The following is a 144,179-nucleotide window of genomic DNA, read 5'->3' as shown; positions in this document are numbered from 1 at the left end:
ATGAAGTGAGAAGCAGGGTATCTGTACCTGCCCCACACTTCCTCTCTGACCACCATTCAGGGTTCCAAAAGTCCTTCCAAGTGAGGCAACACTTAACCTACGAGTCTTTCGGGGTCATCTACTGTAGCAGGTGCTCCTGGAGTCTCCTCTACATTTGTGAGACTACATGCAGATTGGGGGACTAGTTCATCAAGTACCTTCACTCTGTCCACTGTAGAAGATAGAAGTTCCCAGTGTCTACCCATTTCAATTCCACTTCCCATTTTCATTTTGAAATGTCTGTCCATGACCTCCTGCCATGATGAGGCCAAACTCGGGTTGGAGGAGCAACACCTCATTTTCAGTCTGGCTGGAGGATGCAGTCCAACTTGATGGCGTGTACATCGACTTCTCTAACTTCTGGTAATTACTCACACCTCCCCCTTCTCTCTTTGTGCATTCTGTATTCTGATTACCCTCTTATCCCTTCTCCACATTCCTCTGGTTCCCCTCCCCCTTCCCTTTCTTCCATGGACCATAAGGCCATAAAATATAGGAGCTGAATTAGGACCATTTGGCCCATTTAGTCTGTTCTACCATTTCATCATGGCTGATCCATTTCCCTCTCAGCCCCAATCTCCTGCCTTCTCCCTGCTCTGACTAACCAAGAATCCATCAACCTCTGCCTTAAATATACTCAATGACTTCGCCTCCACAGCTATCAGTGGCAGAGTTCCACAGACTCACCACTGTTAGGCTAAAGAAATTCTTCTTCCTCTCCATTCTAAATGGATATCCCTCTCTTCTGAGGTTGTGTCCTCTGGTCTTCTGTTCTCTCCTATTAACTCCTTCTTCTACCTATCACCTTCCAGCTTCATTCCCACCCTCCTCACTCACCCACCTTCCTCTCACCTGATCTAATCTATCATTGGCCATCTTCCACTCCTTCCCCTTAATCCTGCCTCCTTATTCTGGCTTCTGAGCTCTTCCTTTCCAGTCCTAATGAAGGGTCTTGGCCCAAAACGTCGACTGTTTATTCCCCTCCAGAGATTCTGTTGGACTTGCTGAGTTCCTCCAGCATTTCCTGTGAGTTGCTAAAGATTTCCAGCATATGTAAAATCCCTTGTGTTTATGATCAGACTAGGACTAAGGTTTGGGGTGTGGGGAGAAAGACAGATGGGAGAGAGGATAGAAGTTGTTTTGCAAAAGAGGACGTCAGATGTGGATTGTTGAAGGAGAAAGACCAAAAAGCTGGGAGTTGGAAATCAAAGCTTTTAAGTTACTGTCAGCTGACTTTTATAGACTCCAAAAGGAATGAAGTTGGAGTGAAAATTAGAGTAGGCCATTTAGGTCATTATGTTCTTGCTGCTTCATGATTCATCAAAATGAATTTACTTGTCAGATGTGTGCAACCATGTAATTGGAAATATTGCAATTGTTATTTTAAGCCAAAATTTATCCATAACATTAGGAAATAGAATGTTGGCTGCTTGTCCTTTCATTCCAGGCTCAAGTGCTTTAGCATTGGATGGCTAGCACTTTGTATGGCTTGTTACTGACTGGGCAGTAACGGTACTGTGGTTTCTTAAGAAGGCCAACTGTCCACTCTTCGTAAATCCCTGTTCTTCACTGTCCTCTTGAGTAGCGTTCTCTAAAAGTGTCTTACTGCTAATTTCAAAGTACTGTCAGAAATAACATTCATTGTAGCTAGGGAGCTTTTGCTTCACAGATGGTAAAACCAAGAGGGTTGATAGACATTGGCTCTGTTTGTGGAAATCAAAGTGCTAATGAAATTTAGTTGGAAGTGAGTTTCTGGTTCATCTTTTTGCGATATATAATAAGTCATGCTAAGTTCCTTTTCCTTAATAACATATATGGCTTAAGAAATTAAGAGATGGAAATGTACATCTGTTATATCGCAGGAGTGAGGAAGCTTTATTACAGTTGCATAGGTGAGACCATATTTGGAACATTGTGTACAGTTTTGCTCTTTGTCCGTGAAAAGCTTATGCTTGTCAGAGAGGGAGTGCAAATTATTTCCAGGGATGGAATCACATCAAGAGCAGTTCAGTAGCTTGAGACTGTGTTTTATAGAGTTTAGGATTTCATTGAAACATAGAAAAATTTTAGTGTATGTAAGACCAGCAGGTACCAAAAATGTTATTCTCCTGATTGATGAGTCAAAGATCAGAGGGTGCAGATTATGATTAAGAGCTGGATGTGAAGAAATGTCTTCACACAGAGTGTAATTTACCTTTGGAAGCCTCTACCCCACAGGGCCATGGAGGCTTGTTATTAGGTTTTTCAAATAGAAATCAGTTGATTTCTGGGTAATAAGGGGATCAAAGGGACATGGAGATGCGGGTACAAAAAAAGGAGGCTCAAAACTTCATATGGCCAATTCCTTATTCTTGTATTGTGCACTATGCCAAACATCCATTGGCTGAAGAGACAATATGAGGTGGGGTACAAGGACTGCAAATCTGACTGAGAATGAGCATTGACTCTCACATGGATATTGTGGAGCATGAAACAAGTACACAATCTTCAAGATCAATGATGTCTGCAGAGCAAAGGAGCCAATCAGCTGTAGGAGGTGTGATTTTACCAGTGATGACATATGGGGACAGGTCATGTTACTATCCCCAATTCAGCATACAATGGGGACAGGTCATGTTACTATCCCCAATTCAGCAATACGCACTATTACTGAATTCGCTAAAATCATGTCTTTGAACTGTTCTTAATTGTGCCTTCTAATTAGAGATCCTAAAATAAATTGAAATAAAGTTAAATTACATACAATGTTTTAAAAACAATATTTAAATACATTTAAACATAGCTAAACCTTGCATATTGTGGCTATAGCAATGCAGTGAGTGGGAGCAAGTCATCAGGACTGGGACTGGGTTGAGTATCTGCGCTCTGCTACTCTGTATATCTCTGATTTTTTTTTTTGTGCCTGTACACTGCAGCAAGGAAGGACAGGACACTCTGAACATCAGTTGGATGGATTGAGGGGTCAAAGGTTTCAAAGGTACATTTAATGTCAGAGAAACGTGCACAATATACATCATGAAATTCTTTTTCTTCACAAACATCCACAAAAACAGAGGAGTGCCCTAAAGGATGAATGACAGTTAAATGTTAGAACCCCAACCCCCACCAGCTATGCCCTCCCGTGCAAAAGCAGCAGCAACGACCCCCCACCAGTAAGAAAAAGCATCTGTACTCCACACCGAGTGCTCAAGCTTGCAGCAAAGCATCAAAGACACAGACTTGCAGTACCCCAGAGACCACTTATTCACCCAGTATTTGACATACTACAGGTTCTCCCTCCCTCCCTAATAAGGGAAAAAGAGGTGTCCCTGTTTCACAGTTAGAGGGAAGCTGATTTATGGTGTTAAAGTCTGTTGCATTGCTTTTTCCCTCTCTGTGCCCAAAGAACTTGGGTCTCTGGGCACGCAGCCAGCTTGCTGCTTTCAATGGTCTGTGTACTCCCACGACACACTAATTTCCCGCAGAGGCACCGACCACCTGCTTCAGAGCCATGAAATCCCAGAGCCCTGAAGGTGTGCTAGTCTTCTAGAGCGTGTCCTTAGCATATCAAATAACAGCCTGTTGTAAGACCCCAAGAACGGGTCCCATTCCTGTAAAGAACCAAAGTCAGCGTGTAACTCTAGGTCAGGGTCTGGGAAAAAAACCCAGGAAAGAGAAAATAGAGATAATAAAGATGGAAATAGAGTTGTTTCCGAAGATGCAAGCAAAAGAGTTGCCATTAGGCACCATTGTCCTCCTAAGGGTCATGATGTATTTTACATTTGGCCCATCAACTTAATCCAACACAACCCCAGTCATTGGTTGGTAAATGGAAAAGGTATGTGAGCACTTTGGTAATGTTATTCTGTTAGGTAACAATGCATTTACTATATGAGATATGTATAATGTAACAGAAGTGTGTGGCATATGTAATGTAGGTTGGTATCAATTTAAGAGTTGTATCATGTGCTCAACTGCTCCAGATATTGTTGTAACAACCATTTGTGTGAAACATGTCAGAGAGTCTCTGTGGGAGGAAAAATTCCCAGTGATGGGAAAGGCACTGTAAATTTATATTTCCTGAAGTATCTTTGTTAGTTAGATTTTTCTGACTGTCCTACAGAATATTCAATACATAGAGAGTGTGTGGGTCACATTTCTTAAGCGTAGGAGTCTAAATGAAGGATTCCAATCCAAACATGACTGTCCAGTTCCCTCCATAGATGCTGACTGATCACTGAGTTCCTCCAACAGTTGATTTTTTTTGCTCCAGATTCTAGTGTCTGCAGCCTCTTGTTTAACATTTAAGTGTCTGTTTTGACGTACCTCTCAACTGCTTCGCCAGGCTAGAGGAGCTTTGAAAATAATTTTGTAGAATTTTCCTATACTAAGTTGCAACTCATGAGTTGCATGCATAAAGCTTTTGGTTGTGTTGGACTGATTGAAATCAAGTGCACTTAACTGAACCAAAGTAATGTAACAGTATATTTTTGGAGTAAGGATATCTAAAAGGGAAATACATCTTTAAACAAGCAATGGCATCCATGGCATTGTCATGACTTGCATACATGTATTAACTTGATAGAAAGGTAACTAAGTCTTTGGCTCAACTACTGAAAGCATAGAGAATAGTCAAATTACACAAAACCATGCTGAGGTCATAGTTGTGATATATAGTAAGCATGCAGTTTTGCTTATCATATGAACAATTAAAAGGATGTTACTATGAAGACATACAGTTTGTGGTCACTTTTCCAGAGCAACTTTTCTGTTTCTTTTAAACAGACCAGTGGAGTTTTCATTGTTATGAGGAGAGATTCCAGCCATTTTCACTGGATAATCAGTTATTGACCCTCTGTGATAATAAAGCCAATAATGCTAGATAGTATGATGTTATGATGGTAGCTGAGAAGATAATCAGAGAGCAAAGTGGTGACAAATAATGAAGATACTAGGCGTTGCTTTGCTGGTAGTTTGAATGTGAAATTCTTAAAGAGTGTGGGTAATGATTCATTTTTCGCCATGTGGATTGCATTACTCCTTTGAAATTTGGCTCAATTGAAATCTGTGCAATTGTACATCGTCCAAAATTTAATGTGCATATGTGTTTGAAAACAAGTGCATGAGAACACTACTAGGTTGCTTAAAAGATTTTTGTAGTAGCTTTAGAAAAATAAGTGGTACTGCTGTTACTGCAGGTGTGGAGTTTGACCACTGTCCCTGAGAAGGCATCGGTTACCTTGGATGCTCTGGTTTCCTCCTGCATCCCAAAGATGTGCTGGCGTTGGTAGGTTAATTGACTGCTGAGAATCAGCATAAGTAGGCGGGGAGAGAATTGATTGTAGGACAGTAGGTCAGCAAATGGGATTGTTGTGAGAGCAAGTATTGACTCAATGGGCTGAATGGCTCCTTGTGCAATGGGGGAAAATGAATTATGTAGGATTAGAGTGGAAATGTGTTGTGAACTAATGGGATATTGTTGAGATTTCAGTTTAGGATAAATCTTAGAAATGGAAAAATAATTACTTGAAGCATAAGAGGCAACAGGAATTTATTGTAGTTTTATTTGAGCTGTGGGAAATACCATTGTTGCTTTCCACAACTTCATGAAGTTGCCTGTTGTTTCAACTTTATATTGACATTTCAATTAGCCAAATAGAAATGAGTTTAACATGCAAATAAGAGTTGTGTTTCTATAACCCACTTCATGATCTTCGTCATTACAAAGCATTCATGGCCGATGAACATAGTTATGTCAAAATAGAGGAAAGCAGCAGTCGACTTGCATCTAGGCAAACTCCTACTGAAAGTTATGGAGACAGGAAATGCGAGAAACACTCAGCTAGTCAGGTAGTGAGTGATGGGGTTGGAAAGTTAACATTTAAGGTCCAGGAGAACTTTCATCAGAACTAGGAAAGAGGGGCAACAACTTAGTTTTCAATAGGAGAGACATGGGGAAAGAAAAGTTAGAACAAAAGCAATAAATTAGAAAGGGATTTCCTCTGTTCTATGCACTCCTTCCTGTAGCCCTTCTGCTAAAACTAACTTGTTTTCTCTCCCTCTCTTGTAGTTCTGATGAAAGTTATCATACCTAAAATTTCAACTGCTTTTTCTCCTCATAGATGCAGTCTGAGTGTTTGTTTTTTTTTTAAATTTTGTATGTCTTGCCTCTTCAGTTGTTTTTCAGGGGAAGGGGTAGTATTTCCACAGATTTTTCCCACAATCACTTTTTTTGTGTCCGTGTCAGAGGAGTGAGAAGATATTTAAACATGTTATTCTGAAAGCCAGTTTCTCGAACATCAAAGTTCTCCCTCAGCACTGCCTGGGCTGAATTCTCTGAGGTGGAAATAGCTAGATTTAAAGGCAAGAATCATGGTTCCACTGACTCTGATGGTCAGAAAACCAAGAGGCTGACTGAAGTGCAGTTTGATGTTATTCGGAAGAGCAGAGAGTGACAACCGTATCAGTGGTAAAATGCAAAGGCATTGCTGATGGGGAATACTAGGGTTACCAGGAATATTGATTTCATTGGAGAGCTGGGTGGCCTGGCGGCAGAGCTGCTGCTTCAAGACTCCAGCAACCCTATTTCAAACCTGAGTGGAGTCTGCTCTTTCTCCTTTGGGTGCTCTGGCTTCCTCCCACATCCCAGTACATTCCCCCAAGTGGTAGGAATGTGAGGACAGGTGAAGTGAATATGAATATGGTTAGAATTAAAATGGGATCAGTGTAAATGAGTGCTTGCTGCTTCTTGTGGGCTTATGGACCAAAGAGCCTTTTTACGTACTTTGTGGCTTAATGGCTCCCTATTGCTTATTTAACATTTTACAAAATATTTGAGTTTTTTTTGTTTACATCATTCATTACAGGTTGTATGTGAAACTATGGGAATGGCGAATGTCGTCATAAGTTTGTGCCTCAGTTAAAGTAAAAACAAAGCTAAAATGTTATCCCGGGCCCTTCCGTGTTTTTCATTCGATTAGTTTTTGGAGTTGCAAAACACAACAGTGACAATGAGTAGATCTTGAAACAAACCTGCAACAGCTACCTACTTGAAGCGCAGCGAGACATTTGAGTTTTAAAAAAAACTCACCACGTGGTTTCTCTGGAAAAGGAGAGAGAAAGACGGTTGATTATATTAAAAAACAGAAAATGTACGAAATTCATGGATTCATAAGCAATGAACACGGGGTGATAATAATCAAAAAAACTTTTTAAAGTAGAAGCGGTTGGCTACATTAGAAAGATAGACATGTTTGATTGCACAAGAGTATACTGTATATTGTACACTAAGCAAATTGAACAGTATTTTGAAGCAAATGAAAAGTGAGCGCCAGTTTTGCTGAGTGCATTGGGTGGAAAAGCATATAATTTGCTTAGAAGTTTAACTGCTCCAACCAAACCAGCCCAAATGAGCTTTGCTGATATTGTGAAAGTAATGCAGGAATGTTTAGAACCAAAACCATTGATTGCAGAATGTTTTCGGTTTCATAAATGGTATGAAAAGGAAGGGGAGCCCATTTCAGTGTAAATAGCTGAACTGAAGAGCTTGTCTGAGCATTCAGTTCAGTGGTGAGTTTAATGATGCACTGAGAGATCGTTTAGTTTGTGGAATCATTTTAAAAAGCATTCAAAAATGACTCCTAACTGAAGCACAACTCAATTTTAAAAGAGCAATTGAAATTGCAGTATGAATGGAAACAGAGATGGAATCATAATTGAGTTGCAGTCAGGAATGAAAGTTAGCTTGAACAAAATAGCAACCTCTAAACAGTAAGGTGCTGGCTGAACGAATTGTGTTTCCTTTATGGCAGGGGTTCATGTACACCACACCGTTATCTCCGTTCCAGAGGATGTCTGTGCAGTTGGAGGCTGTCCCCTCTGGTCCTAGCCTCCCTACCGTAGAAACCATTGTCTTCACATCCACTCTATCTAGGCCTTTCAACATTCAATAGGTTTCATTGAGATCTCCCCTTCATTCTTCTGAATTGCAGTGAGTACAGGCCCAGAGCCATCAATTGCTCTGCAAAGGATAAACCTTTCATTCCTGGAATCATTCTCCTGAACTTCCTGTAAACCCTCTCCAATGTCAGCACATCCTTTCTTAAATAAGGGGCCCAAAACTGCTCCAAGTGAGGCCTTACCACTGCCTTATAAAGCCTCAGTATTATATCCTTGCTTTTGTATTCTGGTCATCTTGAAATGAATGTGAACAATGCATTTGCCTTCCTCACCACTGACTCAATCTGCAAGTTAACCTTCAGCGAATCATGCCTAAGGACTCTCTAATTCATTTGCACCTCGAATATTTGAATTTTCTCCCTGTTTAGAAAATAGACTATGCTTTTATTCCTTCTACTAAAGTGCATTACCATACACTTCCCAACACTGCATTCCATCTGCCACTTCTTTGCCCATTCTCCTAATCTGTCTATCTGTAGCCTTCTTGCCCCCTCAACAGTACCTGCCACTCTATCTTCATATCATCTGCAAACTTGGCTACAAGTCCATCAATAACATCATCCAAATTGCCATACAACATAAGATGAAGTGGTTCCAACATTGACCCCCGCAGAACACTACTTGTCACCAGAAGCCCTTCAGAAAATGCTCCCTTTATTCCCACTCTTCGCCTCCTGTGAAAGAGCCGATCTTCAATCCATGCTAGTATCTTTCCTGTAATACCTTGGGCACTTACCTTGTTAAGCAACCTTGTGTGTGGCATCTTGTAAAAGGCCTTCTGAAAATCTAAATAAGCAATGTCTCCTTCATCTATCCTACTTACTACTTCCTTGAAGAATTCCAATAGGCAAACAGAAAGGTCTTAAGGTGGATAAGTCAGCTGGACCAGATGGACTACATTCCAGAGTCCTGAAGGAGGTTGCTGAAGAGATAATGGATGCATTAGTTATGATCTTTCAAGAATCACTTGATTCTGGCATGGTGCTGGAGGACTGAAAGATTGCAAATCTCACTTCACTCTTTAAGAAAGGAAGAAAGCAAAAGGAAGGAAATTATAGGCAATTTAGCCTCACCTCAGTGGTTGGGAAAATACTGGAGTCGATTATTAAAGATGAGTTTTCGGGGTACTTGGAGACTAACAATAAAATAAGTCAAAGCGCAGATCCTGTCAAGGAAAATCTTGTCTGACAAATCTGTTAGGATTCTTTGAGGAAGTAACAAGCAGGTGGACAAAGGAGAGGCAGTGGATGTCACTTAGATTTTCAGAAAGCATTTGATAAGGTGCCTCATATGAGGCTATTTAAGATGAAATCCCATGGTGTTAATGGAAAGATACTGGCATGGAGAGAGGAATAGCTGAAAGACAAGAGGCAGCTAGTGGGAATAAAGGGCACTTATGCTACTTGGCTGCCAGTGACTAGTGGTGTTCCTCAGGGGTCAATATTGGAACCACTACTTTTCACATTGTCTGTCAATGATTTAGGTAGTTGAATCTATGGCTGTGTGACAAAGTTTGCAGATGATACAAAGGTAGGTGGAGGGGTAGGTAGTGCTGAGGAAGCAATGCAATTGCAGCAGGACTTAGACAAATTGGAAGAATGTGCAAAAAAGTGGCAGACAGAATACAGGGATGGAAAATGTATGATAATGCATTTTGGTAAAAGCAACAATAGTGCAGACTATTATATAAATGGGGAGAAATTTCAAACATCAGAAGTGCAAAGAGCCTTGGGATTCTTCATGCAAGGTCAATTCACAGGTTGAGTCTGTGGTAAAGAAGGCAAATGCAATGTTGACATTTATTCAAAGGGAATAGAATATAAAAGCAAGGAGATAATGCTGAGGCTTTATAAGGCACTAGACAGGGTGCACTTGAAGTATTGTCAGCAATTTTGGGCACCATATCTCAGAAAGGATGTATTATCATTGGAGAGTGTCCAGAGGAGATTCACAGGATGATTCTGGGAATGAAAGGGTTAACATCTGGGAAAGAGGAGCATTTGGCAGCTTTGGGCCTGTTTTCACTGGAATTTAGAATAATGTGTGGGGATTTCATTGAAATCTACTGAATGTTGAAAGGACTAGATAAGGTGGATGTGGAGAGGATGTTTCCTCTGGTGGGGGTATCCAAAACCAGAGGAAACAGCCTCAAAATTGAGGAGCGTCCTTTTAGAACAGAAGTAAAGAGAATGTTTGTTTTAGTCAAAGAATGGTGAATTTGTGGAATGCTCTGGCACAGACTGTAATGGAAGCCAAGTCCGTGGGTATATTTAAAGGTGATAGTTGATAGCTTCCTGATTGGTCAGGGCATCAAAGGATATGGTGAGATGGTGGGTGTATGGGTTTGAATTGGGTCTGGGTTCAGCTATCATGAAATGGTGGAGCAGACTTGATGGGCTGAATGGCCTAATTCTGCTCCTAAAATCTTCAGGCAAGATTTTTTTTGCCTGAAAATCTTGGTCAGGCAAGACTTTCCCTTGCAGAAAGCACACAACTACGGCCTATTTTATCATGTCTTCCAAATACCGAGTTCTCATTCTTCACAATCAACTCCAACATCTTCCCAACCACTGAGGACAGACTAACTATAGTTTCCTTATTTCTCCTTCCCTCCCTTGAAGAGTGGAGTGACATTTTCAATCTTCCAGTCCTCCAGAACCATGCCAGAATCATTGATTTTTGAAAGATTATTACTTGTGTCTCCACAATCTCTCCAGCTACATCTGTCAGAACCCTGGGGTGTCACCCTGGTTCAGGTGACTTATCTACATTCAGACCTTTCAGTTTCGCAACTATCTTCTCCCTAGTAACAGCAACTGCACTTTGTGGATACCTTAAGGAGAGTGCAGAGGAGATTTACAAGGATGTTGCCTGGATTGGAGGGCTACCTTTATGAGAATAGGTTGAGTGAACTTGGCCTTTTTTCCTTGGAGTGATGGAAGATGAGAAGTGACCTGATAGAGGTGTATACGATGATGAGGGGCATTGATGATGTGGATAACCAGAGGCTTTTTCTCCGATTTCAAATGGCTAATACAAAGAGGCAATATTTTAAGGTGCTCAGAAATAGGTACTGTGGGAAGTCAGGGGTAAGTATTTTACACAGAGAGGGGTGGGTGCCTAGAATGCACTGCCAGCAGCAATGGTGGAAGCAGATACAATAGGGTCTTTTAAGAGTCTCTTAGATAGGTACATGGATATTAGAAAACTAGAGGGCTGTGCGCTAGGGAAATTCTAGGCAGTTTCTAGAGTGGGTTGCATGGTCGGCACAACATTGTGGGCCAAAGGGCCTGTAATAAGCTGTAAATTTCTAATTTCTATGTTCACTTCTCTCCCCCTGACATTCTCAAACTTCCAGTGTACTGCTAGTGTCTTCCACGGTGAAGACTGATTCAATTCTTCCATCATTTCCTTGTCCACCATTACTGTCTTTCCCGTATCATTTTCCAGTGGTCCAGTATCTACTTTTGTTGCTTTTATTCTTTATATTTCTGAGAAAAGCTTTTGGTATCCTCTTTGATATTATTGTCTAGCTTACCTTCATATTTCAACTACTCCTTCCTTGTGGCTTTTTTGTTGTCCAATCCTCTAACTTCTCACTAATTTTTGCTCTATTATATGCTCACTCTTTTGCTTTTATACTGGCTTTGACTTCTCTTGTCAGCCACTGTTACATCATCTTGCCTTTAGAATACTTCGTCTTCTTTAGAATGTGTCTATCCTGCAGCTTCCAAATTACTCTCAGAAACTCTGGACTTTGCTGCTCTGCTGTCATCCCTGCTAGTGTTCCCTTCCAATCAACTTCGGCCAGCTGCTCTCCCATGTCTCTGTAATTCCCTATACTTCACTGTAGTACTGATACATCTGACTTCAGCTTCTCTCTCTCAAATTGCAGAGTGAATTCTAACATATTAGAATCGCTGATTCCTAATGGGTCCTTTACCTTAAGCTCCCTAATCAAATCTGGTTCAATACACAACACCCAATCCAGAATGGATGATTCCTTAGTGGGTTGGGCTCAACCCCGAGCTGCTCCATAATGCCATCATGTAGACATTCTACAAGGATCCAGCACCAAACTAATTTTTCCCAATCTACCTGCATATTGAAATCCCCTATGAGGATCATAACATTGCCCTTTTGAAATGCCTTTACTAAGTTCCTTTATAATTTGCAGCCCACATCCTGGTTATTGTTAGGAGGTCTGTATAAAACTCCCATCAGGCTCTTTTTATCCTTGCAGTTTCTTATCTCTACCCACAAGGATTCTTTATCTTCTGTCACCTCTTTTCCAAGGATTTGAGTTCATTTTTAAACAACAGAGCCACCCCACCCCCTCTGCCTACCTGTCCGTGTGTGTATTCTTGGATCTATGATCTTCCTTCAATGTTACTTAGCCATGCCCACAACGCCATACCTGCCATTCTCTGTGCTATACAATCATCTACCTGATTCTGTATACTTCATGCATTCAAATATAACACCTTCAGTCCCATATCCTTCATCCTTTTATACTACAACTCAATCCACTGTAATTTTGCCCCATCATCTGCCTGAACTTCTTGACAGTCTCACTACACACTGTTTCTGCTTGTAAACCAACAGCCCCATCCTCCGCTCTATCACTCTAGTCAAAAACCCCCTGCCAAATTAGTTTAAACCCTCCCCAACAGTTTGAGCAAAAGTGCCCACAAGGATATTGGTCTCCCTCAGATTCAAGTGTAACCCGTCCCTTTTGTACAGATCTTACCATCCCCAGAAGAGATTCCAATGATCCAGAAATCTGAAACCCTGCCCCCTGCACCAGTTTTTCAGCACATAGTCATTTGCTGGATTGTCCTATTCTTGCCCTCACTGGTGTGTGGCACAGGCAGCAATCCAGAGGTTACTACCCTGGAGGTCCTGCTCACCCTGCCCCTTTAGAATATGGTGGACCCAATCTAAGGCATCCTTGACCCGAGCATCTGGGAGGCAACATACCACCCAGGAGTCTCTATCATGTCCACAAAATCTTGTCTATTCCTCTAACATTGGAATCCCCTATCACTGTGTATCACCAGTGCAGTCCTCTCCTCCCCTTTCCCCCTAACTTCTGAGCCACAGCACCATACTCAGTGCTAGAGACCTGGTCATTGTGGCTCTCTCTCCTATCCACAAACTGGGTAGATCTTATCCCTCAAGTGTCCAAAAATGCTGTACTTATTATTGAGGGGAACAGCCACAGGAGTACTCTATAGTAGCTGCCCATTTCCCTTCCATCTCTGGTCTGTCAGCCATTTACCTGCGTCCTGCAATTTAGGGGTGACCACCTCCCCGTTGCTGCTGTCTGTTATCTCATTTTCCATTGAGCGGCAGCTCCAGTTCCTTAACATTGTCTCTGAGGAGCTACAGCTCAGCACACCTGCTGCAGATATGGTTATCCAGGCAGCTGGAGGTTGCACAAAGAACAGGACACTGCCACTGAGCCATTCTCACTGCTCTGTGTACTAACAGACAAAGAATGAAGAGGTAGAAACTCCCCAGATACTTAGCTTACTGAAGCCTGGTGTGCCAAAGCCTCCCCACTCTTAACCCTGATCCACTCACACCTGTTACCCTGGGCTCTCCTTTGTTTTCCTTAGGATTAGTTTTTTTTTGAAGTTACAAAACATAACACCTATCAACTAGGGTTTTAAATTATTTATTGAGTTCTGAACAGACAATAAGTTGAGCAGGTCTAGAGAGCTGTCAATGTTTTGACAAGCAAAGGAAACATTAAATGAACCAAGAAATACAGATGACTGTTGAAAACCTTCACAACATTTGATGGTATCATGATTCACAATGATTGAAAGCAAATGTCACCCTTAAGCTTGTTAGGAAGAAATGTCAAAATCAATGGAAAAGAATACAGTGGTGGAATCCTGTTTCTTCATTTAGGTTGTCAACTATTTTGTGGTTACACTTAAAGCAAAATAAAAAAAAATAATTGAATCAATATTTTGTTTTGAAGTGTATCATGGGCTTAGAATAAACTGCCAATACATGGACCAGGCAATAATGTATTCCTCTGTCTTCTCCGAACAGTTACAATACTCATCCTACACATCACCCTCTTCAGGAAGAGCTCATGTATATGAAGTAACCTGTATGCTTTGCTGTATTTCGATTCCGCTTGGCTGACCCTGGAATCACTGGCTGTGAGATAACCATTACACAGAGTAGTTTGTCTCTACACCCATGTGAAATAACAAAATTTACCATACAATTAGGTCAGCAATTTAGAATTCTCAATTATCTTCATGATCTGGGTTTATATCTATTATCCAGATGTAATTTTTTACAATGAACACACACAGTTTGTTTCTGTAGCTTGCTACATCAGAGCAACAACAATTGAATTACAATTCGGCATAAAAGGCAGTATTTCTGTATGAACTTAAGCAAATGCATCATGAGAACAGCGTGCGGTAACAATGTTTTTGGTTGAATGGTTGTTGTATTCTGTAAATTTTCAAATATGACTGCTTGTGTAAAAGTCCAGCTTGCAGGCTGTTATTTTGTTTTCAAGACATTTTGCAGATTTAAATTTCTATTGTTTTTAGGCAGTTAGTCATGGTGAAGTTATTGTTAAATGATTAGGTAAAAAGAGCCGGGCCCAATGAGCAAATCTTTCTCTTCACCCCTGCTATTCCCTTGTGGTCTGCTGATCCTATACCTTTGCTTCTCTAAAGGATGACCTACACACCCTCAGCTTGGGTGTTGTGCAGTTCTCAGTGTGAACACCGGGACCGCGCTGCACCGCTCTCATTTCAAGAATGTCTGTACAACCAGTCTCATTATGTTTGGGTTCACATGATAGAAATATAACAAGTGAAATGTACAAAGCTCACAGAGATTGACATGATCTTTATTTTTTTTATTAATACAAAGATACTATTTGCATTTTAATAATACAATTGATGAGATCATTCTGCCCATCAAGTCTGGGCCAGCTCTTTGAAGCCAATCCTATCAATCCCATTGTCATGCTCTTTCACCACAGCTATGCATATTGCTTCTCCTTAAAGAGCCTTTCCAGTTCCCTTTTGAAATATTTTTTGAGATAACTCCCCAAAAAGAGAAAGGTTTGGATTATGTCAAACGCTAATATTTGAAGAAATGTCCTTAATAAAAAAAATCCCCCAACACCTCTCAATCCTAGAGGGAAGGCAACAAAGGGTGGATTACCAATCTGCCTGCAGGATGAACTTGGAATATCCTGATGAGGGTGACTGCCTGACACACTGGGGAATTGACTGTGTTTATTCAGGTATCAGAAACAATGGATGAAAACAGCACAGGTTAGTCAAGGAGGAAATTTAACCAAATTCTTAGGTGTTCTGTTAAGGAGGATAGAGTTACTCTGGCCTGAGCTTCCTTCTGGAAAAGATAGAAGAAAATGTATTAATATTTTGAAAACATTCCACCAGATGCGCATTCAGAGTTTGTGGCATCTGGTGGAAGAGAATCAGAGGTTTTGACCCATATAAAGTATTTATTTGGCACCCATTTCTTTCCTGTTTTGGCATGAAGGAAATAAACTAAGGTAATTTTTTCCCAGGTTTCCTCCCTTTAGCTTGACTTTCAGTTTGATTCTGAAGATATTCCTGATCTTACTGTAGTAGCTGCTAAGGCCTAAGACAATTCCTCTCCCCTATGCCCTGCGTATTCAATGTCTTTTTTTCCACATTTAAAGATGTTTTCCTCACTCTAGTGGGGCCTTCAAGCACGTCCAGTCCATGCCCTGTTTCTTTTTCAAGGCTCAACACTTCCCTCTCCTTCTCTGACCATATATTTACCCTTGGACTATCTTTCTATCTCAGCAGTCATTCCCCTTCCATTTCAAAATTCAAAGTCAAGTTATTATCAAAGTATGTATATGTCACCTTATACTACTCTGAAATTAGTTTTCTTGCAGGCATTCACAGTAGATACAAAGAAGTACATTAGAACATAGAATAGTACAGCACATTACAGGCCCTTCGGCCCACAATGTTTTGCCGACCCTCAACCCCCCACATTAAATTCCTCCATATACCTGTCTAGTAGTCTCTTAAACTTCACTAGTGTATCTGCCTCCACCACTGACTCGGGCAGAGCATTCCACACACCAACCACTCTGAGTGAAAAACCTTCCTCTAATATCCCCCTTGAACTTCCCGCCCCTTACTTTAAAGCCATGTCCTCTTGTACTGAGCAGTGGTGCCCTGGGGAAGAGGCGCTGACTGTCCACTCTATTTCTCTTAATATCTTGTACACCTCTATCATGTCTCCTCTCATCCTCCGTCTCTCCAAAGAGTAAAGCCTTAGCTCCCTTAATCTCTGATCATAATCTATACTCTCTAAACCAGGCAGCATCCTGGTAAATCTCCTCTGTACCCTTTCCATTTAGCATCACAAAAAAACTACACACGTAAAGGCATGCAAACAATGAGAAAAAGACACGCCACACAAATACAATTAGTAAATAAATAATACTGAGAACACAAATCCTAGAAAATGAGTACGTAGATTGTGGAAGCATTTGAGTGTTGAGGCGAGTAAAATTGTCCATGTTGGTTCAGGAGCCTGATGGCTGGAGGGTAATAACTGTTCCTGAACCTGGAATTGTGGGACCTAAGGCTCATATACATCCTTCCTGATGGCAGCAGTGAGAAGAGAGCATGTGGCTGGCACAGTGGGTTTTGTTGCAGTGCTCCTTGTGTGTGTAATCCGTGGTATGGAGGGCTTTTCCTGTGATGGACAGTGCTGTGTCCACTACTTTTTGTGGGCATTTCTATTCATGGGGATTGGTGTTTCCATAGCAAGTCAGGATACTCTCCACTGTACATCTATTGAAGGACGTCAAAGCTTTAAACATGCCAAATCTGTGCAAACTTTTAAGAAAATAGAGGCTCTCTTGCAAGTGTGCTGGTATTCTGACAGGTCCTCTGAAATGATAACACTAATGTTACTGAGTGTCTCCACCTCTAGACCCTTGCAGAGGACTGGTTTATCGGCCTCTGATTTCCTGCTCCAAAAGTCAATAATCATCTCCTTGGTCTTTGCTGACATTGAGTGAGATGCTGTTGTGGCATCACTCAGTCTCCCTCCTACATGCCAATTTATCACCACCTTTGATTTGGCCAATAACAGTGGTGGTGTCAGCAAACTTAAAATATGGCATTGCAGCTGCACTTAGCCTCATAGTTATAAGTAGAAAGTGAGTAGAGCAGAGGACTAATAAGCACACTGCCTTGTGGTGCACATTTGCTGATGGTGATTGTGGAGATGTTGCCAATCCAAACTGAATAGGGTTCACACATGAGGAAATAAAGGATTCAGTTGAACAAGGAGATAGCAAGGCCTAATCTTGATTAATTTTGAGGGCTAAGCTGTAGTCAATGAAGAGCATCCTCCTGTGTGTAGATATCTGAGGCTGATGTCCAAATGCCCTAGGGCTGAATGAAGAGTCAATGAAATGGCATCTGCTGTTGACCTGTTGGGACAATTGGCAAATTGGAGTGGATCCAAGTTGCTCCTTAGGCAGTCATAACCAACCTCCCAAAGCACTTCATCACGCTAGATGTAAGTGCTACTGAACAATGTCATTGAGGCAGGTTACCGTGTTTTTGAGGTTGAAGATGTCAGTAAACAATCCAGCCAGTTGATTAGCACATGTCTTCAACACTTGACCGTGTACCAGAAAGCATCTGGGCCAGATGCTCAATGTGGGTTAACTATCCTCAGAGAATGCTCTCACCTTAGCCTCAGAGGCTGAAATCACAGGGTTGTTGGCTGTTTGAGTTCTTGAATTTGTCTCCATGTTCTGTCTGTCAACTAGGCAGTAAGATCCTCTGGAAGCAAAAATGTGTTTTCACGTGTGTCATTTGGTTTTACGTTGTAGGAATTGATAGCATTCAAGCTGTTGAGCATCCTTCTGTGATCCGGGTTTGGTCCGGAATTGCCACTTTGCATGTGAGGTGGCTTTCCCGAGGTCGTACCTGAACCTCTTGTACTTCCCTTGGTCACCAAATCTGAACACCACAGATCTAGTCCTCAGCAAATTGCAGAGATCTCGTTTTATCCAGGGCTTCTGGTTGTGGAAGACTCTGAATAATTTTGTGGGAACACACTCATCTTTATAAAGTTGGTAAACTTGTCCCAGTCCACTGACTGAAAGCAATGTTATAGCTGCTCTTCTGCCTTCCACGTTCCACCTCTTTGGTACCTTGATCTTTAGCTTCCACCTGTAGGCAGGTAGGAGGAAGGCCAGATGATCAGATTACCCAAAATGCGGTCTAGGGATGGAACGGCAGGGATGGAACGGCAGGCATTCCTGATGGTGGTGTAGCAGTTGATTAGTGTGTTGGGACCCTGGTGCTGCAGGTGATTCTCTGATGGTAATTGGGTAGAGATTTCTTCAAGCTCACCTGATAGTACCCGACAAGGATGTGAACAGCATCGGGATAGGCTGTTTCTTGTTTGTTAATCATGACTCTGATGCACCATCAATAATTCACTCTGAGACGTAAGGCGAGATATCGGTTTTTATTGACTGAAGAAGGAACCAGCAGTGAGTGACCATTATATTACATCCTGGAGAATGAGGCAGAAGATCAGACCTTGATCGCCTTTATACAGGGGCCTGTGGGAGGAGCCACAGGAGCAGTCAGAAGGGGGCGTGTCCAGACAGGCACATAGTTCACCACATTCACCCCCCCCCTTTGTTTGAAAGAGTCCCCATGTGGCAAAGTTTCGTACAGGTCAAGTCTATCAAGTGGTCGAATCTGTCGCTGCGATCTACGTAGCACCGGCTGTGATTGCGCCGATGCCAGCGACATTGGTGATTGCACAGGAGACGGAGGTTGTGCTGGTTCCAGCTCATGCATGTGCGAGGCACCTGGTATAGAAGTGTCATGAGGAGTCCATGTAGGGCCTGGTGAGCGCGGTGTCACCTCGGGTACAGGGTTCATAGTTACCGGAGAGTGTTCAGGGTAGTGGTCTGCTGCTCCTGCGGGCGCCAGGTCGCGGATGGAGACCATGTCCTCCCGCCCATCAGGTAAGACCACGTAAGCATACTGGGGGTTTGCATGCAGAAGGTGAACCCTCTCGACCAGCGGGGTGTATTTATTGCTCCTCACATGGTTCCGGAGCAGCACTGGCCCCGGGGACATCAGCCAAACTGGTAGAGCGGTCCCAGTGACAGACTTCCTGGGAAAAGAGAATAGGAGTTCGTGAGGGGGGGTGGGGCCACCATCCGACCACCTGGGCCCTCCAAGGGCTTGTGCTTGGCTCAATGATCCCCTCCCTGAGCAGCCACTGCACCGGTTTACAGTCGGGGTCAGGTTGGTGAACAGCGGCGGGGGAGGGACCTCGAGAGTGGAGAGACTGCAAGTGGTGTCGGTAGCACAGCTGTCGTGTTGGATGGGATGTGTGTGTCGCTGTGTGTGTGTGGTCAGTGGTGATGAAGTCCCACAGAACTGAGGATTCCGGACAGTGAGTGGTGGGAGGGGCCCGTCATATACCATAGTCACACTTTCGAGATGGCTCTGGAAGTCCAGCCCCAATAGCACAGGTGCGCACAGATTAGGCATGACCAGTAGCGCAAAGTTCCGATATTCTGTGCCTTGCACCACCAATGTCGCTACACAACCCACCCGGATGTTTGTGGAATGCGACCCAGAAACCAAATGGATCTTCTGACTTACTGGCCGTGTTGCGAGTCCGCAGCATTGCACTGTGTCCGGGTGAATGAAACTCTTAGTGCTGCCCATGTCAAACAGGCATCTAGTCCTGTGCCCCTCCACCAGGATGTCCATCATTGACCTTGCAAGCTGGTGTGGGGCGCTTTGGTCGAGAGTTACAGTGGCCAGAGTTGAATCGCCGTCTTGGTGCCCGGTAAGCATCAGAGGGTCGGGGGCGGGGCATGCTGACGCCGACAAAGATGGCCGCCCACATCCGGGGTACCCGGTAAGCATCGGAGGGTCGGGGGCGGGGCGTGCTGACGCCGACAAAGATGGCCGCCCACATCCGGGCATGCAAGATGGCGGCCCCCACGTTTCACCCGCAGCGCTGCACTCCGCTCACAGTTTAGACTTACAGACCTTGGCGAAATGGCCCCGCTTTCCGCAGCTGGAGCAGGTCGTTTCTCGCGCTGGACAGCGTTTACGAGAGTGCTTTTTGTGGCCACAGAAATAACAAAGCACAGGCTTCTGACAGGCCACCGCCGTGGTCAGGTTCGGGGAGCTCGTGGAATTGCGACTGGCAGCGGCGATATCGCCCGCAGGAGCCGGCGGTGGCGGGGTCTGAGGCATCCACGGAACCAGCGGGGAATCGCGCAACTGGACAGCGTTGGCATAGTGCAGCGCAGCTTCTAAAGCATTGGCTGTCTCGATCGCTGAGCGTAAGGTAAGATCGGAGTGTTCCAGCAGTTGCTGGCGCACGTACACTGACCTCAGTCCCGTCACAAAGGCGTCTCGCACCAGCAGCTCTGCATGTTGTTCTGCCGTGAGCGTCTTGCAGTCACAAGCTCGGCCGAGTGTCAGTAGTGCTCGGAGAAACTCGGCGCTCGATTCTCCAGGCCGCTGATGCCAGGTAGCTAAACGATGTCTTGCGTAGACGGTGTTCACCAGCCGCAGGTACTGTCTTTTGAGGGCATCCAGTGCCCCATCGTAGGTCGGCAGGTCCCGGATAATGGAATAAACTTTTGGGGTGACCCTCGAGAGGAGAATTCTGTGCATAATGGCAGGGTCAGTCGCACGAAGCTCCTCCAAGTATGATTGGAAGCATGCAAGCCAGTGTTCAAAAGCAAGAGCTGCTTCAGGGTCTTGAGGGTCCAAATCCAACCTTTCCAGACGTAAAACGGTTTCCATGTTTTAAAACTTTCAGTCAATAAAATTGATGCACCATCAATAACTCACTCTGAGACGTAACAATATCAGCTTTTATTGACTGAAGAAGGAACCAGCAGTGAGTGACCATCATATTACATCCTGGAGAATGAGGCAGAGGATCAGACCTCGATCGCCTTTATACAGGGGCCTGTGGCAGGAGCCACAGGAGCAGTCAGAAGGGGGCGTGTCCAGACAGGCACATAGTTCACCACAGACACTTAGTAGATCAGGTGCTTGTTTAATATCTGCCTTTTGTAGTATCTAACCTGCGGTTAGGATCTTGGTGGAGAACTCTCATGGTAAGTAGAACAGTCAGTATTTAATCATTATATGTTCCAGGTCAGAATAATAAGAATGTGACAAGAATACTGCATCCATGCACCACAAAGAGTTTATCATGAAACACAGTCCCCCACCATCTTTGAATTGGCCCATCTGGTGGATTGAGAATCCTTTGGACTGGATGTCCATGTTGGGATATGTGGAGTGAAACAGAGAACACAGGAATCCCACATTTCCCTCTGACACAGCAATCTTATCCATAGATCCTCTATCTTAAGTGACTGGACATTAGCCAATATTATGCTTTAATCTGGCTTGAAGTCTGCCCCAGTGATTTCTCTTCTGTCAGTGGTTGAGCTCAGTCTGCTACAAGGTGCTTCAATGCATTCCTGAAATAGAGTGAAAAAACACTGCTTTTTAATTAGGCAGCCATTGGCTCAAATGAATAACACATACACAACTGACACTATTTAAATAACTGTTCGCTCTAAGCACAGTGTAATGTCAAATGGCCACACAAGTGCATGAGAATGATGCTAGTTACAAACTGTTACATCCTCCAAATCTTGATTTTAATTGTAACGTTCAGGATGATTGCTGATACAGTACCTTTAAATTCCTCACAGCTCCTAACTTGCTAAAATAGAGAAATCATTTCATTTCTACTCCTGGCAAGTTTCTCACATCTCCTAGCCTGAATGCTTGAAACCAGAGAGAACAAAACAGCTCTGAATTGTTTTGCTAATTTCTCGGCACTTATCAGTGATAAGAATCACTGCTTTTAGACACAAGGACACACATCTGATGCTACTTCAAAAATTGTTCACTCTAAGCATAGTTACACAAGTGGACACAACTGAGGCCAGTTAGAAACCATTTGGCAAGAGTCTTCTGTCTCAATTAAGTGGCACGGTGTCCTGAATAAACAAAGGAAATCTGGCTATGTTCTCTATTGTTTCTGTTCTTTAAGAGTTGTCCGAAATAAGTGACTACCTTAATTAACCGATGTCCCAATGAACTGGAATCCACAGTATATAGCTAAAGCAGTGTAGATGGAGAGCAGTGAGTTAGTGTTTGATTTCATAGACCCATTTATTTTTGTAATTATAATCTTTATTTCTTTGCACTGTTCTGCTGCCATGAAACAACATATTTCATATCATACAAGTTAGTGGCAATAAATCTGATTTTAGAACATACCCTCCTGCTTCTCTGCAAGTGCCATGACCACCAGCCATTTTAATTTCTCCCTTCCCACATTGCAAGTCCAAAAGCTTCCTTCCAGAAGAAAAAGGAATCTTTTTCCATGCTATGTTCAGTTTGTAAAATTCTCTTCTGACATTGCAGCCCCCCCCCCCCCTTATGTTCAGGAGGCCATTTACAGATTGGTTGGCCAGTTTGCTTGAACACCTCTACACTGTATACTGGCATGACCCTGTGCTTTCCCTGTTACTCTTAACACACCTTCACAGTCCCACACTAACCTCTGTTGGCCCTGAGTATACAATCTGTGCATCCCAACATAAACTCCAGAAAAAGCTATTTCACCATGCCCTTTGGATTCAGCAAGGGTTTCAGCAACTTGGTTCTGATTTGCAATTCCTCTACGTCTGTTCTTCAGATTGTTCCTGATCACCCCACAGCACTGTACACCTTTCTTTGTTCTCTTCCTGCTGCTTTCATCAGCATCTTGAGGCATGTTTGGTCTTTAACTTCTCCCAGTTCTTATTACTCTTTCCTCGCTCATGCTGCCTGACCTGCTTCTCATTGCAGCATATATCATTGTGTTACAAGTCAGCAACAGCAATGCTGTGTGCATGCAGTATTTCTCAGACAAGAGGTGGCAGATTCATTCAGCCAGCTCTTTTACAACTGCAGCAATGGTTTTCAACTTGGTTAATCTAAGGACAGGTCATTGGACACTTTTGGACTTCATTAGCTCAATGAATTGAAAACCAGCTTATTTGTGTCAATATCTACTCTAGTCAACTGATACCAATGATTGACTTTAATTCATCAATTTATCATTTCATAATTTTATTCTCTCCTCCATTAGTGACTGTTTCCTCCCTCTGTTTCCCTTCTCTCTCCTGCTCTGTTGTCCTTTGCCCTACTCCTCAATCCAATGTACTCTTATATGTTTTGGGACATTTCTTTACACCTAAAATGCAATGAGTTGCAAGTTATCATTGACAGCAGGACAGAACTTGTAAGATCTATTCAGTCTGCTTGGAAAAGTATACCCCAGCAGACCTTAGAGTCTACTTAAAATTAACCCATACCTCATGTCAGCACACAACCATAAACTACAACAGCTTCCAAGATGAGTTCTCCGAAGTACAGTAAGTGCAGGCTAGTTAAAAATTTGTACCCATAATTTGCAATATCTCAGTCTTTGCATTTATATCTACAGTATTTAAATCTAAATCTACTTGCACTTCCAGATGTGATTAACAGGACCGAATCATTTCTTTCCTGCTGTGATGTGCTAATAACTAAATTCAGTCCTCTACTTGATGACTTAAATTCATGAAGCAATTTGAGAACACATTAATGATGTTAAAGAGCACATTCCTAAATTACACGATTACTGAAAATTCTCTCACCTTTTTTCATTTATAGCCACTAGTTTAATTAATTACATTGTGATGACATCTTTGTCAATATTTTTAACATTTAAAAAAAATCTCCCTTTATACTTTGTTTTGAAATGTATATTCATGTTAATTTATCAGCCTGAGCTCCTGAGAGAAGTATAATTAACTTGTGCATAATTAGCTTATATGCTTGTTTGTAAATCATTGGGTGATTCGTAATGGATTGTAAACAATTGATCATATAAAAACTGTAACAATAGGTTAATAGGTACACTTAATGTCAGAGAAATGTATTCAATATACGTAGAAACTAGCTTAATGACTTTTTTTAAAAGAGCCAGTAACTAGCCAGAATAGGTATCCACTTGACAGAAATTTGCTGACTGGCATGCTGAATGTTCTGTTTTTGTTTAAGAACATTGCTTGAATTTACCATCTGCCAAAAGAACTAATTCTGCAACTTAACTTTAAGAGGTAGTAAGTGCAAAATCTTTGTTAAATAATTAGTCTGTTTTCTGGCTGACCACAAACAACATGTTGACTTAATTATTTACACTTTTAACTAAAATTTCCAACAAAGAGAAATAAAGCAGGATTTTATGCCAAATTTATTTTTGATTTTGTAAATGCCACGATTTCTTCTTTAATGTTAAACTATTTTGACCTTACGGTTCCCTCATTTTGCGTACTTATGCAAAGAAGGTTTGAAGCAGATAAATCGTTAACAGCAAAACCAGAATAATCTGTAGTGGCTCTGTTGGAGTTAACAAAAATCCTTAACATAGCAGGAATGTTCCAAGACAGACCATGCTGTTATTAATTAATTATCCTAACTAAATCCCTTATTCCTCCATTTTTGCACATTCACGTGAGCCTCTTAAATATGTATGTATTTGCCTCTGACATCCTGACATCACTTTCTAAACACCCAGCAAACACCCTCTTGATCTCTCTCTACCTATCTCTATATCTATCTCCCTCTATCTCATGTGCAGGTCATTAATACTACCATGCCTATAAAAAGTATTCACCTCCTTTGGAAGTTTTCATGTTAAGGTCAAGAAGGGGAAGCATCCAGGTGACTGTGTTCAAGGGAGAAAGGAGTTTAGCAAGTGTGACCAGCAGTGTCCCATTCAGAACTAACAAGCCCTCTGACATCAGTTTGAATCCCTATAAGAGGTGCAGTGGGCTGGTTGCTTGCTTGAGCCTGGCCCAAGTGCTCATATATATTACCAACTCGCTTTTTCACTAAAAATGTGACAATATTGTGTAATGTGTAAAACAAAAGTGAATTATAAATGTGCTTTGGTATTATTGGAAGCAACATCCAATCGAACAGAATAGTACAGCCCATGAACAACTTCTGCCCATGATGTCTGCATCAAACACTTTGCCTAGTTAAACTAAATCTCTTCTGCCTGTACATGATTAATATCCCTCTGATCTCTGCGTATTCATTTTTCTCTCTGAAAGCCTCTTAAATGCTACTATCATATCTACTTCTACCACTATCCCTGGCAATCTGTTCCAAGTACTCACCCCACACATCTTTAATTTTCTCTCTCACTCTCGCTTTCCTCAAGCATTTGACACTCTGCCTTGGAAAAATATCTACCATATATAGGCCTCTCATCATTTTATTAGCTCTGACACTTCAGAGAAAATATTTTAAGTAGCTTATGCCCTCTGATTCAGGAAGCACAGAGGTGAACCTCTTCTGCACCATTTCCAAAGGTCTGGAAAATCTGCTCATCCAGTGTGACCAAAATAGAAACACAAAAACCATGTGATGCACCATCAAGAACTCTCAGAGACAGGAAGTGAATGATAGGCTTTCGTTAGCAGCAAAAAGGGAGCACGACATCTCGGAGATTGAGGGAGGAGCAGTGCCCCAATCGCCTTTATACCGGGGTCTGTGGGAGGAGCCAGACAGGTATACTTAGTTTACCACACCATGCAAGGCTCTTTACAGAACATTATCAAATTTTAAAAAAATGATGCTCAGCCCTACTAGTGTTACAGGTTGCATTTTGAGTATAGCAGATATGTCTGAGAATGTTTCATCTAAAATATGCTGAAATAAAGACCATTTTGGGAATCATACATAGGCCTCCAAATAGTAGCCAAGATGTGGGGTTGAGATTGCAAAGGGACCTGGAAAAGGCATGTAATAAGGGTAATGACACAATTGTAATGGGGGATTTCAATATGCAAGGCGATTGGGAAAATCAGGTTGGTGTCGGATTGCAAGAGAGAGAATTTGTTGAATGCCTACGAGATGGTTTTTTATAAAGCAGCTTGTGCTTGAGCCTACTTGGGGAAAGGGTATCTTAGATCTGGCATTGTGTAATAACCCAGATCTTATTAGGGAGTTTAACCTAAAGGAATCCTTACATCCCAGAGTCCTGAGAGAGGTTGCTGATGAGATAATGGATGCATTGGTCATGATCTTTTAAGAATCACGTGATTCTGGCATGGATCTGGAGGACTGGAATATTGCAAATGTCACTCCACTCTTTAAGAAGAGAGGAAAGCAAAAGAAAGGAAATTAGCCTAACCTCAGTGGTTGAGAAAGTGTTGGAGTCCGTTATTAAGGATGAGGTTTTGGGGTACTTGGAAACTAATGATAAAATAATTCAAAGTCAACATGGTTTCTGTCATAGGAAATCTTGCTTGACAAATCTGTTAGAATTATTTGAGGAAGTAATAAGCAGAGTGGAGAAAGGAGAGGCAGTGGATGTCATTTGGATTTTCAGAAGGCGTTTGATAAGGTGCCACATGAGGCTACTTAACAAGATCAAATCCTATGATGCTACAGGATAGATACTGGCATGGATATCAGAATGGCTGACAGGCAGGAGGCAGCGAGTGGGAATAAAGGGGCCTTTTCTGGTTGGCTGCCAGAGACTAGTGGTGTTCTGCAGGGTCAGTATGGGGACCGCTACTTTTCATTTTGCTTGTCAGTGAATTAGATAGTGGAATTGACGGCTTTGTGGCAAAGTTTGCGGATGATGTGAAGATAAGTGGAGGGGTAGGTAGTGCTGAGAAAGCAATGCGATTGCAGCAGGACATAGACAAATTGGAAGAATGGGCAGAAGAGTGGCAGATGGAATGCAATGTTGGGAAATATATGATAATGCATTTTTGTAAAAGGAACAATAGTGCAGACTGTTAACTAAATGGGGAGAAGGCTGAAACATCAGAGGTGCAGATGGACTTGGGAGTCCTAGTGCAAGTCTCACTGAAGGTTTACAAGTTGAATCTCTGGTAAAGAAGGCAAATACAATGTTAGTATTTATTTCAAGGGGAATAGAATATAAAAGCAAGGGGATAATGCTGCGCCTTTAAAAGACACCAGTCAGGCTGCACTTGGAATATTGTCAACGGTTTTGGGCCCCATATCTCAGAATGGATGTTTTGCTATTGGAGAGAGTCCAGAGATGGTTTATGTTGATAATTCTGGGAATGAAGGAGTTAACATATGAGGAGCATTTGGCAGCTTTGGGCCTGTAATCACTGGAATTTGAAGAATGTGGGGGAGATCTCATTGAAACTTACGTTGAAAGGACTAGCTAGGGTGGAAATGGAGAGGATGTTTCCTATGATGTCTGGTAGAAGACACAACCTCAAAATTGAAGGGCAACCCTTTAGAACAGAGGTAAGGAGGAATTCTTTAGCCAGAGAGTAGTAAATCTGTGGAATGCTCTGCCATGGGCTGTGGTGGAGGACAAGTCCACGGATATATTTAAGGTGGAAGTTGATCGTTTCCTGATCAGTCAGGGTATCAAAGGATATGGCGAGAAGGCAGGTGTATGGGGTTAAGTGGGATCCGGGATCAGCCATGATGGAATGGCAGAGCAGACTCGATGGGCTGAATGGCATAGTTCTGTTCCTTTGTCTTATATTTCATTTATAAAATTATGCGAGGCAAAGATAGGGTAGGCAGTCAGAATTTTTCTCCCAGGGTAGAAATATTAAACACTAGAGAACCTGCATTTAAAGAGAGAGAGGAGGAAACTTTAAAGGAGATGTGCAGGACAATATTTTTTTTATGGAGAGAACAACAGATGCCTGGAAGGGACTGCTGGGGTTAGCAGTGGTTGTAGATACAGTAGTGGCATTTAAGAGGTTCTTGGACAGGCATACGGATATGCAAGGAATGGACGGATATGGATTGTATGCAGGCAGAAGGGAATTAGCTTATTTTTGCATCAAGCTCGATGCAGATGGGCCAAAGGACCTGTTCAGCATTTTATTTTATGTTACTATTACACAGATTATCGATGTTTTAATTTCTTTGTTTTGCTTATTACAGATGCAGCAGTTCTACTTCATCAGGTCTCTTACCGTGACGACGGTCAACTGACTGGTCCATCCCTGTAGTAGATCACATTGCGATGGCTCTTCTGGCTGAAGGCAAATCTGAACGACAGCTCAGCAGCTTCACCTGCACCTTGGAGAAGGTGGAAAGCTGCACCAGGAAAGGGATTTACTACCAACAAGCCAAACTGCTTCAACCCAATGAGGATGCATATAGCATCGCTCAACTCAATGACAGAACCTTTGTTATTGTCAATGTAGGGGGCAATAAGTATCAGATTCCATGGACTACACTGGACCAGATCCCACTGACACGCCTGGGCAAGCTGAAAGCCTGCAGCAATTATGAGGAAATCATGAATATCTGTGACGATTACGATGTAAACCACAATGAATTTTTCTTTGACCGCAACCCTTGTGCCTTCAGAACTATCATGACGTTCCTGACAGCTGGGAAACTCAGACTCCTCAGAGAAATGTGTGCCCTCTCCTTCCAGGAGGAGCTAGTTTACTGGGGCATTGAGGACGAAAACCTGGAGTGGTGTTGTCGCCGTAAACTCTACCAGAAGGTGGAGGATTTTGAAGAGATCAAGAGGGATTTTGAAGTGCTCCTTACTGAAGAACCACAGGGTGCCTTTGATGATACAACCCGGCTGGGTTATTGCATGAAGAAGCTCAGGGACATGGTGGAGAATCCCGATTCAGGAATTCCAGGAAAGATCTTCGCCTGCCTCTCAGTTCTATTTGTGACAATCACTACTGTAAGTCTCTGCGTCAGCACCATGCCTGATCTAAGGCAGGAAGAGGAAAGGGTAAGTCTCTGTTCCAAATATTTGATCAGAGCACTGAGCATCAGCAAAAATTGCAGCTGTTTGTAGAGGCATACAGTCATATAGCCCAACATGTCCATGCAGACAATGTTGCCCCGTAAACTAGTCCTCTTGGAGCAGAAGTCTATTAGCAAAAACTACCCAAGGCTTTTTAAGAGGACATTATCAAATAAAAAATGGATGCTGAGCCTCATTGTTACCTTGAGTACAGCAAATAATCATATGTGAAAGAGCTATATTTCATCTATCATTAATTGCTTGGTCATGGATTTCTGAATGGTCTTTCTCTGTCTCTTCAATAGCTAATGAATCCTCTTCAAAATAAAGGAGTCCAAAGTGCTTTAGGTTGTTCCAAGGTCACAAAAATGAGTTTCTAGGCTACCTTCTCTTTGCTTCTGGGCTACCTCCCAGCACTCTGCACTTCTCAACCCCTCTCTCTAATATTCTCCTTCAAACCTATCAAACCTTTGATCGTCGATCCCATTATCTCCTCGGGGAGATCTAGTTGCCTCCAATTAAACAGAAAATGCTGTAAATACTCAGCATGTCAGACAGTGGATAGTTCCTTTCCTGATATTTGACCTGAAATGATTTCCTTCAAATGCTGTCTAGCCTGCTGAATGTTTACAATATTTTTTGGTTGCAGAATCAGAAGTCAGAATTGAACCTGACTTGGTGGAGCTTTGAGGCACATTGCTAACCACAGCGCCTGATGTATTTATTATTTTGACCTTGCACATAGGGTTATACAGCACAAAAACAGGCCCTTCTGCCCACTTTGTCTGTGTCAACCATTATGCCTACCAATGCTAATCACTCTTACCTGCATTAGGCCTGAATCTCTCTACTCCTTTCCTAGCCAGGTACCCTCTCACTTCCTCTGCAGCTCATACAATAGCATCACCACCTTCTTGTTACACTTGTGGCACATATACAAAGAGTCGGTCCCACAGGTACCAACCAATGGACGCCAACCCACAGTGGGGAGAACAAATGACTTAATTTAAGGCAGCCTGTGCTCAATTCATCTGAAGCAACAGACAAAATACTGGGGGAATTCAGCAGGTCAGGCAGCATCTGTGGAGGGAAAGGGATAGTTGATGTTTTGGGTATAGGCTCTTCATTTGGACTTCATGCCAGCCATTGGAAATGAAAAGGTAAAGAGAGGATATAGGGCCAGAGGTGGGTGGCCTAGAGGAAAAAGGTGGTTGGAGATGGGAGAAAGCACCATAGACGGGGTAAGGATTCCTTACCAAAGAAATGTGAAGAAGCACACGTGACGGAAAAACAGAACACCATGGTGGGCCCAGAACTTATTGAGGTGCAGCTGCAGGATAACAAAGTTGTGGCCTCTGCTGAGGACAAACTACTCTGTATCCGAGACGGAAAGTCGAAGGGGATGATGAAATCCGATGCAGGATCGTGAACTGGAACATCAACTGTCCAATTCCTCCCTCGGATGCTGCCCAACCCATAAAGTTCCTCCAGCATCTTGTGTTGCACGAAACTCCAGTATCTTCTGTCTCGTGTCTTTGGTCAAATTTGTGGATCTGGAATTAATCACAAAGGATTTAAATTAATATGTTCACATTTAAAATAAGCTTCTAATGCAGGAGTCCCCAACCTTTTTTATGCCATGGATCGATACCATTAAGCAAGGGCAGCCCAGGTTGGGAACTTCAGATCTAGAGTCATTATTACATTGAAGGTTAGTGCAGGAGAAGTAATCACAGATCTTTTGTTGATTATATTCTATATGGTAGATTTGCCTGAGATATGGTTTATTGCAATCCACTTCAACCTTAAGACAGGGGTATCTTCTGATAGGCAAATGTAGTGGCGGAGTTCACAGAATTATAAGATAATAAAATGGGATTATATTAAAAGTCGCTTGATGGTCAGAATGAAAGTTGTTGGGCCGAATTGTCTGTTTTTATACTGTATGGTAGGTTCTAAGTTGGTCATCATGCTGTCTAATAAACATAATAAAACACAGAGCCTACTTTTCCCTCGCTATTTAGTAAACACATCTACAAATCCAATCAACAGTTTCTTTGTTTGCGGTGGTCAGCAGCAGTAGACCACCCCTGAGTTTGTCAGATACCACGTTCAGGCACAGATACTTTGGCCCTGCTTTTAGCAGTTTGAGATTATTGGTAGGTGTATTCTCCATCCCAGTGTACGATGTAAGCAAGCTCCGGCCTTATTGAAGAGGAGATTAGTTGAGCAGGTAAACTATTGGAGAATTTTCACCCCAAATTGTTTTATTCTCAAAGTAAACAAATCTGCTTCAGAAAATAAATCATAATTTGGTTAATCTTATTAGTATCAATCTCTTTCTTGGATTACATCTATTAAACCTACTGCAGCCATGAAATCAATTGTGGAGATATTTACATCCTGCAATCACCGTGTCTTCTGATTTAATGAAAGTTCTACACCATTGCTGCCTGACTGAAAGGCAAAATGTGAAGGCAGATTATTAGCTGAACTGCTTAGAGAAACGTTAGCCACAGACATAGAGAAAAATATATCTGCAGTCACAACCATCAGCCTGCCTCAATAAATGGTACTGAAGATATCTCCTCTGGGTCCAATTAACTCCAAACAATTGCTTAATCTATGCTCCAGCAATACAATCTTGTAAAAAAAAACTATACTAGGCAACAAAGACACTGTGGTGACTACGTCGCGACAAATTGCATTAATACTGCTCGAAACATTGTGTGTGGTGGGTCACGTGATGTGATGGTTATTCCAAGATGTGTCACAGTAGAATATTTGATGCGGAAACACAGGAAAGGTTTAAAAGGTTCAAGGGTTCATTTTAATATCAAATTATGTATGCAAAATACAACTCTGAGATTCGCCTTCTCCGGACAGCCGTGAAATACAGCAAAAATCATAGAAGTCATTGAGAGGAAAATCTTCAACACCACCCCTCCAATGAAAAAGAAACACTAATTCCCAACCCCCTCCTTCAAACAAAAACAAATCACCCACCCTGAAAATGACAGCCCCCAAACCCCCCTCTCTCTCACACAAAAAATAACAACAGCTCTGCCCTATGGAGAAACAGCAACGATCATCAGGCCCTCAAGGCCCCAACCTCTCTGTCATGACCAAAACCTTGAATGAAGAAGAATTAAAGCAAAGAACATTAGAACATTCAGTAGGGCAGGCAGCAACTGGAGAGGGGGAGAGGGATGGGGTGGGGTAGAGAGGGATTGGAGAGGTGGGGTACAGAGTGAGAATAAATAGTATTAACAAAATTTATTCTATTTGAAATTTCTACCATTCAACGTAAAAGCAACTGGGTGTTGTGTTGAAGAGAGGTGAAGACAGAGGGATTTCCAAAGTCTTGGACTTTGCTGATGGCATACCATGAGTGCTGCAAAGTTGAGTTTACTGTCATATACATGGCACATGTACTCATAGGTGAAATGTAAAACTTAATTGCAGCTGCATCGCAAGCATCTGATGAGCGTATTCACAAGAGAAGCATAAATGATAAAGAATCGTTATGAGAACGAACACAGTTGGAACAAAAAAAAAATCCATAGACCCAAGTTCTGCAGATGCTGGAAATCTAGGGCAATACACACAATGTGCTGGAGGAGCTCAGAGGGTCAGGAGGCATCTATGGATGGGAGGAAACGGTTGGCGTTTAGGGCCGAGACCCTTCATCAGGACTCTGAATGGAAAAAAATCCATTGTAGTGCAAAGTGATCATTGTATAGTGAATAGAGTAGTGATTAGATTGGGGAAACTAACAGAGGCCAGGATTGGAGTACTGGAGCATTGAAGGCCACAGACCAGGATTGGAGTACTGTACAGGAGTGTTGAAGGTCACAGACCTAACATGAAATTAAAACAAATGATGAAGTATTGCAACAAGGTTGATGGTTGAACAAAATTTGATGAAAGTTGGGATTTGGGAGCCAAGTTTAAGAGATGAGCTGAACTGGACAGGGAATGAAAGGAGCATAGGCAGCTGAATGTTGCACAGGATGGGTCAAAAAGTAGCAAAGACTGATGGTTTCAGCAGTAGATAAGTCAAGGCAATAGGATGTCTGGTTAATAGTATTATTATGGATATGAAGCCTGAAATAAAGATGGAAATACTCAACAGGTTGGGCAGCAGCTGCAGAGAGGAAGAATTGACATTTCAGGTCAGAACCTTTAATGAAATAGTAGAGGTAGAAAGAGATGGTCTTGTTGATAGGAGGTAGTCAGTAAGGTCTGTTGCATGTGCTGTATCCCATGGGAATATCAGCATTCCAGTTAACCAGCCCTTTTCTGATTATTGCTCATGGATCTGGTCCAATCCGCAAGCTCACCCCCTATTGAACCCACATGTACTAATGTGAAATGAATAGAAAGGACCAGTCCAACTAAGCTATTGAGTCCCTCCTGTGAGATGTGAAGGGCGCCAAGCAGTAATTTAGTGAATTCTGTGCCCATTTCCTTAGAATTATTTCCAAAGACATTTGAATAATTTAAAAATGTTTCTGATACATCAAAAACAGGGCAAAAACTTAAATAATTAAAAGATTAATGATTAAAAATTTTTTTTTAAACATTAATTTATTCACCTGGATCTATGGACATTTTTGGGATCAGTGACCACCTCAGCTGTGTGTGTGCGCTCCACTACTGGGCTGACTGTTCAACCTCCCACTTGTCTCCAAATACACATCTCAATGCCTGGATGAGGAATTTGTGAATGAGCTAGACAGTGAAACAGTGATGTCTGTCTAGTAATTCTCTGCCAACAAGGATGACCACAATCTGGTCTATTGTCTGACTTGCCATATATCTTAAAGGAACATCAGAAATTTATTTAGTTTGCCCTTATTCCATGGAAAACACTTAGCTTCAAACTGAATTACATTGTGCAGTTGTCTTAAGAGAACCATTCTCATAAGCATTGTGCAATAACTGTTTTTGGAAAGAAAGCTGTTCATCGTGCATTACTAAATACCCATGGATCCTTGAACTGTGACTGTTACTAAACAGACAATGATCATCTCTTGGGGAAAGCCATCAAGAATGAAACATTTATGTACTTAAAGCAAATGATCTGCAGAATAGAAACCAGCCTCTTTTTTTAGCTGGAATTATAGCTTTATCTTCCAATGAAGCCTGTAATGTAATTGGCCGGCTGATCTCATTACCAGAAAGAACAGGTCTAATTATGTTTATCATATCTTTACCAAAAAGGTATCTATTAAAAATGAACTATGCCATAAATAATACAATTAACAAGTTTGCTAATTATCTAAAGCTCTTCTGCAATTATTCATCTGCAGATAGTGAGCTTTAACATGTAAGTATCTTTTTCAGAATACTGATCATTTGAATGTTATTTTTAAACCTGTAAACAAGACACAAGAAGAATGCAAGAGCTCACAAAAAAAAACCTTCCCTGGTTTATACTTTAAGGAGGTGAGGTGAGATTTCTTCCTACGGGAGGGGCTGTCTGAAAGTTGGAAGCGGCGGATATTCAATAGCAACTTTGAAGGAAATTTGATGAAGGGGGAGAAAATTTCTGGACTCAGGGAGGCACTAATTGGTTAGCACTTTCAAGGAGGCAACACAAACACAACGTGCATAAGTGACATTCTTCTGTGCTCTAAAATTCTATGAATCTAAGCTTCTACAAAAGAGATCATTTTGCCTGCATTTAGTAATTGTAAAAACAGTTTTCAAAGGCAGCAACAGATTAATTGCTGAGGTGGCTGTATACCATAATAAAATCCACCAGTTTAGTATATACCAGCACATTGTAGAACATTAACACTTTTTCTGGTGTTAGTTTTACCCCTTTACAAAGGAGAAGGAGATAGGGGAGGGGCAAAGGGAAAAAAGGAGAAAGTATATGGAAAGGTAAGATACGATGAAATGGGAAAGGTGATAAGAAAGGAGAGGAAGACAGGATGGATAGATGAACAGGTAGTGGAAGATCTGCCCCAATATGTAAAGGACAGTCTTTACATATGTGTAATTTCCATTATCAAGCTGGTTCAATACAATAAAACGTTCTGCTCTTAGATTTTTTTTTCCTGCTGGAATCTACATCCCTTGTTTATGATCCTGTGTTTATTCCTGTGTGATTAGAAAAGTATAATCTTGCCAAGGATGAACATAATTACTCTATAGTGATATTTTGCCAACTGGTTAGTGGCATTTGTAATGAATACTTATTTGCATTATTTTAAGATATTTTTCGGCATCATCAGTGCATGAATTCCAGCAGTGAGCTTGCAGAAAAGTTAGTAGTTGTTTGCAATGCATCAAGGATCAAAAATTCTGCAGATACTTTATCATGTAATATTCCATTTTAGCAATAATGCAGCTGGTGAATCTTCAATTAAGTTGAAAGATAGAAATATCTTTTTGAACCTGTCATAGTATTAATGTCATAATACTGCATTAAACAGCTTCAGAAATTGTTTTTCATTGAATTACAGAGGAGCTCAATGTGCAAATGCTAGTGTGTGTTTAATCCATAAAGCTTACGGGAGGCAGTGAGGGAAAAGGAGAAAAGTGGTGAGTTGAAACAAAAATGTCGTGGAAAGGGGAGAAAGAGGGAAATTTACATTGCACAGATCTCCTTGTATTCAATGAGATGATCCCCCGTCCTGTTAATTCCACTGGCACTCTGTCCAGGATTTAATTCAACGATGAGGGAGTTTAGCAGAGAAGAAGCAATTCAGCCAATTTTATCCATGTTGTCAGCCAACACTGGTGAAAAATCTGGGCACAAGTCAACACCAGAGCAACAGAGATAAGGAAAAGAGGGACATGGACTATTTTCTTTTTAATTTGTTCAATATAAATTGCATTTGTTAATCCATTATTTATTTGGATTTATTGCCTAGACTTCCATTTTCAGTTTTTAAACCACTTCCAGTCAGACTGTTGGATGCAAGAGTGGAATCACAAGCTGTTTTCTAGTCCTCTGGATAGACAATGTTATTATGAACTTTGAGTAAAAATTTCCAACAACTCTGCAAACAAACTCTGCAAAAAGATGTTTTATCTAGAGAACTAACATAATATGTTCAGCTGCACAAGTTAATGGTTATTTTTTAAAAATTTAAAAAACTTGCTGGTTTATTGCTGCAAAGGAGTCCGGGCAGTGTCAATTGTATTCAAAACTGTTGTGAAAAGAATCAATGGAAATATACATGGTACATTGTCAGTACTCTTCAGTAGTTGTGCCTCGTTGGTCATAGTGTTTTCAGTGTCTCTGAGCTGCTTTCGAAGCAGAAGCTCCCAGTTTAAGATGCTGAAAGGAAGAGATTTCCCTTGTGTAAATAATGGACCTGACGCTAGAACAGTATTTTCTCCTTTTGTCTACTTTCCTTAAGGGGCTGCAGATTGATGAGCTTATTTCCATAGGATGTAGTTGCTCTTGAATTTTGCACAAGAGATATGCAATGATCATGGGGTGGGGTTAAGTGTCCTACAGGCCCTTTGACCCTCAAGCATCCCCCCTCACCCAAATCCATTCATCGACTTCATACATCCATCAACTTCCTTGAGATTCTACCAAGAGGTAACTTACAGTGGATAATTAACTTAAAACATTACAGCACAGGCCCTTCAGTGCATAATGTTGTACTGATCTTTTAACCAATTCTAAGATCAATCTAATCTTTCCCTCATATAAAGTCCTCCATTTTCTACCATCCATGTGCCTATGTAAGTTTCTGAGATGTCCCTAATGTATCTGCTTCTACCATCACTCCTGGTAGGGTGTTCCATCTGCTTACCACTCTAAGTATTTTAACCCTGACATCCCCTCTACACTTACCTCCAATCAAATTAAATCATTTCCACCCAGGGGAAAATGTCTCTGGCCATACTCTTGATCTATGTCTCTTATCATCTTGTACAATTCTATCAAGTGACTTCTCATTAAATGACCAACCCACACCATTCTAGGATGTAGGAGGAAACCAGAGCACTTGGTGGTCACATAGAACAAAAATTCCACACCCACAGGATTGGTGGTGAGTATGAACCTGGGTCACTGGAGCCAAGAGGCATTGGCTCTACAACTGTGCCAACGTAGACTAATGTATTTCAGACAATGACATTCAAATCCTCCCCTAAATTCAGCTAAATCTGGAGCTAGGATCGGTAATGAAGTGACTGATATATAGTAAAGTGCATCTTCTGTTCTTTAAGGGAAATCTGCTAAACATGCATACTCCAGACCAATTAAAACCCATCAACTCTTGCCCTGTGAAATGGGTCAGCAAGTCATTCAGTTGAAGTATTATTAGGAATAGAGATTAAATGCTGGTTTTATGAGTACACACACTTCATGCAAATGAATAGAGAATAAATAAAATAGGGACCGGAGTTAATAAGAAGAGGAACTCGGAGGGTCAGGCAGCATCAATTTTGGGAAATGGACAGTCGGTAGTCGGTAGTTGGTAGTTTGGTCAGGACTGAAGGACTGAAGGAGTAGAGGGGAGATAGGCAAAATATAGACGCAAGTAGGAGAGGCGGAGCAAGCCACAGGCAGATCTGGGTGAAGAGGCATTGTGGGGACGGGAAGGGTGGTAGCAATGATAAAGGCTGGGAGCTGATAGGTTGGGGCAAAGAGCTGCAGATTGTGGAATCTACAGTGTACAATATGATCATTAGTCTCTAGTTCCAATTTCTCACCCAATCTCCATAATCCCTTAATTTTCCTAAAGTCTAAAAGTTCATTACTGCCTCTTGAGAGAATTCTGAAGGTTCGCCATCCGGGATGAAATTCTCTCAATCTGTGACTGCCTATCCCCAAGACTACACTTCATTGTTCTACCACTAGAGAAGACATTCTCTCAGGATGTACCCTGTCAAATCCCATAACATTGGTAGGACTAATCAAAATAGGACATACATGGTAAATGGTAGGGCATTGAGGAATGCAGTAGAACAGAGTGACCTAGGAATAATGGTGCATAGTTCCCTGAAGGTGGAATCCCATGTGGGTAGGGTGGTGAAGAAAGCTTTTGGTATGCTGGCCTTTATAAATCAGAGCATTGAGTATAGGAGTTGGGATGTAACGTTAAAATTGTACAAGGCATTGGTGAGGTCAAATTTGGAGTATTGTGACCAGAACTGTACACCAAATTATAGGAAAGATGTCAACAAAACAGAGAGAGTACAGAGGAGATTTACTAGATTGTTACCTAGGTTTCAGCACCTAAGTTACAGAGAAAGGTTGAACAAGTTAGGTCTTTATTCTTTGGAGCGTAGAAGGTTGAGAGGGGACTTGATAGAGGTATTTAAAATTATGAGGGGGGTAGATAGAATTGACGTGGATAGGCTTTTCCCATTGAGAGTAGGGGAGGTTCAAACAAGAAGACATGAGTTGAGAGTTAAGGGGCAAAAGTTTAGGGGTAACACGAGGGGGAACTTCTTTCCTCAGCGTGGTAGCTGTGTGGAACGAGCTTCCGGTAGAAGTGGTAGAGGCAGGTTCAATATTGTCATTTAAAATAAAAAATTGGATAGGTATCTGGACAGGAAAGGAATGGAGGGTTATGGGCTGAGTGCAGGTTGGTGGGACTAGGTGAGAGTAAGCGTTCGGTACAGACTAGAAGGGCCGAAATGGCCTGTTTCCATGCTGTAATTGTTATATGATTATATATAACGAGCATGTGTGTTTCAAGTATCATCTTCCTCTTCTGTACTCCTGTGAGAGAGATTCCTGAATAGACCTTCTGTACATTGAAGATGAACTTGTGACGTAGAATCTACCTTATCTTCTCCTTACACCTTATTGTCTGTCTGCACTTTTTCTGTAACTGACAATATTCTGCATCCTATTATTGGTTTTCCTTTGTATCATTAATGAATTGATCTGAACGGATGGCTTGCAAAACTTAAGAATTTACAATGAATCTTGGTATGTATGTCAATATAAACCCATACCAGACAATGAAATCAGGTAAATTCTATTCTGTTGTTAAGGCCATCACAGTTGGGTATGTCCCTGTCCTAAACAAACGACACTTCCTAGCACTGTTTAGTTGGATTTTGTCATAAGGACCCTTTCTGATCCCTAATGTGATTGATTAGGATACTGATCAGGAATCAAAATACACGATTCCCACCCAGTTAATAGTGAGAACTCTTTTTTTGAATAAAGGAGGCATTTGTAACCAGAGGGGGTACACAGGTTAAGGTGAGGAGTCAGGTAGTTAAAAAGAGAAAAATGTTCATCTCGAGGATGGTTAACATCTGGAACTTGCTGCCTAAAGGGATGTTGGAGGCAGGTACTCTCTCTCACAAGCATCTGGGTGAGCATTTGAATCACCAAGGCGTAGAATGCAACTGACTAAGTGTTGGTCAGTTAGATTAAGACAGATGGGTACTTAACGGTCAGCAGAGACAGGGTGGGCCAAAGTGGCTGTTAGTGCTGAATGACTTCATCTGGTTGGCTCAGTATTCCCTTTAATAAGGTTAATTCATCCATTAAGTCGCTGGATGTGATAGAATGTTCAAATCTTCATCATGTTAAGACGATTTTCCTCTTTCTCTTCCCCTAGGGTGAATGCTCCCAGAAGTGTTACAACATGTTTGTACTGGAGACCGTCTGCGTGGCCTGGTTTTCATTCGAGTTCCTGCTGCGGTTCATCCAAGCGCAGAGCAAGTGTACATTTCTGAGAACACCTCTGAATATCATCGACATAATGGCCATTTTGCCTTATTATATCAGCCTGATTATTGATGCCTTTTCGGTTGAGGAGAAGCCAAGCAGCTCTGGAAACCTGGATTTGGAGAAAATAGGCCTGGTCCTCCGGGTTCTGCGTGCCTTGAGGATTTTGTACGTGATGAGGTTGGTGCGCCATTCTCTGGGGTTACAGACACTAGGACTCACAATTCAACGGTGCACTCGGGAATTCGGGCTGCTTGTACTCTTCCTCTGTGTGGCTATGGCACTGTACTCACCCCTGGTGTTCTTGGCCGAGAGGGAGCTGGGTGCCAAACATGAATTTGCCAGCATTCCCAGCAGCTACTGGTGGGCAGTGATCTCAATGACCACTGTAGGTTACGGAGATATGGTCCCCCGTAGCATCCCTGGTCAAGTAGTGGCTTTGAGCAGTATCCTGAGTGGCATTCTCCTCATGGCATTCCCAGTGACCTCGATCTTTCACACCTTCTCCCGTTCCTACGTGGAGCTGAAAGATCAGCAACAACGCATTTCAAACAGCAAGGCCCAGCTCAAGGGAGACATGAAGTCCCCGAACAGTGACAGCTCTCAGGAAACAGACATCTCCTTCCCAATGAACTTTGATAAAACAAGAGAGTTAAGTACACAGGGGCCAGCACACTGAGAAGAGCATCAAATCAAAGACCTTCATCTCTGTCCAGACTGGAAATGACCAGCATCTTCGCACAAGGTTGTGGAAACCAAGTGTTTATCTTCTCATCTCTGTATTTGGGATTGACTTGTTAACATGGTTGGAGCTGATGCCCAACTTTGAAAAACACATGGAAAAGCCAGACGGCAAACCTTCTGTAGCCTATCACACTGCATACTGCATATATAGTGAGAAAAACATTTGGCATCTTAGTTTTGTACAGTGTCAGGTGGAAAATCAAATTATGCGCAAGTGCTTAGCAGTTAAAAATTCTCGCCTAGACTGTGATAGTGCTGGCACGGTGCATGGTCCGATTCTACTTCTCCTTCATTTGATTTAGTGCATTCTTTAACTGATTTAGTTAACCAGTACATATACCACCTGACGTCGTAACATTTTGTTTGATGAAGAAATGAATTTGAATTCACAATATTAAAATTTTCTTACTTATTGCATCAACCTCTGTCCTCTATCTGATGTAGTTTACTAAAGACTCACCACATTGGGGATTCGAGATAAAAATATTTACAAAGTTTCAACATTTATTTAAGTCTGCTAATTCAAAACCTGGGTAATTCATTCTCTTAAAATTGTGCAAAATTCAATTTAAACCAAGTTTTATGCAGTGAGAAAATATTTTGCAATGTTAAATGAAAGACTGCAGTCAGGCTCCAGATGATGCAATGAATTAGCATATCCAAGCAAACTGACAATGCATTTGCCAGATTTAGGAACAGTGCTGTCAATGTGGTGAATTCATTGATAATTTGGATGATTAGTGACCAGAGTATAAGGAATCAGGAATATTGACCTTTTGCCATTTACACAGAAGACGAGATTCGTCCTTTGAGTGGTTGCATTGTTTGACTGGGTTATTGCTGTGATTCCATTTAGTTAACTGTGTTTAAGGTTGCAACATAAAAATAAATCTAAAGACGAGCACGGGATGTTCACAAATCTAACCAAAACAGCTTCCTGATTTCACTCCTACATGGCAGGGTCTAATGCTAAATTCCAGAATCCCCCATTAGTCAAAATAGATTTTTCTATCTTGGATGGCATTATCATTTCAAACATCATGACTCCATCACCACCCAACATGCATATCCCAAGGGAATACATGCGAAGATTGTGTAATGCTGTTCAAAGGAAAATTAAACAGAACTCCAGATTGTTGCCTGCCTGTACCTCTGTAGCATTGCTTCTCCAGTTCTGTATTTTACCATTGATAATTCTTCCTGCTGCTGATGTGAATATATAGGTACCTTTATTGTCAACCCTTACTTCCAGTCATTCACCATTCATCCCTATCTGGTCTGACACAGTCCAGTCATGGTCTGGCAGTTTCACTTTTATAACCTATAAATATAATGATTTTAAACACAACTTGCGTATAAAATTAATTTTCCTTGTACATTATTGGCACTAAGAGTGAACGCAGCAGAACAGATTCCTCGGTATGTTACTTTGTCACATTCTGTATACAATGGAATAAACTTCTATTCTTTTGCATTCTCTTGCTCCATCTGCTTTTACTTTTGTTTATGGCCCTTTACGCAGAAAGTGAAACAGATGCTTTCTGAAATCACATGTACTCAACATCGTTAGTCACCTCCCCATGCATGTGACCTTGATCAGATCACTTTGAACTTAAAAAAAAACTACAGCACAGCAACAGGTCCTTGTCCCAGCACGTTGTGCCAAACTAATTAAGCTGATAATGGTGCAGAAAAGATCTACGAAGACGCTGCTAGATTCGAGGGTCTAAGCTACCGGGAGAAGTTGGACAGGCGAGGATTTGATTTCCTTGACACACAGGAGATCGAGGGGTGACACTCAAGGTATATAAAAACATGGCGGGGGGTATAGGTAGGGTGAATGCACCTACCTTTTTTCAAGAGTGGAAAGAAACTAAAAACCAGAAGGCATAGTTTTAAGGTGAGAGGAGAAAGACTTAAAAAGAGACACGGGGGGCAGCTTGCCACACAGAGGAGAGTGCATACATGGAATGAGCCGCCAGGGAAAGTAATTGATGGAGAAAACCTACCTACAGCACAGTACAGGCCCTTCGGCCCACAACTAAAAAAAGGTACAGTAATAACGTTGAAAAGGCATTTGGACCAGTTCATAGGTAGGAGGGGTGCTGGATATGGATCAAATGTGGGCAATTTAGATGGTAGGCCCCAGCAATGGCATAGACAAGTTGGGGCAAAATGCCTGGTTCCATAATAGAGCATTGCTCTGTTACTAAGAACTCTTTTGACTGGCTTCTAACTTAGATTTACAATTCAATTTCAAAATGTTTTGTATGTGTAGTCTATTGTTGCTGCATTAAAGCAATGGTTAAGCATTTTTGACCTTCTTTTCTACCACTTTCGGTGCAGCCTAGGGTATCAATCCCAACATTGTGTTGCTTTATCCAGAGACATTACAGAAACGGCCAGTCCTGCTCAACAAATCTGTACCTAATCCTACTCGGTTACCATTTCATTCTCTGCTTAGAATCTACACATTAGGGGCAACTTATAGTGGCCAATCAGCCTATCAACCTGCATATCTTTGGGATGTGGAGGGAAACCAGAGGACCTGGAAGAAAACCACACAGCTGTGTGCAAACTCTGCACGGACAGAAGTCAAGACTAAACTTGGTTCATTGGTGCATTGTGGCAGCACATGACCCAGCTTATTGACCACATTACATAGTTCATGTCAATTATATTTTGAAGTGTAGAAGTGCCCTCTAGGGATTGGAAAGTGTCTGTGGGATTAAGGCATGATTTGACCTCCTGCTCTTGATGGTTTAGGCCGAGTTGGTTAGCTCGTGGTCTTCACAGAGGCTGCCCACGGACTGATACTTTTAAGCCCAAGTTACCTCAGCATTGATAGGTTCAGGTTTGGTTGTACTCCATTTCCTTTTGGAGGAATTGTGGATTGAACACAATTTTGTAATCCTGTTGGTAGAGAAATCCTAAACTTTAGCTTGACTCAGGATAGGGTTATGGCTTCGGATTCATGGATGCAGCAGCTTTGGATGATAGTTGATTTTGGTCGTTTCTCATTGTGGAAATAACATACCAGTTACTTTTTAAAAATGTCTCCTAATAGCAAACGGTCATTCTAATCATCCATTAGGATAAACATTTTTCCTGAAGAGTATTCCTATGAAAAATATAACACTCAGAAGAAAAAAATATTTTTCCAAATGGCACAAAATAGAAAATTAGGAACATGAAACTGTGCACACTACTGAGGCCTTGAGGTTATGGGAAGCTATGCAGCTAAAAAGAGAGGCTGGTGTGGGGTGACCACAGGCAGTGGTTCAAGTCAAGCATGGACCTTCCAGTTTCTATAAATGGGCAGAGATTTGTCCCACTGTGTTCACACAGGCTCTCTAAGATGTACGGGAGCCCAGATCTGAAGGAACACGGAGCTGCAGAGGGAAAGAGGGAGGAACTACTAGCAGCTATTGTCAGTCAGTAACTGTGGTGATGGGTGAACAGGATTTGGTGCAAACCAAAATTTTGATGACAGGCTTGCCAACAAGTGCTGCAATGTTTAAGACTACAGAGATGAATTACATTTCTGGCTTTTAAAGTGCCCTTAATTTTCCATGTGACCTGGAGCTTCTTACCAGTGCAATTGACAAAACACAAAATTGAGATGCTTGGTTGTGTGAAATAAACATCCTGAACATCTGTTTTGAAAATAAATGAAGGAACTTGAGACATCTTTATTAAAAGGGGCACCAAATTCAGTCAAGTTTAAACAGCACCATGATTTAACATGATGCCTTCACCCCTGCAATTTTACCTATGAATAGAACTCGCAACTACGATGAATTGATAGAGTTATACAAAATGTCAATTGTGGCTCAGTTGGCATATTAGGGTCAGAAGTTTGTAGATGCAAGACCAGCCCTAAAATCCCGAGTACAAATACCTTAACTGATATTTCATGGCAGTACTGAGGAGTTGTCAAACAGCTCGAGGTGTCATGATCCTAATATTGTAATATGGTAGAACTTCATATAAAAATTAAAAACGGAAATCAGGATCTTATAACTGCATGAAGTAAACTGCAAAAAGCATATGTAGTGAGCTATTTGTGACATATTGGGAAAATCTAAAAGACAACTGTAAACAACTAATGGTTAACTTTTAAAGAATTAGTAAATAAATTACAAAGAAAAAAAAATTCCATCAAGAAAACAGAAAGTGCTTTTGCCATAGCTGTTCAAAAGTTATTTCAAGGAAAGGCTTATAAAATTGCCAAAAAAAAGCAAGCTTGGAGACTGGGATAAATGTCAGAATTCAGTAAATTTGGACGGAAACACTGATGGAGGAAAGGAAAATAAGTAGGCTAGCAACAAACAAAATAAAAATATATTCTAAGAGTTGAAGAAGAAAAAATCAACTAAAAATTTGATGCATGTCTCTTGCAGACTGAAGCAGAGAAATCATATTAAGGAATAAATAAATGGCAGAGAAATTTAATGAATAAATTCAGTGGGACTTTGTGGATATAAAATTTTTTTTTAAACTCACAGAGATTGAAAACCCCTTATTCAAAATTCCAAAATCCAAATATCACCGACATATAAAAATTTTTTTGAGCTTTGACACGATGTCACAAATGGAAAACTTCACAATAAGCTGGGAAGGTTCCCAGGCAATGAGCAGGTCTCTGTGCATCACGGACAGTTCTGAGAAGTGACATCACATACGTAACAAACAGAAGTTGATGGAAAACTAGAAGAACGCCACATAAAGCAAAAAATGAAGCTCTCGATTGGGTATTGAAAGAGTGGATTAAAGTTCGTAGTATATTTATTATCGAAGTATGTATATTATATACAACTTTGAGATTTGTCTCCCTACAGGCAACCACTAAACAAATGCAATATAAACACATTAAAATAGAAGTCTTCCAACACCCAATGTGCAGGAAAAAAACATGCAAACAATAAAAGTAAGCAGATAACATTCAGAACCAAAGTTCATGAAAGTGAGTCCCACAGCCATGAAGTCAGTCATCACTGCAACTGATCCAGAAACCTATCAGCTGCAGGCCACAGCCTCAGTTCAGCACAGAGATGATGATTAAACCTCATGGAGCAGCGAGCTGAACACTGCCCCATCCCTCTCCTCTGGCGCCAACTTTTCAATCTAGTCCAGGGCTCAAATTGGCTTTACAGTGGGTCCTTCCTTGCTCTTGGACACTGGCCCTGCCACCTCAACTCTGCCTTGCCTCAGTTTTGCTGCTTCAAATCATCTCCAAGTCTGCTCCAGCAATGAGCAAACATTGGCTTATTTCCTATTCTTGGGCCTGGGCCCTGAAACCTCTTTTTGGCCCGTACATTCACTGCTGCAACCGTCCTGTACCTTTGAGACTTCAGATCACAGCACAAAAAGGCCAAATCATACAGATAGTTCAAAAGCTCAATTTTGAAAGGGAAGCACAGGCCGCAGTGATCCTTTGAGAAAAACAAAGTAGTTAATAGTTCTGTTTGTGGCCAGCAAATCAACACTCTGCTTCACCAGTAGCATCTTAAATGATATGCCGATCAAGAAACAAGCAAAGATCTAACATGACAAACTGAGAATTGAGGATAACTGTGAATACTCAGCAGGCTGATTGCAAAAAAATTAAGACACAGTATTACATTTTTAAAGATTGAAAACATTTTTAGGATAAAGCATCTGCAGATCTCAAAGCGGCAGAGAAATTCACTGATAAATTTGTGAATATTGTCACTGATCTAATCTCAGAACAAGTTTACAATGCTGCTTGTTTTTATACCTTACATAAAACCTAGAAAAAATGTAAAATATGAATAGTGTACTGAAACACTTTAATCCAACAAGGCATCCTAGATGGAGACTGAAAGCCTGCCTTTGTAGTTTTTCAACAGCAAATTCAGGTATTCTCCGGATGCTGCTGTGTGGTTTTTGTTACCCTGCTCACTTTATATTTTCATTATATTAATTCTTCTTTTACCCGTTACACCACTGACATTTACAGCAGCAAGGAAGGTCCTCCGTCTCTGGCTTCCTTCATTGCATCAGTAGCTTCCTCTCGGTCTACTGTCAGTCATGCAAGACCCAGGTGGAGACTAAGGAATATTATCACACACAGATGAAGAAGGATTCTTTATTTCTTTTTCAATATCAAGTTTCTTTGACCAGACAATGTTGTCAGCCCTGAGCTGAACCCCTGAACCCGGAAGACCGGTGGACCACTCTTGTCTGGCCTCTACCCTTTGACCTGTTTGGGTGACCCTACCAAGCGCCAAAGCATAAAGCCCGGACTCCAGCCAACGTAGTTCTCCAGGTCATTGAGGCACACAAGCCTCCAAACCACAACAAGGTTGTGTTCCTCTCTGAGGAGTATATTAATGATGTGTAATAATTTTTTACTGCTAAGTACGTATGTGTGAGAACAAGTGTAAGACGAAGACTGCTTACCAACAGCACATAAATTCAGACTTGGAAATGATTGCAATCCCATATTATTTCACTGTAAATTCCAATATCTGAAAAACTCTGAAATCTGAAACACTTCGGCCCCAAGAAATGACTAAGTCATAAAGGTGATAAATATCCAGGACATGTCAGATAGAATAGAGTGTATGGTCATGCACGTTGGTAGAAGGAATAAAGGAATAGACTATTTTCTAAAAGGTGAGCAAATTCAGAAGTCAGAAATGCAAAGGGACTGGGAGTCCTAGAGACTTCTTCCTTAAAGGTTAACTTGCAGTTGAGTCAGTAAATGCAATTTTAGCATTCGTTTCAAGAGAACTAGAATATAAAAGCAAGAACGTAATGCTGAGGATTTATAAGGCATTGGTCAGACTGTACTTGAAGCTTTGTGAGCAGTTTTGGGCCCCTTATCTAAGAAAGGATATGCTGGCAATAGAGAGGATTCAGAGGAGCTTCACTAGAATTATCTCAGGAATGAAAGGATTTACATTTATGGAGCGTTTGATGGCTCTGGGCTGGTACTCAAGGGAGTTTAGAAGAATGAAGACAAATCTGATTAAAACCTATTGAATATTGAAAGGCCTATGTAATACCCTGATCCATATTTTTACTGTTATGCTGTTCTGCATTTCATTTTGTGCTGCTCTGTGCAGCTGCTTGTTTTTTCACTTATGTTTGTGTTACTGTTGAAGATGAGAGATAGGAGAATTGTATGCCATCCAGTTAGAATGGTCGGATTAAGGGAAGGTTTCTCTGGTGCGGGACTCTACAGTTGGGCTTGGGGCTTTTGTTGAGCCCCAGGAGAGATGAAGTGAGAAGACGCCAGAGAGAAGAGGTCGTAGGATTCAACCTGGAGTGGGGCCGTGACTCAACGAAGCCTGGGTGTTGGGTGCGGGGGGGGGGGGGTAAATCGATGGAGGATCGGCGATTGGGAAAGCTCCAACTTATGCACGTGAGACTTTCATGAAAATTCCCTTATTTCTTTTTTTTTGTTCTTTCTTTGCTTACCCTTTAGTCAAATTAAGAATTATAAAGCTTTTAACTGTATGTGGTGTACTGTCTGTTATCTTGAGGCACTCATTTGTAACAGGGTAATGAATCATGCAGCATCCACACAAACAGGGTTTGGGGCGGGCTCGCGCCTCAATCTCACACATTTGGCGGGGCTGGAGATGATCTTTCCTAGACTTACGCAGCCAAGGAAATTAGAGTGTTTCCCTAGGTAAAGTGGATGTTCTGAAGATATTTTCAATAGTGGGAGAGTTTAGGGCCAGTAGTCACAGTGTCAGAATACAACAACATCCATTTAGAACAAAGATGAAGAGGAATTTCTTTAGCCAGAGGGCAAAGTAACTATGGAATTCATTGCCAGTGACAGGTGTGGGGGCCAATTCATTGGGTATATTTAAGTCGAAGGTTGATAGGTACTTGATTAGTAAGGGTGTCAAAGATTATGAGGAGAAGACATAAGAATGAATTTGAGAGATAATAAATCAGCCATGATCAACTGGCAGAGTGGGCCAAGTGGCCAATATTGTTTTTAACTCTTGTGGAACTGCATTTTTATGTTTTGGAAATGGGTTTGTGGATGCACAAATTATCTACTAAGATCTTACAGAGTCCAAAATTAGTTTAAACAAATTTTTAAAACTGTTTAAAAATGGAGTGAAAAGACAGGGAAGACCAGGCAGTCAGAAATCAGTAGCACGGAAAATACAGGAATCAGAATCAGATCATTGAAATTTGTTGTATGACTAAAAAAGCCTGCAAATTGCACAACTAAACAAATAGTGCATAGTAAAGAGGGAAAATGAGGTAGTGTTTAATTTTAATGGCAGAGGGGAGGTGCTGATTGTTGTGAGAGTCATCAGGTTCACATACCTCCTCCCTGACTGTAGTAACGAGAAGGACATATCCATGATGGTGGTCCATAATGACAGATTCTGCCTTCTTGAGGCACCATAATAAGAAGTAGCAACAGCCTGTTTTAAAATTATCAGTAAAACTAGGCAGAATCAATATGGATTTATGAAAGGAAAACCATATTTTGATAAATCTGTGGTTCTGTTTTTTTGATGTTATAACCAGCAGAAGAGGCCGGAGAAAACCAGTTAATGAATGTATTTAGACTTCCAGAAAGTCTTCAAAAAGATACCATAAAAGATATTATAAAACAAACTTAGGCTGCACACCATTTCCAACATTGGAGTACTTTTTAAACAGACAAAAAGATTTTGGAGAGCAAGATTAAATATCAAGCTGGCTACTTGTCCTGACCGTCTCCCCCGCCATTCATAAACACCATGCTAACCAGCTGTCTACAGTCTTCACAGAGATTTTCAATCAGTTTCTTAAACTATGCACTCACTATGCATTATGCATGGTTCAAGAAATCTATTATTATTCCAGTTCCCCCACCACCAAAAAACAATCAACGATCACAGGACTCAATGACTACAGGTCAGTTGTAACCACATCAGTCATAACGAAGACTTCTGAAAGGCTGGTTGTGTCATTTCCCAAACCAATAACTCAGTATTTTTTTTAGGTCTTCTGTAGTTTGCCTATAAAGCCAACAGATCCTCAGATGATGCAGTTACCAACATACTACAGCAAAGTCCTAATACATGAAATTGTATGTGGAGAATAAAATTGATCCTTGAAATGGTTAAGTTTCAGTTTGAGGATTTTAAACTGAATCCTCAAGTTTCAGTTTACTTGAGGATTCAACCTCAGTGGGGTTGGGATCCTCCAATGTGAAATGGGTGAGTAAATCAAGTACATGTAGCACAGCGTAAAGGTACGTATTGGGGATAGGTACATGGGCAGAAAAGGTTTAGAGGGATATGGGCCAAATGCAGGCAGGTAGACTAGCTCAGGTAGGTAATTTGATCAGCAAGAACAGATTGGGCTGAAGAGCCCATTTCTGTGGTCCATGATTCTATGACTAATATGTTCAAGTTTGCTGATAAAATACAGAGTTATGTAGGCTGCAAGATAAGGCAGAGGCACTTCAGGGGTTACAGATACAAGTGAACGGACAAAGGTGTTGCAGATAGAAAATAACGTAGCAAAATGCAAGGCCACCTACCTAGATACATATCTTTCAAACAATGAGATACTGAACATTGAGCACACATGAAACAATTCAAGAACAGCTTCTTTCCTCTGCTATCCAGTTTCTGAAAAGACATTGTCTCACTATTTTTCTTGCTCACTTTTTGCATTAATTTAACGAATATACACACACACACATATACACACTCTCTCTGTACTCTTTCAAAGTCAAATTTGAGTTTATTGTTATATGCAAAAGTACACGTTCGCACAGGTGCAATCAGAAACAGCTGCAGCACAATTGCAGGCACTTTGCCTCAAAAAGAGCATTCCCAAGAAAAACTAATAAACAAATTACATATGCATTTTTTTACAAGAACACAATTAAAACAAAAAAGTCAACTTTAGGGCAAATTCCTCAGTGTAGTTAAACTGTAGAGATTAGGGCTTTGCCAGTCAGTTCAAAAGCTGAATGGCTGAACTGGTTACATGGTTTCTTGAACCTGGTGCTGTGGAACTTCAGGCTTCTATACCTTGTGCCATATTTGTAGCTGCAAAAAGATGGTGGCTATTAACAGATGGGGTTCTTTGAAGACAGATGTTGCCTTCTTCAGGCAGTACCCCCTATAGATGTTACCAATAGTGGGGAGGGATGTGTCCATGATGTCCACAGCACCACAGCACAGAAATAGATCCTTTGGCCTAGTAGTCTGTGCCGAACTGTGATGCTGCCTAGTCCCATCGACCCACACCTGGACCATGACCCTCTACACCCCTCTCATCCATGTATATATCCTAACTAATCTGAAGTGCTGCAATCAAACCTGCATCTACAAATTTCTGCTTCCAGCTCATTCCACACTCCGACCACCCAAAGTGAAGTAGTTCCCCATCAGTGTCCCCTTAAATATCTCACTTTTCACCCTTAACCTATGACCTCTAGTTCTAGTCTCACCCAATCTTAGTGGGAAAAAGCTTGCTTGCAATTATCTTATCTATGCCCTTATAATGTTGTATACATCTATCAAATCTCCCCTCATTCTCTTTACTCCAAGGATTATGTCCCACCCCATTAAACCTTTCCCTATAACAGTTCCTCAAATCTTGCCAACTTCCTTGTAAATTTTCTCTATACTCTTTCAATGTTATTGATGTCCTTCCTGTACCTAGGTAAACAGAATTGCACACAAAGTCAAAAGTTGGCCTCACAAATAACATAACATCCTAACCCCTGAACTCAATACTTTGATTTATGAAGGCCAATGTGCCAAAAGCTCTCTTATGACCCTATCTACCTGTGTATTCCCAGATTAAATTCCAACTAATTTTTTAAGTCCATATTTCCAGCTGGTCGAGATTCCACTGCACTGCATTTTGCCTCAGTTCGTTAGACTCTGTGTTAATCTCTTGAGTGAATACAGATGAAAAAGCCATTTAAGATCTCCTTCATCTTTCTTGATACAAGCATAGATGAACAAAGGGATCATCAAGTGCACCAATTTTCCCCCTTCCTATCCTTTTGCTCTTAATATATCTGTAGAAACCCTTGGGATACTTGGGTTTCTCTTTCACCTTGTGTGACAGAGAAACCTCATGACTTCATTTAGCTCTCCTGATTTCCCTCCTAAGTGTTCTCTTGCATTTCTTATGATCCACAAAAGGAAACCTATATATGAAGAAATTGATTAAATAAATAGTGCAAAAAGAGAGCTTAAAGAAATAAAATGTGAGGTACATGGGTTAATTGTCCATCCAGAAATCTGATGGCAGAGGGGAAGAAGCTGTTCCTAAAGCATTGCGTGTGTAGCTTCAAGCTCTAGTACCTCCTCTTTGATGTAACAATGAGAAGGGGGCATGTTCTGGGTGACAGGGGTCCATAAAGATGGATGCTGCCTTTTTGAGGCATTGTATTTTGAAGATGTCCTCAATGCAGGGAGTCTAGTGCCCATGATAGGTCTTCAAAGATGTTGACACCCAGGAACCTGAAACTGCTCACCCATTCCACTGCTGATCCCTCAATGAGGAGAGTTGGTGTGGGTTCCCTTGACTTCCCCTTCCTGAAGTCTGCAATCAATTCCTTGGTCTTACTGACGTTGAGCACAACATTGTTGTTGTGTTACTATTCAACCAGCTGATCTATTTTACACCGTATTGTCACCATCTGAAATTCTGCCAGTAATAGTTGTGTCATCACCAAATTTACCGATGGTGTTTGAGCTGTGCCTAGCCACATAGTCTTGGGTGTAGAGAGAGCGGAGCAGTGGGGCTAAACACACATCATTGAGGTGCACCAGCATTGATTGTCAGTGAAGAAATGTTATTTCCTATCTGCACTGACTCCCATGAGGAAGTTGAGAACCCAGTTGCAGAGTGAGGTGCAGAGGCCCAGGTTTTGGAGTTTGTTGATTATTACTGAGGCTAGGATGGTGTTGAATGCTGAGCTGTTATCAATAAACAGCAGCCTGACATAGCTATTGCTATTGTCCAGGTGCTCCAAAGCAGAGTGGAAAGTCAGTGAGATTGTATCCCCTGAAAACCTATTGTGCTGATAGGCAAATTGCAGTGGGACCAACTCCCTACTTAGGCAGGAGTTTGATTCTGGCCATGACCAACATCCCAAAGCACGTCATCACAGAAAATGTGAGTGCAGCTGGGTGGTAGTCATTGATGCCCTTAGAAACATAGAAAACCTACAGCACAATACAGGCTCTTTGGCCCACAAAGTTGTGCTAAACATGTCCCTACCTTAGAAATTACTAGGCTTACCTATAGCCCTCTATTTTACTAAGCTCCATGCACCTATCCAAAAGTCTCTTAAAAGACCCCATCGTATCTGCCTCCACCACCTTTACCGGCAGCCCATTCCAAGCGCTCACCACTCTCTGCGTAAAAAAGCTTACCCCTGACATCTCCTCTGTACCTGCTCCCCAGCACCTTAAACCTGTGTCCTCTTGTGGAGACCATTTCAGCCCTGGGAAAAGCCTCTGACTATCCACACAATCAATGCCTCTCATCATCTTATACACCACTTCTTGGGCACTGGTAGGATTGTTGCTCTTTCGAAGCAGGTGGGAACCCCTGACTGCAGCAGTGAGAGATTGAAGATGTCCTTTAGCACTCTCACCAGTTGTTAGGCACAGATTTTCTGTGCCCTGGTACGTACAGCATCAGGGCCTTTTGCCTTACGAGGGTTCACCCTCTTGAAAGTTGGCCTCTGAGACAGAAATCAGAGAATCACCAGAAGCTGGAGGGATTCCCACAGATGTAGTTTCACTCTCCCTTTCAGAGCATGCATAAAAGGTGTTGAGCTCATCTGGGAGTAAAGCATCACTGCCATTCATGGTGTTAGATTTCACTTTGTATGAAGTAATGGCCTGCAAACCCTGCCAGAGCTTATGTGTATCTGATTCCATCGCCAATTTCAATCAGAATTTTTTTCCACCTTTAGAAGAGCCTTTCATATGTCGTACCTGGACTTCTTGTACAGTTCTGGATCACTGGTCCTGAATGCAACAGATCTAGCCCTCAGCAGATTACAAATCTCCTGGTTCATCCATGGCTTATGGTTTGGGTATGCCTGGTGTGTTCTCAAAGGTACATACTAATCCACGCAGGTCTTCGTGAAGTCAGTGACATCTGTGGCATATTCATTCAGGTTGGAAGATGAATCCCTGAATTTTGACTAGTCCATCAAGTCAAAGCAGTTCTGTTAGTTTTCCACTTCCTCTCTTGAGCATTTCTTCTTAGTCCTTACAACTGGTGCTGCAGTCTTTAGTCTTTGCCTGTACACTGGGAGTAGAAGTACAGACAGGTGATTGGACTTTCCAAAGCATGGAAGTGGGATGGCATAGTAAGTGTTCTTGATAATGGTATAAAACAGGGCAAGTGTGTTGACTCCTCTGGTTCCACAGGAGATATGTTGGTTGTAGCTGTTCAGAGACTTCTTCAAGATGGCAAAAGCACCAGGGTGCACGGTTTCATGACTGCCTATCACAGTGCTCAGCTCCTCCAGTGCCTGCCTGACATTGGCCGGAAGTAAATGTACACTGCTACCAGGACAATAGCAGATATCTCCCACGGCAGTTAACATGGACCACATTTGACCGCTAGATATTCCAGGATGGGTGTGCAGGATTGAGAGAGAACCTGTGCATTCTGATGAGTTAATCTGAAAGCATACTCCACCTCTCCTACCTTTAAAAAAAAACTCAACTAACCTGTCTTTATGGTGAATGGAGAAGTCCTCGGGTTGCAGCACTGCATCTGAAATAGCAGGACTGAGCCAAGTTTCCACGAAGCAAAGTGGTCAGACATAGCAGCCCCTGATGTCCCTCTGGTATTGCAAACTTGCTCTGAAGCCTTCAGTTTTATGTTCCAGAGATTGTACATTCACCAGCAGGATACATGGGAGTGAGGATTTAAGACCTCTATATTTCAATTGCACCTGTAGACCAGTGCACCTTCTGCACTTCCTTTCTCTTAAAGAAGAACTGCACTCATGGCCCAAGTCTGCAGTCCAGGATCCACTGATTTTGAGAATCAATATAGAATGGTGTTGCTTACTGAAGTACTGAATATCAACCCAAGGACCAGTCCTATCCTTCTCCATTATCATTAAGATAGAATATTATAACACAGTACAGGCCTTTTGGCCCACAATATTGTATTGACCTTTTAACCTACTCTAAGATCAATCTAACTCTTTACTCCTACATAGCCTCCATTTTTCAATCATCCATATATCTATGTAAGAGTTTCTTCGATGCCCCTAAAGATTCTGCCTCTGCCACCACCCCTGCCTTGGCATTCCATACAGCCACTCCTCTCTGTGTAAAGAACTTATGATTGACAACCTCATATACTTTCCTCTAACTATCACTTTAAAATTATGCCCCTGCTATTAGTAACGTGCACCCTGGAAAAAAAGTCTCTAGCTATCTTCTCTGCCTATCCTTTTATCATCTTCTACATTCTATCAAGTCTCATCTAATCCTCCTCCATTCCAAAGAGAAAAGCTCTAGCTCGCTCAAACCATCTTTAGAATACATTTCCTCCAGTCCAGGCAGCATTCTGGTAAATCTCCCCTGAACCCCCTCTAAAAGGTTCCACCTCCTTCCTATAGCAGCCAGACCAAACACAATACTCCAAGTGTGGTATGACCAAAGTTTTATAGAAGTGTAACATTACTTCACATCTCTTGAACTCAATCCTCTAAATAATGGAGGCCAACACATTGTGAATCTTCTTTACAACTTTATCAACTTGTACAGCAACTCCGAGGGATCTATGGAGGTGGACACCCAAGATCACTCTGTTCCTCCACACTGCCATTACCCCCATATTCTGACTTCAAACTTGACCTTCCAAAATGAATCACTTCACACTTTTGAGTTGAATTCCATCTGCCACTTCTCAGCCCAGTTCTGCACCCTGTCAATGTCCTTTTGCAACCTAAAACGTCCCTCAAGAATAACCACAACTCTATCAACCTTTGTGTATCTGTAAACTTCCACTTGCACATTCAAATCATTTATAAAAGCCACAATGTGCAGGCATTCCAGAACAGATCCCTGCAGAACACGACTAGTCACTGAAACAGCACATTCTCCATTTACTACCAGCCTCTACCTTTTCTGGGCAATCTTGAAACTAATAGATCTAATATCACTAGATCCAAGGAGTTCCTTCTGTCATAGAAGTTTCTGCTTTAATTTAACTACCAGCAAACAGATCCATGGCAGATTCCATCTCATTGGTTTTCCACTCAACCCTGGAACATCTGAGCAGCAAAGATGCATAAATCAGGATGATCTTTATCAACTACAGCTCATCATACAAATGGAGGGTGCAATAGTTTAATCTAAAGCCAGCGTATTATGCCTAAACAATGGAGACAACAATGGGATGAGGGAGGATTTGGCTAGTGTAGACTGGGAACACAGGCTATATGGTGAGGCGGTTGAGGTACAGTGGAAGACTTTCAAAGAGATTTTTCAGCGTGCTCAACAAAAGTATATTCCAGTTAAAAGTAAGGAGTGTAGGAGTGGGTGGAGCCAGCCTTGGATAACTTGGAAATAAAAGGCTTCAAATGAAAAGCTCGTGCATACGAAGTTGCCAAGAGTAGAGGGGAACCGGAAGATTGGGATAACTTTAAAAAGCAACAAAGAACCACTAAGTGGGCAATAAAGAAAGGGAAGATAGATTATGCAAATAAAATAGCATAAAATATAAAAATGGATAGTAAAAGATTTTATAATTACCTAAAGTGGAAAAGAGTGGCTAAAGTGAACACAGGTCCCTTGGAGAATGAGAAGGGGGAATTGATATTTGGTAATGAGGAAACGGCCAAGGCTTTGAATGACTATTTTGCATTGGTCTTCATGGTGGAGGACATGTCTATCATGCCAAAGAGAGATTATATGGATGTAATGGGAGGTGAAGACTTCGATATAATAGCTATCACTGAAGAGGTAGTCTGAGCAAACTTGTGGGCCTAAAGATAGACAAGTCCCCTGGTCCTGATGAAATGCATCCCAGGGTACCGAAAGAAATGGCAGAAGTTTTATTAGAGACCTTGGTGATAATTTACCAAAATTCTCTGGACTCTGGGCAGGTTGGAAGACATCACATTTCATGCCACTGTTCAAAAAAGGATGTAGGCAAAAGGCAGGTAACTATAGGCCAGTTAGTTTAACGTGTGTAGTTGTGAAAATGCTTGAAGCTATTATTAAAGAAGAAATAGCAAGGCATCTGCAAAGAAATGGATCCATCAGGTAGACACAGTATGGTTTCAGCAAAGGCAGGTCCTGTTTGTCAAACTTTCTGGCATTCTTTGAGGACATAAACACAGTGGATAGAGGGGAAGGATGGACATTATTTACTTGGATTTCCAGAAGGCATTTGGTAAGATGCCACACAGAAGACTTAGCCATAATACAAGGATGCATAGACTTGGGGTGATGTATGAGCATGGATAGAGGATCGGTCAACTAATAGAAAGCAGAGAGTTGGGGTAGATGGGAGTTTCTCTGGTTGGCAATCAGTGGTGAGCGGTGTGCCACGGGGGTTGGTGCTGGGCCTGCAACTGTTCACAATATACATTAACGATCTGGAAGAGGGGACCGAGTGTAGTGTATCTAAGTTTGCTGATGATACTAAATTGAGTAAACTGAGTGGAAAAGCAAATCATGCAGAGGATACAGAGAGTCTGCAGAGAGATATAGATAGGTTAAGGGAGTGGGCAAGGATCTGGCAAATGGAGTTTTATAATGTTGGTAAATGCGTGATCATCTACTTAACTCAAAAGGTTGGTTTGCAGGTGCAGCAGGCTATCAAGGCAGCAAATGGCCTTCATTGCTAGAAGGATTGAATTTAAGAGAAGGGAGGTTATGCTGCAACTGTACAGGGTACTGGGGAGGCTGCACCTGGAGTGCTACATGCAGTTCTAGTCTCCTTATTTGAAGGAGGATATACTGACTTTGGAGATGGTGCAGAGGAGGTTCACCAGGTTGATTCCAGAGATGAGGGGGAGATCGAGTCCCCTAGGACTGTACTCACTGGAATTAAGAAGAATGAGAGGAGATCTTATACAAACACATAAAATTATGAAAGAGATAGATAAGATAGAGGCAGGAAGGTTGTTTCCACTGATAGGTGAGACTAGAACTAGGGGACATAGTCTCAAGATTCAGGGGAGTAAATTTAGGATGGAGGTGAGGAGGGGCTGCTTTTCCCAGAGGGTGGTGAAGCTGTGGAATTCTCTGACAATGAAACAGCGAAGGCTACCTCAGTAAAAATATTTCAGACAAGGTTGGATAGATTTTTGCATAGCAGGGGAATTAAGGGTTATGGGGAAAAGGCAGATGGGTGGAGATGTGTCCATGGCCGCATCAACCATGATCTCATTGAATGGCGGAACAGGCTCAGCGGGCCAGACGGCCTATTCCTGCCCCTATTTTTTAAGTTCTTGCACTGATGTTAATTGTATCTGAGGTGCATAAAACTTCAAATTTATCATCAAGTATGCATCAAGATATTCGAGGCTAGACTGAAGTGTTTTATTTCCATTGAAAGTCATGGTTGTACAAGATGTGAGGTCTTTAGCCTTTGGAAAGCTAAGGAGAACAGAGGTCAGAGTGGTGAGGTATTCTGAAGCAATTTTGTATCTGCTGTTTGTTAACATGATGGCTGATTGAAAGCACGCCATCAACTGGACACTAGCTAGTTGACATCTGAAAGTCTGTTTCACATTACAATGTGGGTAATGCCACAGAGTCTACATATTGTCATAGCTTTGCCTAGATTTTTATCTTAACTGAACTTAATTGCTCAGTTTCAGTATTTTCACTGATATGATTAATGATATTAATGCTATTTAGCTTTTGTGATATGTTTATCTTCATCTCTGGTAAGTGAACTTTGAATCATATATTCAGGACAACAGGTTTAGGGAACTTTAGTTTTTGAGAGATACTGTATTGAGGCCCTGGTTAAGAAGAAGGTGAATAGGAGGTATAGGCAGCAAGAAACAAATGAAGTACTTGAGTATAAGAAATGCAAGAGAGCACATACAAAGGAAATCAGAAAGGATGAGGTTTCTCCAGCAGACAAGCTGCAGGAGAATCCTATGCAAAAATCTATCCAACCTTGTCTGAAATATATTTACTGAGGTAGCCTTCGCTGTTCCATTGTCAGAGAATTCCACAGCTTCACCACTCTCTGGGAAAAGCAGCTCCTCCTCACCCCCATCCTAAATTTACCCCCCTGAATCTTGAGGCTATGTCCCCTAGTTCTAGTCTCACCTATCGGTGGAAATGACTTTCCTGCCTCTACCTTATCTATCTCTTTCATAATTCTATGTGCTTGTAATTCTTCTGAATTCCAGTGAGTACAGCCCCAGGAGACTCAATCTCTTCTCATAGTCTTATATCAAGAGCAAAAGGATAGCAAGGGATAAAACTGGTCTTCAAAATGGTCTGTGCATGGAGCCAATTGTGATGAGGGAGATCTTGGATGGGTTGTTTGCATGTCTTTACTCAGGAAATGGTTACAGTGAGGCAACACAGCAGTGAGGCCATGACTGTATGCAGATTACAGAGCAGGAGGAGCTTCCTGTAAATTAGGGGGATAAATCCCCAGGTTCATAAAGTGTTCCCTCAGACCCTGTGGGAGGCCCTAGCAGAGGTACTTAAAACTGCTTCAAACATCACTGATGAGTTGCCAAAGGATTGGTAGCTAATGTTGTTACATTGTTTAATAAAGGCTGTAAGAAAAAGCCAGGAAGTTATCGGCCGGTAAGCCAAATGTAAGGTACTGGAAGGCGTTCTAAGAGACTGGATATGTAAGTATTTGGATAGACAGGGACTGATTAGGGATAGTCAACATGGCTTTGTGCGTAGTAAGTCATTTCTACCAATCTCGTAGAGTTTTTTGAGGAAGTTACCAGGAAAATTGATGAAGGAAAGGCAGTGGATTTTGCCTACATGAACTTTAGCAAGGCCTTTGACAAGGTCCCACATGGGAAGTTGGTCAAGAAGCTTTAGACACTTGGCATTCAGGATAAGGTGGATTAGATATCAGCTTTAACAGAGAAGCCAGAGAGTGGTAGTAGATGGTTGCCCCTCTGACTGGAGGCCTGTGACTATTGGAATGCCGCAGGGATCAATATTGGGTCCATTGTTGTTTGTCATCCACTGTATATCAACAATGTGTTAAAAGAGATTAGCAAATTTGTGGATGGCACCAAGGCTGTGTGGCTAAAAAAGCACAACAGTGACTCTTCCACCTCAGGTGACTAAAGAAGTTTGGCATGAGCCTCCAGATCCTTGAGATTTTCTAGAGAGGCACCACTGAGAGCATCCTGACTGGCTGTATCACCACCTGGTCTGGGAACTCCACCAGCCTTGACCGCCAGGCACTGCAGAGAGTGGCACGGATAGCCGAGCGCATCTGTGGATGTGAACTTCCCTCCATTTTGGACATTTACAGCAGCAGGTGCATAAAGAGGGCCTGGAAGATCATTGGGGACACTAGTCACCCCAACCATAAATTGTTTCAGCTGCCTCCGTCTGGCAAACGGTATGGCAGCATTAAAGCCAGGACCAACAGGCTATAGGACAGCTTCATTCTACAAGCAATTAAACTTATAAATTCACATGTCTATACATTGCAACAGAGTCATAACACAAAGATTTTTACTCCTTCACGTTGCGGGATGGATGTAAGATTTAAATAAATTCAATTCAAGATTGGGGGGGATGTAGTGGAGAGTGAAGGAAGCTATCAAAGCTAGCAGTGGGTTCTGGACCTGTTGGAAAAATGGGCTGAAAAATGGCAGACAGAATTTAATGTAGACAAGTGTGAGGTGTTGCACTTTGGAAGAACAAGCCAGGAGAGGCCCTGCACAGTAAGCAGTAGGACACCGAAGAGTATGGTAGAACAGAGGTGATCTGGTGAGTGGTGGAGCAAGCTGCCAGGGGAAGTTGTGGATTGGTTTCGATTTCAACATTTGACAGAAATTTGGATAGGTATGTGGATGGGAGGGCTATGTTGCCGGAACAAGTCCATGACGAGGCAGCATAATAGCTCAGAATGCACTAAATGGGCCGAAGGGCCTATTCCTGTGCTGTAGTGGTCTGTGACTGTAAGACTCATGGAATTGGTGACCCCCCGATACATTACTAATGTTGGAAGTCATAGTATGATATAGCACAGAAACAGACCTTCCTGCCCACTGAATTTGCATAAACAATCAAGCACCAATTTACATCAATATAGTTTTGTTTGTCCTGTGTTCCTATCAACTCCTCTAGACTCAGCCACTCACCTTCTTCTGGGGCAATTACTGTCATACTCCCAATGTTATTTAATGTTTAGAATGGCATCAAAATGTAACTGGATTTGATGTCCACAAAACTGTTTGTTGACAAAGAACCCTCAATGACAATAGAAAGTGGAAGGCACCAAGATTGTGGTGATTCTTCTCCAGCTGTGACTGAGCAAACTCCTCCTAAGCAAAGCTGGAATAAGCCATTTAACTGTTATCATTCAATATGATCAGTTCACCTCAGCATCACCTCCTTGAACTAGCCCTTTGATTCTCTATCTTTAAACCCCAGAACTGTAGCCATACCTTGACAACATCATGCAGTGGTTGCCCTATTGAAAACAAAAGCTGTGTCATTGTGCATTTCCCTGTCTCATTCCCCCACTTTACAGTACTCTCTATGACCTATCTCTTGGTCTTCGCTGCCTTGACCCAGATTGTCTACACACCCCACCACTGCACCATCTCAGTGTTGTTCCTCTTTGCTGCAACCAATAGGCAAGCTGGTGCGCTCTGCAAGTAACGATTAACCCCGAGCAGAGCAAATTAAAATTAAGATTGCTGCCCACAAACCCTCTGACATCTTATGATTTCATGGTCTTTTCCTGTTTCTAAAGGGTTCAAAGTTCTTCAGATAGTTTTGAAACATTTATATAATTACAGAGTTGATTCGAATTTAAAAATTCAGTCAAGCAAAACTTAAAAAGCAAACCACTTTCTTTCACTCATATTTTAAATAACAGTCAGAAACCTCACTCTCATAAAATTCAATTAACGGATTTTCAGGGCTGGTGTATAGGGGGGGGGGGGGGCAGATGTGAAGTGCATCCAGCCCCTCAATTTGGTTCCTCTGTCTTATAGAGCTTCCCCAGAAATCATTAGGTCATTTGCAATCTCCAGCGCATGTCATGCAGTCTGCAGGCACAGGAATTCAGAATCACCACTCTCTGGTGAAAACACTGCAGCTATGGAAACCCCCCACCCCCCCCAGTAACTGTCAATGGATGCTTGTTTAATATCACTTTACAAGATTGCTTTAATAACCCCCTTCTGAAGTGTCCAGATATATTTTACCATGCTACCACTGCTGCCTATCATAGGAGCCTCTGTTGGGGGAAATAAACATGAAAGGAACACATTTGGTGTACAATACATAGCATCTCTCACTACTTGGGAATGGGGCAAAATGCTTTGTGACCAAGTAAGTAGTTTTATTTTTAAGGTGTAGTTGAAATTATAATTATTTAGTGATTTCATATCTATAATTCCATGACGCAATACTATAGCAAGGATAATCTCTATGGGGAAGAGGAAAGTACTGCCAAATGGCTATTCCTGTTGGAGTTTCTTTTTTAAAAAATGGGATTTTTGGAGCTGGAGGGGAACACACAATTTAAAACTGAGGAAATTCTAACTGAATACTGTATTGGGAAGAAGCAAAGCTCTGTAGAGTAAACTGTTATGTTGTTCAAGGTGCTGGGAAATGATGATGGAAAGAGATGATCATGGAAGTGTTGAAATATACAGATAAAAAGCAAGATATCTGGTTGAACACAAATATTTTCATCTATTCTCATGTTTTATTCACTAAAATACTTAACAGTGACCTACTTTGCCTACTGTCAGTCTAGCTACTTCATAATTAGTTTCTTTCATCATTATAAATATTTGTTTCTGAAAATTGGACTGTGTTTTATGTGTTTAAAAATAATCAGTTACTTTAAAAGTAAAGACTAAACAATGTAATGTGGTAGACGCACATTATTGGTACAAGTCAATGTTTTACTTGTCATGTAATATTTCTGAATATTTGAGAAATTAATCCACTTCCTAATAAATCATGCAAATGATTAATACTGTAAGATCATCTCTCTATTACAAAACTAATAAGCTAACTTAGTTTGACTTTCAAAAAATTAACAGAATTTTAGAAACAAAGAAAACCTACAGCACAATACAGGCCCTTCAGCCCACAAAGTTGTGCCAAACATATCCTTACCTTAGAAATTACCTAGGGTTACCCATAGCCGTCAATTTTTCTGAGCTCTTGTACCTGTCCAGGACTCTCTTAAAAGACCCTATTGTATCCCCACTCACCACTCTCTGTGTAAAAAACGTACCTCTTATTTCTCCACTGTACCTACTTCCAAGCACCTTAAACCTGTGCCCTCTCTTGCTAGCCATTTCAGCCCTGGTAAAAAGCCTCTGACCATCCACATGATCAATGCCTCTCATCATCTTATATACCTCTATCAAGTCACTTATCCTCTGTCTCTCCAAGGAAAAATGGCCGAGTTCACTCAACCTATTCTCGTAAGGCATGCTCCCCAATCCAGGAAACATCCTTGTAAACTTCCTCTGCACCTTTTCTATGGTTTCCACATCCTTCCTATAGTGAGGCGACCAGAACTGAGACAGTACTCCAAGTGAGGTCTGACCAGGGTCCTATATAGCTGCAACATTACCTCTCGGTTCCTAAATTCAATCCCACAATTGGTGAAGGCCAATGTACTGTATGCCTTCTTAACCACAGTCAACCTATGTAGCAAACTTGAGTGTCCTATGGACTCGGACCCGGACCCGAAGATCCCTCTGATCCTCCACACTGCCACACTATCCCCTTGGATCCCATGCCTCCTTACTTCCTCAATAAGCCTTACATGGTGTACCTTGTCGAATGCCTTGCTGAAATCCATATACACCACATCTATTGCTCTTCCTTCATGAATGTGTTTAATCACATCCTCAGAAAATTCAATGAGGCTCGTAAGGCACGACCTGCCTTTGACAAAGCCATGCGGACTATTCCTAATCATATAATGCCTCTCAGGATCTTCTCCATCAACTTACCAACCACTGAAGAAAGACTAACTGATCTATAATTTCCTGGGCTACCTCTAATTCCTTTCTTGAATAATGGAGCAACATCTGCAACCCTCCAATCCTCCGGATCCTCTCCCATCCCCATTGTTGATGCAAAGACCATCACCAGAGGCTCAGCGATCTCCTGCTTCATCTCCGACAGTAGTCTGGGGTATATCTCATCTGGTCCCTGTGACTTACCCAACTTGATGCTCTCCAAAAGATCCAGCACATCCTCTTTCTTGCTCAAGGTTTTCAGTCCACTGTAAGTCATCCCTACAATCAATAGACAATAGGTGCAGAAGTAGACCATTCAGCCCTTCGAGCCTGCACCACCATTCTGAGATCATGGCTGATCATCTACCATCAATACCCGGTTTCTGCCTTGTCCCTATATCCCTTGATTCCCCTATCCATGAGATACCTATCTAGCTCCTTCTTGAAAGCATCCAGAGAATTGACCTCCACTACCTTCCGAGGCAGTGCATTCCAGACCCCCACAACTCTCAGGGAGAAGGTTTTTCCTTAACTCTGTCCTAAATGACCTACCCCTTATTCTCAAACCATGCCCTCTGGTACTGGACTCTCCCAGCATCTGGAACATATTTCCTGCCTCTATCTTATCCAATCCCTTAATAATCTTACATGTTTCAATCAGATCCCCTCTCAATCTCCTTATTTCCAGCATGTACAAGCCCAGTCTCTCTAACCTCTCTGCGTAAGACAGTCCGGACATCCCAGGAATTAACCTCGTGAATCTACGCTGCACTTCCTCTACAGCCAGGATGTCCTTCCTTAACCCTAGAGACCAAAACTGTACACGATACTCCAGGTGTGGTCTCACCTGGGCCCTGTACAAATGCAAGAGGATTTCCTTGCTCTTGTACTCAATTCCCTTTGTAATAAAGACCAAGATTCCATTAGCCTTCTTCACTGCCTGCTGCACTTGCTCATTCACCTTCAGTGACTGATGAACAAGGACTCCTAGATCTCTTTGTATTCCTCCCTTACCTAACTCCTACACCGTTCAGATAATAATCTGCCTTCCTGTTCTTACTCCGAAAGTGGATAACCTCACACTTATTCACATTAAACGTCATCTGCCAAGTATCTGCCCACTCACCCAGCCTACCCAAGTCACCCTGAATTCTCCTAACATCCTCATCACATGTCACACTGCCACCCAGCTTAGTATCATCAGCAAATTTGCTGATGTTATTCTCAATGCCTTCATCTAAATCATTGATGTAAATAGCTGTGGTCCCAATACCGAGCCCTGTGGTACCCACTAGTCACCACCTGCCATTCCGAGAAACACCCATTCACCGCTACCCTTTGCTTTCGATCTGCCAACCAGTTTTCTATCCATGTCAATGTCTCCCCCCCCCCCCCCCGATGCCCTGAGCTTTGATTTTACCCACCAATCTCCTATGTGGGACCTTATCAAATGCCTTCTGAAAATCGAGGTACACTACATCCACTGGATCTCCCCCGTCTAACTTCCTGGTTACATTGCCAAGATCCTTTTCCATAGTGAATACTGAAGCAACGTACTCATTAAGTACCACTGCTATCTCCTCTGGTTCATACACACTTTACCACTGTCACACTTGATAGCTCCTCACATACTTGCTCTTCATATACTTGTGGAATGCCTTGGTGTTTTCCTTATTCCTGTCTGCCAAGGCCTTCTCAGGGCCCCTTCTGGCTCTCCTAAACTTTTTCTTAAGCTCCTTCCTGCTAGCCTTATAATCTTCTAGATCTCTATCATTACCTAGTTTTTTGAACCTTTTGTAAGCTCTTTTCCTGTTGACTAGATTTACCGCAGCCTTTGGACACCAATTTTTCTGAAGTTTTGTGGAAATAAATTTCAACATCCCCCTTTCCTTGCATCCACATGCCCCTCCACACAACAAAGTATTGGCAATCTATTATAAATGAGAAGCCTAATCCACAAGTGGAAAATAGGCTGAAGATTAAAGAGTGAAACAGAGATTTAATTAACTACATGATGATGGGAAAAAACTAAACCAACATGTCCACTTCTGTTGTAACATTGGCAGAAGACTTCCAGGTGATCAGGACATGATTCAATGAGAATATTGGCTCATATTTTATCTTAAGTTTGTATCTCATGGAATATCTGGGAGCCTGATAACACTGAAAGCTGCTGGAATGGATTGTTTCACCTGTTTCTTTGAAAGCAAGATCGTCTTTCTCAACCAACAAAGTTAACTTGCAAAGCATTGCACAGATTGGCACTGTATCCCTTCCCACAAAGACACAAGTAATCATTCAGGAATCCTTCCAGTGCCATAATTACATGTAGTAGCTTTGGTGTTTGCTGTACTCAGCCTCCACACCCCTAAGTTATCAGAGGTGTGGAAAGTCAGGGGTGCAGAGGTTGAAAGTTCGAAGATTGAAACTTTTGGGGAGAGATTGAAGAGGAGGTAAGGGGGGAGGAAAAAGTTGATAGAGTCTGGACCTTGCATCCTGAAGGAGAGTTAGAAGCAGAAAACTTCATTATATTTAAATAGGACTTGTTTATGTACTAATAAATATATATATATATACATACACTTATACACACACGCGCACAGGGCTATGGACTTGTAGCTGAAGTTTAGATATTTCTCTGTCTTTGATGTTGAATCATAGAAAATTTACAAACTGAATTTTAGAGACAAAATGCAACCATTGAGAGCAATGCAGTGACAATATGGCATTACTTTATTGCTCCAGCAACCTGAGTTCAATCCTGATCTCCAGTATAGAGGGGTACAGTTTCCCTGTGTCCAATACAAGTTCCTACCTGGTGTTCCCGTTTCCTTTCCTTTCCTTTCCTATCCCAAAGTCATGGTAGGTTCGTAAGGTAATGGTAACCTATAATAATGTTTTAGGTACAGCTCTTTCGACGCATGAACACTACTGTTCCTCTTTTGAACTATTTGTTTATTTAAAGTATTAAATATATCTGCATCACAGCCTGGCATGGAAACACCAATGCCTTTGACAGAAAATCCTAAAAAAGGTAGTGGATTTGGTCCAATACATCACAGGTTTATTCCTCTCAGCCACTGAGTACATCTAAATGAAATGCTGTTGTAGGAAAGCAGCATCCATCATCAGGGAGCCCCACCACCCAACCTCTGCTCTTCTTGCTGCTGCCATCAGGTAGAAGGTACAAGAACCTCAGGATTAACAGCACCAGGTTCAAGAATAGTTATTACCCTCCACTATCAGGCTCATGAATAAAAGTAATATCCACACTCCCATCCCCATCCATTGAGATGATCTCACTTTAAGGACTGTTTTGTTACTTCATGTTCTTGTTATTTGTTGCTATTTATCTAATTTTGTATTTGCACAGTTTGTTTTCTTCTGCACTCTGGTTGATCTTTCATTGATCCTGTTATTGTTACCATTCTATAGACTTGCTGAGTATGCCCACAGGAAAATGAATCTCAGGATTGTATATGATGCATTGTATGTACTTGGATAATAAAATTTACTTTGAACTTTGTAATTTTTGTCTTGCATCACAACAGGTTCTATGACAAGTCAATGATAATAAACCCGATTCTGAACAGTAAATTGGTAGTGTATAAACTGCTGAGAGATAGGATAGGGAAAATGTTTTTTTTTTTATATAAATGGTATTAGTTTAGTGTTGGTTCCTAAGGTTGTTATAACTGGAAGTGGGAGAGTATAACTTAAAATTGAAACCATCAGGTTTAAAATACATATATTTCATTTAGGGGAATTAAGTAGTGAATAGAGAAATAGGACTGAATTCGAGAAGATACGTAGGTGCAGGAGGCCCTCCGGAGCCCCATAAAATGAATCAAAGAGGATATAAAGAATTGTACCATCCTGTGAAAAGTTGATTGAGTTTTGCCTTCTCTGGCTATCTACAGCTATTTTAACAAGCATCCTTTATACCTACCTCACCAATTATCAGTTGGTATAGTAATATGAACACATTTCTTTGCGATTTCATTTCTGGTGTCACTCCACAATGGGCAACATAGAAACTATTATTAAACTCTGAAGTATGGAAATCCAGCTTTGACAATTGACTGCAGATTTTTAAATGCTACAGATTTAGTGCTGAATAATCCTTCAGTGGATAATCAAGATAGTGAAGTTAACTCTCATTGTGACATTAAGTAATGAGAAGGTAAACTCTATTTGTGAACAGTGGGCCAAGATTAAGAGTGAAGTAAAAGTTGAGCACCCCTTATCAGAAATGTTTGGGGCCAGAAGTGTTTCAGGTTTCAGATTTTTTTTGTAATTTATTTTTTTTATTGAAGTTCATCATCAAACAAACATTTCCATGAGATGTATTTCAGACATTGTACATATACATCATATAATCATATATATCACAAATCTCCACAAAGTATTTATCTGAGGTATACACTTATAGAAAAGAGTGGAAAGAAAAAACAAGCAAAAGGAAAGAACTATGTACAAATAGGGAGTGATTTTTTTTATATATACAACAGATTCATTGATTTGTGAGAATAAACCATTTTAAACCATTTTTCCCAGTATGAATCAAATTGTTCCAGCTTACGGTTAACAGATGCTGTTATCTTCTCCATTTTGTAAATGCCCATTGTAATTTCCATCCATGTATTTAAAGTTGGGCTCTCCTGTGATAACCATTTCCTAGTAAGAGTCTTTTTACCAGCCACCAGCAGTACATTCATTAAATATTTATCTCTTTTCAACCATTTTTGAGGTATATATCCAAAATACATGGTCTTACTCTCTAAGGGTATTTAACATTTAAAGATGTCTTGTAGGGCATTGTGTATCCCCCTCCAATAGTTTTTGATAACAGGGCAGTCCCAAAAAATGATAATGATTTGGAGTTAAATTTCCACAATTTCTCCAGCGAACAGGGAGGTTACTATCATAATGGGATTTCTGAGAGGGTGTAATAAAATATCTTATCAAATTTTTCCATCCAAACTCCTTCCATTTCTGTGAACTGGTACACTTCCATTGATGTCTCCATATTGTTGTCTATTCTTCCTCAGATATAATTATCCCTCCTTCCTTCTCCCATTTTGTTTTAATGTATGAAGTTGAATGTGTTTTAAGATTTGACAACACCTTATACATGCTTGAAATGATTCTACTACCTTTATCTGAATTATATGCTTTTCTAAAGAGCTCTATCAAGCATGTATTTGCCTTGGTTACATTTTTAAGCGTCTTATTAACATATTGGCGTATCTGTAAATACCGATAAAAAATTTTGTTTTTCTAATAAGTGTTTCTCTTTAAGCACTTCAAAACTGAACAGTGTTCCTTCTTTTATTATGTTGCAAAGAACTGTTATTCCTTTAGCTGTCCAGTCCTTAAATCTAGCATCCAATTTATTTGGTGTAACAGGAAACTCATTTAAGTGATAATGAGCATAAAAAACTAAAGAGAATGGGCTTCACTAATCTGTTTTTCTCCTCCTATAAATCAGGACATAGGAGAGGAGTTGCTATTCTTACCTCAAGTAAGCTAGATTTTGAAAAAAGTATTCGAAATGGGAGATAAAGAGGGCAGATATATTCTGGTAAGGGGGAATATAGACGGCAATTCAGTTACTCTATTGAATATAGACGCACCCCTGGGAAGTGATATTGGTTTCTTTCAGAAAATTACTGATATTATGGTAACAGAAACAGAAAGTATCCTGATATGTGGGGGAGACTTAAATTTACAATTACAACCAAACTTAGACTCTTCCAATAGAAAAACCTATGAAACAAAATCTTTACATAAGGAAGTTAATACACTTTTTGAGGATGTTGGTTTAATTGATATATGGAGGGACCTTTTCCCTGACAGAAGGGATTACACTCATTATTCTGCTCCACATTCTGTATATACAAGAACAGACCATTTCATAACATTTGGAAAAGACAAAGACAAAATAAACACCTGTGGAATTGAGACAACAGATGAAAGTGACCATGCACCTATATATTTATCTGTTGATTTTGACCTACAACCAAAGAATACTATTTGGAAACTAAATTCAAGTCTACTGAATGATCCGTACTTTAAGGAACAAATTTAAAAAAGAAATTGGTCTCTACTTAGAATTTAATGATAATGGAGAGGTTTCACCTCCCACTTTATGGGATACTCTGTAGGTGGTCTTAAGAGGGGAAATTATAGCAATATCTTCATACAAGAAAAAAGGAATAAAATATTAGAGGAATTACAAAATTGGCTGAAGGAACTAGAGAAAAAACACAAATTGAATTTGGCACAGGTTACATTAGGGGAAATTAAAAGAAATAGGAATGAAATAAATTATTTGGCTACGCAAGAAATCAGGAAAAACAATGTTTGTGAAACAGAGACATTATGAAAGTGGATCAAAATCTATGAAAATACTGGCATGGAAACTGAAAAAAAAAAATAGCAGAAAATACAATTCATAGAATTCAAGACCTAAGAACGAAAATGATAAAAAATAAGCTGAGTGAAATTCAAGAAGCTTTTGAAGTGTTTTACAGAACTCTATATTCCAAAGTTCTAGGGGGAAGCATAACCCAAATTGACACCTTCTTGAATTCTCTAGAGTTACCCACTTTAAGTGAAGAACAAAATAGAATGATGACTGGTGACATAACTGAAGTTGAATTAAAAGCTGCGATTAGTAGGCTTAAATTAAGCAAGTCACCAGGATCAGATGGGTATACGGCAGAGTGGTACAAAGAATTTTAAAAATGAGTCAATTCCTTTTTACACCGCACACTGAACCGGGCTCTAAAAAAGGCACAAATGCCACCCAGTTGGAAGGAAGCGATAATCTCAGCTATACCGAAAGAAGGCAAGGATAAAATGGAATGCGGGTCATTCAGACCAATATCCATTCTTAGTGTACCTATTTACCTCCATCATGGCCAAAAGATTAGATGAGTTTCTACCCATACTGATAAATGATCAGACAGATTTTATACGACAACGCCAGACTCAAAACAATATACGAAGGACACTTCACATTATGGATCATATACAAAAACATAAAAATTGAAGCAATAGTGATAAGCATGGATGCTGAAAAAGCATTTGCTTCAGTTAATTGCAATTTTCTTTACAGAGTTTTACATAGATTTGGTTTCCAAGACACAATTATTAAAACTATACAGACACTATATGACAATCCTACTCCTAGGATTAAAAATCAATGGATATTTTATCAAATAGTCTTACCCTAGAAAGGGGCAGGAGACAGGGTTGTGCATGATCACCACTACTCTTAGCATTATATCTGGAACCATTAGCTCAATACATCAGACAAAATGAAGATATCAGGGGAATTAATATTAAAGGGACAGAGCATAAATCGGCTTGTTATGCAGATCACATTTTGATCTATCTAGGGCAACCAACATACTCTTTACCTAAATTGATGCAATCCTTTGAACAATATGGTCAATTATCAGGATACAAGATAAACTTAGATAAAACCCAATTACTTTCATATTACTATAGCTCACCAAGAGAAATTGAAAGTCAATACCCCTGGACATGGCACACAGAGTCTTTCAAATATTTGGGCATCATTATGCCAGATGTTTTGGCAAAATTATCAGAATGTAATTATCAACCTCTATATAAAAAAAATTAAGGAAGATGTGGCAAATGGAACCCAATTCCTTTTTTCAGTCTCAGTTCAAGGATTGAGTCTACTAAAATGAATATACTGCCCAGACTGTTATATCTCTTTCAGACCCTACCAATAGAGATTGATCAAAATCAATTCAATGACTGGAACCAGATGCCATCAAGGTATATTTGGCAGGGTAAAAGGCCTAGAGTTCGTCTCAAAACTTTGTAATTGGCAAAGGAAAAGGGGGTGATGGGGCTTACCTTCTCTTAGAGATTATTATTTTGCAGCACAGTTGAGAGCTGTGATATGTTGGTGTAACCCATCATATGATGCTCAATGGAAAGACATTGAGTAGCGGGTACTTCCCATCCCCATACAAGCAATTTTGGCTGATAACAACCTGCAAAGGTACATAAATACTATTGATAACCCATGGGTGAAATTGACTCTTAAAATATGGAAAACTACTATAAAAGAATATAATCTAGAGGGAGATATTGCAATTCTTAAATTGTGTGCAGGTTTCAGGTTTTATTGGCTTTGGAATATTTGCATCGATATAATGATAGCTTTGGGGATGGGACCCAAGTCTAAACACAAAATCTATTCACATTATAATACAGCTTGTACACATACCCTGAAGGTAGTTTTATATAATTTCAATAGCTATCACCATCTCAGCAGCCCAGGTAGTCAGTCAGGGGCTGTTTGGCATCACCATCATTCCCAAATCTGAATTTAAGTGCTAACGGAAAGCAACCGTCGTCTTACACTTCATCACACATATGTACTGTAGCCTTTCAGCGTGTTAGATTTTCATCAGCAGCAGTCTTGGCAAACTCATCAATGAATTTATCTGCTGCTTCATGATCAGCAGATGCTTTATCGCCACATACCTTTAAAAATTTGATGCCGTGCCTTTTAAATTTCTGCAACCAGCCTGCTGAATATTCGCAATTACCTTCGATTTTCAGTTCGCCGTGATAGATTTTTGCTTGTTTCACAATCAGCATATCGTCAAGTAGCATATGTTCACTCTGATGCTGATAAATCCACTCTTTCAATATGGATTCGAGATCCTCATTTTTTACTTTGAGTGATTTTCTATTTTTCATTAACTTCTGAGCATTACATGTGAGGTCACTTCACAGAACTGTCCATGGTGTGCAGGCACCTACACATTGTCTAAAACCTTCCCTGCAACTTGTGGTATTTTCCATTTGTGAAGTCATGTCAGCACTTCAGATTTTGGAGGTTTTCAGGGTTTGGAATTTCGAATAACCTGTATTAAGATTTACTTCAATAAAAACAGAAAATACTTTGAACACTCAGCAGGTCAGCAGCTTTGATGGTAACTGACTTCCATCACACCTCCAGTTTATTCTGTTCATTCAGATTTCCAATATCTGAAAATTCTTTAATTTATAATTTACTACCCTTTCTCTAACTCACCAAAAATGCTGTTCCTGCACTGTATCTTCAGTCCTTTGATAACATCTGGTTTATTGACACATTATTGTAATCAAGATAAAGTAAGCCTTCTAAAATTGTAAAATTTCAGAAGTTTAAATGATTTAAGACTGATACAGCAACCTAATGGCAGTATGCTAATAATTACTGTTTCAATAAAAATCACTCACAAATATATTTTATAACCTTGCGTTTCATCCTATTTTTTAAAAAAAACACTAAGCTGAAATACATTGGATTCCACTTAATTGGTCCTTTCATTAATAGGGCAGCCACTTACTTGGAACATCTCTTCAAGAACAATAATTAATCAAGAAAATAGTCGGGATTCCCTTTGTTTATCTAGGACAAATTGGGACTGGAGACTGTTGCCAAAGAATATCTAATTAGCATCACTTACATCCATGTCTTGTGGCCAATTAGACACTACATTGTACTTAGAACGAACTGTTTTTTTAAACAATGTCACTTGTGTGCGTTTCTGTTCAAAAACAGCGATTTTTATCACCGAGTTGGCGATAAATAAGCAGCAGGACAATTGTGAATTGCTTTGATCACTACAGTTTCAAGTATTCAGGCTTGGATATGCCTGAAATGACCGGAAGTGGAAGTAAAATGATTTCACTACCTCAGCAAGTTTGGAACTATGAAGGATCATCTTAATGTTGCAATGTTAATGAAGGTCATGGAAAGCATTGTATGAAGAAAGCCCATTATCGGCACTAGTTGTCTGCGCTAATGTTGTTCATTTACAGACAATCAAAAGAACACGGCAGCAAGCTGGTTGTCCATCGTATCCAACTATGACGGTGACACCTGTGCAGGAGAGTTTTTAAATGTGGAAAAGCCATGGCACTGAGACAGTTTCACTCTCTCGACCCTTGGAATACTGGGTCCAGTGGAACGAGTAGTCATCCTTGGTTGCAATGGATAACAGACTTCTGTGCCTTGTCATTCCCTTCACTCTCCACGAAGCATAGCAGAACCACCTTCCTGGCCATTGGTTCTCACTGTTGATCTCACCCGCCCAGTGTGCCGGAGCTGACTTTGCATGCTAGGACCGGTATGTCTCTATCACACTGGGATACGAGGCCCACTGACTACCCTCACCCGGTTTAGCCACCTGTCGAAGAGGTGTACAGTGTGTGGCCGCTGTTGCATGCAAACAGCCTCTTGAAGCTATGGGTGAGAGCTGAGTGTCTGGTGGGGACCAAAGGTAAGTGAGCTGTCCCAGAATGGACATGACAAGCCCCTTCACCAGAGGTGCTATCCTTCCATGGACCCCATACATGGCACTGTACTGACAGAGGAATCTGTCCAGTGTAACTATTTGAACTAAGACACAGTTTTATGGTACTTTGGTTCATTGGTAGTGTTCTGATTTGTTCTGTATTTTATTTAAATACTTAATTAATTACTCAGTTAAATGGTAATTTGTCCTTTTTTAAAAAAATAGCTTTTTAACTATTTCCATGAAACTTTAGCTAATTGGGCTAAAATGCACTGGTGCTAATGTGTCCCAAGTAACTGTATTTTAGTGCTTTCCTGGATCTACAGAAAAGTGAGTCATTGGTCGAATGCAGAGAACATGGGAGTTAGGAAGTTGTGTTGCAGACATACAAGAGGTTGGGCTCCAGTTGGTATTGTATAATTCCAGTCATCCCGTTATAGGGTGTCTTGGAAAGGGTGAATGAGAGGTTTACCAAGATGCTGCCTGGTTTAGAGCATATCAGCTATAGCAAAAGGACAGGCAAACTTTTTTAATCTTTGGAGCACTGAAGGCTGAGCAGAGACCTGATAGAAGTTTATAGGATTATGAGAAGTATGGACAGGATGCATGTTTGGAATCTTTTGCCCAGGGTAGAAGCGTCAGGTACTAGAGTACATGTATTTAAGGTGAATGGGGTCAGGTTTAAAGACCTGCACAGCATTTGTATATTGGAAGTGATAGGCGTCTGGAACAGGCTGCCAGTGGAAGTGGTGGAAGCATATATGATAGACGCATTTAAGAGACTGTTGGAAAGACAAATGGATATGGCTGGGAATAGAGGGTATGTATGGGAATGAATATGCAGGCAATAGAAGGATGATGTATAGACAGAAGAGAACTCATTGTGGGCTGAAGCGTGTTGATGTGCTGCTAAGTTCTATAGCCACACAAGCACTGGTGAACAGCTATGTAGTAATGACCAGCTGATCTGTTTAGAAGTGATGAATAGAGGTGAATACTGGCCTGAACCTGAGATGAGATGCCTGTTCTTCTCTCTCTCATTAATGTATGTGTCACTCAATAAGCTGCCAGTACCCCAATTTAATGTTGTACCTGAACGAATAAAAACGAGCAACACAGAAGCAGATGAGGCTATTCATCTCCACCTAGCTCCTCTGCTATTTAATAAAATTGCGGCTAATCTTTGAGCTCAAAACCACCTTCCTGCATTAACCACGTCCCTCAATATCTAAGTATCTATTGATTACTGCCTTAGTGATAGTCAATATTATATACCAATTGTGTTATTTTAAATGTTAATTTTTATACATGGTCAACATACAGTTTAGACTTTATATTTTATAATGTAATTATGATATAATTATACTCAGTGATTAAACTTTGTAGCCTTATGAGACAATAAATTCCAAAGATTCATTACCCACTGTTCTTAATGCCAACTTGCTTATTTTAAGAAAGCAAACCCAGCTAGGTCATTTCCACATCAACACTGTCAATCCCCTAAAGAAATGTGTACCTATTAAATAAGATAAACTCTCATTCTTCTAAACACTTTCCTGCCTAAGCTGTCCTAACACAGCAAATGCAGTTTCCCAGAAATCACTCCAGTGAGCACACATTCAGGCCAGACCTGTACACAATCTTCCAAATGTGGCCTCAGGAGGACTATGTTTAACTGGAGCAAATTGCCTCTATTTTTTTTTTACATTCCAATCCTCTTGCAATAAGACTGTCTTACTATTTGTTGCCTTAATTGTTTGCTGAACCTGCATATTAACAATATGATTGATGTTCAAGCACTCTTTGGTTCCTCTTTTGGGAACTGTCCTATACTGGGTCCAGCATGTTGCTGCAATTTCATAAGGAAAGCACACCCATTCCTTTACTTTCTAGGGAAGTTAGGCTTGTCACTAAACACTGTGACAAATTTCTAAAGATATACTGTTGAATATGGTCTTCAGCAGCACAATACTATTTACTGTCTGATCATGCAAGGTACAGCAATTTGAATGTTCAAAATTCAAAGTAAATTTACTTTCACAGTATGTACTTGTCACCATATACAACCCCGAGATTCATTTTCTTGCGGGCATACTGTTATCATCCATAATAGGTAATAACCATAATTGAGTCAATGAAAGACCACATCAACTTGGGTGCAAAACCAATATGCAAAGGACAAGAAACTGTACAAATGCAAGAGAAAACAATGATAAGCAATAACTATCAAGAGCATGAAATGAAGAGTCTTGAAAGTGTGTCCAGAGGATGTGGGAACAGTCATTGATGGGGCAAGTGATGTGAAGTTATCCCCACTGGTTCAAAAGCCTGATGGTTGAGGGGCAATAATTGTTCCTGAGCATGGTGGTATGAGTCCTGAGGCTCCTGTACCACCTTCCTGATTGCATCAGTGTGAAAAGAATATAGTATGTTCTTTGTGCTGGGGTTCCCTAATGATATACGTTGCTTTCCTGCAACAGAGCTCCTTGGTGGAGAGGGCTGAATCCACTCATTTTTGTAGGATTTTCCTATCAAGGGCATTGGTGTTTCCACAACAGGCTGTGATGCAACCAGTCAATATACTATCCACCACACATCTATAGAAGATTGTCAAACTATTGATTATTAAGCCAAATCTTAAAAAAAGAATAGAGGTGCTGCTGTGCTTTCTCTGTAATTGAACTTGTGTGCTGGGCCCAAGACAGGTCCTCTGAAATGATAACGCCAAGGAATTTAAAGTTGCTGATCTTCTCCACCTTTGATTCACCTGATGGGGACCAGCTTATGGCTCTCTAGTTTCCTCCTGCTAAAGTCAATAATCATCTCCCTTTTTGACATTGAGTGGTTGTTGTGACACCACTCAGCCAGATTTTCAGTCTCCCTCCTATATGTTGATTTGTCACCAACTTTGATTTGGCCAGTGACAGTAGTGTCATCAGCAAACTTAAATCAGGCAATGGAGCTGTGCTCAACCACGCAGTCATAAGTGTAAAGCAAGTAGAGCAGGGGGCTAAGCACACAGCCCTGTGGTGTACCTGTGCTGATGGAGATTGTGGAGATGTTTGCCAATGTGAACTGATTGTGGTCTGCAATAAGGAAATTGAGAATTTTATATAATTATAAAAACTTTTACAATATATTTTTATATTTTGTGCTAGTTTATTTTCATAATCTAGCTTCCCTTTCTTCATCGCTCACTTAGTGGTACTTTGTTGCTTTTTAAAGTTTTCCTTGTCTTCCAGTTTCCCACTGCTTTTGGTGACTTTGTTTGAATGAGCTTTTAATTTGATGCCTTCTTTTATTTCCTTAGTTATCCAAGGTTGTATCACCCCACCCTTACTGTTCCTGCTTTTACATGGAATATACTTTTGTTGAGTACCGTGAAAAATCTTTGGAAGTCTTCCACTGTTCCTCAACTATCCCACCATATGGCCAGTGTTCCCAGTCCACACCAGCCAACTCCTTCCTCATCCTGTTGTAGTTTCCCTTGTTTAGGCATAATAAGCTGATTTTAGATCGAACTATTGCGTCCTTCATTTGTATGAGAAACTCAGTTAACCTGTGATCACTCTTTCCAAGAGGATCCCCAACTAGAAGATTGCTAATTTTACCTGTCTCATTACACAGGACCGGATCCAAGATAGCACATTTCTTCCCCCAAGCTATCAGACTCCTCAATACTCAGAGCCTGGACTGACACCTTACTGCTCTATTGTCTCGTTTAATATTTATTGCACTATTTTTGTACACTTTATGCAGTCCTGTGTAGGTCTGTAGTCCAGTGTAGCTTTCTCTTTTTTTATATAAATGTAGTTCAGTCTAATTTTTGTACTGTGTCATGTAACACCATGGTCCTGAAAAACATTGTCTCATTTTTACTATGTACTGTACCAGCAGTTATGGTCGAAATGACAATAAAAGTGACTTGACTACTGCCCTGATCTCATTTTCAATTAAGAGTACTGCCCCACCTTACCTTTCTGCCTATCCTTCCATATTACTGATATCCTTGGATATTTAATTTCTAATCCTCTCCACCCTGCAACCATGTTTCTGTAATGGCCACTAAATCATACTTTTTTAAACTGAATTGTGCCACAAGTTCACTGACCTTGTTTTGAATACAACAATGAACAAATTTCAAATGGCTCTACACTAAGAATCTTTTTAAGGAATTGCAATTAAAGTTTTTTTAACATCTGAAACAACTTCTTCTCTACATTATTAGATTATGTAAGAGATTCGGGTTCTGAAATTACAGTGGATGAAGTACCAAACATAGCACAAGTATCATGCAACTCCTACTGAGATTAAGCAAAAAACAGAAGCTGGATTTATGTGCAAGAGACCTTACCTAAAAGAAGCCATTTCATTTTAATAAAAAGCTCAATTATATTTAATCTACACCTAGCAAATATGGTCACTTCAAGAGATTGTCTCATAAGTATATACTCAGCAATAGCAAACAAAGGAAATCCAAAGAACTAATCATGATGCATGAACAGTAAATCAGAAAATGCGATCTTATTAGCTTCTGATGAATTTGTTAATAATCTTTCCTTTTTCATTCTTTGCCCTTCTTTTCCCTCTTGTTCATCAATCTGTTTTTTTCCCTCCCACACTTTTCAATTTTTTTTCTTCCAGATTGGAAATATTGGATGGTGTCAATGGTGAGACAGAAAAGGAGCCACCAAGGCACATGGGTTGCCATTAGCAACAGGCTTTCTCTGAGAAAATACAAACTTCAGTGTCCTCCTTCAACAAATCACTTGGGACTCCTTAGTTCCTGTTTTAACTTTGCATTGTTCCATCACTACTCCAACCACTATCTCTGTCTCATCAATTTAACCCTTATATTCACCTACCACCAGAGATTTACAGTAGCCCATCTCTTCATCCACACTCCACAACTTCCACTTGAATCCTTCATCAACATGGAAAAAGGCCATAAAGCCGTCCTTTCATACTCATCCATTTCATTCTCCTTCATATTTATCCCTTCTCTTCCATTTCCTTCCCTCACTGAGTATTTAATTCATTTCTCCTGGCAGTAATCAAATTTCAGTGGGAAACTTTGCTTAGCTAGTTCTCACAAGTGAAGATGATTGGCATTGATTGTAACAGCTGGGGAAGATCAATTGCTACTAAAATGCAATTGGCACTTTAGTTAATAGAGTAACATTAAACAAAGAGTGTATCATTTTCTTCCCTCCTCTCCCTCTTTCATTGTCCATTTCCTCCCTCTTTGTCACTCTATTTCTCTCCCAGGCTTTCTTTGTTAAAATCATAGAGTTAATTAGGACACATCAGAACCAGTACATTTTGCCCCATTTAAGTGGCTGCCCCAATTAGCTAAAGTCTGACGGAAATAGTTAAAAGGGTATAAAAGAGAAAAACTGCCATTTAACTGAGTAACAAGCTATGTTTTAAAATGAATTACAGAACAAATTAGAACACTGCCAGAACTTTAGGAGGAGGAAACCAGAGGTCTATGAGCTTGTCCTTAACAGGAGATGAGAGGTGGAAAGGGTCAGCAACTTTAAATTCCTCAGTGTTATCATTTCAGAGGATCTGCCTGGGTCCAGCACATAAGTGCCATTATAAAGAAAGTATAGCAGCACCTCCACTTTCTTAGAAGCTTACAAAGATTCAGCATGACATCTAAAACTTGACATATGTCTTAAGAGGTGTGGTGGAGATGAATGGCCAAGGAAGGTGTTTGCAAATTATTGATGCTTAATAAGTAACTCTGGCGCCACCTGTAACGAGTTTGTCTGTTCTCCCCATGAAAATATGAGTTTCATCCTATAGTCTAAAGATGTACTGGTTGGTAAGTTAACTGGTCATTATAAGTTGTCCTCTCCAAGACACCCTATAGAGGGATGGCTGGGTGGTGTGGCTCAAAGGGCAGTAGCTCTAAAATAATAAAAAAAATAAGTTGCACAGTCAGTGCATGTCTTATAACCACATTGTTACCCTCATTGGGTTAATGATTACACTCCACCAGTCTGGTATGCTCAGAACTTCAGTGGTGCTGGACTGAAAGACTATTCTCATTAGTACTCTAATAGAGGTTTAATTCATTTTTCTCAGGCTTCACTCATCAGTGAAACATATTTTTCTAATTCAACATAATATTTGAAAGTGAGCTTAGGAAATGGAATGCTGATGAGATAAATGGGAGCAGAAACAGAGAACCTACAGCATGATACAGGTCCTTCGGCCCACAAAGCTGAGACAAACATGTCCTTACCTGATAAATGATCTAGGGTTACCCATAGCCCTCTATTTTTCTAAGCTCTATGTACCTATCCAGGAGTCTCTTAATCTGCCTCCACCATCATTGCCGGCAGCCCATTCCGCACACTCACCACTCTCTGCTTAAAAAATTTACCCCTGACATCTCCTCTGTACTTACTTCCAAGCACCTTAAAACTGTGCCCTCTTGTGCTAGCTATTTCAGCCCTGGGAAAAAGCCTCTGACTATCCACACGACCAATGCCTCTCATCATCTTATATACCTCTATCAGATCACTCTTATCCTCCGTCACTCCAAGGAAAAAAGGCTGAGTTCACTCAACCTATTCTCATAAGGCATGCTCCCCAATCCAGGCAATACCCTTGTAAGTCTCCTCTGCACCTTTTCTATGGTTTCCACATCCTTCCTATAGTGAAACAACCAGAACTGAGCACAGTACTCCAAGTGGGGTCTGACCAGGGTTCTATAAAGTTGCAACATTACCCCTTGGCTCCTAAACTCGATTGATAAAAGCCATTGATACTTTCTTAACTACAGAGTCAACTTGCAGAGCATTGGAAACATCATAGCTGGATGCCAAACCATCAGGATTTAAAAATAATTGGATAATGGGAGTCTTACTGTAGATAAAACTTGTTTCTGCAAAATGATACAGATTAGACGAGGTAGCAGAGTATAAAAATTACTGTCAGGGTTTGCTATAGTTAGGAACATACAGCATCTACCTGCAGACAATGTTAGAGATGCAAAGTTCTTTCTCCCACTTCAAAGGACTGGAAAACATTTTGAGAAGAAATGAGATGAGGAAATTTAAAACTAAATGTAAACTAAATTTTTGTCAGGCGGTGGGGGGGAGGGGGTAAGGATAGATAGACGGCTTGGAGGTTGTTGTGCATTTGGCAAGAAAGGCTGGGAATCATGTATTCCCAGAATACTTGTGATCCATTCTTCAGGGACAAAATACAAAGAAATGCTTCATATACTGAGCTTCAGATGTCCAATTCTGAACATATTGTTGAAGGTGCAAAGGTCTTGGATAGAGTATAGGAAAGAACTAGAATGGTGCCTGGAAGAGCTTCAGTCATGCGTAAGTTTTGTTATATAGAGTGTTCTGCTTACGAAGAGGTTAAGATATTTAATGGAGGTTTGCAAAATAATGGTGCCTCTCAGGATAACTGGCAAAACTGGAAAAATACATCTACATTTCAAAGTCAGAAAGAAAAACAACAATAGAGGCAATATGAATCTTCAACAGAAGATTGGATAAATGCTTGCCGTGAGCAGGTTTAACAGAAGAGTGGGACTAAATGGATCGCCTTTTCAAAGAGCTAACTCTAAGCTGTATTCACAGTGGAAAAATAATACTATCTATTCTGATGTAGCCAACTGGAATGGACAACACCAATGTAGACAAGTGGATGGGGTAACAAATTTATTAGGAACTAAGCAAAGAAACAAGTTATAACAAATACGTAATAGAGAAAAACAATATTTGAATAGTAGATCAAATCAAATATTTACCAGTTAAGGAGTAATGTACAAGTTTTAAAAGAATAAGCAAGCTTTTTTTTGGTTTATTGTGTTAGGTTTATTTAATTGGAACATTATTATATTATAGGATTTAAATATATTGATTAAATTTGATGGAAAAACTGGAAATAGTTGCATTGAAACCATATGTGGAAAATGTTGTTTTGGATTGTCCAGCTACATACTTTCAGGGGTGTCAAACTCATTTTAGGTCACGGGCCAGATTGGGCAAAATGCAGCTTCATGCAGGCCGGATCAGTCGGGCGCGTGCGAATGCAGCTTTCTTTGCCTCCGTTTTTTCAGCCTGTTCTCATGTGTGTCAGTCTCTGCTATAACTACAAAGTGTTTCACTTCACAAATTCCGTTTCTTATGAAGAAGACTGCTGAGCAAGCATTATTTTTATGATTGGTATTAACTTACAATCATAGGCTTCATATCGCTGGGCCATTAATAATTGAGTTTGACACCTATGCTACTGTATTTAAATGAATTGGTATTTAATGCTAACTATTTGATGCTTAGATCTGGCATTTACAAAATATCTTTTGTAAATGCCAAGTATCTTTTGTGCTATATCTGCTTTTGATGCAAGATTGGGTTTTGAATCTCATATACACATAAACAGTCACTTGGAACTGGAATTTGTTTATTATTGTCGTAAGTAATGATGTAAAGTGTAAAGCTTCATTACACAGTGTGTTGAGGTAGTACAAGGCAAAAGATTAAAAGAATGCAGAATTAAGTGATACAGCTATAGAGAAAGTACAGTGCATATGGACTGATTCGGGATAGTCTGCATGACTTTGTGTTTGTTTGGTCGTGTCTAACCAGTTTTGCAGTTTTTCAAGGAAGTTACCAGGAAAGTTGATGAAGACAAGGGAGTGGATGTTGTACACATTGACTTTAGCAAGACACTTGACAAGGTCCTGCATGAGAGGTTGGTCAAGCAAGCCCAGTCGTTTGGCATTCAAGATGAGTTAGTAAGTTGGGTTAGACATTGGCTATGTGGGAGAAGCCAGAGAGTGGTAGTAGATGGTTGACTCTCTGACTGGAGGTCTGTGACTAGTGGAGTACCCCAGGGATTGGTGCTGGATCCATTGTTGTTAGTCATCTATATCAATGATCTGGATGAATATGTGGTTAACTGGATCAGAAAATATGCGGATGTTACCAACATTGAGGGTGTAGTGGATAAGCGAGGAAATCATCCGACCAGCTGGGAAATGGGCTGAAAAATTGTAGATGGAATTTAATACAGACCAGTGAGAGGTGTTGCACTTTGGAGCACCAACCACAGTAGGTCTTACACAGAGAACAGTAGGGCACTGAGGAATGCAGTGGAACAAAGGGATCTGCAAATACAGTCCATAATGCATTGAAAGTGGCATCACAGGTTGATTGGGTCATAAAGAAGGCTTTTGGCACATTGGCCTTCTTAAATCAAAGTATTGATTACAGTAGATAGCATGTTATGTTGAAATATAAGACATTTGATGTACTGTGTCACCTACTTGCGGGAAAGTGGTAAATAAGATTGAAAGAATACAGAGAAAATTTACAAGGATGTTGCTAGATATGGAGAACCTGAATTATAAGGAAAGATTGAATAAGTTAGGACTTTATTCCTTGGAACGTAGAAGATTGAGGGGAGACTTGACAGAGGTAAACAAAATTATGAGTGATATAGATAGGGTAAATGCAAGCAGACTTTTTTCCACTTCAGGTTGGGTGGGACTACAACTTAGAGGTCATGGTTAAAGTGAAAAGTTTAAGATGAACTTGAGGAGAAACTTGAGGATTGTGTGGGCGTGGAACAAGCAGCCAGTGTAAGTGATACAAGTGAACTCAATTTCAGCATTTGGGTAGGTACATGGATGGCAGGGATATGGAGGGAACCATCCAGGTTCAGGTTGATGGGACTAGGCAATTTAAACGTTTCAGTGTGGATTGGATGGGCCAATGGGCCTGTTTCTGTGCTGTACTTCTCTATGATTCTATGGACAATAAAGTCTAAGTTCACAATGAAGTAGACTGTAAAGTCAACAAACCAGTTTGTTACATTAGGGAACGTTCAGTAGTCTTCTACAGCAAGGTAGAAGCTGTCAGTGAGCCTGCTGGTACATGTGTTTAGCCTTTTGTATCCTCTGCTTGATGAGAGAGGAGAGAAGAGAAAATGTCTAGAGTGGGAGAGCACTTCAATTATGCTGGCTGCTTTACTGAGGTAGTTCCATTGCCAACAAATGAATTGGTCCTAGCTGCAAATAATTTTCAGAAATAGATGCATTGATACAAACAGAAAAACAGACAATTTGAACATTTAACCCAACTCATGATTGCATTACATGGTGATTAAAAATCTTGGAAAATAGATTCTGACAATATAACATTTGGAAAATGACAAGCAGATGTCAATGTCGAAGTGTGGGTGAAACTACAACTGCATATTTCTTAAATAGACTAGGAAAGGTTACAAAATGTGGATAGCATGTTTGTATTTTAGATGCGAATCTACATTGAGCAAGTTAATTTGGGTGAGAGGCAGGGAAGTGTTAGGTTTTCAGTGAGAGATTTGCAACACAAATGTCTCATGTCAGTTGGAATTTTTGAGGGATAAAGATAGCTTAGACAACGAGGAAAGCATTAAGGAGAATGTGGCCCTCCTTTGTGCAGTGAGGTTTTTGATAATAGATTGTAAGCAAGAGCCATGAGTATCATCAGATAAAGACTTGAAGAGTACTTATGACTGTGAGGTTGAACACAGGTCTGATGCCATGTTTAAGTTTACAGACAACACCACTGTGTGGACCATATCAGAATATAGGAGGGAGATTGAAACTCTGGGTGAATAGTGCCACTACATCTCACTCAGTGTCAGCAAAACCAAAGAGCTGATTATTGACTGTAGGAGCAGGAAACCGGAGGTCCAAGAGCCAGTCCTCATCAGCGTATCAGAAGTAGACAGACTTAGCAACTTCAAGTTCCTTGGCATTATCCTTCTACCCTGCGTCCAAGGTGTATCTGCTATTACAAAGAAGGTATGAAAGCACTTCTACTTTCTTACAGTTTCGCGCAGGTTCGGCATCTCATCTAAAACTTTGACAAACTTCTATGGATGCCGACAGGCTTGGTATGGGATCACTAATGCCCCTCAATGGATAAAAAAAAAACTACAAAAAGTAGTGGATACAGCCCAGTCCATCACAGGTGAAGCCCTCTCACCACTGACTACATTTGTAAGGAGCACAACTGCAGGAAATCAGTACCTACCAAAGACTCCCACCATCAAGACCATGCTCTCTTCTCATTGCTGTCAACAGGAAGATGCTTCCAGAGCCTCAAGTCCCACACCACTGGGTTCAGGAACAGTTATTACCCTTCAACCATCAGACTCTTGAACTAGAGGCGATAGCTTCACTCACCCCATCACTGATCTGATTCCACAACCCATGGGCTCACTTTCTAGGAATCTGCAACTTGTATTCTTGATGTTTATTGCTTATTTATTATCTTTTCTTTTTGTATTTGTTACCTTTTGCACATTTGTTTGTCATCAATTTGTTGTGATTCTATTTTATCTCTTTCTATTTACCATGAAAGCCCACAAGAAAATGTATCTCAGGGTAGTATATGGTGACCCATATTCACTTCAATAATAAATTTACTTGGAACTTTGACTTTTATTTCTCATAAATTCCTTTGCAATTACGCCTTGGAAATACAAGGCTTAAATTCTAATTGTTAAGTTGACTTTACAGAAAGGTGAACCTATGACGTGGAGGTTAGGATCAGATAAACTTAATTTAGTATTTAACTTACTTTGAAATAATACTGAGAGAGACACGCCCAAATCAGGTGTTAATCTTGCTTATCTTAATATGGCTTGTAATTGTTCTCCAGGATATATGAGTGGTTTTTCCAGATTCAGCCTTTTGCACCTGCAAGGTATGACCATACCTTCAGCCTTGCAAAGTGACCACTCCACTAGCCTCAAGTCCTACCACATAGGTCACAGGCATCCAAGATTAATGTCTGGTGGGGGATGCTCTCTTTTTAAGTTGCCTTAATAGAAACATAGAAAACCTACAGCACAATACAGGCCATTCGGCCCACAAAGCTGTGTTGAACAAGTCCCTACCTTAGAACTACCTAGGCTTTACCCATAGCCCTCTATTTTTCCAAGCTCCAGGTACCTATCCAGGAGTCTCTTAAAAGATCCTATTGTTTCTGCCTCCACCACCACCACCAGCAGCCCATTCCACACACTCACCACTCTCTGCGTAAAAAAACTTACCCCTGACATCGCCACTGTACCCACTTCCACGCACCTTAAAACTATGCCCTCTCATGCTAGCCATTTCAGCCCTGGGGAAAAGCCTCTGACTATCCACACAATCAATGCCTCTCATTATCTTGTAAACCTTTATCAGGTCACCTCACATCCTCTGTCACTCCAAGGAGAAAAGGCAGAGTTCACTCAATCTATTCTCATAAGGCATGCTCCCCAATCCAGGCAACATCCTTGCAAATCTCCTCTGCACCCTTTCTATGGTTTCCATGGCCTTCCTGTATTGATGCAACCAGAATTGAGCACAGTACTCCAAGTGGGGTCTGACCAGGGTCCTATATAGCTGCAACATTACCTCTCAGCTTTTAAACTCAATCCCACGATTGATGAAGGCCAATGCACCGTATGCCTTCCTAACCACAGAGTCAACCTGCGTAGTAGCTTTGAGTGTTCTATGGACTCAGACCCTAAGACCCCTCTGATCCTCCACACTGCCAAGAGTCTTACCATTAATGCTATATTCTGCCATCATATTTGACCTACCAAAATGAACCATCTCACATTTATCTGGGTTAAACTCCATCTGCCACTTCTCAGCCCAGTTTTGCATCCTATCAATGTCCAGTTGTAAACTCTGACAGCCATCTACACTATCCACAATATCCCCAATCTTTGTGTCATCAGCAAATTTACTAACCCATCCCTTCACTTCCTCGTCCAGATCATTTATAAAAATCACAAAGAGTAGGGGTCCTAGAACAGATCCCTGAGACACATCGCTGGTCACCAGCCTCCATGCAGAATATGACCCGTCTACAACTTTTTGCCTTCTGTGGGCAAGCCAGTTCTGGATCCACAAAGCAATTTCCTCTTGGATCCCAAGCCTCCTTACTTTCTCAATAAGCCTTGCATGGGGTACCTTATCAAATGCCTTGCTGAACTCCATATACATATATCTATGGCATTACCTTCATCAATGTGTTTAGTCACATCCTCAAAAATTTCAATCAGTCTCTTAAGGCACGACCTGCCTTTGACAAAGCTATACTGACTATTCCTAATCATATCATGCCTCTCCGCATGTTCATAAATCCTTCCTCTCAGGAGCTTCTCCATCAACTGTCTAACCACTGAAGTAAGTCTCACTGGCCTATAATTTCCTGGGCTATCTCTACTCCCTTTCTTGAAGGGAACAACATCTGAAATGCTCCAATCCTCTGGAACCTCTCCTGTCCTCATTGATGATGCAAAGATCATGGCCTGAGGCTCAGCAATCTCCTCCCTTGTTTCCCACAGTAACCTGGGGTACATCCCGTCTGGTCACGGTGACTTATCCAACTTGATGCTTTCCAAAAGCTCCAGCACATCCTCTTCCTTAATATCTACATGGGTTAACACGAGTCACTTAGTTTAAAAACAGTAAAATAGCTGGCCTTTAGCTTTTTAACTATGCAGAATCTTCAATTTTGTTTGTACTTTGAATCTGTGTTTTAATAAATATCCAGACTAAAGCGGTCAGTGAGTGAGTGGGCCAGTAAAGGAGTGGAGATTACAGGCTTTGACTTGGGGAGCGGCCTTGTCGAGATAAGTGTCTTGTGAGAAAAGTGTGAGTCTTTGGCTCGAGAGTCTTCGGCGAAGAGGCTGAGGGAGGAGGCTACGCCATGGTTTGAGAGGGTGAGAGGTGGTGAAGAGATGACAGGTAAACTGATTCAGTGTAATGCTTGTCTGATGTGGGAGTTAAGGGACACTGGTGGTGCCTCCGGCTGCTAAAAGTGTGAAAAGTGTGAAAAGTGTGTCCAGGTTCAGCTCCTGAAGGACCATGTTGGGGCACTGGAGAGGCAACTGGATGACCTCAGGTTCATCCGGGAAAACAAGAGTTTTCTGGACAGGACCTACAGTGAGATCATTACACCGAAGATACCGGAAGAGAGGGGGGGGGGGCAATGATGAGGAAGGGATGGATGATTTGAGTACAGGAGACCCCGGGTGATGTGCCTCTTGAAAACAGGTTCACCCTCTTATAAGCTGTCGGGACAGAGGACACTGCCTGTCTGAGAGGCAGACAGGTCTACCAGTCAAAAATTGGCACTGAACCAAAGCTGAAGAGACAGATGTCAAACAGAGCCATGGTAGTAGGGGACTCCATAGTGAGAGGTACAGAAATGGGTTTCTGCGGCAACTGGTGGGATTTAAGGATGGTGTGTTGCCTCCCTGGAGCCAGGATCCAGGACGTCATGGACCATTTGTAGGGCATCATCAAGGGTGAAGGTGAACAGCCGGAAGTGGTAGTGCATGTCAGCACAAATGATGTCGGGAAGAAGAGGAAAGAAATTCTGCAGCGTGACTTCAGAGAACTTGGAAGAAGGCTGAAAAGCAGGACCTCCAGGGTGGTTATCTCTGGTTTGCTTCTGGTTCCTCGTGCTGGTGAGGACAGGAACAGGGAGATATGGGATCTCAATGTGTGGCAAGCAAGGTTTTAGATTCTTAGACACTGGAATCTGTTTTGGGGTAAGGATGAATTGTACAAAGGAGACAGGTTGCACCTTAACAGGCAGGGGACTAGCATTCTGGTAGGCAGGTTTGCCACTGCTACACAGGTGTCTTTAAACTAATAAGTGGGGGGGGGGGAGATGAACTGGAAATATAAGGATGAAGTTAAAGGGAAAGATAGGATAAGAAAAGTTAAGAAAGACAACAGAATTAAAGGGGCAGAAAGCTCAGGAAGGGATTGGAGAGTATGGCCAAGTGCAATAGGGACCGATGAGAGAAGCGAGTGGAGTAATGGATTTAAAGTATTATATATGAATGCACGAAGTGTACGAAATAAAGTGAATGAGCTTGAGGCTCAGTTGGAAATTGGTAAGTATGATGTTGTAGGAATAAGAGAGACATGTCTGCAAGAGGACAAAGGCTGGGAAATGAATATTCAAGGATATACGTCCTATCGAAAGGACAGACAGGTGGGCAGAACGGGTGGTGTGGCTCTGCTAGTGAGGAATGAAATTCAGTCTCTTGCAAGAGGTGACACAGAATCAGGAGATGTAGAGTCAATATGGATAGAACTGAGAAATTGTAAGGGCAGTAAGTCCCCAGTGGGAGTTATCTACAGGCCCCCAAATAGTAGCCTGGATATAGAGTGCAAGTTGAATCAAGAACTAAAATTAGCATGTTGCAAAGGTAATGCATCAGTTGTAATGGGGGATTTCAACATCCAGGTAGACTGGGAAAATCAGGTTGGTACTCGACCCCAAGAAAGGGAGTTTGTGGAGTGCCTCCAAGATGGATTCTTAAAGCAGCTTGTACTGGAGCCTACCAGGGATCCAATTCTGAATCTAGTGTTGTGTAATGAACCGGATTTGATAAGGGAACTCGAGGTAAAGGATAAGTTTTAATCTACAATTTGAGAGGGAGAAGGGAAAATCGATAGTGTCAGTATTACAGTTGAACAAAGGGGACTATGGAGCTATGAGGGAGTAACTAGCCAAAGTTGACTGGAAGGATACCCTAGCAGGGATGACAGTGGAGCAACAATGGCAGGTATTTCTGGATATCATACAGAAGGTGCAGGATCAGTTCATTCCAAAGAGGAAGAAAGATCCTAAGGGGAGTAGGGGGCGACCATGGCTGACAAGGGAAGTCATAGACAGTATAAAAATAAAAGAGAAGTACAGCATAGCAAAGATGAGCAGGAAGCTAGAGGATTGGGAAACTTTTAAAGAGCAACAGAAGATAACTAAAAAGGCAATAAGGGGAGAAAAGATGAGGTACGAAGGTAAGTTAGCCAAGAATATAAAGGAGGATATTAAAACTTCTTTAGGTATGTGAAGAGGAAAAAATTAGTTAAGACCAAAGTTGGGCCCTTGAAGGCAGAAACAGGTGAATTTATTATGGGGAACAAGGAAATAGCAAACGAGTTGAACAGGTACTTTGGATCTGTCTTCACTAGGGAAGACACAGACAATCTCCCAGATGTAATAGTGGCCAGAGGACCTAGGGTAATGGAGGAACTGAAGGAAATTCACATTAGGCAGAAAATGGTGTTGGGATTGAAGGCTGATAAATCCCCAGGGCCTGACAGTCTGCATTCCCAGGGTACTTAAGGAGGTGGCTCTAGAAATCGTGGATACATTGGTAATCATTTTCCAATCTTCTATAGATTCAGGATCAGTTCCTGAGGATTGGAGGGTAGCTAATGTTATCCCACTTTTTAAGAAAGGAGGGAGAGGAAAACAGGGAATTATAGACCAGTTAGCCTGACATCAGTGGTGGGGAAGATGCTGGAGTCAATTAAAAAAAAGATGAAATAGCGACATATTTGGATAGCAGTAACAGGATCAGTCTTGTAAATATGGACTTACTAAGGGGAAATCATGCTTGAATAATCTCCTGGAATTTTTTGAGGATGTAACTATGAAAATGGACAAGGGAGAGCCAGTGGATGTAGTGTAGCTGGACTTCCAGAAAGCCTTTGATAAGGTCCCAAACAGAAGATTAGTGAGCAAAATTAGGGCACATAGTATTGGAGGTAGGGTACTAACATGGATAGAAAATTGGTTGGCAGACAGGAAACAAAGAGTAGGGATTCAGTTTTGGTCTCCAAATTTGAGGAAAGACATTCTTGCTATTGATGGAGTGCAGCGTAGGTTCACGAGGTTGATTCTCAGGATGGCGGAACTGTCATATGTTGAAAGATTGGAATGACTGGGCTTGTATACACTGGAATTTAGAAGGATGAGAGGGGATCTGATTGAAACATATAAGATTATTAAGGGATTGGACATGCTAGAGGCAGGAAACATGTTCCTGATGTTTGGGGGGGGGGGGGTCCAGAACAAGAGTCCACAGTTTAAGAATAAGGGGTAGGCCATTTAGAATGGAGTTCAGGAAAAACTTTTTCACCCAGAGAGTTGTGGATCTATGGAATGCTCTGCCTCAGAAGGCAGTGGAGCCCAATTCTCTGGATGCTTTCAAGAAAGAGTTAAATAGAGCTCTTAATGATAGCGGAGTCACAGGATATGGGGAGAAGGCAGGAACAGGGTACTGATTGTGGATGATCAACCATGATCACAATGAATGGTGGTGCTGGCTTTAAGGGCCGAATGGCTTACTCCTTCACCTATTGTCTAAAACCTTTATACTCAAATATGATCAAAAGCTCCCAGAGCACTGGAAAATATCAAATAACAAGCACAATCTTTAAGGGGGTGTGACAAATTGCTCTGTAGGAATCTGGACATCAAATGACACAGATATTTGTATGCAATTAACTCAAGTTGTTGGAGGCATAGGCAACTTGAGTAAGCCCCTCTGGAGTTTTATGGATTGAGGGCAAATTGTGTCATGCTTTCCCAAAATATAACTACTTAATCTTGGCAGCAGTTATTTACCATTCTGATTTTTTTTTAATTGGCTTTCAGCCACTGATTCAAGTAGAGTTCTAAAAAAATGCTTCACGGTTATGGTTGTTTTCTGGAGGAATCAAAGTGATTTTTAAGACAATATTTGTTTCATTGAGACACCTAGCTGTAAAAGATCAACAGAGTTTCTAACAGGCCAGTAGTCTTCAGAATGCATACTTAATTACCATTTAAATGTGAAGATGGATTCTGCTTCCACCACCCTACATGGCAGCAGATTCCAGATCTGTACAACTCTGTGTGTGGGGGAAAATAACACCTCCACTTATTATCCCCACTAATCCTTCTACCAACTACCTTCAACTTATGTCCCCTGGCTTCTGACACCTGAAAGGGAACTAGGATCTTTCTATTGTCTCTATCCAGACTGTCCAGTAAATATCCTTTCAACCTCTGTTCCAAAGAAATCCCTACTTGAAACTTTCCTCACAGTTTACCTGCCTTTAATCTGATGACTGAGTCATTTATTTTAAAAAAGAATGCAACCTCAAGTTATTCTATCTTTTTAAAGCACTTATCCTCAGTCAGGCTTTAAGCAATTTTTCCCTACCACCTTTATCAAAACCAGTGCAACCTTAACTAGAAATTTAAAATGCTCATGAAACCATTACTTCAACAGCACACAGGATGCTGGAAGAACTCAGCAGGTCATGAGGCATCTGTGGAGGGAAATGGACAGTCAACATTTTAGGTCAAGGTCAAGGATGTTGTTGGGATAACGGAGACATGGCTGCAGGGAGATCAGACCTGGGAAATGAATGTACAAGGGTATGCGTGCTATCGTAGGGACAGAATGTGGGCAGAGGGGGTGGGGTGGCCCTGTTGGTGAGGAATGAGATTCAGTGCTTTGCAAGAGGGGGACATAGGGTCAGGAGAAGTAGAGTCTGTGTGGATAGAACTGAGGAACAGTAAGGGCAAAAGGACCCAAATGGGTGTTGTCTACAGGCCTCCAAACAGTAGCATGGATATTGGGTGCAAGTTGAATAGGGAGTTAACACTGGCATGTGGCAAAGGTAATATCACAGTAGTTATGGGGGATTTCAATATGCAGGTGAACTGGGAGAATCAGGTTGGTGCAGGACCACAGGATAGGGAGTTTGTAGAGTGCCTACGGGATGCATTCTTGGAACAGCTTGTACGAGAGCCGACCAGGGACAAGACTATTCTGGATTTAGTGTTATGTAATGAACAGGATTTGATAAGCGATCTTGCAGTAAAGGAGCCATCAGGAGGTAGTGATCATAATATGATAAGTTTTTAATCTGCAATTTGAGAAGGATAAGGGCAGCTCGGAGGTGTCAGTGTTGCAGTTGAACAGGGGAAACTATGGAGCCATGAGGGAGGAGCTGGCCAAAGTTGACTGGACGGATAGCCTAGCAGAAAAGACAGTGGAACAGCAATGGCAGGTATTCTTGGAATAATGCACAAGGTGCAAAATCAGTTCATCCCCCAGAGAAGGAAGGATTCAAAGAGGGGAAAGGGGCCACAGTGGTTGACAAAGGAAGTCAGAGATTGCATAGCATTAAAAAAAAAGGAAGTATGACAGAGCTAAGGTGAGTGAGAGGACAGATGATTGGGAAGATTTTAAGGAACAACAGAATTTAACTAAAAAGGCAATACGGGGAGGAAAAATGAGGTACGAACGCAAGCTAGCCAGGAATATAAAGGAAGATAGTAAAAGCTTTTTTAGGTATGTGAAGAGAAAGAAGATAGTTAAGAACAATGTTGGGCCCTTGAAGAATGAATTGGGTGAAATTGTTATGCGAAACAGAGAAATGGCAGAAAAATTTAATGAGTACTTTAGATCTGTTTTCACTAAGGAAGACACAAGCAATCTCCCAGATGTATGGATGGGCCAAGGACAGAGGGTAACAGAGGAAATGAAACAGATTGAAGTTAGGAAGGAAACGGTGATGAGTAGACTGATGGGACTGAAGGCTGACAAATCCCCAGGTCCAGATGGTCTGCATCCTAGGATACTAAAGGAGGTGGCCCTGGAAATTGCAGATGCATTTTCCAATGTTCTTTAGATTCAGGATCAGTTGCTGAGGATTGGAGAATGGCTAATGTTATCCCACTTTTTAAGAAAGGAGGGAGGGAGAAAACAGAGAACTATCGACCTGTCAGCCTGACATCTGTGGTGGGGAAGATGCTACAGTCCATTATTAAGGATGAAATAGTGGCGTATCTAGATAGCAGTGATAGGATTCGGCTGAGCCAGCATGGATTTACCAAGCGTAAATCATGCTTGACTAATCTATTGGGGTTTTTTTGAGGATGTAACCAGGAAGTTAGACAAGGGAGATCCAGTGGATGTAGTGTACCTCAATTTTCAGAAGGCATTTGATAAGGTCCTACATAGGAGATTGCTGGGTAAAATCAGAGTTCATGGCATTGGGGGGAAGATATTGACATGGATAGAAAACTGGTTGGCAGATAGAAAGCAAAGGGTAGTGGTGAATGGGTGTTTCTCAGAATGGCAGGTGGTGACTAGTGGGGTGCCACAGGGTTCAGTATTGGGACCACAGCTGTTTACAATTTACGTCAACGATTTAGATGAAGGCATTGAGAATAACATCAGCAAATTTGCTGATGATACTAAGCTGGGTGGCAGTGTGACATGTGATGAGGATGTTAGGAGAATTCAGGGTGACTTGGGTAGCCTGGGTGAGTGGGCAGATACTTGGCAGATGACGTTTAATGTGAATAAGTGTGAGGTTATCCACTTTCGGAGTAAGAACAGGAAGGCAGATTATTATCTGAACAGTGTAGAGTTGGGTAAGGGAGAAATACAAAGATCTAGGAGTCCTTGTTCATCAGTCACTGAAGGTGAATGAGCAAGTGCAGCAGGCAGTGAAGAAGGCTAATGGAATGTTGGCCTTTATTACAAAGGGAATTGAGTACAAGAGCAAGGAAATCCTCTTGCATTTGTACAGAGCCCTGGTGAAACCACACCTGGAGTATTGTGTACAGTTTTGGTCTCCAGGGTTAAGGAAGGACATCCTGGCTGTAGAGGAAGTGCAGCGTAGATTCACGAGGTTAATTCCTGGGATGTCTGGACTGTCTTACGCAGAGAGGTTAGAGAGACTGGGCTTGTACACGCTGTAATTAAGGAGATTGAGAGGGGATCTGATTGAAACATATAAGATTATTAAGGGATTGGACAAGATAGAGGCAGGAAATATGTTCCAGATGCTGGGAGAGTCCAGTACCAGAGGGCATGGTTTGAGAATAAGGGGTAGGTCATTTAGGACAGAGTTAAGGAAAAACTTCTTCTCCCATAGAGTTGTGGGAGTCTGGAATGCACTGCCTCGGAAGGTAGTGGAGGCCAATTCTCTGGATGCTTTCAAGAAGGAGCTAGATAGGTATCTTATGGATAGGGGAATCAAGGGATATGGGGACAAGGCAGGAACCGGGTATTGATAGTAGTTGATCAGCCATGATCTCAAAATGGCGGTGCAGGCTCGAAGGGCCAAATGGTCTACTTCTGCACCTATTGTCTATTGTCTTCATCCCATCCAGATGAAGGGTCTTGACTAAAACTATAGCTGTCCATTTCCCTCCACAGATGTGACTTGATCCACTGGGTTCCTTCAGCGGTTTGTGTGTCATTCGAGATTAAAGCATCTGCAGTCTTGTGCCTTTAGCCATTGCTATTTGCAGACTCTAATATCCTTTTAAATGAAATTTCAAGGAGCTGCTTTTGTTTAAACAAAAATCAATAACTTGCACTATTGTGTTAACTGAACAAACCAAAAATAACTCAATTGGTATCTAATCCAATTTTTGAGTACTTGTATTCAAGTGACTTCAATCAATTACAAAGGGTTTGCTTTGGGGATGCAGTATTTAAAATACCTCACCCCCACACAAAAAAATAGCTTAAACTTGCAGATTTGTAATTATGATGCAATTTAAGATTTGAATGCAACCAGTGTTACAAGGGGTTGGCAATTTAATAAATTAACTTCATAATGCTCTGAGAAAACCAAATATGAAATCACATTTTCTACTTAAAAATTTCTTTGAAAAATTAAAAAAAACAGCAGTTCCTAAGTTTCAAGCCTATATTTAGCACAACAAACAATTGCACGTCAAAGTTTGGATAAACAGAAGTTGCTCATTAGCAGAAGGTATGCATGTTGATCTGGGCTTTTTCAAAGCATTGATGATTGTTTTCAGTTTGTCATTGTACAATATTTCTTTATTCAAAAGAATAAATTGTCACATTTTGGTTTGAGACAGAGAGCTGACTGGATATGCAGTTTTATTTTAGGAAAAGGTGAACAGGTCTGGACTTTCACAGAATGAAAAGTTAATGCACAAATTACCACATTTTTCTGCTAGTATGTAGCTGAAGACTTCTAATGACATCTTCAAAAAGTATAGCACATTTATATCAGAGAACATATCCATAAAACTGTACCACCATTAATCATCAAAATCGATGATTCATTGCTTGAGTAATCAGTCTGGACTGTCCCAGACTTGTTAATGGTAGCAGAAAAGAGCATCATCTGTAAGGCATACTCCTATGCACGAGGAAAATCAAAATTAACATGTATTTTAATGCAACATATCCCATGAACAGAATCACTTTTGACAATGTAATTTATATTTGTGTTTACTTACATAATAAATATAACATTAGAAATGTGTGCTCTAATCTATGATTTAATTGGAAGGAAATAATTGCATTCACAAGAATCTATTCTCAGTTCCAAATACTTTTATTTAAGTTTTAGTTTAATGCATGAATACAGAGTCTCTAATGAATGCACTTCAAGTTTTGTCATGTTTTCTTATTTCCTTCAGTAACCTTATAATACATCAATAAGTAGTAAAGCACCTACATACAATGCTGATCGGCAGCACAGGCTAAGGCTGGTTGTGTTGTGCAACATTCTTGTGCCAGTTCAGTCCTTTCACCTGGTTTCTTTAAACAATGAACAAATCCTTTACTTTTTTGGTAGATTTGATATGATACAAAGATGTTAATTATTCAGATGTTTATAAACATACACTAAATGCTAAAATGATGTAAACCTACTCAACATAATTTGTAAGAACAAAAAATGAAAAACCATTTCAACATTTCATGACCAGTCAAGAAGTGCGAGATCCAAATGTACCCATTTGACCATTGTAAATACTTCCCTATCATTTAGCAAAAAAAACAAATAGACAAGAAAACATTATGTAAACATAATTAAGATTATTGCACCTAATATCAGGAATCAAGTTTAGGAATATCTCTATTTTTCAACATGCACTACTAATGATATTTTATATTCTAGGAATGCAGATAGAGATTTTAAGATTCCCAAAAGCAAAGTATAAATCCCATTGTATGTATTTAATAAATATCAAAATATTAAGCAAGCAAATGATAAGATGGTGTGACTTCCCTGTAAGTTTACAGAAATTCACACTAAAATTATAAACAGGTATAGGAACTTGCCTAAAAGCTAGCAGTTACAATGGGCGATGCCAGACAAGATCAGCCTCATTTTTTCCCCCCTTGCTAATTGAGAACAGAAGGCTCTATCTTGTACTGTGGCAATATGCTGGCTACAAACTGCACAAATGACTGGATTAGGCCTATGTAAGTGTTTACACAGTGACTGTAGAGTTTGGGTTATAAAGGTAGACAAGGTTTACTCAGAACACCAGTAAGAAAAACTGCGCAAACTGGTTTCAGCAGAATAAATGTTTTTGTTACTAAATCTTAAGAGCAGCTAATAAAAGAACAAATATGGCACAGATATGGAACTGTCCTTGAATTTGAAAAGTATTTTAAGAAAATATCCTAGAAAATTTAAATATTTGATAACTAAATTAGAAAGGCCAGCATTTAACAGGCCCCTAAGTTTTGAATACACGTGCTGCCATATGAACACACAAGCACAGACAACTTGGCTTAAAATGTTCCTCTTTAAATTTGTAAGGTCACTTAGGCCCAAAGCAAACAATGACAACCAGCAACCTGGTGTAGAGCAAACGTTATCCAGTGACAAAGTTTCAGCAAAAATTTAGTGAATAGCTCCCGAGCAAAATTAAGAAAGTGGTGATTGTAAATCTCATTACCACCACTGGGGGAGGTGGTAAAGGAGCCTAAAGACTCATACTCAACAATTCAGGAACACCTTCTCCTCCTCCAACACCTTTCTAAACAGTCCATAAGCTCATTAACACTACCTTTTTATTCCTTGTTTTGCACTAATTATTTTTGTAATTTTATAGTAATTTTGATTTTGCACTACTGTATACTGCAGCCACAAAAAACCAAATTTTATGTCATCTAAGTCAGTGATAACCTGATTCTGAAATTGTTAAGAACATTTCAAGATATAACTCTTATTTGTTGCTCTACACAGCTAAAGATAAATCACCTAGAGCAGTAGTTCTGTAACAGCTTTACTCACCTATTTACAAAAATAGGTGAAATTGCTTCCAGCCATTGTAAATTAGCGGGTGACAGTTTAACTTCAGTCTGAGAGAACACAATTTCACAGACTGCTGGAATCCTGCGAATGCCAAATAACTAATTGTAACACTATTGCTCACACAAAAAAATGATCAGATCCGAGTTCAACAGTTTAAGAACATGAAAAAAGATTGGTTAACTAAGGACTGTAATATCATACTGCCTTTAAGGGGTTGGAATTCATTGGTACCAAGTTCTTTAGTAAAGTATTCTGGAAAGCAGATTTAATTTTATTCAGCCGTTAACGTTATCATACAGACTTATCTTTGTCGGAAGTGGATTGGATTATATCAACTATATTAAAAGTGGTAAAACCTGGCCTCTGGCTCCAATGGCTGTCTCAGAGTGCTGAGTATGAAGGAATCACCATTGTGTGGGGAAAGCAGATGATCGTACCAGGACGTTCCCCAAGTGGGAAGACAGAAAATATTGAGTTAGTCTTTTGATATGAAGAACAGCACAGGAAGCATCCAAAATGGATTATAGTCAAAATTCTTACATATAAGTGCTTATTTATTTAACCAAATCCTCTGTAAAAAAAGGAAGGAAGATTTAAGCACCAATGAGAAAATCGAGAACTGGGGCAGACGAAAGGCAAACTAGATCTGTGTTTAAGAATGATTGCTACACCACCATGCAAAATTGATGTGTGAAGATAACATGCCAATAAATCTAGAGGAAAGGGTAAAAATAGAGTCAGCATTTGGAGATCATTGAAAGAGTAAATGTCATCAATTTTGTTAAAAAGAATTCTCACTTCCATTACTATTTTTACTAAAGATGAAGAGTGACTACAGTTAACTTACTTCATTGCTGAGTACTGAGTATATCTGACAAAATATTTTCCTTTACTTTTTGCTCTTCTCCAGTGATCGTCTATCATTCCTGATAGAGCAAATATCTTAGTTTCCCTTGTCAATGTTGTACCAACACTTTTCACTCTGAGAGGCCCTCAGAAGTCACCCTGGATAAGCACCTGGTGTGAAGTGTGGTGGGGATCCGAAGCACAAAATTAAAGTCCGAACTTTCTCTTCCACTCCATTGTGCCCAGTACCAATGGGCAACATCACTGTGGCATCCAATCATAAACAAATTAAGTTGGCTCCCAGTTCCCCACGATACCTCTGAAAGCTGTTTTAACCAGTTACTGATGAAATTACTCAGATCACTTGAACAAAGTAGTGTGAAAGTGGATTCTGTGCCTTCCAAATATCAGACTAATTTCTTTTAAATTTGTCTCCTTGTGACTTTTTGAGAAGGAAGTGGTCATGATAAAATAACACATGAAAATGAATCAAAAGATTCATGTTTAAAAGTGGGTGCTTAGTGCAAGACTCTTTGGACATGGTGAAGGATTTAACAAACTGTTTTTGTTAGAAGATCAAAACACCAGTGGGGTGGGGGGGGGGGTCCCAGAAAACAAAAATGTTCCAAAATTATACATATGGTAAGGCATTTAGATAAACCAAGTGAAAGACAATGATGAATTAAACATAATAGAACATATAAATAATCAAAGACATACTGACAATAGTTTAACCATGTAATTTTTTTTTCCTTGAAAGAAACTTTGAGATCCTTCCAGAATCCTGAGAACCAACATATTATTGGCACTGGTTCAAATTTGAGGGGTTTGCTGTCCCTTGCAAGATATGATCATTTGGTGCTCCTGTTGAATAACGTTGCAGTTAAAGTGCCTTGGTGCTCGTGGAAGGAACTGTGTGAGAAGATGGTTTCTGAGGGTAACGGTCATAGTAGTAAGCTTGAAAGAGGATAGTAATATCAACACAAACTTGGAGCAATCCACATACCCAGAACTGGAAAGGTGCCTGGTTCAGAATGAAGTAAGCAGTCTTGAAAGTGTCGCCACTCATCCACATCAACACCATTGTGATACTTCATGGGGAGTAAAAACATTGAAAATTACTAATCATTCATTTACAACACTTGGGTAAACTCAAGTGTTTACAGGATAAACTGTATTGCTGTAAATTTTATACACTGTCTGTCTCACCACCTGGAAGACTGATTAGTTGCTACCTGCTGGTTTTACTACCACAGAGCTCCACAAAAAAAAAGGGTTTGCATTTACCAGATCTTTTATTTCACTTACATTGACTAATTGAGTTTTGCTTAATACTTAAGAAGAATAACAGTTAAAAGTTGGGAAGAACAAATAATTCAATGGCAAGATTGCTACAGCGGATTAAGTCCCCTCCGGCACAGAGATCACACAAAATTTTAACATTCTTTTGAAGCGAACCTTGTATGGTTAAAAGTGCTATCTTTTGGATAAAATATTAAAACAGAATATTGCTTATGTTCTCAGGTGAATAGAAAAGAGCCTAAGGCAATATATTGTAGAGAAGCAGGGGAGGCTTTAGTAATCGTTCAACGAAGATTATGAAAAGCAGACAGGTGGGACCTTATCTTAATGACTGTGGGAGCTTGCTGTGCACAAATTTTCTACATTACAATAAGCAATTTGTTGGTGGGAAAATGTTTAGGAAAATGAAAGACCCTAAATAAATGTACATCTTTCCTGTTCCCTCAAAACTCAGCAAACTAAGACAAGAACCATTTTACATTTGCATCATCCTATCACTGCCTCAGCAACTTCCTCTGCACTTCTTAGAATTTTTGGCTGAAGGCATTGAAAACAGTAACAGCATTGGTCTCAACTTCAGCTCCTGACTGACAAGGTCAAGGAACTGGAGCTGGAGTTGGATGCACTCAAGATGATCTGGGAGGCTGAAAATTTCATTGATGAGTCTTTTACTGAGGTGGTCACAGCCAGGCTGAAGGCTTCAGAGAATAGGTAGTCAGGCGAAGGAGTGAGCAGTCAGTGCAAGCCATTCCTCTCAGCAATAAGTATTCCCCTTTCGATACAGCTTGGGGGGAGGGGGGGGGGGTGGAGAGAATGATCTATCAGGGCACAGCAACAGCAGTCAGGCCAGTACCACTGTGGCTGGCTCTGAGACTCAGCAGGGAAGGGCAAAGTGAAGCCAAGTAGTAGTGATAGTTAGGGGGATGGACAGGAGATCTGTGGTGACAAAAGAGAACCCAGAATGATGTGTTGTCTCACGGGTGCTAGGGCCAGGATGACCCAGAGCAGCAGCAGAAGATTCTCAAGAAGAAGGGTGAATAGCCAGAGCTTATGGTGCACATTGGCAGCAATGACATCAGAATAAAGGGGAAAGTGGTCCTATGCAGTGAGTACAGGGAGTTAGGGAAAAGGCTGAAGAACTGGACCTCCAAAGTAGCAAGCTCTGGATTACTCACAGTGCTGTGTGCTAGTCAGGGCAGGAATATGATGATGGTACAGAGGGGTTAGGGTAGCACCAATGGGTAAAAAAAATGTAAACAGGTAACATAGGATCAGAAGATGTAGAATCCTTCTGGTTAGTGTTAAGGAACTGCAAGGGTAAAAAGACTCTGATGGGCCCCAAACAGTAGCCTAGATGTGGGATATAAATATCAGCAAAAATAGAAAAGGCATGTAACGAGGGCTATGTTACCACAGTCATGGGGAATTTCAATATGCAGGCAGATTGGGAAAATCAAGTTGGTGCTGGATCCCAAGACAGGGAATTTGTAGAATGCCTATAATGTGGTTTGTTGCAGCAGCTTGTGTTTGAGCCCACTAAGGGAAAGGCAATTCTGGATTGGGTGCTGTGTAATGAACCAGATATGATTAGGGAGCTTAAGGTAAAGAACCCTTCGGAGGAAGTGATCATAATATGATAGAATTCATATTATGTGGTTTGAGAGAGAAGATAAAGTCAGATGTATCAGTATTACAGATTAGAGGGAATTAGCGAGGCATGAGAGAGGAGCTGGACAAATTTGATTGGAAGGGAACATGAGCAGGGATGACAGAGGAACAGCAATGGCTGGAGTTTCTGGTGACAAATTAGAAGGTGCAGGATAGATACATCCCAAACATGAAGTAGTATTCCAGAGGGAGGACGAGGTAACTGTGCATGACCTCAGAAGTCAGAGTCAGCAGAAAAGCAAAAGAGAGAGCATATAATATAGTAAAAATTAGTGGGAAGTTAGAGGATTGAGAAACTTTTAAAAAGCAACATAAGGCAAAGGGAAAACACATGGAAAGAAAAGATGAAATATGAAGGTATGCTAGCCAAAAGTATCAAAAAAAATTCAGGGATTCAAAGTGCATTTATTATCAATGTATAAATTATACAACCTTGAGAATTGTTTACTTACAGGCAGTTGCAAAGCAAGGAACTCAAAAGAACCCACTTAAAAAAAAACACAAGTCCAATGCCCAGAGAAAGAGGGGGGAAAAAAAAACACAAAACACATGCAAACAATAGAAGCGAGCAAGAACAACAGCATTCTGAGCCAAACGGAATCCTTCGATCCAAATCCCGAGAGCACCACAGACTAGGCCCAAAGCCTCAGCATTCATTCATCGTATTAGCGGGGCAAATCTCCGCAAAGTTCGCAGACATGAAGCACAGCAGCTGGGGGCACTCTCACAGCCCTTCTATCACAGAGAGGGGCCCTCAGACTATCCAAGCCGGTGTTTAAATTGCCTGAACCTCACACTAGGACCCAGCTCCACTGCGGCAATTCACTTTGGGCCTCGATTTTTACCAAAATTTTTTCCAGATAAATAAAAAGGAAAAGAGGCAAGAGTGGATATTGGATCACTGGAAAATGATGCTGGAGAGGTAGTAATGGGGGGGGGGGGGGAAGGAATGGAATAAGTATTTTGCAACAGTCTTCACTGTGGAAATTGGAATTATTTGACAAAATGATAAGAAGGGTAGACAAAGAAAAATCAGTGGATTTTTCTTAACTTGGATTTTCAAAAGGCCTTTAAGGTGCTGCACATGTGGCTGCTAAACAACTTAGGACTCCATGGTATTACAGGAAAGATACTAGCATGAACCGAAGATAGGTAATACAGTAGCGTAGTTTTAGCATAACACTATTACAGTGGAAACAACTCACGTTCAATTCCCACAGCTGCCTACAAGGAGCTTGTACATTTTTCTCTCAACTGCATTGGTTTCCTACAGGTGCTCTAGTTTCCTCCCACATACGGGTTAGTAGGCTAAGTGGTCAAGTAGTTGTAATTGAGAAGCACTGACTTGTTAGGGCTTAAGGGCCTGTTGCTGTATCTCTAAACAAAAGTTAGAAAAATGATTAGATTGGCCAACTGCCAGAAGACAAGAGCGGGAATAAACAGGATTTTTTCTGGTAGGCTGCTGCTAACTGACGGTGTTGCACAGGGGTCAGTGTTGGGCCTGCTACTTTTCAGATTATACGTTAATAATCTGGATGACTGAACTGATGGATTTGTGACAGGTTTGTATATGGTACAAAGGTAGGTGGTTTAGGACTAGACTGGAGTCCTGACGAAGGGTCTTGACCCGAAACGTTGACTGCTTCTTTCAACGGATGCTGCCCAACCTGCTGAGTTCATCCAGCTTTTTTGTACGTCTTGATTTGACCACAGCATCTGCAGTGTACTTTGTGTTTACTAAAGCAATAAACTGTTCTCTAAATAGGGGAGCTAATTCAGAAATGGGAAGTGCAAAGGGACCGGGGAGACCTTGTGCAGGATTCCCTAAAGGCTAACTTGCAGGTCGAGTGAGTAGTAAGGAAGACAAATGCAATGATCACATTCATGTTGAGAGGAGTAGAAGATAAAAGTAATAATGAGGATTTATAAGGCATTGGTCAGGCCATCTTTGACATTTTGATAAGCAGTTTTGGGCCACATATCTAAGAAAGGATGTGCTGGCATTGGAGAGGGTCCAGGAGGTGTCTGAGAATGATCTAGGAATGAAAGGGTTAACATATCAGGAGTATTTGGCTCTGGGTCTGTACTTGCTAGATTCTGGAAGAATGATTGGGGGCAGATGCTCCTCAATGAAAACTATCGAATATTGAAAAGAGTATATAAGAGTGGATGTGGAGGGGATGTTTCGAGCACTGGGAGAACTTAGGACCAGACAGTACAGCCTCAGAATAGATTAATGTTCCTCCTCAGAACAGAAATGAGGAGGAATTTCTTTAGCCAAGAGGTGGTGAATCTGTGGAATTCAGTGCCACGAACTCTGTGGAGTCCAATTCATTGGCTATATTTAAAGCAGAGGTTGACACATTCTTGATTGGTAAGGGTATCATAGGTTACGGGAAGAAGACAGGAGCATGGGGTTGAGAGGGAAAATAAATCAGCCAAGATCAAATGGTGGAGCAGACTTGATGAGCGAATGTCATAATTCTGCTGTTATGGTCAACTCTTAATGAGTCAAGAAATCAAATTATTCTGTCATGTTCCCAACTCCGTGTTCCTAAAAAGAAAAGCTTGGTTTAAGTTAATGAGAGAGATTTCAAATAAAAGAAAGATATTTTGAGGGATGCAGTCACTTTATCTATTAGCAGCCTTAGCTTCAGGATGCTGCATTATTAATTACATCTTTAAATTTGCTTCTGTATATTGTTTGAGATCTCACATTTGCCACCTGAAGTACTCAACTTCCAGTCCAGGACCAAAACCATACAAAGCAAATGTGAGAGAAAGCTTAGGACGATGGTGCCTATCGGCGACTCCTTTGCTTGCATCTTCGGAAACAGCTCTATTCCTATCTTTAGTATCTCATTTTTTTTCCTTTTCAGGGTTCTTTTGAAGACCCTAACCTAAAGTTACACGCAGACTTCAGAAATGGGACCCATTCTCAGGGCCTCATGACCAGCCGCTTTTTGATGTGCCAAGAACATGCTTCCTTAGCACGTCAAAAAGCAGCCAGCCTGGAAGACTAGCGTGCCTTCAGGGTGCCGGATTTTCGTGGCTCTGGAGGCAGGCAGACTTGAGGTCGGTGCCACTGCCTGATGTGTCGTGGGAGTACATGGAAGATCAAAAGCAGCGAGCTGTCTGCATGCCCAGAGACCCGAGTTCTTTGGGCACAGAACTTGGAAAAAGCGAAGCAACAGACTTCTAACATCATAAGTCAGCGAGTTGTTTTGTTAAGTGTCCCCTCTTGCTGTGAAACTGGTCACCTCATTTCCCTTATTAGGGGGAGAGAGAGAGCCTGTAGTATGTCGAATTACCGGGTGAACGAGTAGTCTTTGGGTTACTGTAAGTCTGTGACTTTATTGATGCTTTGCTGCACGCTTGAGTATTCGTCGCGTTGCTGCTGCTTATGCGTGGGGGGGGAGCTGTGCGGGTCTAATGTTTAACTGTCATTCATTCTTTGGGACACTCCTCTGATTTCGTGGATGTTTGTGAAGAAAAAGAATTTCAGGATGTATGTTGTATACAACTCTGACATTAAATGTACCTACTGAAACCTACAACGTAAGCTGACATTTTAGTGTGGCACTAAGTGCTACAGCTTTAGAGATGAAATCTATCAGCTGTGGTGTAAAATCAAGGCTTCATAGTTCAGGAAGATGCAAAAGAGTGGAGAAGTCTTCTGGTGGCTTGACCGACATTTGGCTTTCCACTATCATTGGCTTCAACGGTCCTTCAACACCAACTTGCTAAAACTTGAATATGATTATGCTTTTTAGTCCTCTCAAAATTGTAATCAACAGGTCAAACATACAATTAAATAGAAGCTTGTTCTTCCCACAAAAATGTTATCAGTATTACACAGGCCTTCTTACCTCATTCCTTCAGTGGATTTGTTCTCATAGTTACGATACAGCTGCGGTGTCCCCAGCATGGCTTCAGTGAAGACAGCAAAGAAACCCAGAGTTTCCACAAAGAGCGAAGAATCAATAAGGAGGTAGGTTATATATGCAGCTACAACAGTGAAAGCCAATACGCATTGGATATAATCAATAAATCTGCTCCACATCCAGAAGTACTGTAGATCAAAATCTAAAGCAGAAACAAAAATATTAAGAGACGTTCCTGACAAATTTCTAGGCTTTTAATAGTCTTAGATTATATCACAATGAAATAAGCATTATAACATGTCACATTCAATTGCTACATGAGAAGATAATAGATTTAAACTGTAAATCCTACTATATTCATTTTCCTGTTTACTGGAATGGCATTATATATGCAGTGATAAATGAGCTCCTATTTCCACTTTCATATTTCTTCCACAGTACATAGGACACTAAAATTTCTATCCGAATTGCTAGTTTCTTTGGAAAAAATCAGAATCAGCTTAAATATCACTGGAGCATGTTGTGAAATTTGTTGTTTTCAACAATACAAAAAGAAAACAATTACAATAGCTTATAAATTACACACACACGATTCCGGTTAACTGGGAATCATCGGGACCAGTACATTTTGGCACAATTAACCAGCTGCCCAAATTACACAAAGTTTCATGGAAATAGATAAAAAGGTATATATAAAAAAAGGCAAACTGCCATTTAATTGAGTAACAAATTATGTATTTAAGTGAAATACACAAATTAGAATACTATCAATATTACTACAGTACTATAAAACTGTATTTGTTCATAACGGTTACCGACAGAGGAATTCATAGAGTGTACACTGGCATAGTACTCGATTGGTAAACTATCCATTCTTTACCCCTTAAAGCAGAGGTTTAACACTTTTCCCAGTAACCAATTTTTCAATCAGTTCCTGACATATTTGAACACACAGTTCTGTGATCCATTGCTTTCTTTGAACTGGATAGTGTGGATATGTGTTTGTAGCCAAGGGCAAACATGTTTGGCGTGGCATGATTTGAAAAAAAGAGGCCTGTTTCATCAGCATTGTAAATATAATCTGCCCTAAATTCTTGCTGTGTGCTTTCTTGAACTTAATGTGGTGCCTACATTTCCATCGAGACGCCCAACCAGCTGTTGCTTTAAAATCTTCATGATCCAGCTTCTTAGCCAGTACCTCTTGACTTTTGTTTTTTTAAAAATAAGCATTGGTCCAATGGCACTCACACATTGCCCAGTTACAATATATAAAAAAAAACACTGATTGTGGACCTCTGCAACATCTGCATGCTTCATGCTTTCATTTTTGGGATGTTCCCTGTTGTTCCTCACATAATGTCCATTCTCCTCATAGTTTATCTTGCCGATGTATTAAGCACTCAATTGTTGATTTTGGATTCCAGTTACCTCTACCAGCTGATGATGAGTGGTGTTAGGCAGATGGGTTTTAATTTGATCCAGCAAGATAATATTTTTGGATAGTGTCAAATATTTTCATGGCAATGGTCTCAAGAATTCTTTCTAAAATCATATGAAAAAAAATCACTGCTTGTTGAATCAGCATCCATCAGCTCTAATGGATACACAACACAAGCAAAATCAACTCTAAACTCTAAACAGTGTTTAGAGTGGACTAGTTTCTAATGATCACACAAATTCATGTGAACGACAGTCTCTCATCCCAATTAAGCCACAGTGTCTCAAATAAACAGAGGGAATTCCAGCTATTTTCTTGATTTGTTTTTGTTCTTTAAGAATTGTTCCAAATAAGTGGCCCAATAACCAATGGCCCAATTAACCGGAAACCATGTAGATAAAATTTTTTCAAATTAAATTTATTTTTAAAATTTCAATTACAAATCCTGATGCCACCAGACCTCCACAGGCATTCTTAATCTGACACTACGTTTGCACTCTCAGCCAGAGATTACTAATGTACAGCACCAGTAATGTAGGAACAAAATGTTAAAGTACTTCACTGATTGGAACCCAAGGAGATGTTAAAATGTTAATTGCTACCTTAATCAACTTCAGCAAGTTTTAAGCAGGGTTGAAGGATAGAGGTTTAGGGAGAAACTCAAAGGTTAGAATCTACGCAGCCGAATGTAAAACAGCGAATGACAGGTGAAAGGTAGAGATGCATAGAAAGCTATTTCAGGAAGACTGCAAGTTATATTTTTTTTAAATTGCTTTTAGCATTGAAAAGATTACAGATATGGAGCAAATCTGCTATTTTAAATTCTTAAACGGTTTTGAGAAGTTCAGATCAGCAAATATAGTGGTGATGAGGAGTGGGGTGAAACGGTGCAAATAGGAGATAAGCTTTAGACTTTTTGCATGAAGTGAAATCAGGCTGATTCGGCTTTCTATGTCTGTTCTTCATTCTAATAAATCTGTACATTTGCTTCAGAACAATGATCTTTTTCTTATGCTCCTGATGCAAGAATACATGTCAGAATATATCTAAATCTGTATCTATCCCCAAAATATCCTTTACATCTTAAATAATACCCCACACTTTCAAATTTCAGGAAAGTGCAAACCTAGTGTATAGAACCTTTTATAGTCAATCCCATGTCTGTAACCTTTACAATAGTCAAACACATTAAAAATGTGTTCTCCATCCTAACTATCCAGAATCAGGATTACTATCACTCACATACGAAGTTCATGAAATATGTTGTTTCGTGGCACCAGTACAATGCAAGACATAAAAACTACTGTAGGTTACAAAAATAAGTAGTGTAAAAGATGAACCACAAGGTAATTATATATTGTTTGTTGATGACAGAAATTCAATATGGAAAATTGCTTATCGCTACCAAGAACCTCTACTGGCCCGGCTCCATAAATATATTGGCTACAAGAGCAGGTCAAAGAACAATGTTGTGCAGTTACTAACCCACTTTATACAACCCATAATCTTTCTACAAGGCACAAATCAGGCGTGTTTGTATACTCTCCACATTCCTGAACAAGCCCAACACCAACACTGAATAAAACTGATCAACATACAGAAACAAAACAGTCTGCCCTGTAGGCATTCCATCCACTACCCTAACCCTCCAGCCCTTCGGAACTACCGACAAAATGAACCTGACCTCTACCGTCAACGGCAAGAGCAGCAGACACACTTGCAGGTCATCTTAGGTCATAAATTATCTTAAAACTTGGAAACACACATTGTTGCTCTTTCATCAATGGAACTATATCCTGGAAGTTCTAACCCAAAAGCACTGGGGGGGGGGGGGGGGGGCGAAAAATCACCTTTATAAGGAGTATAATGGTGACTCAAGATGTGAACTTACTATCCAGAACTTTGGGGTAGGAAATAAATAATGGCCTTGTATACAAAGCCCACATCCTTTAAAATGAATTTAAAAATATCCACAACAGTTCTCTTGAATCTTGTCATGTGGAACTGAACGTTGATAGGATCTGACCAAGACTGACAAATTTGACATTATCTTTTATTATCGTACTTCAGCCTTCCCAGTTAAAAGGTTACATTTCACCTTTCAGAGCAGGTTTTGTATCCATGCCCAAGTATGCGATCAGCACTGTGCACGAAAACATTGCCCTTGGCCCCGAAGTTCTGCTGTGCATTGCTATACAAAGGGAACCAGACTGATTTGCTTCATTGTTGCTGAGGCCAACATGTGGACTCTCACATAGGTATGATCTTTTTAGATTTTGAACTTGCCCCTCGCAGGCACACACCTAACTCAAAGCACACTCCATGTGAATGCCTTTCAAACTCAATACTGGACCCAAGGATGACTGGCATCTTCAAAGCCCTGACATCAGAGTTATGCATCATGGAAAAAGGCCCATTGGACCAACTTGTCCATGCCAATAAAGGTACCTATCTGATCTAATCCAATATCCAATTTACCTGCATTTGGCCCATGTACTCGTGAAAATGTTTTTTTTTTAAGGCCATTGTACCTAGCTCTACAGTTTCCACTGGAAGCTCATTCTGTGCACCCAATGCCCTGTGTACAACCTACATGGTCATGTCAGTGATACCATATTCCTTCACAAATGCTCAAATGCAGCCATCATTATCTTAACCTAATGCCAACAAGATCTGAACTTCCCTTGGCTTCCCTCAGTTACACTACAACCATACCTGTCATTTTCTAGTTCTCTCGTTACCCATTTTAATTTCACATGATCCCTGGGCTTCATGTGCAATAGAATAATGCCGGGAGGTGGGGTGGGGGTTGCACATATAATGTACAAAACCTGATGTTTCACTGTGTGTTTTGTGGCTCAGAAAAAATTCTGTGCCCTAGGTTACTGTCATTAAGACAATATCCCAAACTATTCTTCTCTGATCCAGTGACCTCCCATGGTGCCATTGCCATTCCCAATTTTTAACCTTCCACTCATCCTACACAACTTATTAGAACCAATTTAAAGAAATATAGTAAGTATTATTAGAAATATCTCCCCAACCAAGTACAATGTTGATTTCATTTTCAAACTGCAAAAGGTAATATTGTTTACAAGTGACCTGCTGCCCTAATGTTTGAGGATATTGCTAAATTTTTTTTTTAAAAAAAGATATACATTCTTGCCCATAACCTCAGTGCTAAACAGCAACCTCATCAGGAAGAAACTAAAGTAGAATCAAACACTTAGCCACAGGGAAAAGAAAATAACTTTTAAAAGAAAATTCTTGAACATTAAACCCTTTTTGAACCCTTGATAATGGTAATTGAAATGGTACTTTACGTCTTGGTTTACTTTTTTTCCAGCTTAAACAACAAACTGATTTACTGACAACGCTTCTGGATCTTTTCCCCTCATTACGTAATTTTAGGTTTTACATGACTGTCCGGGTCTTATATAGACAAGTTAAAAGTTACTGAGCAACATCCTGTCAAAAGTTCTCATAGCAAAACTAATGAGAGAACTCTTAGTTTCTCGGTCTCATATGTACCAATTATTCTTGGTAGTTTGTGCTACAGGCCAGCACCTAAACTATACTTAAAGCTTGTTCCTCCCTTGACAGAGAGATACATTTTCACGAGTTTTAAATATATTTTTTAAATCTTTATATCTACAGAGAAAAGTATTCTCCTTGATTGGATCCACATTGCATTACAAAATTTGATGGGCTAAATGATGCCCAAGTGTAACAAATCTGTAATAATTCTATAAACAAAAAAAATTATTCCTATAAAACTGTCAAAGTTTACATTTATATGCATTGTGCAAAGTAACAAAGTATGGTACGTATGCAACAACCTACATGCTGCAAGTTCATGGCCTTCTGCTGATATAGCCCATCAATTTCAAGGTTTGACGTGTTTCTGTGTTCAGAGATGCTCGTCTGCAAACCACTGGTATAACGCGAGTTACTGTTGCCTTCCTGTCAGCTGGAACCAGTCTGGACAATATCCTCCGACCTCTCTCATTAACAAGGCATTTTGTCCACAGAATTGCCACTCCCTGGATATTTCTCCTGTTTTTGCACCATTCTGTGTAGACTCTAGAGCAGCGGTTCCCAGACACCTTGCTTAATGGCACTGGTCCACGGCACAAAAATAATTGGGAACCCCTGGTCCAGGGACTCATGAGTGGAAATCCCAAGAGGTCCATGGTTTCTGAAATACTCACACCACCTCGTCTGGTACCAACATCATTCCACGATCAAAGTCACTTAGATCACATTTCTTCCCATTTTGATGTTTGGCCTGAACAACAACTGAACCTCTTCACCTTGTCACTATGCTCTTAAGCATAGAGTTGCTGCCACATGATTGTTTGATTAAATGTTTGTATTGATGAGCAGGTATATATGCACGTACCTACTAAATTGGTCACTGAGCATATTTTCTTTGCTTGGAGAGTGAAGAATGAACAGCAGATGGACTAAACAGTGCTTACTAAAAAAAATTTAAAGTATCAATTTTAGTCTAAATGGACAAAGTGTTCACAGCATTGCTAAAAAGAATGATTAAGGTTTTGCATGTTGGTTCAAAAATTGAATGGTTGAAGGCATATAGCTGTTCTTGAACCCGGTACTATGGGACTTTCAGCTTCTGTGCTTCATGCATGATGGCGGCTGTGAGAAGATGGCACAATGATGAACATTGCCTTCACAAGGCAGTGGTTCCTGTAGAGTCCACAAAAGGTTGGGAAGAATGTGTCGCTGATACATTAACGTAGAACATAGAACAATACAGCACAGTACAGGCCCTTCGGCCCACAATGTTGTGCTGACCCTTAAACCCTGCCACCCATATAACCCACCTTAAATTCCTACATATACCTGTCTAGTAGTCTCTTAAATTTCACTAGTGCATCTGTCTGGACCAGATGCCTTTTATGAATTCACTCTTTTAAAGAATGCCTGGATATGAGCAGAAAGAAAGATTACAGGACCATCCAGTGATGTGGAGGCTTGTATGGGTATATCACAGTTCTCCCTGTCAAAGAGTGCATAAAAGGCATGGAGCTCATTCAGAAGTAATGGGTCATTGCCACTTTGTGAGCTGACCTTATAAGCAGTAAGGTCAGTAATTTTGACCTTAAAATAAGTAATTTTGTACAAGACAATGTTCAATGGGTGAGGGACACAAAAAAGGGAGAGAGAGAGAAAAAACAAAAACTGCTACGTGGCCCGTGAAACTAAACTTCTGAAAGAAGTGAAAGAACAATATCCCATTTTTCAAAGATGCAAAACTTGATGAATGTACCCACAGTGAAAAGCCGCAAATTAGAGATAGAATAATAAAAATATAAGAGTCTGTTAAAAAGTTAGCTTGTACTGCACTGAAACAGGCCACTGGGCCCAACAAGTTTCACAATTTGAACATTTTATAGGATACATACGGTTGGACAAATAAAATGTATATAATATATGAAAGAGTACAAAACCAGTCACTTGGTGATATTTGTTCATAGATATTTGAAAGTGCCAAATCAAGTTGACATACAATAATCAAGCACATTAAATTGCTGGTGACTTAGATATAAGAAGATACCTAAGCCAGGAAATTAAAAAACCTATTCTCAGTTTCATTTCCCTGTCCAATTCCTACAGCCCCTGACTCCTTAGTTAACCAAAAACCATCCATCATACCCTTGAATATATTCAATGACTCAAAAGTTCAAAGTATACAACCTTGAGATTAGTCTCCTTATAGGCAGCCACAAACCCAATAGAACCCATTTAAAAAAAAAACAACCACCCAATCTGCAGAGGGAAAAAAACAGAATTGTGCAAATAATAAAAATAATCAAATAACATTCAGAATTCAAGTTCATAAAAATGATTCCCCAGCAATGAAGCCAGTCACTACTGCAGCCTACAGGGTGCAGATACACTTGCACTTTTAGATCATTATCCCAGAGGAGGTATACTCCACAATACAGAACAATCAAGTCTATTTGAAAAGCAGCTTTGGAGCTTCCAACTTTACACCCACATAGAACACTGCTAATGCAATCTACAGTACTGTAGCACAGCTAGGCACAGTCAGCTGTGTAATTTTATTAATATTTTTATGGATTCAAATGTCAATATTTCCACAAATTGGATTTGATTTAGTTTTTTGTCTTTGAAAAATTTTAGCTTCTATCTTAATCATACTTATTTTCTATCTGTTCAATGGTTCTGCACATTAAGCTAGCATTGAGTCTATAAAGCAAACTTCGATTTTTTTTTGGAGTGCAAGCACATTAAGCTTGCACTCACATTAGGAAGCAACACAAAATCTAATATTTATTGCTCTTTGAAATAGATAATTTAATTAATAATTTCTTTATTTCTTTTTGGAACATTTAGAGAATTTGTCAATGGGATTGGCTGTTCCACCTATAAGAAGTCATGACTGCTACTGCATGCCAACAGTTCCGTTGAAATGATTGTGCCTGATCACAATCTCAAAATCTGGGGAAAAAAAATTTGCTACAGTGAACACAAGATTTTTGCAGGAAGCCAAGAATCCAGCAGTAACGACGTTGCTTTGGTGCTAGGCACACAGTCAAGCCCAAAAGCTTCTTATACAAATTTCACTAATTTAATGTCTATTCTCTGCAACAACATTACAAGATTAGCATCTGCTTTGACTGGCCTCAACCAGATCTCCCAGAGTTATAGATATGACTCTCCTTTCAAACAGGTAACCATCTGAAGTACAAATCCCTCTGAGTTTCCAAATCACTGCCACACACCGACTAAATTTTGCTTTGTGCTTTTGATGACAATGAACCTAGAATCCAATATAAACATTTGCAGTAATATAAGGACACCTTCATGAATTTAGAGACAAAGTTTGAATTCGCACCATTTATGTTGATATGCTTAACCCTTACTGATTTCTTATGCAAACTGTTTCTCTCCAATATATTTCTCTCCCTGTCTATGTTAGCAATGTTAATTCAAAGTGTTTTTTAAAAATAATTGTGGGGTTTTCTTTAAATTGATTTTCCTAGATTGGGGCATCACTGTTAAATGAAGACATTGCTTATTCCACTTGAATAGGAATGAATTACCAGGCCACTTCAGAGTCAACCAGATAGATGTGACATGTATATACACAGGTCCAACTGACTAACGATGCTAAAGGACATTAATGAACCACATGTGATTTAGACAGTCCAATAGTTCTGTCATTGTGACTATGACTTTATTGTAGGTATCATACACAGTTCAAGCATTTCGTTATGACTGCTGCCAAATTCCACTGTTTTCACGTTTACATGCTCCATTTGTGACTTCACTCTTCCCTTTCTTCTCCAACTCCATTTCTATCTCAGGAACAAATATGAATCAGAAGCCCAAAAACTCCCACAGGTACCTTGATTCTACTACCTCCCCCCATCCAGCTTCAGTCCATTCTCTAAGGTTTTCCAGTTCTATTAAATAAGCATTTTTCACACCAATGCTTCTGAAATGTATTTCAATTTAAAGTTCAAGCCTAAGTTTAATTGTCATTTAACCACACACAGAGCCCGAACAGTATTCCTCACGGGGCCAAGGTGCAAAATGCAGAACCACCAGCACATGTATCACATATAATTATGGAAGCAGACAATTATAAAAAAATAATAATATAGCCCAAGTTTGAGCTTCAAGGCCTGTAGATTAATGGTGCATGTATATTGCCTTGGAGCCACGTTTCTGCAAGAACAGCCCATAGCAGTTCCTAATATCACACAGTACAGCTGCAGATGAACGCAACCCAGCTTGTCTTTCATTGAACAAACACCGGTGGTAGCACTGATGGTAAGGGCCAGCTGCCAACCCAGCGTGGAACTCAGCGGCACAGTCAACTCGTGTCTCCTTCCTCAGCAGCCGCAACAGGTGACCCTGAGGCACAAGGACCTGCTCCACAATACAACCAAAGCCGCCACTGGTGGCCCAATTGGTAAACACTGTCCGTCTCACCAATTAAATAGTGAATTGGACTCACAATGTTCTACATTGCTAATGTCCAACAGGGTCTTGCAATCACAATAAAAGCGTCTTGCACTGTCCTTTAGATTGCACACCGAGTTCCCGTTGAAGCAGCTCCACTCCTATTCAGCAACTCACCAGTGGGCAAGACCTGCAGTACTTGGTGTTCCTAATAACCAACAGTGCCTTGCGATCGTGAAAATGATGCGAAGGACTAACAATTACACCTTTGGTTAGAGCCAGAGGCACCGCTGCATTCAAGCATGCTGCCATTTTTTTCTTTCATTTTTAACAATGGCCTCCTCTACACTACGTACTTCTGTTCTCCCCTTCTCCTCCCAGCAAGGATACGGTTTGCACTTTCCACTGTCCATATGCAATGGATCATCCTCCATGATTTTTGCTGCCTTCAAAGTAAATTCTTCCAACATATGGTATATGGAGGAATTTAAGGTGGGGGGTTACATGGGAGGCAGGGATTAAGAGTCGGCGCAACATTGTGGGCCGAAGGGCCTGTACTATGCTGTATTGTTCTATGTTCTATACACACCTTCTCCTCACCTGACCACAGCCACTCCAACTCCCTGGTCTTCTCACAGCACATTCCCATGCAACTCCTGCCCTTTTACCCCTTTCCCCACCACCACCCAGGAACTCATGAAGTTCTTCTTGGTGAAGTGACGATTAATATGGTGTTCTTCCAATTTAGCCTTTTGTACTCAACAAAGTAGTCTCCTCTAAAACAAAAAGCACAGAACAGTTCTATCTGTCCAGAAGAGTAATCCCAGCTTCCAATCACTTTAATTTTCCACCCCACTGCTCTCTACCTTGCACATTCTATGATGTTTCAATGAAACCCAATGAAAACTCAAAAAATAGCACTTCAGCTTGTTCAGCACACCATAGCAGTTGGGACTCAAAACTAAACTGAACAATTTCAGATAACCAGCTTTTTCTCCTTATGTCAGAACTGGTAAGTTCTGAAACAAGATTGTTCATCTGTAACCATTAGATCAGCTTTTCCTCTCTTACCGATGTTAACTAATCTAATTAGTATCTTCAGCATTCTTGTATTTTTCATTTCCAACAACTGTCGAGTTCCAGCAAGATGTTTTCTCTCTCGCTCATCATTCATCTCCCTCAGCTATGATTAAAATGCAGTAACTCTCTCTCTCTCGTGCATTTTATCACAAAGACAATATTAGTTTTGAAAGAATTTGATTTTTGTACTCAATTTCAATGTGATAATAGCCTTGCACCAAATCTTCTAGTGCAGGCATGGGCAAACTACGGCCCGGGGGCCATGTGCGGCCCGTTAAGCTTTTTAATCCGGCCCGCAGAACTTGATGAAATTATATTAATAAACCTTGTTAACGTCTTTTCCCCGCAATTCTGGCGTTTTCCCAATAGATGACGCACTCTATATACATTGACCTTTGTTGCGGTGCAGCGTATTACTCCACATTTGCACTTTACTCTTTGTTCGGCTCGACCTATTTGTGTGAACAGGCGTTCAGCGTCATGAACATCAACAAAGCCAGCCACAGATTCAAGTTAACTGACCAACACCTCAGATCCATCCTGAGAATCGCCACAACAAAACTAAATCCAGACTTTGATGCGCTGGCTAAAAAGGGAGACCAACAACACTGTTCCCACTGAAATTAAAAATAAGTTTCTTCATTGTGTTATGTAAAAAATGCATTTGAAAATATTTTTTTCAATAAGCCTTACATGTTACATGTCATTTCTGTTAAGTGATGGACATGAGTAGTGTGCAGGTGCATGTACGTTCTCAAAAAAAATGCGCTCCAGATCAAATAACACGCTCCGCATACTATTGCGCTGTCACTGTTCTGTCCTTGTGCTGGTCGTTGTTGAGTTTTGGCACAGGGGACAACTGAATAAGAAGGAGCAGGACAAGTAGACTTGCATCTCCTACCGTTTTTGAAATAAAGACAGTCAGGAGGAGAGTGATGATGATAATATCTTGAAGGATAACAGAATTTTCAGTGCTTTAAAATAATAACTGTTACTATTAAAAAAAGCTGTATTTTATTCATTTAATTTTCAGTGTTTTAAAAGTCATTTCAATAAATAGCTAAATACCATGGGACTTCAAAGACAGATATTTTGTTGTAATGCATTTGTTCTTTTTCAATTGAAATTAAAGCACATGTTTTCTACATATCCCATGATATTTTATTTTCTCTTATGAGGTGTATTACCAAAACACTCCGTCCATCTGCTCCTGGTCCGGCCCCCCTGTCAAATTTTAGAACCCTTTGTGGCCCACAAGTCAAAAATGTTACCTCTGATTCTCTCTTCACAGGTTAACTGGTGACCAAGTGTAAAGGTTGGTGGTACAAGCTGTGAGGAGCTGAAGTGGATGCAGGGACAGTAGAAAATTATATGACTGCAGCTTCAGTGTTAAAAATGGCTGACACAAAAGAGCCAGATTTTGTACCAAACGACTAAATTTTTTGATTAATATATGCAACACTATCATCCAACTGCATACTACTAAACTCTTTTTTCCTAAGCAGTGTTTATTACGTTATGACAAGGAGGATCTCAAGCAAAGACCTTTTACTTTCATTTGAACAGGAGCCAATCCCTGCAGGTATAAACAACTTACAGTGTTGCTATTAAGTTAGTGAACCATGTCAAATTTTCTCTATTTCTGCAAAAATATAACCAAAAATGTGATCAGATCTTCATGCAAGTCCTAAAAATAAACAAAGAGAACTCAATTAAACAAATAATACAAAACATTATACTTGTTCATTTATTTATTGAGAAAAATTATCCAATATTACATGTATTTGTTGGAAAAGGTATATGAACCTCTGAGAATACCTTCTACAAAAGTTATTTAAAGTTGAGTGTTCCAATCAATGAGATGAGATTGGAGGCATGGGTTGTAGAGGTGCCTGCCCTATATAAAAAAAGACATACAAAGTCAGGTTACTGATACAGCCTGCTCTTTTCAAGAAAGATCTGTACATGCACCATGTCTCAATCAAAATAACTTCATAGAACCTTAGAAAAAGAACAGTAGAGATGTATAAAGCTGGAAAAGCCTACAAAAGCATTTCTAAAGACCTGAGTGTTCAGCAGTCCACAGTAAGAGTCATGGATTGTGTGCCCTGCAAAGATCACTCCAAAACACAAGGTGCAATGCTGAAAGAGGTGAAAAAGTGCCTAAGGGTAACAGCAAAAGACCCGTAGAAATCTCAGAAACTTGCTAAAGTCTCTGTTCATATGTCCACTATAAGAAAAATACTAAACAAGAATAGTGCTCATGGAAGGACACCACTGCTCTCCAAAACAAAAAACAAACAATTGCTGCACATCTCAAGTTTGCAAAAGACTATCTGGATGCTCTATAGCACTTCTGAGACAAAGTTCTGTAGATAGATGAGAAAAAGTTGAACTTTTGGGAAGCAATGCACATTGTTATGTTTGTGGGAAAAAGGGAACTGCACATCAACACCAAAACCTCATCCTAACTATGAAGTGTGGTGAAAAGAGCATCGTGGTTTGGCACTATTTTGCTGCCTCAGGGCCTGAACAGCTTGCAATCATTGAGGGCATAATGAATTCAAAATTACATCAAGACATTTTACAAGAGAATGTCAGGGAAGCAGTCCATCACCTGAAGCATAATAGAAGTTGGATAATGCAACAAGACAATGATCCGGAAGACAAGAGAATGATTTAAAAAGAAGAAAAATTGTGTTTTGGAATGGCCGAGTCAAAATCCTGACCGTAATCCTATAGAAATGTTGTGAAAGGACCTGAAGCAAGCAGCTCATGCCAGGAAGCCCACCAACATCCCAGGGAAGAAGTTTTGTAAGGAAAAAAAATCACCTAAAATTCTTCCAAGCCAACGTACAGGACTGATCAACAGTTGCCAAAAACATTTGATTAAAGTTACTACTATACAAGTGGGTCACAGCAGTTACTGAAAGCAAAGGGTCACATACTTTTTCCAACAAATACATGTAATATTAGATCATTTTTCTCAATAAATAAATAAATAAATAAATGAACAAGTATAATGTTTTTGTGTTATTTATTTAATTGGATTCTCTTTATCTAGCTTTAGGACTTGCCTGATCACATTTAGGTCATAATTATGCAGAAATAAAGAAAATTCTACAGGGTATACTAACTTTCTAGCACCCCTGTATTTCTCTTTGCCCAAAAATCTGCCTGCTTCCTACCTGCCAATTTTCAGATCTTAGTAGTATCTGAAAGTCATGAATCCTTAGAATTATATACATTTAAAAAAAGTGAAGTACTGCATGCTGCATGTGACAGTTTACAGTACAACTGGAACTCAGGAGGGCAGCAAAAAGGGTAGGAATGGCACTCAATGTCTAAGATATTGCATGGCAAAACACCATTAGTTGGGACTAACTGAAATATCTGCAAAGATATTTTTTAAATGGAAAAGCTATAAAAGTGAACGCAGCAATTTACCTTGAAAGTTCTGTTCAGTTTAGTTTCTTCTCATTTCTCCTCTAAAGTTGTGAAAGAATGTGTCCCATGCTGCAAGGGCCAATACACAGAACTGCAAAATCATGAAGTTACTAGCTGTATACCAGTACCTAGGTCAGTGATCTTTGTCATTTGAAGCACTGTGTTTAGTTTTAAATTCAAACCACTTCAGCTGTAAGTAGTACAGTACATCTTTTCTGAAAAATTACTCAAAATAATGTTAGATATTTATTCATCTAAACTGATGAGTTTTCATTGCCAGTGTTCATATTTGCTGTACCGGTTTGAAAGTTATACAACATCTTACAATTTATTGTAATCACTATCAAACACTGACACCTACAGGACCAAAACCTCATTACCTCTTACTTTTAAAAAGCCATGATATCAGAGAAAAAAAACTAAATCATTGTAATTTATCAAATAGAATAAAACATCTGTATTATATAACTACCCGGTTATATTTAAACTAGGCAAGACTAATGTATTTTAGCTAATGTGGCACAGAACACAACAATTCCACATCTGAAAGGCAAAATCCATTAATAATTCTTCCTAAACTCCTACAAGTGAGAATATGCATTTGCTGTGCATTGTACCATGATTAAATCTTATGCTTTTAAATGGTATAGATAATACTGAGACTAACGGAATTATATTCTTTGCATTAATCATTCTATTTACATAAAATATCAGGATTGGATGACTCAACAGCTTCTGTCCCACTGTTATCAAGACTCTTGAACGGACCTCTCATACACTTACAAAAAGGAACTACTGAACTCCTACCTACTACATTTTGACCTTTGTACTTTATCTATCTACCTGCACTGCATTTTCTCTCTAACTTCAACACTATATTCTGCATTGTTTTCTCTTTACTACCTCATGATCTGTCTGCATGCAGAACTGTATTTCAGTGCATGTTATAATAGCAATAATAATAAACTAATACTAACATCTTGGCTGAGTTGATCACAAAATATGTTCTGAATAACCAGCATGTAAAACCAGCCTAAGCACCAACGCAGGATTAAAGGCTGAGCAGACTCCACCTTTGTAAATGGTCACGATCAAACGCAAAGGTACAAACCTGCTTTCCTCACTAACTAAACATGAGCCCGCTTACACAGGATGGTTCACATACAGCCATGTGAATACTTCTTTGGAGCTACAATTGTAAAAGTTTAAAGATTTCAAATATTAATTAGCTCTGCACAGCTAAAGTACTGTCACACTATTAGGAACTCTCATACTATGTTAATGTTAATTAAAAGACTTACTTGCTACTTATTCCCAGAAGTGAAAATAATTCAGCCTTTTATTCTCAACACAGTTATCAGTTTTGGCTGAGACTGCGTGAAGATAGCTATCTTTCTTAATATTCGCAATAAATTAAAGCCTTGAAATGCGCAAATCTTTTATAGATTGAAGTTGTACACTTACATGTTCAATATTCCTTCATAAAATGATAAATATATACAAGGATATGATATGCTCACAATTATTCAATCTCTCCCATTTTATGTCAACATGTGCAAACACTCCTCTCTTACAATGAAAAGACACTGTACACCACACCAAAATAAACAGGCATTGAATAGAAGAAAAAATTAACTGGAAAAAGGCAAGCATCAGAGTGAGACTATGGAAAGAAGCTTAGATTATTGCATGCTACATGCATGTATACATACCCAGAAAGAACTTCCTAGGAGTTTTGATTTCTTCATCTTTACAGTCTGATATGTTAGATCAATAGCCCAAAAGAAAAAAAGAACAAGAAGCAAGTTGATTTTGATTCAGCCCAGCATTTTACAGCAACCAGTGCACAGTGCTACTTTGTTGGCAAAGCAGAGAGATTAGTAAAGAATGTTTGCATGTTAATCTTATCAGCCCCTGCTTTCTCCATCACCCATGTCCTTCTTCAAGACTAGGAGTTATTATTTCCCCTCTTTAAATCTGTAATTGGCTTTAATTGTTGAGTTTTCATGATATGGCTCCTATAATGTGTTATTCTACCAAAAACAGAGTAAGCAGCTAAGATGTTTAACATTGCAGCATGGTGGTTAGTGTACAGCTTTACAGTGCTAGCGATCAGGGTTCTATTCATGCTGCTGTCTGTAAGGAGTTTGTACACTCTCCTGTGACTACATGGGTTTCCACCAGGTGCTCCAGCTTCCTCCCAAATTCCAAAGTTGTATAGCTTAGTATGTTGTGGGCATGCTATGTTGCTGCTGTAAGCATGATGCCACTTGTAGGATGCTTCCCAACACATATTAAGACTGTCATGGTCATTGGTGCAAACAGCACACTTCATTGTATGCTGTTGTTTCAATGTACATGTGACAAATAAAGTGAATCTTTAAATAAAGCCAAATCTCAATCTTTAACAGAGTCAGGACAAAAATAAAAATTTTCTATTAAGACAATGCACTATTTCTTTAAAGAGATCTAAGGTACTTTTGCTAAAGTACAAAGCAGCACTGTATGAGACCATTAAGTTAAAAGCATGGATTTAAAATTTTAGCAACGTGAATAGAGCCACTTCCATCTTCCACAAATTCAGACGCACCTTTGTTTAATATTAACAGATATTAAAGAATATTAATGTTAATATTCTTGAGTCATATAAAATACCCAAAGGGCATTTAGCCAATTCAACAAATATAGGCCATCATCCGGTCATTCACAGGCAATACCCATTTAGAAAATCAAACTTGTATTTTCCTTGCACTATAAGCATTAATATTGGGATTTCCCTTCAGATCAATGTTTTAGATACAATGCTCAGTTGTACAGGATAAGTTCGTTAGTCCAAAGCAAGTTAAACTGCAGTGTCACAAAAGGCGTTAGACAGAATTTCTTCTGTAAGATTCAGAACAGACTCGATTATCATTCAACATCCCAAAAGTCCTTATGTTCATTAAGAACAAAGACAGGCAAAATTGTACTATTGCCCATTGGTAGAATAAAACATCTTCTAGGTACATAATGGGATGGAAGTCATACAGAAACATTGTATACCACTGAGACCCCAGAAGATAGAGCACCAGTGGAAAATATTAAATTATATTAGATCATTTCACCCCATTCTCCTCTTCTTGGATTCTGCACATTAACATTCGAATTAGGATCAATCTCATTTGATACACAGACCATTCAGCATTCAACATTCAACTGTACTTCCAAGTCCTCCCTTTTAAAAATCTGTCTCATTACAAGTTGGAATATTGTCCAGATGTTATGACAAATAGGATTCAATCTGAGGAAGTTAATGCCATTAAACAGAATGCTGATAGTCTTACATTTCTTTTTAGAAAGTGTTGTACTAAACAATTTCGGTACAGTAGTGTAATGGGGCAGCACAACATTTTACAGTACAGGTGATCTGGGTTCAATTCCCACTGCTGCTTGTAAGGAATTTGTACATTCTCCCCGTGACTGCATGGTTTCCCTCTGGGTGCTCCGGTTTCCTTCCACAGTCCAAAGATGTACCAGTTGGTGCAAATCGGTCACTGTAAATCATCCTGTGACGAGTCAGGGGTTGCTGGACGATGTGGCTCAAAGGGCCAGTAGCTCAATAAGGAATCTCAGTGATAAAAAAATAATCTCCTGGGAAACAATTAGCAGTTAGGTGCAGTATTATAAAAACTGGTGCAAAGCACATATTTATCTGTATCCAGAATTACTTTAATAAGTCAATTTTATTTCCGCCCAACACTTACAACTATATACATCTGTAACAGCAATGCGCAAAGCTTCAGGATAACTGATGATTTAGTGTAATTTCAATAGAATCAGGGACCTTATTCAACACAAGTAAAAAATTGTATAATGTCTAATTTGTACAATTACTGTTGAGTGATGCTAAACAAAAAAACAACTCATTAACATTTAAAGCTTACCAGTTGATAGAACACCCTTTTGTTCAAACAACATATCTTTTGTTTAGCCTCAATCATCAGCAGCATCTTCCTCCTCCTTCCCCCAAATGACAACAAATTGGCTGCTTAGATTTAGAAGCTGAGAAGTTGGCAACATATTTACCTCATTAGCCATGTCAGGCTGAGTTTCCTCCTGTGACTTATTTAAAACAGAATGCAGTGCATATGGTCAATACTACAAATATTAGATACAGATATTAGATTAGATATAGAGGATAAGTTATAAAGGGAGAGAATGGCTTCATACAGTAGAGATGTGCTGGAGGGTAAAGTTAGTGATAAACAGAAACTACCAGAGGAACTCAGTAGGTCAGGCAACATCAGTGGAGGGGAATAAACAGTCAATGTTTCAGGCTGTGAACCTTCATCAGGACTGGAAAGGGTAGTATCCAGAATAAACAGATAGGCAGAGGGGGAGGAGAACAAGCTGACAAGTGAGATGGAACTTGGGCGGGTGAGGGATGGGGATGAAGTATGAAGCTGGAAGGTGATAGGTGGAGGTAGAAGAGAGCTGAAGAAAGAGCAAACTAATTGGAGACCTCAGTGGACCATGGAAGAAAGGAAAGGAGGAGGGGGCATCGGAGGGAGGTGATGAGCAAGTAAGGAGAAAAGGAGGGGGGGGGAGGGGGAAAATCAGAATGGGGAATGAAAAAGAGATCAGAATGGGGAATGAAAAAAGAGGAGGGTGGGGAAGGGGGAAGAAAGAACTAGAAATTAGAGAAATTGATGTTCATGCCATCAGGCTAACCAGATTGAATATGAAGTGTTGCTCCGCCTACTTGTTTGGCCTTATATTGCAGTACAGATGGCCATGGAAAGACATGTCAAAATGGGAATGGGAAAAGGAATTGAAATGGATAGCCACTGGGAACCTGCCTTTTTGCTGAGGATAGAGCAAAGGTGCTGGATGAAGTGGTTTCCCCCAATCAACATCTGGTCTCACCAATGTAGAGGAGAAGCACCTTGAATGGTAGTAAGGGAGGAGGTATCGGGGCAGGTGTAGCACTTGCCATGCTTGCAGGGATAAGTGCCAGAAGGGAGATCAGTGAGGAGCGATGAGTGGATAAGGCAGTCACATAGAGTCACGTAGGCAGAATAGGGAAAGATGTGGTTAGTGGTAGGATCCCATTTGAGATGGCAGAAGTTACGGAGAATAATGTGCTGGATACACCTCCTTCTTCACCACCATTCAGGCCCTAAACAGTCACTACAGGAGAAGTGACAATTCACCAGCAAGTCTGTCAGGTTATCTGTTGCATTCAGTGAACCCTGTGCGGTCTCCTCTACACTGGCAAGGCCTAATGCAAATTCAGGGGCTGGTTAGTCAAGCACCTTCATTCACTCCACCACAAGAGGCAGGGTACCCAGTGGCTACCCATTTTAATCCCAATTCCCATTCTGATATGTCTGTCCATGGCCTCATCTACTGCCATAATGCAGCCAAACTCAAACTGAAAAGGCAACATTGTCTGGTGAGCCTCCAACCAGATGGTATGAACATCAATTTCTCTAAATTTCAGTAATTTCTCCCCCCCACCCCCACTTTTCCATTCCCATTTAGGTTACCTTTTCATCTCTCACCTCCCTCTAGTTCCCCTCCTCCTTCCCTTTCTTCCATATTCCACTGTACTCTATTAGATTCTTAATTCAGCCCTTCACCTCTTCCACCTATCCCCTCCTAGCTTTTCACTTCATCCCACCTTCCCACCACCCCGTCACTTGGTCTCACATGTATCACCTCCCAGTTGTACACATTCCACTCCCCCAGTCATCTTATTCTTGCTTCTGCACCGTTCACATTTCCAGTCCTGTTGAAGGGTGTCAGCTCAAAACATCAACTGGTTATTTTTCTCAACAGATTCTGCCTGACTTGCTGAGTTACTCCTACATCTTGTGTGTGTTGCTCAAAATTTCCAACATTGGTAGAACCTCTTGTGTTTAAGCTAATAGTAAAGCTTCATACTTTTCATGTCTTGACAGTTGATTTAAAATATTTGTCCAAGTTACACATCCAATGACCTCACAGCAAGTGTGTTAATTTCAAATACACAGATGGGCTAGATAAGGCACCACCAGAGAAAGCATTTTATTCAAAATGAATTCCTCCCCACCCAATATGTGATTAATTCATTATGGAATCAGGAACTAAAGTTAAATATTGTTAAAACTTAAAAGAAGTATAAGTTTATTGAAAATGCTGCTTTCATTTAAATTTTTGTTACATAAATAAAATATTTCTCATGATAAAACAACTATCAGATGCAGTAAGCACATACAACAGTTCATCTCTGTGCAATAGGAGAAACACATGGTACAATGGTCTCTGTTTTATTATTTCCTACATTGGTAAATTGTGTATATTATTCTGTACTTTATTATTAGTTATATTTATTATTAATTATTATTGCTAAGTGTGCTTTTAATTTCCCACTTGGGATCAATAAAGTACTTATATTATTATTTTGACTACCACCATTTTATTACATTAACACTAACCTGAAAAGGCACGGCGTCGTGTCGTGTGTTCATTGGTCATTCGGACAGCTGTACATAGCTTCAACATCACTAACATGGTAATGATCATGGTAATACTTTGTAACAAGAGGGGTGGCTCAAAGTACCTTCCAAACCTTAAGCAAAGAAAACATTAGATTCACACTTCGAACTGTACAAACTATTTTCATCTTAAAAAAGACCAGGTAAGTTGGGCCTCCATTCCCCTCTATCTCACGTACAAAGTCTTTCCTCAAATGCATTAATGTTGCCAACTTCAAACTATTATGCACCTTTCTATTTAACAGGATGCAAATATCATCAACAAAGTCATAGTTATTGACCATCCCCAGTTGCCTGAAAGAAAGTGGTGATCTTGAGCTGCTGTGATCATTCTGGTAAAGATACTCCCAACAATGTTGTTAAGCAGGCAGTTGCAAGATTTAGTCAACCATGAAGAAATGGTAATACACTAAAGCCTCAACTCACACAGGGTTTGCAGTTCAGGAATGGCCCAAAACTCAGTAACTAGGATTCCATTTTTAAGTACTATCTACAGAATGTTTTCTAAACTATAATAAATAATTTAACATTAATAAGCTTAATATTCATCCATAATATAATCACTATGAGCACTATTTGTGCTAGTTTGTTACTTCAGCAGTGGATGGCCAGAAAGCTCTTTGCCCCATTTAAATATTATTTATTTAGTCTGGATAGTACAATGGACCCTTAAGTAATGAATCCCAATTGCTCAAAGTACAGTAAACAGCATCTGTTGTTAATCTGCTCCTGAGATGTTGCCTTGTTATGTTTCTAGAAATACTTATATCAACAAAGGGGTTGTTTGCAAGTTTACAAAACCATACATATAAATATACGAATGTCACAGTTGTTCCTGATCAGATTGGTATGGAACTTGGAGGCCAGCATCTAGCATTCCCATGAACCCAGTACACTTGACTTTTCAGGTGGTAGAGTCACTGGTTAGGTGTTATTGGAGTAGTCTAGGCAACTAACACAGGTAGATGGAAACACTACAGCAATATGTGCTGGACGTGGTGAAAATAAATATTCAAGGTGGTGGATAAATTTCCAATCAAACAAGTGACTTCGCCTGAGTGGTATCACATTGGTGTTGAAGTTGCACTCTTCCAGGTAACTGGTGAGCATTCCACCTGTTGTGGCTTGCTGATGGTGGAAAGGCTTCCAGGAGTCAGAAGGAAAGACACTTGTTACAGGGCACACAGTCTTTTATCTGCACTTGCAGTTATAGTACTGCCACAATGCTTGATTTGGAATGAATCGTGACCTTCAAGAAGTTGACGGTGGTGGACTCAGTGTTGGCAGTATCACTGAATATCAGGAGGAAGTGGGTAGAAATAGTTTTGCTGGACCCAATCATTGCTTGGCGTCAATAGGACAAAAAAAGATAACTGTTACTTATTCACACAGGTTTAATAGTGTCAATGTCTGCTCCGTGCTTTATTTTCTGTGTTGCCAATGAAATTGAACACTGACAAGTCATCAGATTATATCCACACCTATGACAGAAAACTACTGATGAAGCACAATGACTTATCACTTCAGAATTAAAGTTTCATGTATTGTGATGCACAAGATCTGACAAAGATTCTTCAACCCAAGACACCAACTCTGTTCCTCTTTCTATTGTGCTGTATTCTCCAGCATTTTCTGTTTTCATTTAGTACTTCCATCAGAAATTGGGTCAAAGATTAGGTGCTGCTGCTGAAGCTTACAATGGGCCTGTAATAATAGTGACAGGTGTGGGGGGTGGGGCGGGGGTTGTTGGTGCCAGGGAGGAATTAGCTTGGAGGTAACAAAAGTTCCGATTTATCACTGTGTACACCGCACTTGAGTAATACTGGTGCTCCACAAAGCCACAACCCAATGGTTTCTCCAATATAAAGACCACAGTATGAACACTGAATGCAGAACATCAGAACAAGTGATTTCTGCTTCACCTAGAAGGACTTTTTGGGATCCCTGGAAGGCAGGAAGTGAAAAGGTGAAAGGAGGTGTGTTGCATCTCTTGCAGATGCATAGGAAAGTGCTGTAAGAAAAGGAGCATAAAGAACAGATTAGGGAGTCATGAACAGAGGAGGGGTGGAGATGGTGTGTGTGGTGGTGCCACATGCCACTCTTTGAAAGTGGCAGAAACTGGGAAAAACAACCTGTTGACTGCGAAGACCAGTGAATGGAAAGTGATGACAGAAGCATCCTTGTTCTGTCCAGGAGGCAAGGGTATGAAAGATGATGTGCAGGAATAGATCAGATGTAGCAGGGGCTCCACTCCCTACAGATGACAGCATTAACTGTTCTATGCTATACTGGACACAGACCAACTGCCAGCCTTCTTCACTTTATCCCACCAGCATTGTCCACCAGCATTGTCCACCAGCATTTGTATTCATTTCCTTCTTTGTTTTCCCAACTTCCCTAAATGGAAGTTATACCAACTTTACTTTTTCCATATGGAAGTAAACTCCATACTCCAAACATTCTCAAGGTGAGGGAGTTTCTTCTTCAGTTATTAGGGTTAGGGATTCAAGCGGTAGTATGCTCTTTACATTCAGCTGATTAAATCCTTTTATAATGTAAAGGGGGGTTTCTTCTTTTTCTTTGTTACTGTGTACGTTAATCAAAATGGCTTCTTTGTTTTGTTAAAAGTAGGAATGCTTCTTTGTTGCGAGAGAGTGCTGGAAGCTTGTTTGGGTTAAAATTTACTGATAACAAGAATTGTATTCCTCTGTAAACCAATTGGTATTAATGTTGTTCTTTCTTCTGAGTCCGTAAACTATTGCTGGTGGGCTTTTGGGGAGATTGGCGCGAGGGGTGAGAGAGAGAGGACGCAATGCTGTAAACTGGGTGAGGAATGGACCCCAAGTGGGGGTCCAAGGCCAGGAGGTACCCCGAGGAGAGGAGACGAAGATAGATGTGCGTGGTTGGCCACTTCGGGTGGTGCCGAGCTGCGAGTTGAGGAGTTTGGAGGGGACCGAATGGTGGCCCGAAGACTTCAGTAATTGAGCTCCAATGGTTGTGCACGAAGTGGTTTGGACTTTGATAAGTTTGGCGCCTTTTCTTTATTTCCTTTTCCTTATGTATACTGTATTGTTATTAATTACTTAGTTATAGTAATCTTTATAAACTGTAATCATTGTAATCGCATATGGTGTACTGTCTGTTTTTGGGCGAGGCGGGGACATCACACAGCATCCACACCAGCTGATTACCCAGTTTGGCGGGGCCGAAGGCTGCTCCCCCTAGATGAGAACGAGCTGAGCGGGCCTGAGGCGACCCAGGGGGTTACAATAATTTTTTTTTATATATATATAAAAGAGCTCTCAAGTCTCGTTCATAACAATTCAGTGATTATGCAAGATTTCTCAACCTCTCTGTGAATGACAGCAATTTGTCAAGTGACGTGTAGGATTGGTACCAGAAAGTTTCCCAGTTCATTCCCAAGTTGGTAAATTTTAGATAAGGCATCAACTGCACTGGATCCACAATATCTTAAACAATTAATTAAAATAAACAGCTTTAGAACATGGCATGTTCTGTTGAACAGTACGACACTTCCCATTATGAAATATTAAGTTAGCACACTAAGCATGGATATATACTCTGATAGGTCACATGCAATTTAGCTTGCAACCTTTACCAATCAGATCCTTTATTAATTTAAAATTTGTGTTGTTTCTGTACAACTCAGATTAAACTTGACTTTGAAATCCTGTGCTAACCAAGGGGACTCACTACCCCACAGTGAGTTTTTGTAATAATATGGCAATATTACTAGCCCGCCATAATATTGGCAGGCTACTATTATGCATATCAACCTATGTGACCGTTTAGACACATTGATGTATGCTGAAGTGTGTAATGCTAGCTTACCACTTCAAATCTGATGTTTCATTAATAGGGCATTCAGTAATTTTAGTTTGTCAGTAAATTCTGGACAATTAACAGCAAGTCAGAAGCACTTACTATCAATATAATGGAAAAAGATACCACTTCTATGCTACAAATTGTATCAAACTGTATTGTAACATACTGCTAAATAATTTGAGCCAATTGACAGTTTACCTTGAGAAAATGACCATGAAGAAACTGTTGTAATGTTGCTGTTGAGAGACAGGCCTGGTATTTAGTGTCAGAAAGCTGGAGTTATTTTCAATGCTTTCCACTTTGCAAGTAGTCAGCATTCAAACAAAAATAAAGTTCCATGACTCCCACAGAAAAAACACCACTAGATTTACTGATCATTTTGTAATGATCTGTTTTCACATTAACATGAAAGTCTTTTCCTGTTGATCAGTGTCAAAAAAGCCACATTCAATCCACTGTGATTCAATGTTGTAAAACAATAAAACATGAAAACTTCTGGGGGGGGTGGGGGTGAATATTTCTTATAGGCACGGTATTACTGAAGACCTGCACTTAATAGCTAGTTGTACCTCTTGATAAGCTCTACCTGACAATGGGGAAAGTTGCTCAGGTATATAACATGTAACACCATAAATGAGCCATATGTCAAATAATAGAGTCGGAGTATAGGAAGGAGATAGAGCACCACGTAACATGGTGTCATGACAACGCCTTTTCCTCAGTGTTAAAACAGAAGTTAATCATTGACCTTTGCAGGGAGAAAGAGGTTGGGCACATGCTCATCCATATCAAAGGTGCCAAGGTTGAAAGCTTTAAGTTCCAAGGAACTTACATCACCAATAGCCTGTCTTGGTCCACCTATATAGATGCTACGGCCAAGAAACCTCACCAATACCTCTACTTCCTCAGGAAGCTAAAGAAATTTGGCACGTCCCTGTCAACCATCACCAATTTTTAATTGATCTACCACAGAAAGCATCCTTTCTGGATGCATCATGGCTTGGAATGGAAACTGTTTTGCCCGTGACCGCAAGATACTGCAAAGTTGTGGGCACAGCTCAGCACAACTAGGAAACCAGCCTTCTTTCATGGATACTGATTATACTTCTGACAGTACTGACTCACCAATAAACTGCTTATTAACTTCAGACCTCAGTACGTCTTTGATCCAAACATGAATTCTAGAGGTGAGGCAAGAGTGAGTAACCTTCAGTTAGTATTTGTCTGGCTGAGGCATCAAAGAGCTATAAAACTTAAATCAATGGGAAAACAGCCCCGTGGATGAGGTTTTACCTTGTACAAAGGAAGATCGTCAAGTTTCTCAGGACACTGTCCAAATCCAACCATTTTCAGCTACTTCAATGAAATTTCTGCCATCAAAGTCAGAAGTAGGGATGGTCACTGATGATTGCACTTTCAATTCCATTCAAAACTCCTCAGAAAAAGTTACATCTACACACAGGAAGGCCTATACCACACTTGGGCATGGACTGATAAATGGCAGTTAACATTTTCACCCCAGTAGTGAAAATGCTCAAATACACCAGGAGTACAATAACCTACCTTTAATTTTAAATGGCCTTATCATTGCGGAGTCCTTTACTATCAACAATTACAGGCCGACTACTGACAAGAAACTGGACCAGCCACCAGCAGATCAGAGAAAAGGTTCCTTGAAGAAAACAAATCACCTTCCTATACCCCAAAGTCTTTCCATCATCAACAATGCTGCAATATAATCTGATACTCTCCTGATGAAGGGTATTGGCTCAAAACATCAACTGTTTACTCTTTTCCTTAGATGCTACCCAACCTGCTGAGTTCCTCCAGCATTTGTGTGTACTGATCTGGATTTCCAGCATCAGCAAATTTTCTCCTGTTTATGATACCCTCCATTTATTTGCATGTTCCAACAAATCTCAAGTAGCTTGATGCCCTATAGGACTAAACAACAACTTGACTGGCATCCCATATCACACCCTAAATATGCATTCTCTCTGCTACTGCTACCCGTGCACTGCGGCAGCAGTGGACATCTACAAAATGAACTTCCACGTACAGAACCACCTAATAATACCACCTCTACACCATGAGTAAGGGGAGCAAGTGCCCAGGAAAACTAATACTGATTAGTGGCCAGTCCTTCAAAAAAATCACTATTTAAAACTTGGAACTCCCTATCCTCTATCCAACAGTATTATGTGAGCATCTTTAACCAGAAGGATTGCATGGAAGAAACTACTGCTGTGTACAATGCAGGGAATCAATCCAATACTATTCTATACAGACATGGAATAAAAATGATTGACATTAGTTAACTTCAAGAGGAAACATCTGCATCATCCTCCTTGTGAAAGATAGACAGATACTTTATTGATCCCAAGACAAGTTACTATGTCACAGTAGCATTACAAGTGCACAGATACAAACATTAGACAAGAAGCAGAAAGAATAAAAAGTAAGTTACCACTAGCAGTTTAACAGGACGGGGTCATCACTTCCCCTGCTATAGGATGACTCAGAGCCTAATGGCTGAGGGTAAGAAGGACCTCAGCACTCTTTGGAGTAGTGTAGTTGTCTTAGTCTATTACTGTAAGTGTTCCTCTGTTCAGCCAAGGTGGTATTCAGAGGGTGAGAAACATTGTCCAGAATTGCCAGGATTTTCCATAGGGTCCTTTGTTCTACCACAGCCTCCTCCTGTTTGACTCTTATAACACAGCCAGTCTTTCTAATCAGTTTACTGACTCTTGCACCAGCACACACTGCACAGGCGACAACAGACTGATAGAACATGTGAAGGAGAAGTCTGCATACTGCAAAGGACCTCAGTCTCCTCAGGAAGTAGAGGTGACTCTGGCCCTTCTTGTACACAGCTTCTGTGTTGGTGCTCCACTCAAGTCTGTCATCCAGGTGCATCTCCAAGTACCTGTAGGTCCTCACCACATCCACGTCCTCACTATCAATAGTAGCAGGGAGCAATGCAGGGACTTTACCTAAAGTCCATCACCATTGCCTTTGTCAAGAAGTTCAAGTTGTTGCCTTTCCTCCAGCTTTTACGGAATACCTCCACTCCAATTCTTCAGACCAACAGGAAAAGATTGGCACTGAAGGGGAAAAAAGAATGGGCAGCTACCTTAAGACAAACAAATTGGCAAACTTACGCCAAATGGTGGAACAATTTCCAGAGGAGTCAGTCACCCGGAATCGTAACTTTGTGGGGTAGGGCAAAGTGCCATATAAAGTAGAGAGCTCCATAACTGGAATATCAATAAAGAAGAGCTCAGATAGATCATTTGGAAATTAATGTACAGATTGATGATTCATATTGTATTGATGTTGGAGAAAGGCAGAAAAGATGGCAGTGTCGGTTGTGTGAAAAATCATATACTTCTAAACATGAATTTCAGTTACAAATCTGTAAAACCGAAGTCAATATTTCAAATTTGTACAGGTTCTAGAATTGTTTTAGTTCCTCTTGTAAATTTGATAGTATCTAATTGGCTTATTTTAAAGTTTGGGTAGTGATTCCACTTTAAGGTCAAAATTGTACTCCTGTATTTCGAATCCAGTTGATGGTCATAAATATCTCTAGTATTTGACTGTGCTATTCTGTTGATCAGGAGCATTGACTTCAATATGTGCACTGTCGTTTGTGGCGAAAGCCATTAGTTCAGTTGATGGCATCTTACAGATACTAGGTGGGGATTGTTATGTCTTTCCTGATGTGGTTTGTTTATCAGGACCCCATCGACTGAGTTCCTCCAGCATTCTGTGTGTATATTAACTGCAGATTTTCTCCTGTTTTTACAAAAGGTGTATTACCGCCACCTACTGCACGGGAGTGTGAGGAGGATTCAGGAGAGTGGTTGTAACACCTACCACCAACACCTCCCCCACGAAGAAATGACACTATAAATAAGGATAATAATTAATGATATAAACCCCAATGCTATTGACTTAAATGGTATCAAACTACCCAACTAGATCTCACTACTTCTAATTTCACAGCTGTTGTTGATTACTTATCACATTTAGCAATTAGTCTTCAACATTAGGTCAGCTATAATCATTTGTACATTTCATTTAGCGGATAGAAGCACTTGTTATAAGTCAGCAGAATTTCAATCAATATTTGAATCTGCCTTTCATTAGAACACTGAGAAGTACTGTCTTTTTACACTGGCTCCTTGCGTGCTGCAACGCGTTGGTGAATAACAAAATCGTCTTCAGCTACAGCTATGCTGGGACCGGAGTCACCAAGCTTAAGAAAGCAGGAAAACTCTTGAGCGAGGGCACAATAGCATAAATCTGCAAAATGAACTTACATGGACAGAACCACCTAATGATATGACCCCCTACACCAAGAAGAGCAAGGGCAGCAAGCGCTTGGGAAAAATAATACTGATTAGGAAATATATAGCCAGTCCTTCAAAGTCACTAGATTAAAACCCTGGACCCTCTCCTCTATCCAACAGCATCAAAGGAATAACTTTAACCAGAAAGACTGCACAGTCCACTTCCACCTTTAAAAGGAAACTAGGGGTGGTTAGTCACACCCAGAATGGGAGGGGGGGGGGTATTTATTTATTTAAAATCAGGTCATCAGCACTTAAGAATCTTCAATTTTATATTTACCTCATTTTACCTCAGATTTATTTCAATTTACCTCACATTTCACATTCCTTTTGAAATAGGAGGGGGCCATTTGGCCTATCAAGTATATACTAGCTATCAGAGCAATCCCATTAAATACATTCACCCACTTGGTTCTCTGCAACCCACTTCCACTCATGTGTGGATCAATTCAACCTTAATTCTCCTTCCACAGACCTACCTATACCAGGGGCAATTTATAGTGGCCAATTAACCAATGTGCCTTTGGACTGGGAGAGGAAACTGCAGAACCCAGGGGAAAACCACATGGTCACAGAGAGCATGTGCGAACTCCACACAGACAGTAGAGGTCAGAACAGAATCTGGGTCACTGCAGTTGTGATGCAGTGGCTCTACTTAACTTGTAAGTAACCTAAAAATCATCATTCTGATTCCAAGACTAACACATACTTCAATTTTCTAGTTTTGAATTTGAATTTACCAGATACTTACTGCTTTTGAATTTCACAAGCTACAAAAAAATGTTATCTTTAAGTAGGGATCTTACTCATGCATTCTGCATAATCTCTGTGGCTATACATACTGCAAAGATTGCTGATTCTGCAACACTGCGCCTGGACCTTCAGTGCCAAGTGTTGCCTTTCCCACCCCCTCAAGGAACATTCAGAAAATTCTGGGGCATTTTTAGCAGACTGATGAGAACACCTACTGAGAAATTGACTAATAGAACAGCTTAAATTTATGGTATTTATCAACAAGATTATCATGGTAGTAAAATATGGGCCACTGATTTTATCATGTTCATTTTAAAGAAACAGGAAGAGCCTTTAACCCAAATCAGTTTTACCATTCAATCACATCACGGGTAATCTGTGATCTAATTCTATTTACATGCTATTTAAGAAAATAAAGCCGAAGAGTTTACAGCACGGAAGCAGTCCCTTAGGCCCAACTCAGCTATGTCTTTCTGAACTAATCCATTTGTCAACATTTTGCGCATAACCATCTGAGGCCAATTTTGACAGGTGTGGATTAGGATAGGTCTTTTGTCAGGCAAAGCTTGGAAAATAAGTGACCTTCAAAAGTAGAATTTTGATTTGCCTATGTTCCCAATAGAATAAAAGACAAGTCTGGCAGGTTTAGGGAACCTTGGATGTGCGGGATATTGAGGCCCTGGTTAAGAAGCAGTATAACAGAATCAGGTTTAATATCACAGCGATATATCTTGAAATTTGTTTACTTAGCAGCAACAGTACAATGCAATATATGATAAATATAGGAAAAAATTAAAATATATACAGTATACATATGTTAGATTAATAGTAGTGCAAAAGCAAATAAAAAGGTGAATAAAAAGTATAGGCAGCAAGGAACAAATGAGTATAAGAAATATAAGAAAACGCTTAAGGAAAACAGGAGACTAAAAGGCATGAGGTTGCTCTCGTAGACAAAGTTAAAGACGAATCCCAAGAGTTTCTACAGATATATAGAGAGCAAAAGAAAAGCAAAGCTGAGGTAGTAAATTGGAGTAGACATTGGCTTTGCAGGAGGAGCCAGAGAGTGATGGTAAACAGTAGCCTCTCTGACTGCAGGCCTGTGACTAGTCGTGTGCCACAGCGATTGATACCGGCTCCACTTTTGTTTGCCATCTATATCTGGATCATAATGTGGTACACTGGATCAGCAGATGGCATCAAAGACTGCGGGTGTAGTGGACAGTGACAAAGTCTATCAGCGCGATCTGGACCAGCTGGGAAAATGGGCTGATAAATAGTTAGTTGAAATTTAATGCAGACTTGTGCAAGCTGATGCACCTTGGGAGAACAAACTATGATACACACAATGAATGGTAAAGCATTGAGGAGTGTGGGAGAACAAAAGGATCTGGGAATATGGATCCATAAATCCATGAAAGTGGCATTAGAGGTAGACAGGGTCATAAAGGGAGTTTTTGGAACATTGGCCTTCATAATCAATGTATTAAGTACAGGAGATGGGACGTTATATTGAACTTGTATATTTGTGAGAACAATCTGGAGTGTTGTGTTCTGGTCACTTAATAAAAGAGTACAGAACAAAATACAATGATATTGAGGATATACATTATAGGGCAAGGCTAAATAGGCAGGGACTCTCGTCCCTGTAGCTTAGGATTTGACAGAGGAATATATAATTATGAGCAGTACAGAGAGGGTTAACAAAAGCAGGATTTTTTCATTGAGGTTGGGTGAAACTTGCACTAGAGATCATAGGTTACGGGTGAAATGTAGAATACTTCGGGAACCTGAGGGGGAACTTCCACATTCACACCACCCTCCGAGTGGGCAACAAGCTGCCAGTGGAACTGGTTGATTGCAACATTTAACAGAAGTTTGGCTAAGTACATAGATGTAAGGGGCATGGAGGGCTATGGTCCAGGTGTGGGTCAATGAGGCTAGGCAAAATAGCAGTTCAGCATGGACTAGATGGGCAGAAAGGCCCTTTCTGTGCTGTGGTGCTCAGTGCCTCGTTATTACTTTGCACTCTCACACCCATGAAACTACAATGTATAATCCAGACAAAATAGTGCTCAGACACGTGTACAATAAATCACAATCCCCTTGGCCTAGGCGGCATCGAGAAACGTACACACTAACTTCCTGAAAACACAGCTAAGTTCTCTATCAATTAAAATCACTAGGACATCACACTTCACGATTCCAAGGTCAAACTGCAGTATTCATTGGTATCCAAAAACCACAATGATCAAATTAAACATGCGCAGTATTAGAGTAAAAGGTTAAAATAGAGGATCCGTGCGGTTAACTCGAGTGTTAGAAAGTTTGGTAAAGTTTTGTTACACTTACCAAAACAATATCCTTAATATATTAGCCACAAGTAACACCAGGCAAACGTGGATGGAGAATCCCTCTGAATTCTGGGTTCGTTTAATGTCCCTATATTGAGGAATGTAAGGCAACACACCGCCAAAAATCATTGCTACTGCCGCTATCCAAGAAGCCAGCTTGCTGACAGGTAGGGCGAATAGCTGTAGAGAGCCGAGAAGTTCTTCCATTTTTTATTTCACACCCAGATTCCAAACGTTCCGAGAGAGATCGTCGACCCCTTTTCAGGCACCAAATCTCCAATCGTCAAACGGCTGGTGCATTGCGTTCGTCGCCTTGTAAAAGCTCCCGAGGGCGCCTCGAAAGTGTAGGGCAATTGCAGTGTTGAAATGTGCGCCGCGGAGAGACCAACACGTCCTTAAAATCTCTCGCGATGTCATTTAAACATCCGGATTTCCTCAATGCCACGCCAACAACTGAAACAGTAAAAAGCGTGATTATTGTTTCGAAAAAAAAGCAATAGAAAACCATCGTTTTATTCCCACTGTAAAGAAAAAGTTAAAACAGATTACATTTTATTGATTGTAAGCCATCCACGTGATGTCTCACTGGAAAGTACATACTGTATTTCTAAGACGAAACATTTATTTATTCAGTAGTTAGAACCTTCAATTGCATTTCGACACTGAGTTTGTGAAAGTTACGCTCCTCCTTTCCCAGATAATCCTTTAAAAGATCATTAAAATGAGTAAGATAGGAAACAATAAAATGCTGATACTAGAGGGAATTGCAATAATGTTCTTATCTCTCACTGATAAAAGATGAAAACATTTGTATCTTTTCAAGAAAGACTCGTCTCTCTTACACACTCATTGTTCTCTTGAATTAAGTCCCGATCTCCCCAATTAATAGACGGCAGTGTATTGATACAGCTGACGTTGCCACCAGTAAACGACCTTGAGCAGTTTTAATTTATAACTGATGTTTCAACAGGTGATCTCTCTACCCTCCCACTAACTGATGGTGTAAAGACTTTACATTGTTTTAGGCAAAAGTAATCAGAATGCATGTGCAATTATAGTTCCTGCCTTGAGATTCGTCACTTCATTACTCCCGCAGTCTAAGCATGTTTTTTTTTGTTATTTAGGGAAACGGCGTGGAATAGACCCTTCTTGGCCCTTTCAGCAGCGCCACCAGCAACCCGCCGGTTTAACCCCAGCCTGATCAATTGAGAACTTGGAAGTAGCAAGCTGGGTACCAGATTTCTGATGGCCATACAATTTCCCTTAATGTAAGGCAATGATATATCTCTAAGATCAGGAATGGAAAAATCAGTGACTTCTACTGAAAATGTGTGCATCCTTGGTGAGGATGGACTACAAAGGCCAGCATAATGGATAAGGAAAGCTATCAAAGATCTAATGATCCAAGTCATGGACTTGTCACCAGGTAGCCATTTTAAGGGATTCATGGCACATCATCTGCAACATCATCGAGAAGGTTGACATGCAATCAACTACAAATGTTGAAGAATTATCAGGCAGCAAACCAAGAAGGATGTTAAGGGAATATTTCTAAATTACTGTTGTCATCAATTTCAGTGTAATGCAGCAGTTCCCAACCTGGAGTCCACAAACCCCTCAGTTAATGATGCAGTCCATGGCATTAAAAATGTTGGGAAGCCCTGGTGTAATGATAGTAGACTTTATTAGTTTCATTATCACGTGATTAGGTCCTCTACAGCCCAACAATACACTGAAACGTGCAACAATTATATGCTCGAGGAAATTAATATCAGGAGGAAGGGGGAATAAGTGAAAAATAAGGCAATTCTAGCTAGAAATCTGAAAGAAAACGGATTTACAGGATTGTTAGTTTATTTATTTCCAATTGCGTGTTTGGCTTAAAGCAAGCTAATGTACCTAACACAGTGTCTTGAGCCTGATTTCCCCAGGGTCCATTTCTGCCTGAAAGCTATCTAGTGAGTTCATCATTCACTTTGGCTACAAGTAGCAGAACAGAATCAATAATATAGCTTACACCAACGGCACAGAGCTCTTGGTTAATTACTAAGTTTCCCTGTAATCAAAGCCTGACACAAGATAGTCTTTGCCCTATTAGATACAACAGTATACCATTTGGCAAAACATAATTCAAACCATATAATTAACTATCACATATGTACCATTTATTTTACTGGATATATCAGAATAACTAAGACTTCAGTTATGATTACAGCCCTCCATGAAATTAATGGTGCTCAACATTAACACTGCATGGTATCTACAGTATGTTTTGCTTTCCATACAACCACACCAAATGTTCTTCACCTAAGAAAAATGAAAATGTGTGGCAGAACAAGTAGAAAGTCCAAAATTCAGAACAGCCTTCTATGAAGTAATACATCTCCATAATCTCCATATTTCCTTATGACACAGACCATTCAAATCTATGCCAGCTCCCACAGCAATCCCAGTTCCCCCCTTACTTCCCTGTAATATTTTCTCCTTTCACGTGCCTATTAACATCCCCATGATTCTCCCAGTAGTCATCTACCCAAGGGGCAATCAACAGAGACCAATTAGCCTGATAGCCATCTTGTCTTTGGGATGTGGCAGGACATTGTGCTAACTCCATGTAGTTGAGATCAGAAATATACCTCTGTCAGTACACTACCCAGAGCACGTGTGTGCCACCATTTTGCTCTACAGCCTGCATCCTAACTCACAATCATTTATTACACTCATTGAAGGCCAAAGATCCAAACAGCAAAAATTGGGATTGGCTGATTAGGCATGCTGAGCTGTAGAGCCTTCTCCTCCTCCTCTTGTTCTTATAAAATACTAGAAATGTAAAACTGTTAAGATCATTCCAAATCTCAGTCATCCCTAATTGCAACTTCCTCTAGACCAACACACACAAAATTCTGGAGGAAGCTGGTAAATCAGGCTTCCTCTGGATAGGAATAAACAATCGATGTTTCAGGCTGAGTCTCTTCATCAGGACTGGAAAGGAAGGGGGCAGAATCTAGAATAAGGTGGAGAAGAGGGAGGAGGTGCAGGGTTCTTCCAGTATTTATGTGTGGTGCTCTAGATTTCCAACATCTGCAGAATCTTGAGTTGTTAACTTTCTCTAGCCCAGCAACACTTCAGAATCCCTACTCCAGTTTTGAACAATGGAACAAAGACTTGCATGCAACAATTCAGAAGCTGTTTCAATGGTCCATGAACCCACAAGCTTCATTATTCCATTTTACAGCATTTACTTTTGTAATTAGTATTAATTTATGTCTCTGCATTGTTCTGATGCTACAAAGCAAAAAAAAATGAAAATAAATCTGATTATACATATAAGATTTTCAGTGATTAAAGTCACACCTTGTCTTCAGTTGCTTTCTTTTAGTAAATTCATTCACCAGATGTGGGCATTGCCTATACAGCCAATAATTATTGCACATATTTAATTAACCTTGATAAGGTGTTGGTAAGTTACTACCTTTGCACCCAATATGGATTGACTGTTCCAGCAGTTAAACACTAGAATGAGAAAACGATCAGTACCAGAATTTTAACAGGAAATTGCTTGTGGTAGAGTTCTCATGCATCTCCTGCCCCGATCTTCCTGGAAGGTATAAATTGAGGATTTGGGAAGCACTCAAACTGCTGTTGATGGTATTCACCAAACCCACAGTGTGCCAAGGGGGAGATAGGCAGTATTTAGTGTGAAGTAAAGGCTGCCACTCAAGCACGTTGTTTTCTCCCAAATGCTGTAGAGCTCTATGTTTGCTGCTGCTGCATTCGTTCAAGAATGTCAAGAGCAGTCTCAACATAAAGTATATTGCAGATAATGAAAATACATTAGCACACCTGGAGAATCACTAACTGCAATACACACAGCCTCTAACCTGGTTTAGTAGGCATAATCTTTGTGACCATTCCAGTTAATCTTCTGCTCCTTCAGAATATCAGATGGGAAGAGCTCAGCATTAGTAATGCCACTGAACATCCTGGGGATTATTAACTCATTACCTACAGTTGTGAAGTGAAATTGAACATTGGTAAAATCAAGAACCCATCCTCACTTCTGACCTTTTAATGGGGAGGTCAGTGATGATGCCCAAGGACTACATGTCCATACTACTGTACCATCCTTGATAACTAATTATTTCAGCCAAGGGTCAATGAAAAGCTCCCCCCTCCCCACAATGTACTGTACTGTCATTCTTAACACTGTGATGCCATTTTCTATCTAACAGATATAAATAAAACATATCCCTACATACTACCTGAACCATATTTGAAAAAAATTACAGTTGGTATGAAAGTGTTTCAAATTTTCGTTGAAGGTCTCTCCTGAGTTGTTGCATTTTGTAATGAAGTTCTTAAAATATTAGTTGCTCCTGTGGCAGCAGCCTCTAATAATCTATTACAAGTGGGTCACGAGATGGAACCACGGTGTGGGGTCTTGGTGTCCCGTGTGGATCTGCAAGTTGACACATGATCATGTATTTTCTCAAAGAAATCTTAACATCAATTAGAGGTGCATTCTAATGGCACAAATCCCGACTCCTTTCCTTCTCCCATACTCGCCCCGTTTTTCTTATTCTCCCCACCCCTCACACCCTCCAAATACACCCGATTTCTTCACTACCCCACCAAACCGCTAACCTCGCCTCCTCAGTTTGCAGTCCTCACATTTCCCTCGACCCCCTGCCTCACTCCGTCTTTCCTCAGCCCACCAACTTTGCTATATCCACCCCTCCCCACGGATTTAATTGCCCCCCCCCCCAGACCTTCCCACCATCCCTCCCTTCCCCACTTACCCGGGCCCATTTCCTATCGCCGGCGCTCATCCGCCAGCCGCCAGACCTTCCCACTGCGCATGCGCCCCTGCAGCGGCCACTCCGCTGGGTCCTAACGCCGCCGGATTCCCCCGTGTCCTGCTGCTCTTTATTGGCGATGCGCTCCCACAAAACGCTGCAGGGACTCGGCAGGCCAGGCAGCATCTGTGGACAAGAGGAAACACTCGACGTTTTGGGCCGAGACCCCATCGGCTGAGTTCCTCTATCGTTCTGTGTGTGTGTTATCTGCAGATTTTCTCCTGTTTTTACAAAAGGTGTATTACCGCCACCCACTGCACGGGAGTGTGAGGAGGATTCAGGAGAGTGGTCGTAACACCTACCACTAACACCTCCCCCAAGAAGAAATAACACTATAAATAAGGATAATAATTAATGACATAAACCCCAATGCTATTGACTTAAATGGTATCAAGCTACCCAACAAGTTTTAAGAATTTATATACTTGCTTATGTATCTCTGGTGCTTCTCCACTATAACCCCACCAAGCTATCCAAAGTAACAATATTCCTTCCCAGTGTCTGCTTTCCCTCTCACTCACGTGCCCTACATTCTAATAATACATGTGGGACTTTCTCTGAAAGTTCACACTGTCTACTTTCACCTGTGGTATGTTTACCAAGGCTGAACCATGTGGCATTTAAACCAATATGGTCCAGTAATTGTCACTTCCTCCTTTCTGGGCCTTCCTCTCCTCCAAAGTGGAGTAACCTTTTCCTGTATTCCATATAACTGTGTGTGTGTATCCCACAGTCCCTGCCAGATCGCGAGAGCGTGGTCCTTAGTTAAAACATTTGCCTCCCCCTTAGTGGAATATCAGTATCAACAGCACTTGTCTTAATAGATCGTTGATCCAGCCTTTTGACGCCTTCATTTACATGAGCTGGGATCCAGAAAAAGCAGACATACGCTCCTAAATACTGCAGCAGTAATAGCGTTTCTCTAACAAAATGTCTGGATGACTACAGGACACACCCACCTTAAGTCTACACGATACAGAGAAGGAATCAGAACAGACAACACGGTTCGGCTGTACATCCTCTATCCATGGCAATGCAAGGATTGCCACCATTTCAATAGCATAAATTGAAAGTTTATTAGATAACCTTTTTTCTAATTGACACCTGAAACTCTGGGACTTAACTGCTGCACTGGGTCTTTAGAACCAACTGTAAATGCTGGAACCATTCCATGATATTGATGATGCATAATAGAGTCACGACTACCGAAGAATCAAATCTACCCTAGGTAAAGGAAACCACTCGATGCTCCCAACAATCTTTCAATATATTCTTACTTGGATGATTATCCTTGTGACTGCAGAGGTGTGCCCAACCATTCATAACCATCTGTAGTCTTCAGATGCACCTGATCCATTTCCACCTGCAGAACAGAAACAGGAGAAGACCCAACAGCACCATGACACAGATGCAAAACCCAGGCTTGAATAACATTCAGCGATGTCAAAAGTGAGGGGGCCGCAGACCTATTTGCAAAACAGCCATAAATAAGACTGCTCCAATCAATGCATAGTACAAGGTAATCATAGATACCCTATTAGCCCCCTAATCATATCCCACCAAACACTGAAGGACATTAAGTCAACTTGACATTTCCCAATTATTTTATTGACATGGTGCTTCCATATAAGTTTTACATCCAACCACATACTGAGGAACTTAATCACTGACACCAATTCCAACATCTGACCATACAGTCTGTGATGAACTACAAATACCTGTCTGGACACGCCCCCTGCTGACTGCTCCTGTGGCTCCTCCCACAGACCCCGGTATAAAGGTGATGGAGGTCTGAGCCCAGCCTCTCTGTCTCCAGGATGTAGTATAGTGGTCACTCACTGCTTGTTCCTTCTTCCAGTCAATAAAAGCCGATACCTCGCTTTTATGTCTCAGAGTGAGTTATTGATGGTGCATCAGTCTAAGGTCAACAATGGGCCTACTGGTCCGTTTACTAAAACAAATAATCTGAGATTTTGCCACTGAAAGCTTAACCCTCCACCCCCATTTCCCTACTTTGTGTACAGCAGCTGGAAGCTCATTAATTACATATTTTGTATTCCTCTTTTCCATACTGCCCCATCATCAGCATATAAGGACCTAGAAA

The 144,179-nt window shown here is 40.5% G+C and overlaps 2 protein-coding genes across 7 annotated transcripts in view; one reads left to right on the top strand and one right to left on the bottom strand.

The window, feature by feature from the left end:
• Window positions 1–41,710, top strand: part of LOC132405790 (potassium voltage-gated channel subfamily G member 2-like) — a 55,504-nt gene extending 13,794 nt beyond the window's left edge. For both annotated transcript variants that reach the window (XM_059990873.1, XM_059990819.1), the window contains exons 2-3: window positions 28,068–28,884; window positions 39,459–41,710. In XM_059990873.1, the coding sequence (XP_059846856.1) occupies window positions 28,150–28,884; window positions 39,459–40,247 (1,524 nt within the window). In that variant the 5' untranslated portion in view covers window positions 28,068–28,149 and the 3' untranslated portion in view covers window positions 40,248–41,710. The remainder of the gene's footprint in view (window positions 1–28,067; window positions 28,885–39,458) is intronic.
• Window positions 41,711–71,413: 29,703 nt separating this feature from the next.
• Window positions 71,414–142,151, bottom strand: LOC132395618 (solute carrier family 66 member 2). 5 transcript variants are annotated; one of them, XM_059972515.1, is made up of 7 exons: window positions 141,101–141,397; window positions 137,218–137,672; window positions 125,852–125,985; window positions 122,982–122,987; window positions 121,106–121,150; window positions 105,455–105,671; window positions 95,600–99,706 (listed from the first exon to the last, which is right to left on the bottom strand). In XM_059972515.1, exons 2-7 carry the CDS (start codon window positions 137,424–137,426, stop codon window positions 99,499–99,501), a joined length of 819 nt encoding a protein of 272 aa, XP_059828498.1. In that variant the 5' UTR covers window positions 137,427–137,672; window positions 141,101–141,397; the 3' UTR covers window positions 95,600–99,498. The 5 variants fall into 5 exon arrangements, with proteins under 5 accessions (XP_059828493.1, XP_059828498.1, XP_059828484.1 ...); XM_059972510.1 differs by lacking the exons at window positions 121,106–121,150; window positions 122,982–122,987 and adding an exon at window positions 71,414–71,530 and having other exon boundaries at window positions 99,622–99,706; window positions 141,101–141,399; XM_059972501.1 differs by lacking the exons at window positions 121,106–121,150; window positions 122,982–122,987; window positions 141,101–141,397 and adding exons at window positions 141,482–141,678; window positions 142,019–142,151 and having other exon boundaries at window positions 95,601–99,706.
• Between the last annotated feature and the right edge of the window lie 2,028 nt (window positions 142,152–144,179).

Source organism: Hypanus sabinus, chromosome 1 (genome assembly GCF_030144855.1).
Source record: "Hypanus sabinus isolate sHypSab1 chromosome 1, sHypSab1.hap1, whole genome shotgun sequence".
Lineage (NCBI taxonomy): Eukaryota > Metazoa > Chordata > Chondrichthyes > Myliobatiformes > Dasyatidae > Hypanus > Hypanus sabinus.
The sequence above is the reverse complement of the archived record's forward strand: the minus strand, read 5'-3'. Positions and strand labels throughout refer to the sequence as shown.

Excerpts from the sequence above, each read along its gene's own strand:
- LOC132395618 (XM_059972515.1), bottom strand. The coding sequence starts at position 137,426 with ATGGAAGAACTTCTCGGCTCTCTACAGCTATTCGCCCTACCTGTCAGC. Across the intron at positions 105,672-121,105 it reads TCCTAGGAAGTTCTTTCTGG|ATTTTGATCTACAGTACTTC; the intron begins GTATGTATACAT and ends TTTCTGCTTTAG. Across the intron at positions 99,707-105,454 it reads AAATCCACTGAAGGAATGAG|TATCACAATGGTGTTGATGT; the intron begins GTAAGAAGGCCT and ends CTCCCCATGAAG.